Source organism: Atractosteus spatula, chromosome 14 (assembly GCF_055471065.1).
Source record: "Atractosteus spatula isolate fAtrSpa1 chromosome 14, fAtrSpa1.hap1, whole genome shotgun sequence".
Classification (NCBI taxonomy): Eukaryota; Metazoa; Chordata; class Actinopteri; order Semionotiformes; family Lepisosteidae; genus Atractosteus; species Atractosteus spatula.
Genome location: NC_142719.1, coordinates 21030758 through 21174936, shown reverse-complemented (window position 1 = coordinate 21174936; position 144179 = coordinate 21030758). Strand labels below are relative to the sequence as shown.

At 39.7% G+C, this 144179-nt stretch overlaps 5 protein-coding genes and 3 pseudogenes across 6 annotated transcripts in view; 1 reads left to right on the top strand and 7 right to left on the bottom strand.

Annotated features, from left to right (window-relative positions):
- LOC148820905 (nuclear factor 7, brain-like) overlaps positions 1-4689 on the bottom strand; it is a 6880-nt gene extending 2191 nt beyond the window's left edge. The window contains exons 1-6 of the mRNA XM_088932783.1: positions 4035-4689; positions 2747-2842; positions 2216-2446; positions 1584-1606; positions 1131-1249; positions 1-653 (exon numbers count right to left, since the gene is read on the bottom strand). The exon at positions 1-653 is cut by the window's left edge and continues 2191 nt beyond it. Of these exons, the coding sequence (XP_088788909.1) occupies positions 106-653; positions 1131-1249; positions 1584-1606; positions 2216-2446; positions 2747-2842; positions 4035-4436 (1419 nt within the window). The 5' untranslated portion in view covers positions 4437-4689 and the 3' untranslated portion in view covers positions 1-105. The remainder of the gene's footprint in view (positions 654-1130; positions 1250-1583; positions 1607-2215; positions 2447-2746; positions 2843-4034) is intronic.
- A 6052-nt stretch (positions 4690-10741) lies between these two features.
- LOC148820904 (zinc-binding protein A33-like) lies at positions 10742-17040 on the bottom strand. Its single transcript, XM_088932851.1, has 6 exons — positions 16639-17040; positions 15297-15392; positions 14666-14896; positions 13991-14013; positions 13782-13900; positions 10742-12849 (listed from the first exon to the last, which is right to left on the bottom strand). The coding sequence occupies exons 1-6, from the start codon at positions 17038-17040 to the stop codon at positions 12305-12307; spliced, it is 1416 nt and encodes a 471-aa protein (XP_088788977.1). The 3' UTR covers positions 10742-12304.
- Positions 17041-28631: 11591 nt separating this feature from the next.
- Positions 28632-37281, bottom strand: LOC148820903 (zinc-binding protein A33-like; annotated as a pseudogene).
- Positions 37282-44156: 6875 nt separating this feature from the next.
- On the top strand, positions 44157-97791 carry LOC148820901 (E3 ubiquitin-protein ligase TRIM35-like). The gene is made up of 7 exons (XM_088933408.1): positions 44157-44160; positions 44488-44894; positions 53455-53550; positions 91245-91475; positions 92608-92630; positions 92730-92848; positions 94509-97791. Exons 1-7 carry the CDS (start codon positions 44157-44159, stop codon positions 94628-94630), a joined length of 1002 nt encoding a protein of 333 aa, XP_088789534.1. The 3' UTR covers positions 94631-97791.
- Positions 71219-81976, bottom strand: LOC148820902 (E3 ubiquitin-protein ligase TRIM39-like; annotated as a pseudogene).
- A 1383-nt stretch (positions 97792-99174) lies between the features above and the next one.
- LOC148820900 (E3 ubiquitin-protein ligase TRIM39-like) lies at positions 99175-120478 on the bottom strand (annotated as a pseudogene). Its single transcript, XR_016094105.1, has 5 exons — positions 119825-120478; positions 105039-105134; positions 104035-104265; positions 102756-102778; positions 99175-101943 (listed from the first exon to the last, which is right to left on the bottom strand). The product of XR_016094105.1 is annotated as an E3 ubiquitin-protein ligase TRIM39-like (transcript).
- Positions 120479-133171: 12693 nt separating this feature from the next.
- Positions 133172-136998, bottom strand: LOC148820899 (zinc-binding protein A33-like). Its single transcript, XM_088933407.1, has 6 exons — positions 136949-136998; positions 136209-136305; positions 135606-135836; positions 134584-134606; positions 134375-134523; positions 133172-133726 (listed from the first exon to the last, which is right to left on the bottom strand). Exons 1-6 carry the CDS (start codon positions 136996-136998, stop codon positions 133194-133196), a joined length of 1083 nt encoding a protein of 360 aa, XP_088789533.1. The 3' UTR covers positions 133172-133193.
- Positions 136999-140277: 3279 nt separating this feature from the next.
- Positions 140278-141342, bottom strand: LOC148820898 (beta-1,3-galactosyltransferase 2-like). The gene has a single exon (XM_088931504.1). The coding sequence runs from the start codon at positions 141340-141342 to the stop codon at positions 140278-140280; it is 1065 nt and encodes a 354-aa protein (XP_088787630.1).
- Between the last annotated feature and the right edge of the window lie 2837 nt (positions 141343-144179).

Here is a 144179-nt window from a genome sequence, read left to right as displayed (position 1 = left end):
ACATTAAAAACTTTTAATAAAACATATAGTAATTCCTAGTGTAATAAATCTTATAGTACCTTGCCTCTTCAGGAGGGTTTTTTTCTGCACCAGCCTTCACCTTCATCACCCTATGTTACTCATCACTATTAAAGACACCTTCACTGGGCAGATTCGCAAAGGGATAAAGCCAACACCAGGTGAGAAGACTGGAAACACTCTCTCAGTAAATGTATCTTTAAAAGTATGTATGGGAGTCCCATCACTAGGATCAGAGAATGACACCTCCCCCCTTTCATAGTCCAGCTGCACTCTGATTTTCTGGGGTTTCCTCTTCAAAGTGAGTCTCATCCCTGGTGAGGTAAGTGTACTGTAAGAACCTTCCCAATGCCATATAGCCCAAAATCCTCTTTCTGGGCTCAGAGTCATTAACCCTTTCCTATCGATGGACTCTTTGCTCACACCTAAGAGCCAGTAAGTGGTGTCTCCCACTTCAACATCCCAGCAGTGTCTTCCTGAGGTGAATCCCTCAAATCCAAGCACACAGTAATGCTCATCAAACCTCTCTAGGTTCATAGGAAGCTGCTGTTTCTCAGCACTGTATCTCACACTGGTTAGATCCTCAGACAGCGAGAGATGAGGATTTGCTGTGATAGGATCCAGAGTCACAGGAGCTGACAAGAAATTCAAGAGAAATTAACCATGCTCAAAGAAATATATAATAACATTTTTTATATATTATGTTATGTGTAATTTAATACTGTGTATAATGACCTCAAGAATAGCAACCTGAAAAATGAACAAATGGGAACAATATGTTCAAGACAGATGCCATACACCCAGAAGCATAGATTAATTTGTAAAGCTAATAATCTCACCATAGTGTAAAACAATAAGAATATGAAATGACAAATGTGAATTTAAATTTTTAATCTTTTAAGTGTATCTGTTTTTCTACCATCTCTGAAAAATCCCAAAGAACACTATATTGATGTGAAAAAAAGTCACACGGATGACTGAGTTACTGTACCAAACTTTGTCCTTATCCAGGCAATATTTCAAGTGAGTGACGGTAAAGATAGGAGGATGAATGACCTCATCAACTAGAGCAGATCATATTCTACGTGTGACCCCTTCCCCCTTGTACTTACTGTACTGAACAATTCCCAGCATCTTCTCCCAGACTCTGTACTTCAGAGATCCAAGGTGCTTGGCAACATCTATCAGTGCTCCTGAAACCCCTTCTGGATCCAGCAGTGTGCACTGGGCTCTGTAATAATATTCAGGAGTTACTGTAGTGCTGCTGTGATATTCAGGCTCATGACAAAAGGGTCCAGCTGTATTAATTTATTTGATCAAATGATAAAACACATGGCTCACAAGTCTAAGGATTTCTTCTGTCACAGAGAAAATTTTGAACAGAATTATTTTTAAGACTCACTTTCAGTCTGGCATCTTGAACTAAATTTAAAGTCCTGACTATGACAACAATGGTAAGTTGCAGTACCTTTAAACCAGGAAATTGCTGTTGATTGGTATTGATGTTGTCAGGTAGTAGTCTTTGGAATCAGTACAATTGAAAAGAGGAAGACAAGTCTACATACCTGCTCTTTGTCTCCTTGTATTTCTGAAAAACAAAAATACAACCACTTATAAATTATTCCCAGAACATTAAACAGGAAGTTTTGGGGGAATTCTGAAGAACTCTCTGCATAATAAAATAGTTATGTTAGTTCTGTTTAGTGATCATGATATAAGGGTAAAAGATGCAATGGTAATGCTTTGCAAGAAGCATGTCTGAAGCATATAAAATGTTTGTTATGATGCAGAATATTAAATTGAACTTCTATAGCATGTATAATACAGAACTAAATGCTAAAATATGACAAGAATATTATAATTAAATTGCATATAACAAATTAAAAATGAGAAAACAAAATCCCAGAATAATTAATTCTGTTTTTAATTTCCCTTATACTTATTATTTGAAATTAGCCCCTTGTCAATGAAGATACTAAGTACTAAGTTATCACTATTGTGGCCCACACTGAGAAGGGTCCTGGTGTTACTTCAATGAAAGTGAGGAGAATCCAGGAAACTCCATAGATATCAGTATAAAACTAGAAGCAGAACAGACTGCTAAATTACATTAGAATCTTAAATTAAGATAAAGGACAGGAAAATATAAACTGCAGCTATCATTGTATGAATGTGCTCGTTTAGTCTGCATCTTTACCTGCAGGAATTGAATGTCTTCAGTTCCCATTTCTTGTTTTATGGTTCTGATTGTGTCTGAAAGAGATGAAATCTCTCTTGTAAGGCTCTCAAGCTTCTCCTTCATCATCTGACTCTTCTGCTCTTCTTCCTCCCTCAGTGCGTCTATCCTGGCTGCCTCTTCATTGCGTAAGAACTGCTGAAGTTTCTCAAATTCCTCCTTTATTTGCCTCTCAGTTTGTTGGGTCAGCATCTGAAATGGAAAGTGTTTATTATTTGTTTAATTGTATTGGTTCTTTGCGATTCTTGGAACAATCTCTTCAAATTGTAGTCATGTTTTCAGTTCACACATGGGTGTTTTATCTTATATTTTAATAAGTGCCTGTTCCAGGAGCTGTAGGGAAAAACTAAGAATTTTTAAGGAGATTAACTATTTTACAGGGACTAATTTCTTAGATTGTTTCAGAGCAGTTTTTAAACATACTCTGTCTTTTCTCTTAATTGAATATTTTAATTTGCATTTCTGAAACTAAAATTGTAAAAGCAATATTACCTTAATGTGCTCTGCAGTTTGATCACATGCCTGTTTAACTTTACGAAAGGTTTCCAGCTTTTTCTGTAGGGGCTCCAGTGCAGCCTTGAGATCCTCCTGGAATGAGATGACACTTTACTCCAGAAAGAGAGTGACAACAGACATCACTGCCAACACAGGAGAGAAGTGTCCTATCAATGGAAGAGTCACACAACATGGAAAATCTCTCAAGGAAAAGGTTTCTGCAGTCCCTTCAATACTCTCTGTTGCAGCAGCACCTCAATTGTTATATTAGTCCTGATTGCCAGAGAACTGGAGGACAGTTTGCATCAAAGTATATCAATTTCACAGATTCAGAATAAGAGCTGAAATTAAAGAATATACAGTACAGTATTTAGAAACTAAAACATCCATCAATAATCACAAGAGCTTTGTTCCCATAAAATGTATGAGTGAGTTTTAACTTTTGATCTCATTCTTATGTGTTTATGGTCTGGGTGTGATAAATAGAATTCCCTAACTGTATATAAAAGAACGAATTTCACTCTCCAGCTCTTAATTAAAAACAAACCCCTCTATTCACCAGCTTCAAAAGAACCTGCAACTTGATAACAAGTGAAGACAGCTGTGGAGATTAACATTGTTTTCTTAAAATCCAACACGCATTAGTTTCCCTTTGTGACACAGTGGAGATTTATTCCTCAACCTATGACTCCACTAGTTCCCATTAGCGGGCCTAAGAAAGACAGGGAATGCACCTCTCTCGCTCTCCTCACTGACAGCTGCATGGACCTGCAATAATTATCTAAATCAATCATACCTGTTTTTCCTAACTAAACACCCTATATTAGATATTCACGCGGCTGCTCCATTGTTTGTCACAGAACCCCACCAACAGCTCCTCAGCTCAGGTGCATTTTGGTTTTCTCTGTGATCCAGAGAACCATTTCTTTTACCAAGCCTTATAGCTCACCATTCAATCTAAATAAGACCATACAATTACCAACAGAAAGATTCCAAACAGACAGTATACGTCTTGCAGAGGTATTTGATATAGAGCCAGTGAAAGGCTCAGCTCAGGATCCACACATTGTCACATCTTATACAGACTAGAAGTAAAATGTTTTACGGTTTATCCATGTCTGTAGTCAATCATAAATGGCACATAAATGAATTACTGTTAAGATAGGTCTTGAATGAATAGGTTCTTGCCAATTCAAAATATTTACAAAGATACAAATAAAAAACTACTTAAAAAAACAACAAATTGCCTGGATTGTTATGATTATATTTCACTTGCATTTCTCACCTTAAAATCCTTTAAAGCCTCCTCCAAGGGACGAAGCTCGTGGTTTTTATGATTTATTGAAGTCTGGCAAACCACACAGATAGGGTCTTCATCATCCATACAAACAAGTTTAAGTTTCTCACTGTGCAGACTGCAGAGCACTTCAGACCCTGTTGGGGGTCTCTGACTCCTCTCCTGTGTGAAGGCCTCACACAGATTCCTTAAACACAGGCTGGCATGAGGTTGTGTTTTAATAAACTCCCTGCAAAGTGGACATTCCTGAGATCCCTTCAATTCCCAGTACTTCTCCATACAGTTTTTACAGAAGCTGTGGCTACATGTCAAGACAATAGGATCCTTGTAGATATCCTTGCACACAGAACAGGTGATGTTTTCTTCTAGAAGATAGTATTTTTCTGCCATTTCTTCAGTTATAACCAGACCCACCCTGCATTTATAGTTATATCTTCTTGACTCTGTTTCATAAGGACATTGATATCCTCTTAATTTTCTCTAGTTATAAGATGTTAAAGTAGATGTTGCCTCTGACATTACCAGTAAGTTCCTGAAAGAACACAATAGATTTTTTTTCATTATAAAAGTAATGACTAAAGCCTTGAGCTGCCAACAACACTCACATTGCCTGTCTCTTATATATTCTCACCAAGCAATAATCCAGTTTGACAACATTGCTGAGTTTTTCTGAACAAGGAAAAATGTTTCTGGAAAGTCCTAAAAATGTGGTAATGCTACAGTATAGCTTGTTGGTCTGCTATGATTGGATGAGTTAGGCAGTGCAAATGTAATAGAAGTTTCACATTTCTTCATTTCTCATCATTAATTTAGTTCTTTTTCAGCTTATATGGTCTACATGCTATGAAGAGATAAAGTAATTTTTTTGTTTTGAAAATGCTGTAGGAAATGTTTTAGGTAACTAAAATCTATTGTCACCAGTATTGAAATACAGAGAAAACAAACTATATGTGGATTTTAATATGTTATTATGCAAAAATTAAAAATAGCAATTCTTATCCAGCTTTTCTACACTCTACACTTCTTCTAACAAATTTGAATACTAATGTTACAAAATAGCAGGTTCAGGAAATAAATCTGAGCACAAGGTAAGGGTGAGGCACATGTGTACTTGACCTACAGTAATAGCTCTGGGATTATAGTAGGAAATCAGTCAAACTTGGACAATACAAATACAGTATTGAGTAACAATGAAAAACACAAACTATACAACACGCAGCAGTTACATTGTACATGTCTATGCTGTGCAGAGGCCTATGTCCCACTGTATGTTCTACTCTGTAATCTGAAAACACTATGAAATGTCGTATAGACCAAAAATGTATCCTAAAGAAAACTAAACCTCCTTTTCTTCTGTACATCATGAATGCCAAAAATGAATGGAATCACTCTATATATTCCAAAAATGCATCAACGAACTAGGCAAAAATGTCACAACATGTAACAATCAGTACTCATACTGTAGTACTGCTGCTTCATTTAACATTTTAGCGGAGTGTTTTGCACTCCTTGTACCTTTGTAATAAATTAAAGTAGAAATGTAGTAAGGCTTATTCTGATGTAGGCTCTAGAAAGACTTTAACAGGATATTGTTAGAGCAAATATTTTCAGGTGGAGTGGTAGTTGTTTTAACTGTAACAGACCTGCTTTAGTTGGTAGCATAGCAGAGGAACCCTACACATAAAACCATCTCTTTATATGGGGGTTTAAGCGGACAACAAATCAACCCTGAAGCAAAACTGCCTACCCAATTCTGAACTTGTTTACCCTGTACAACCATGTATGAATGCATGCTTAACTCCAAAGTCTGAAAAATGAGTAGCAGTAGGAAATGCCTCACCTGGTCGATCCCATTTAGGCCAGTGTGCTCTACATATCTTCTTATTTACTGGCAGGCTGGCACAGCAATAACTGAGGCTGTTACTTAGTAAGGTAAGTCTTAATATTAGTTTTTAACTCAACTGGAATATTTTAAACCTTTAAAATTTGCCAGAGCAAATCTCACCCAGAGATTTACAGTCTCACCATCAAGAAGACTGAAGGTCTGAGCAGACACCCTCAATCTACTCTAAGTGACTTTTATAGGGAATTGGATTCCACAGGTGTGGTTAATTTCCTTGTGACAATGTAAAGTTTGCTTATTTGAAATGTCTCTGCACTTCCTTCTAGTGGCTCAGCCCTATTTCCTCATTCCAACTTTGGCTGCCCTGTTACACAGACCAAAGTTCACTCTAGTCAATCAAGTCTATAAGTACTAGAGTTTCTGAGCTTGTGTGAAACACTGTTGTATTGTCTATACAATGAGCGATGCTATCAGGCAGGCTACACAATCACTCAACATCTCGGAAAACTGAAAAAACACACTCAGCTTCCTACTTCATGGTTTACAAATGTCTTAAATGAGTTCAAATAATTTATAAACAGGAATGAGAACACACAGTAGTGCATGTCAGTTACCCCATGTGGCAGACAGATCAGTTACCCAAAGTTAGTTTTTTCTGGTCCTGCTTTATATAATTAGTAACTACTCAAACACTAAAACTCTCAATACTCTCAATCTACACCTTGCTCTTAAAACTTAAAACTGTAATGTTATACACTCCAAATGTAAAAGACCTCCTCTGGCACTACAGTGAATACACCAGACGTGCACTCGAAACATTCTAGAATCAGTATGCAGCCCCTCCAGTCTTCTTTCATTAGTGAAAATCAGACATATATCAAGAGTCGGGGAATGGTCAGACTGTGTCTCCAAGAGAACCTAGTGTGCTCTCATCCACTTAATTTGACCTAATAGGTCACCTGCTTTTAAAGACTGTCAACATCTATAAGCTATTGATAAATCAAGCAAGTAATCTTTTCAATTAGGAGAACTCTGTACCTTTGAGGGCTGAATAATACTTTTAGTCTTAAATGACTGCTGAAGAATAAAAAACTTTTAATTGATGCTGTGGAGTTATTTAATAGGTTTAGAAATGGATGAATTTATGGTGACCTACAGAAACCTGCTGATTTGTGGATCTCTAGGAATAGGGTTTGAGATTCCAGATCGACAGAAATATCCAGACCCCCTGTGTCAGGCCCTCTGCAGCCAGAGGGTGCTCCCACTCTGTCCTGTTCCTAGTTTCCTCTGCTTTGCTTTCCTTCCGGTGTCTCTCTCTCTGGGGCTATATATTTCCGGGTCACTCATTCCCCTTCGCTCAGCATTGACGTTCAGATGTCCAGAGGCCAGCCTAGCATCCAGGTCGCCCCACGTCCTCTGCCTGAGGGCTTTGGTTTCTATACGACTCCTGCACTGCTGAGCCTGGGCTAATCCCCCGTTCCGCTGCTACGCATAGTATCTTTTTATGCTCTCCTGCCATTCCACGGTTCGTCCCTTCCGACATCTGTGACACCCTGTCTTTACAGAAACATTCATAAAATAAATTCTCTTTTTTTGCTACAACTTTTGTTATACCACTATCTAAAATCAAAACAAACAGAGTGGTACAGTATCTGGCACTGATTGATGTGAATCCCCCTGAGCCAGCACACAAATACGGAAACGGACCTCTATGAGGTAACTATCCACTAGAAAAAGATACCAATTTTTTTTTAGGATGACATCTGATTGACTGAGTTTTTTTATATTGAATAAGGAGGTTTACCAAAATAATTCAAGGTAACACTTTTTACATTTAATGAAAATATTTAAATTTTGTTTTTAATTAATTTTAAAAGAAATATTAATATGGTGGTGCAGTGGTAAGCATTGCTGCCCTGGGTTCAATTCCAGACCTGGGGTACTATCTCCATGGAGTTTGTATGTTTTCCCTGCATTTGTATGGGTTTCCTCCCACAGTCCAGAGACATACTGGTAAAATATTTGGCTTCTATGTGAGTTTGTGTATGTTTGTGTCTATGTGTGCCTTGTGATGAGTCCAGGGTTTATCCTGCCTTGTGCCCATTGCTTGCCTGGGATAGGCTCCAGTTCCCCAGTGGCCCTGTATTGGATAAGAGGTTATAAAATGGATGGATGGAAATATTAATTCAGAATAGGAAATATGAAATAAAATGTTGTAGTGATGTAATATTATGTTATGAGCCAGATCTAGAAATGACTTCACACCCTCTGAAAGTGTAATCTGTGGTAGAGGAAGGGTCTTTTTGTAGATTTAATCACTGTCTAGTGAGTGGCACTCTGCTTGCTAGGAGCCCAGAAGAGACCAGGAGAATTTGAGCAGGACAGAGAGAGGTCAGCAATCGTGAGCATAGTGTCATAGATAATTTCTACACTGATGATACTCATATCTTTATTTAATTTAAACTGTAACAAGACTTGCACATCCCATCAGTTGTCTAAAGCCAATGTCGTAACCTTATCTGTTGATGGTACTGTACTTGTATTTCAATCTAAATCGAAGAACATATTAAGTATTAATTGATCCTGGCTTAATGTTTAATCCACATGTGCAACATATTGTAAAAATATAATTCTTCCACCCCAGGAATATTGCCAGGCTACACTTTTGTCTTTTCTTGAATTGATTATTGTAACCCCCTACACGCTGCGGTATCTAAATCTACATTGAACAAACTACAATATGCCCAGAATTTGGTAGCCAGAACCCTGAGCAGGTCTAGTGCAAGTGATCACATTACTCCTGTTCTGGAGTCCTTGCACTGGCTTCCTCTCAGTTTTTATGTCAACTTCAAAATCCTAATGCTCACCTATTAAGCTCTGCATGGCTTGGAACCTCTGTACCTGTCTGAGTTACTATCAGCCTGTTCCCCACCTTGCAACCTTCGTTCATCTAATTCTGTTCTCCTATCTGTTCCCCAAGCCCATCTATGTTGTATGACAGGACCTTCTCCTACTATGCCCCAGTGCTCTGGAATTCTATCAATAAGGATATCAGGAAGTAACCTTCCCTGTGCTCAAACCCTTCTTCTTTAGAAGGACTTTTTTAACTTGTTTTTGTGTATGTCCCTTTGCTTTCCTACTGTATTCCAAACAATAATTTTAACTGTTTAATACTGCTGTCTCCTCTCATTGTGTATGTTTTCTAAAGTGCTTAAAATGCTTTTAAGAAGCCACTTTTGAAGGCGCTATATAAAATAAAATCTATTTATATACTAAATAAATGTATACATAATCGATTTATTATATATATATTTATATATTATAATATTTATATATTTATTCTTCTTTCCAAAAGCATGGTGACCACCACATTAGAATAAAGATAGAATTGAGATCTTACTGCACAGTGTATGAAAGATGTCTGAAAGATTAAAAATACTATTCAGAATATTTAATTGAACTTCAAAACATACCAAAAAAATGTTAAAATCTCAGAGGATATTGTAACACATTATAAAACTGTATATAACCTAAAGTGTGAGAAAACAGAATCCCAGAATAAACAGAAATAGAATTTTAGTCTTAAATTGAGCCTTACTTAAGACTTAAAATATTCTGTAGAACTACCGTTTAGTGGGTAATGTAGTTCAGGCAAGATCCGCCATTTTGTCTGACTCTACTACTCTCTTACAATATGTTCTCGACTTTAAGTCCCGGTCAACGTTGATTATATTGTTCTTGTTAAGACTTGAAATAAAGAGGCACAAAAAGGTTATAAAGATGTGAAAAAGAAAAGTTCTATCATTTTAAGAAATATGGATGTTTTACGGAACATTAAATACAAATTAGAGAAAGGAATTTTGAATTCAAGTTGCAGTATACATTGATTCAAATTAATAACCAAAAATTGAAAAGTCCATGCAAAACTAGTTCCACGAGGCAGTGAAGTGATTAATTTATCAGAGTATATTGGAAGAGTGTGAGAATTGTTACTTTAATACATGCATGGATTTTGTTGATGGGATACTCAATCGTAGAATAGGGCATCTACCATTCAAAGCATAAAACTGGCCGATAAACCACTAAGAGAAAGCTTTGTCTATCTGTTCTGGACGTCCGTGCAGAGCCCGGAACAGAGTGAGTGTCTGGCTTTTAAGGTGGGCTGGAACTGGGAGCAGGTGCACAAAATCAACTAAAATGTGAAAGAGCCGAAGCACCCTTAAGGGGGAGGGATTACAATCGTGACACCTTCTAGCATGAGTCAGTTTTAATTAAAATGCTCAACATTCTACAGTTTTTACATTTTCTTTCCCACTGTTACTAATATCATTATTGACACAATGATCTGGAATTGATCTACATTCAATTTTAATACACAGCTGTGTTGTCTTTTATTTTCTTGAAATAAAAACCCTGTTAGGAGTAATAAATACAGTCCAATTTATACTTGTTCCTACATACAAAAGTCTTGGGAAAGGTTATGGAATGTTGTTTATGTTAATAAAGAGACATTCTTATATTCCTTTTAGTGTTTGATTAACTACACAAATCACACCCTTAAGCCATATATTCCTGCCTCCTACTCTCTCGTTCTGATGTCTACTCACTATACTACATGGAGGTTATGGAAGCACAATGAGAGAATCTTTTGTTGTCTTGTGCTTGATTTCAGAACTTTCTCATAGTCTAGAAACTTCAGAGTGACCCTGACTATACTGTGTCCTACAAATCTCATGTCATAAATCAAGAAATGAATAATTCTATTATTTACTTCTTTTACTTTCGTTTATTGATGAATTACCCCAAAACAGTTGATTCAACAAACAACTTTTAATTTCTATTAAATGCCTCTGCACAGATCTTTATTGTAACTGTAAATAAATGTATTATTAACACATTATGAGATTATGGTAACTATTTCAACTAATGTTAAGAAAGACTGGACATCACATGAAAATGACATTATTTTAGTTATACAAAATGTATAGTAGAAAATCATGAACAACACTCCAGTGTATAATTTCCTAAGTGAATCAGAAATAAATTTTACCAGGCATTTTACACAAAATCTACTTCACCATTCAGAGTATTACAACAAAACATAAGACACTATTACAATTAGATTACTGTACGTTTGTAATATTTCTTAACACCGAATCCCTTGTATTATTGTTAATGGCACAGCATGGCTCACCTTATACTGAAAAATCAATATAAATATATAATAATGGGAGCATACTGGAAAGTGTATTGAATTTTGTATTGTATACACTGATGCAAAAACTCCATATATGCAATCCCTTTCCTTACCAAAGACTGTATAGAAAGCTTCAGTCTATAGTAATAAGTTATTTCAAGATATCCATCCTTTCCTGCAATGAATCTCAGAGAGCAGTACATAAAGTAAAGTTCTAGTAAAATCTGTAAGTTAGGATGGACTCTTTGATATTGGGTGGAGAGACTGTAGGTGAAACAGTGTCTAGATTTTATAGTTTTGGAGAGAATACAATCTTGAATAGAATATGTTAGGAAATCACAACAAAAGCTGACTTGCTGTGGGATCAGAATTTTCCCTTTTGTCCCTTATAAAGTAAAACTAACTTCCAACATGATAGTGATGTTCTCTTCATTCTTCCACACGGGGCAGCACTGAATTTCAATTCAAACCTTAAACTAAATTTATCATTGGAGTAGCATTCAAGCTACACAGGAGGTGATCCAAGTAGAATTCAAAAGCAGGACAGAAGAAATTTGAGGCCACAATGTTATTTTTACTGTCTTCTTGATTTAGAGCATCCTATGAAGTTATTTCAGGAGACAGAGGCATATAAAATGTTCAGGATTAGCATATTGCTAATTGCAAACAGAAAAATCCAAAAGAAGTTATAGTATTGTCGCGGTTTCACAAAAGCCCTCACAATCCCTTACCAATTCCTACTCAAGCAGACACATTACCCAATTACCCAATCACTCACGTTGGCACCCAACTATATAAGGACTCAATCTACAATTCACCACGCTGCCTTATTTCTGATGTTCCGGTTTTTCAACCTACACCTGTCAAGACTAGTTTAAAGGATCTGCGATCTGGATAAATACAGCTACTTCTTCCTTATACCACAGCCCTTAGACCAGCCCCAGTCCCGCATAAGGTTTCAGTTTTCAGTTACTTCGCTGTAACAAGTATATGAGTAAAAAGTACAAACTCCACTGGTTTCATTAATTATCCATCTATTTATATTCTGAATGCTTTATACAGTACTGGGTTCAAGGGTTCATTTTTCATGTGTATTCTTACTGTAATGTGTATAAAAAAACATCCAGAAATTGAGCACCTTTATTCACACAGAAAACCTCACTAAACCCTAATCTGGATGGGTTTCTCACAATAGCTCTGCCCTGATCTTCACCCTTATCACACTTTATTATTATCCACTGTTATAGACACCTTCACTGGGCAGATTCGCAAAGAAATAGCATCAAGAGACCAGAAAAATGGAAACACTTTCTCTGTGTAGGTATGTTTAATAGTGCAGATAGCTGTCATGTACTTGGAGTCAAAGAATGAGACCTTCCCCCTGTCATAGTCCAGATGCACTCTGATTTTCTGGGGTTTCCTCTTCAGATTGAGTTGTGCCCATGGTGAGGTCAATGTTCTATAAACCCCATCCCACAGACCTATAGCCCAGATTCCTCTTTCAGGGCTCAAAGTGATTGATCCTTTTCTGTTAAGGGATTTTTTGGCCACACCCAAGGCCCAGTGAGTGTTCTGCCCCACCTCAATATCCCAGCAGTGTCTCCCTGAGATGAATCCCTCAGAGCCCAGCACACAAGTAGAGTAATCAAATCTCTCTGGGTTGTCAGGAAGCTGCCATCTCACACTACACACTCTCATAGTGGTTAGATCCTTAGACAGTAAGAAGAGGGGGTGTCCAGTGTTTGGATCCAGTGTCACTGTAGCTGATAGGAAAAGAAAAAGGAAGTCAACACTGATTTGCTCAAAGACATCATTTTGATGAATAAATATTTTAACTGTCCTGGAGGAAACCAGTGTTAACACAGGGAGACCATTTACACAGAAAGCACCGCAGGAATTGAACCCAGAGCCACAATGCTGGGGAGTAGCAGTGCTAACCAGTGCACCAACGTGCCACCACTCTCTAGCAACTTTAGCAACTAAAGTAATGTAAAGTTGATAGAAATGTATATAAATATCAACTTAACAATTGTTGTACTAACAGGTGTAGAATATGCATTGCTTGGAACAAGAAAGAAACAATTAGCCTTACTGTAACTACAATCAAAAGTATTATAATTAAAAGTGACAATATCAGTTTGTATTGTATTGTGCCTGTAAACTCATTTTAAGAGACCTGTGGAGTTACTGACAGTAATAGCGAAAGCCAGACAACTTTAGGCTGATGAAATGTAAGTAAGATTTTGGATCAAAGCAAATTCTAGTCAGTGACATGTGATGACGTAACTAATGAGCATACATACACACTGTCAGGAGATGATCAATAGGACAAACTAGCCATGTAGTGACACCTGTTGAGCAAACTGGAGGAGATCAGTCACTTCACTCCAGAGCTCTTACACAAACAGTCATACTCCTACTGCTTTTATCTGATTGACTCCTCAATTCTCAATGTTCCTCTTCCTGTATGGTGAAAAACTGTAAATCCTTCCCCCCTGTGACAAACTGGTTATGTACAGTAGTTAACACTTGTAGAGAAAACTGGAGTAGATCATTCACCTCTCTTCAGGGCTCTTACACAGTCACACTATTACTACTTTTATCTGATTGACTCTACAATTCACAATGTTAATCCTGTATTCTGAAAACCTGTAAATCCCCTTCCCCCATGTGATCCCTGCCCCCCAGTACTCACTGTACTGAACAATTCCCAGCATCTTCTCCCAGACTCTGTACTTCAGAGAGCCCAGGTGCTTGGCAACATCTATCAGTGCTCCTGAAACCCCCTCTGGATCCTGCAGTGTGTGCTGGGCTCTGCAATAATATTTAGGTGTCAGTGCTCTAGTAGGTTTGAACTCAGTACAATGAAAAAAGAGGGATGACAAAAGGCTAGATTTCACATACCTGTGCCTTGTGTGCTTGTAGTTCTGAAATACAATAACATCAATTGTTATTAATTATTCTCTAAGAGAAATACGTTCTAAGAGAAATAGTTCTGTGGGACTAAAGAGGACACTGGATAACAATAGAGTTCTATCTTTCTGATAAGGGACCATAACATTACAGCCAAAGTTGGAAAAGTGATCAAATTGTAGACCTGTATGAATTTTTTTAAGATGGAATAGGTAATATTATATCATACATAATATTTAATAAATTTTCACAGCATTTAACATAAATATAATGCAGCAGAGCAATAAAATGCACATAACATAACTTAAAAAATAAGAGATTGGACTCCTATGATAACTAACTCTATTATTAAATTCCTTCATATTTCATATTTAAAATCAATGAAGAGCTATCTGCAATTTCCTAATATACATTGGGGTTGTCAGTGCAGTTGCCTTCAATAAAACTGATGTCTGATTTTTATATTTAACTCCTGAACAGGTATTACTGTTTGGATGAGTACTTACAAATCTGTGAAAATTCAGAAGAATTTCACAGCATTAGACAGCCAACTTAGATAAGACAATGGAACCATTCCCTCAGTGTAATACAGTGCACACTGCAGGTGTCAGTGTGTGAATGTGACTGTTCTTTAATGTTAATCTGCACTGACTTTATCTACCGTACCTGTAGGAATGAAATGTCTTCAGCTCCCATCTCTTGTTCTATGGCTCTGATTGTGTCTGAAAGGGATGAGATCTCTCTTGTAAGACTGTCAGTCTTCTTCTTCATCATTTGACTCTTCTGTTCCTCTTCCTCCTTCAGTGCAGCTATTCTGGCTGCCTCTTCATCTCGCAGAAACTGGTGAAGTTTATCAAACTCCTCAGTTATGAGTGTCTTCGTTAGCTGAGTCTGCGACTGGAATTAAAAGTGTTCATTACTGGTTAAATTCTGCTGACACTGTGTGAATATTACAGTTAATTTTTCGCAAAATGGAGCCTTTATTTGGAGGGCTATTCTCTGTAGCAGGAAGGGTAATATTATAAATGTCAACAGTTCACATTAATAAATATAACTAAAAGTGTAAACTTAATAAGAATTAATTCTATCCCAGTACCCATAGCAGCACAGTGTACCATACTTGACAGTGAAATGTTTATGAATTAATTATTTCTCAGAGACTGAAAGGGACTCTGACTGAATTATTTTCTTAGAGACTGATCCTCTCAGATGTATTCAAAGCTATTCATCTTTGTGTTAATTCTGACAAATTTCTGAAAGTATATTATATTCTTTATATTCTTTTAAACAAAATTACCTTAATGTGCTCTGTTGTTTGATCAAATGTCTGTTTAACTTTATTCAAAGCTTTCAGCTTCTTCTGCAGGGTCTTCAGTTCAACACTGAGCTTTTCCTGGAACAGGTCACAGGAGACGTTCACTCTTAACAGTAGATAAAAACTAAGGGACTTCATTGCAAACACACAGGAAAAAAATCTGTTAAAAATCAGATAAATTTCACTACTTCATGTCCTGATTCATTTTAATTGAGGGAAACTTCTACAATGGCGTCCATTGAGGGAGAGAAGGAGTAAGGAAGACATTTCCCTCCATTGTTTTATTTTTGGAAAAACAAATAATGCATATTGCAAGTAGGGCAAAAGAAGGTCAAATGATATGGGCACCTTTTACTTATGTTAACCCAGAAACCCCTAACTTCAGCCAAGGTTCAGCCATTTTGTTTTTGTTGAAATGGCAGTTTCAGCCATCTTACAACTTTGGGTTACTTGGAGCTATCCTAATAATAGGTTTATTCCACGCTGAAAAGAGAAGAAAGAAAACACCATGTTTCGGCTGTGGAGCCTTCTTCAGGTGTGGTGTAAGTTTACACTTGAAGAAGGCTCCACAGCCGAAACATTGTTTTCTTTCTTCTCTTTTCAGCGTGGAATAAACCTATTACTTGTTCCTTTGCAGCCTAGGCATGCTGACGCAGCTACCCACCTGAACTACTTACATATATATACACACAATCTGGGAAGGGAATGAGGAATATTCTTGGAATACAGAACATACAGTAAAAATATAATATTGACATTAGAAACAAAGAAAGAGGTGGTCTATGTTGTCACTGTATTTTTACATCACATCTAATGGGTTTTATATACCCATATTTTCTTATTCTGATATTTTTATGTTGTGTTGTGATTTTCTGACCATAGAAATACTGTTTGAAACAATTATTTTAAAAGGAAACCTAGATTACTTAAAAGTTTTGTTTTATCTCTCAAAGCACTGGTATAGATTAAATATATGTGAAACTGTGCAGGGTATGTTGCAGTCTACTGTGAAATATAGTTATTTTCAAATGCCATTAAATCATCTTGTAGATTGTTGTAAATATGACATTTTTTAACATTGCAGATACAGTGTTTTGTAAACAAATTAACCTTGTCCTATTTTGTTTATTTAAAAATTATATATATTTGTCATATTTTAATGCTTTCCCATTTTTTTAATTATAAATTATATACAATATATACATTTTTAAATAAAACATTTAAGCCAAATTTAATGTTCTAAAGTGGAATTTTTAATAAGTGAACAAATATTTTGAAAGACAAACTTCTAAACTGATAGTAAATTAAATGCATTATGTCTCACCCTACAATCCACAACAGCCTCCTCCAAAGGACAGAACTCATGGTTTCTATGTTTTCTTGAAGTGTGGCAGATGTAGCAGACAGGATCTTTATCATCTATACAGAAGAGTTTGAGTTTTTCATTATGCAGACTGCAGAGCATTTCAGATCCTCCTGGAGGTTTCTGACTTCTCTCCTGCAAGAAGGCTTCACACAGTTTCTTGAGAGACAGGCTCACAGGCGGTTTGTCTTTAGAAATTGTTCTGCAATACGGACATTCCCAAGAGCTGTTTTGTTCCCATTGTTGCTCCAGACAGACTTTACAGAAGCTGTGGCTGCAAGAAAGTACAACAGGATCCCTGAAGATTTCATAGCACACTGGACAGGAAAGTTTGTCTTCCAGAACTAAAGATCTGGCTGCCATTATTTCCCAGAGTTGCCTGTCCTGTTCACTGTAATGGCTTCAGGACAAAGTCTTAGGTTTGTTATCAGTTATACTTTGTGCTTATAAATAGTGCTGGTAAAATTCAGAGAATATCATTTCTTGTGAAATTCTTATGTTTGCCATTTAATGCTTACTGTATACAGTACATGTATGATTTATTTTTCATATTTTAAATTTTTAAAAAGTGGTACATTTCATAAAGGACTAATCAATCTATCTACAGTATCTATTTTTAACCATTACTTCCAATTCAGGGTTGCAATCAGCAAGCAATCAACGCAAAGTAGGGTACACCTCAGACAGGATGCCAGTCCTTTGCAAGGCAGACAGACACAAGCATAGACACACACTTACACCAGGGCCAATTTTCTCAGGTGCCAATTAATCTAGCAGTATGTATTTGAACTCTAGGAGGAAACCTAAACCCTTGATTATCTTAATCAGAAACTTGGACCTCCATCCCCTTTTGGGAAGATCTCTCTGGAGCTCTCCCTCAGAGCTTCCTGGTGTGCTGTATTTGCAATGTATTAAATAAGGAGGAGCTCAGCTATACAGTATCCAGGGGGCATAATGACACAAGCTTGTTCAGGCAGAATGGGTCTTTGACCCGTTTGGACTCTGTTTGAATGAAAGGATTCGTGACAGGAAGTCAGCGTTGACATGTTCCTTATCTATTCTGTACTGCATCTGATACTGGAACATCTGGAACCACCGGGTGGAGTCTCATCAGCAAAGCTTGATCTGTCACCAAGGTAAATGAGCATCCTAACAGAAGCAAAGTGCTTATGTTGCCCATTTGAAAACCAGATAATCCTCTTTTATTGTGTTATATTTGTATTGCCTTGGTAGAAACTTTCGACTGGGAGAGTACAACTCTCATTCCTATTCCCAAGGCAAAATAAATGAAAGAAAAAACTCCAGCAGCATAGGACCAGGTCCCAAATACTGTAGGTCCTTAATTGTCTGGAAGGAGGACTGACACTGCTTCATCCATTGGACCATATCTGAAGCATCCAATTTGGTTAGTTTGTTTCAGCTATTGATGAGAAAAGCAACGTAGACCTCCACCTACTTCAGAAACCCTTGTGCTGAAGCACCCCTGGTCTAAAATTGAACCCAGGGCCCCAGCATTGTAAGGCAGAGATTATAACCACTAAGCCACTGTGCTGACCAACATGACTAATATAAATCCCTATTTATTATATTTTGATCTTGACCTTATTATATCTGGATCTTGAAACTGTTTGCACACTATTCCTCTTCCTGGTGTACTGTTCATATTACAGGTTCCTTTAGTGGGTAACATACTTCTGAAGAACAACTGAAGAAGAAGGCATTTTAAAGATTGTGCTTTGCAAAGGTTTTTCCTCTTACAATCTTTTTCTTTCCTCTTTCCACTCTTCACTGGTAACAGAAGGTATATTTGTCATATTTCAACAAGGTATGCATTGCACAAGAAATCAGCATAAGAATCTTTACATACAAATGTCCATAAAACAAATACAGTACAGACGTGAATATGATATATGAATTAGTTTTCAGGATCTTGCTTCTGACTTGTAAGAGCTGGACCAGACCTGCTTTTCCCCATCCACACATTTCAGCCTTCTCTACTGCTCTCCAGTTGTACTCAGAGGTCATGGTCAGATAAGACAATCAGTAAACCATTTGCAAATAACAGACTTACCATTTTAAGACCTCAGGAATGGATACCTTTGCATCTTGATCTTCTCCTCAAATATTGCAAACTGGAGTGGAGTCCAATACCCACACGGAACAACCTCAAAACTAAACACCAAGACATAGGTCCTAGTCTGAGAAGCAGACAGCACTGGCACCTTATAGTCCTTGTAAGAGGACCCGGGGAAGGGTCATTTATAACCGGTATTTCCTGTATGAAACGCTGAAAATACTCGATATAGACCTGGGCAAGATGGCCACCTAGGATAACCAGCTGACCCACTATTGGGAAAAGCCTACGCAGCGAAACAGGGAGACACAGCTGAACGACATTAGGAAACAGGATATAAATGCCCCAGAAGCGATGAGCCGGTGCGGAAGCCGATAAGGTGAAAGCGTGTTGGAAGAAGGAGAGATTTAGGAGTGTACTGAAAGGAACTTAAGAATAACGGACCATTGGATACGGGTTTGACTACGATTATGGATTACGGCTTGGATACGGCGCAGAGTGGGATGGACATACGGATTTAGGAATTTGGATCGTTTAAGGATACTGGCTACGGATTACGGATCAGACTTGGAGAGACGTACCAACGAAGAACAAAGAAGACCCGTGTGGTGTGAGTTAGATCTCTTTTACGCCTGTTTTCCCCCGGCGACACCACATCCTGTAGCATCTCCCTCAGTTCATAAGCATGAGTTTGGTCAGGACAGGGCCCAGGCAGGTGTGGGGATAAGTACCACTGACTGGTTGGTGCACAGTTGGAGCTTCTTCCAATAGGCAAGAGATTTGCCTTAATGAGACATTGTATCTCCTACAGGAAAACCTGTACTGGTGTATGTGCTCATGTAGCAGACAGCACCTTGGGGTATTCGCCTTCTTGGAAACAGTGAGGTCATTGTTTCAAAGAGTGCCACCTGATCACTAAAAATTGTGTCTTACTGGGTGATGTATGGGTTTATCGATTCTGTTGATCAATAACGATATGTAATTTATTTATTCTGTGCAAGGTATTCCTTTATAGTCAGAACTTAACTTGATTCCATAGCTGCAATATATACATAATATGATAAACATAAATGTACACACTATTCTAAATTAATTAGAATATGGTGTATGAATTAATAATTAATAATAATTGCTTACATTAATATCATTAATATAGTGCTTTTCTGGACACTCCACTCAAAGCGGGAGTAATGGAGACTCCCCTCCACCACCACTAATGTGTAGCTGGATGATGCAACGGCCAGTGTGCCAGTACGCTTATCACACACCAGCTATCAGTGGGGAGGAGAACAGAGTGATGAAGCTAATTGGTAGATGGGGATTATTAGGAGGACATGATTGATAAAGGCCCAGGGGAAATTTGGCCAGGACACCAGGGTAACACCCCTACTTTTTTCAAGAAATTCCCTGGGATTTTAAATGACCACAGAGAGTCAGGACCTCCTGGTGACTAAATGAAGACTTGTCATTTTGTTCTATCAGGGCACTGTAGAAATAGACGGAAGATCAGAATGTGTAAGCTCAAAAAATGTTATTATCACAGTGAAAAGATTGGATGTTTAAGCACCAGGTACCGAGGGCTGTATGGATGTCAGTTGCACTATGGGAGATGGTTCATATGGGAGATGAACTGAACGTGTGGCAAGGAATTAAGGGGCCTCGCATGCTTTACAGTATAATTGCTAGGTGGTGTAACTGTGCAAGAAGCAAAAATAATTTGAGGGGTCACCTACTGTATCTGTGAAACTATTATTTATTTTTGTAAAATAAAATCTATCAACTCTTTTTCAAGAAATCATTAACAAATTAAATCTTTTTTAAACAGGTTTTTGTATCTACCCTGACATAAAACAGATTGTACCTCTTTTAAAAGCAACAATGTGGCTAGAAAATCTAATTTCAAATTCAAATTCGATTCACAGACAACAGGGGCAACATGGAGTTGTTGTGGTTAATGTAAGTGAGGGGTTTGAAAGAAAAGAAGTGCACATGTGAATATTGTCCAAAATATCAATCTGATAAATAACAATTAATTTTCTTGGTCTAACTTGCCCCCTCCTCTATTCAATTTTTAACCTTACTTAATATAGTCCAACCACACCACCCTTGATAAAAGTGAGGGACTTTTTGTTGTAATACCCAGGTTCTGCTGGGGCAATCTTAATTCACGGGCAAGATACCAACAGTTTTACAGTTTAAAGTTTATTGTATTCACATACAACAGCAAATAAAACACCTTCAGCCAGCATTAGGCGTGTATGGGTTTTGTGAATTTACTGGGACAATTTATTAATCAATCAGCGACGCACACACATGGATTCAATAAACGAGATACATTTATTAATACATAAATTGTGCATATAAAATATATAACAATCTGCCTGGATACAGATGGCAGATCATACTGTGAAGGTTATCAAAATGCAAGGTGTATAATCACGAAGAGATGCAAACCACAAAGAGATACAAACAAAGAATATGCTTCAGTATACTGTTCGACTATACTATCGTTAATCAATCTACATTAGCTACTCAAAAGTAAATACATTACTCATATGAATTAAATTGATATCAACTTGTGTTGAGGTAACAATTGAAATTCTCAAGATGCAATGTAGAACACTGGGTTTACTTATCCAGATATGAATTTGTATTTCTGGACACCAAAGACCAGCTAGAGGCTGCGTCCAATCACAGTGGCGTTCAATAGGCATCGTCCCGAATAGGCATCGGGACGAATTAGGAGGAGAGATTTCTGCTGTGGCAATGTGCCCGACAGTGTCTCTCTCAGGGACCTACTGTACTAGTAGTCCAGCTGACTAGTAGAAATTCTCTATGCACAGAGGGTGACCAGGGGTCAAAGCAAGTCACTCTTTAGGGGGAAGAAACTTGGTTTGCTTCCGGTGTAGTGCTGCTGCTGAATAAAAAGATTGTTAACAAGAGTCCAAACATATACTCCAATGATCAAATGAAGCGTCCACATGGGCGTTGGCTAGTGATTTACCCCAGGCTGACACTTTGCTGAAACAATGTTCCAGTCCCTATACAGACAACACTGGCTGTTACGTGATTGTCTAAGGGTGTGAAAATGGCCAGAGAAGCGAAGTTTCTGAGCTGTGCAGTGTCTTTAAAACCAGAACCAAGGCAGGTGATGATTGGTCGAAAGTTAGCGGGCATTTCAGACCCACATGGTGTTACCACTCCCTGCAGGTTCCTGATTGGTTGGTCAAAGGGAGAGATGAGTAACAATGACCTCTGACATCTAGGACCGCAATCCAGATGGTCCCAAGAATCTCACAGACAGATAGGCACCAGGAATGGCAATTGATCATGGTAGCCAAGCACGGCTTGGTGCATCCCCATTTGGGAGCTGCCCCTTATCTGAGAGAAAACCTTCAATCAGAACTACATGAATAGCTTCTCTGAGTCTGCACCACAGAAATGAGAAAGAGAGATGTGGCCTCATTTAAGAAAGTACAGCAACATTAAATTATGACGTAAAATATAACTTAAATAAGCATTGCTGCTACAGGTGGATGGTCACACAGTAACTTTACAAGAACCCTAAAACTGCATGTGATAGAAATACCACCGTAAAAAAAGGTATGGTGAAACAACACATTAACCCCACTAAGAAATCACTTTGGTAAAGTTTCTTCTAAGGCCATCCACACCAAATACAATCCGAGTACTAAATACAGACTTCAGGCAGCAGCTACTGTATCAGCTCATGCAAACAAAAGCTAAAGCTAAAAGCTTAACATTGGACCAAAAGTTCACAACAATGCCAGTCAAATGAGAATAAAAACTCAGCAGACAAAACTTCAATTCTTCTTCCGCATACATGTTACCAGTAAAAATACAACAAGAAGAAAAATTTAAAAAGACCATAGATATGATGAACCTCAGCTAGGTGGAACAAGTGAGTGTTTAGATGCCTTTAAGATTAATTTCAGAGTTTGATCTCGTAGAGTGCCATAACAAGAGAAGATGGAAAAAATAAGAAGCAGCATCTTCAGTTGGAGTTTTGCAGTTATAAAAATATATTAGAGTACATAATAGAACACTGAATTTATGTAAAAGAAAAAATCTGAGTTTTCATTTGGTACTTATTAATATGCCAGATAAACTAAAATAGTTTTGTGATTATAACAGTTCCTTTTCTGACATAAAGCGCAGATTACACTGAACTTTGACTAGACCTACACAGGTTACAGTAAGAACTATTGTAGTTCAACTGTGACAGAAACTCTAAATGAGGCCAAAGATCAATGATACTGTTATTAAGCAATAAAAAAATATTACATTTGAATGTTTTTTCCTTTTTCAGTCTTTTGTTTTATTTTCCCATTTTTGTTTTTCTATGTAAAATAATTTACTGTTAAGTAAATGAAATGGTAATCATATGCAGTTCTAATAAAATACATCAGAAATAGAAATTCATACAGTATCTTATATATGTACAGTATAAAACTTACAAAATATTAATTTCTCTGGGGATGGTACAGTGTTTATAATAAAAGAAGGTATTTCTGAAACCAGAAAAAGAAATGTTTTCTCTGTTGTACTGACAGAAGTGAGCAACCAGAGTCCAACAAACATGGCATCAAACTTCTTGGTTTCCTCTGGAATAAAACACTAAAACACTATTTGCTATTTACTGTTCCTTGTTTTGCAATGAAACCAGATTGTCTGAGGTTTATTTCTCTCAGGAAATTTGGGACAAGATGATTTTCCAATACAGTTCAAGGCACTTATTTATTTCACTAAAAGGTTTTAAAATTATTTTGCACAAAAAATATGAATGCCAAAATGCATACATATGAAATAATGTAAATGCAATATTTACAGTATATTTAAATATTTGTTGTTTGTTCCTTAGGGAGTGCTTGACATTTTTCACTGATGCAGATACTAAATTCTATTGAGACTCAGTAGGAGAGCAGGGTTTTTAAAATCTAAGACAAAGGAGCTAAATGAGATACAATGGGATTTTACTGGAGAGTTTATTGATGTATACTGATACAATACATAATGCATGTTTGAACAGGCAACACAGTTTAATTCTCCATACATAACACAGATTTATATTCCTTACCCAGAACATATTAAAACAATCAGTTATTAATCACCTAGCTCAGCTACTTAGAGATTTTATGCATTTGGATTTCTTGTTTCTACAATCACACTCAGAGAACAGTACGTACGTTAAAGTGCTTCTAAAATCAATATGTAACTCATGAAAGCACAAGTCAGTGTGCACTTCCTTATTTCAGGAAAATAGCTTGAAGGAGATACAGGGCGTCTGCATGGAAAGTTCAGGAGAAGTGCCATCACATATCAATAATTTACGTTTGAGTGTGGAGTCACACATCAGAGAGTCTCTCTGGTACAGTTTTAATAAATAATAATTGCTTACACTTATATAGCGCTCAAAGCGCTTTACAGGTAATGGGGACTCCCCTCCACCACCACCAATATTTAGTATCCACCTGGATAATGCGACGGCAGCCATAGTGCACCAGAACGCTCACCACACATCAGCTAACTGCGGGGAGGAGAGCAGAGTAATGAAGCCAATTCATAGATTGGGATTATTAGGAGGCCATCATTGGCAAGGGGCAATGGGAAATTTGGCCAGGGCACCAGGGTTACACCCCTAGTCTTTTCAAGAAACGCCCTGGGATTTTTAATGACCACAGAGAGTCAGGACCTCGGTTTTACTTCTCATCCAAAGGACAGCGCCTGTTTACAGTATAGTGTCCCCCGCTATACTGGGGCATTAGGACCCACATGGACCACAGGGTGAGTGCCCCCTGCTGGCCCCACTAACACCTCTTCCAGCAGCAACCATGAGGTTTTCCAGGAGGTCTCCCATCCAGGTACTGACCAGGCTCACACCTGCTTAGCCTCAGTAGGTTGCCAGTTGTGGGTTGCAAAGTAATATGGCTGATAGCTTTTGAGAAGCTCTCTCTGGAGCTCTCCCTCAGAGTTTCCTGGTGTGCTGTAGTTTCCCTCTTGTCTACTACCTCACCCATCTGCCGAGGAGATGCAATTTATTAAATAAGGAGCTCAGCTATCCAGTATCCAGGGAGCATAATGACACAAGCTTGTTTAGGCATGTTGTGTCGTACAAATGACAAAGTTAAGGTGTCTGTGAAGCAGAAGTCTCTTTATTTCATATGCATGGTCTTTTATAATAGATGGTCTTTTAGACCAAGCAACCAAGTTCCTATGACACATTCCAAACAAATGATAAGACAGCAACACATGCCAATATTGTTATTAATTATATCTAAGTTGCAGACTAGACAACAGTTAGTTCTTTTCATGTTCTGGGCATACAGCCAGCTTACCAAATACATGCCCTTTATCTTACTGACCAAGGACAGGCACCATCTTTATATATTTGAGCGCAAAGCCAACTTAAAGCCACTAAACTTTTGTATTTTGCAAACTAGTTTGCAAAAATACAATAACAAAAATTGATATTATTATCTCACTTCCCAGGTGTCTCCCTTATCTCTTCAGGCAGAATGGGTCTTTGACCCATTTGGACTCTGATTGAATGAAAATAATTTGTGACAATTAAAATTATTATTATAATAATGTTCCTTATCTATCCTGTACTGCATCTGATACTGGAACATCTGGAACCACCGCGTGGAGTCTCATCAGCAAAGCTTTATCTGTCACCAAGGTAAATGAGCATCCTAACAGATAATAGCAAAGTGCTTTTGTTGCCCATTTGAAAACCAGATAATCCTCTTCTATTGTGTTATATTTGTATTGCCTTGGTAGAAGCTTTCTACTGGGAGAGTACAGCTCTCATTCCTATTCCCAAGGCAAAATAAATGGAAGGAAAAACTCCAGCAGCATAGGACCAGGTCCCAAATACTGTAGGTCCTTAAATGTCTGGAAGGAGGACTGGCACTGCTTCATCCATTGGACCATATCTGAAGCATTCATTTTGGTTAGATCGTTTCAGCTATTGATGAGAAAAGCAGCTTAGACCTCCAACTACTTCAGAAACCCTTGTGCTCTCTGGAGCTGTTCCTCAGAGCTCCTGGTATTTCTGTTCTCCTCACTAGGTACCTCAAACCCCTGCTAATGAGACACTATGCATTAAATGAATGATACAGCAGCCTTCTGAAAATAGATAATACAGTACTGTATGTAATTTACTGAAGGTTAGTAAATGTTGAATTGATTGTTCTTTTCAACCTTTAATTCTATAACATAATCAACTTCATGTCAATTTATGTCCTTCTGAGCACCCATGACTGCACTGATCTGTCTCAGTTACACAAATCCTCTGCATTTTAGCTCACTACTCCACTGGAATATTAGTGCAGTGGTGTGTTAGGACAAGGAGTGAGAAACCCTGCATTAGACTGTGAGAAAACTGCGATTTAACATGATGAAATACTGCCTTTATGGGAATATCTCAGTCTGGTTCAGTCATTTACAGTGACATTTTGGTCTTACCATACAAATACAAAACAAAAAAGATAAATTGTTTTCATCTAATGAAGCATTTATTTTATACCAGCTTATGCTTTGTTCAATAAGGATTTTAGTCTTAAAGTCTTTTGTTTAGACATTAACGAATGACACAGCAAATTTGGTTATTTTTTAATAAGAAATGAAAATTTAAATAAGTCAGTGAGTGAGTACACTCTTGCCTCCTTGCATTGCCGAATGTGATTCTGAATATTGTTCTGTTTGAGAACATAAGAAGAGAAATTATCTATGATTAATTCAGATAATATAGTTGTTATATTAGATATTTGTAAAAAATCAATATCAGTAATACTCTCTCATCCTAGCGTTAATCCCACATCAGCAGGGTCCGCTTGTCGGCATGCCCATCTCCATTTGGTGGTTTGAACCAAATCTTTGAGCTGACGTTGCCATTAAATGCGACCGAGAATACACCATCCGGTGCGTTGCTCCGCCTGCCTTCGGGGGGAGGAGGAGAACAAAGTAATGTAGCCAATTCATAGACGGGGATTATTAGGATGCATGGGAAATTTGGCCAGGACGCCGGGGTTACACCCCTACTCTTTTCGAGAAACACCCTGGGATTTTTAATGACCACAGAGAGTCAGGACCTTGGTTTTACGTCTCATCCAAAAGACGGCACCTGTTTACAGTATATTGTCCCCATCACTATACTGGGGCATTAGGACCCACATGGACCACAGGGTGAGCGCTCCCTGCTGGCCTCACTAACACCTCTTCCAGCAGCAACCTTAGTTTTTCCCAGGAGGTCTCCCATTCAGGTACTGACCAGGCTCACACCTGTTTAGCTTCAGTGGGTTGCTAATTGTAAGTTGCAGGGTGACATGGCTGATGGCCAATATCAGTAATACAAAGTGGATAAAATATGCTGTGAATCACTACAAATACTTACTAGCTGTATATAATCAAAGAAAATGTGTTCACAGAGTGGCATAACGTGGCAAATTCCTTTTATATATTTTTATCTTTTTCATTATTATTCTAACATGGTATGGTATACTTTAGCAGATGGAGAATATGAATAATCTATCCATCCATCTTCTAACAGGTTTATCCAATGCAGGGAAGTCATATTCTATCCTGGTAAGCAAGGCTCCCTGGATGGGACACCAGTCCATCGCAAGACACACACTCAGACACAAAAATGTACACATTCGCTATGACTAACTTTCCCACAAGCCAATGAACCTTCTGTTATGTTTTTGTTTCCACTTCGAACACTGGGAGAATATACTGTACAAACTCCAGGCAGTTAGCACTCTAGGAATTGAACTCAGGACCCCAGTGCAAGACAGCAATGTTAATGAGAGGATTTAATTAAAAAAGGGAACAAGGAGCTCTACTCAAGGTGTGGGGAAGCCTATTCAGCAATGGAAGGCTTGATGGAATTAAAACAGTCCCACTCACCTGTGGGTTAGGTTTGATGGAAAGCTTTTAACATTTTCCAAAAAAATGATTACTTTGGGAGGTACAACAAACTCCATTGCCAGAATGCATTATTGCTGTTGCTCTTAACTCAAGATTTGATTTACATGTTCGTGGCTCTTAAGTCTTTTATGTATGTACAGATTTTTACAGGAGTAAGAAAAATCATTTTGTAGCTGGAGTTTAAGTAACATGCCAGACTGACAGTGGGATACTACATGAATAATAAAGTTTGTGTTCTTGAACAGAGGACATTCCAACAGGCTGCAGTTAATCATTTACACCCAAGTGATATTTAGATTCCATTTTTTTCCTACAGTTAGTGCACTTCACTTCAGGTGAAGAGATTACAATAAGTGAATTATGGGGAGGCTACAGGCGAAGCTCATTAGAAACCATAACAATTGAGCTTTGGATTTTGTTTTGGATCAGAATATGTCATTTGGGTTGAAATATGTTTGGAAATTAGAGCAAAAACAGACAAACTGCAGGATCTGAATTTTTCATTTGAAACTGATGTTCTCTTCTCACTTCTGTAACAATGTGCATTTAAATGACAATCATGCAAACTCCACACAGATATGAATTTGAATGTAGGACAAAATACTTTACTTTTTTATGGTCATGTACATAAGTTTAATTTTTCTATGCTCCTTAAATTACAGAATCTGGTAATTGGCCATATTACAGGAGATAGCAGTACAGAAAAAAATGTTATGTAACTCATAGTCAGTGTTTTCATAACTATGGCAAAACACAGAAAAATATTTTTTATACGATAATAAGAGATCAAATGGCCTCCTCACCAACAGCATTATCAATAGCTAGAGGTTGGGGCAGCATTAACAAAAGTAAACCTCATTGAAGATCCATTCAGGAGGGCTTTTCACATCAGCTCTGCCCCGATCAACACCCTCAACATACTGTGTTATTATCCACTGGTACATACAGACACCTTCATTGGGCAGATACGAAGAGAACCAGTATACCCCAAGCAGAAGAATGGAAACATCTGCTCCGTAAATGTATCTTTAAAAGTGTAGATGGGAGTCCCATCACTAGGGTCAAAGAAAGACACCTCCCCTATGTCATAGTCTAGCTGTAATCTGATCTTCTGGGGTTTTCTCTTCAGAGAGAGTTGTGAAGTCAGTGCTCTGTAATCACCACACCACAGCCAAATAGCCAACACTCCTCCTTCTAGGCTCAGATTGATTAATCCTTTTCTGTTGATGGACTCTTTGGCCACACCAACAATCCAGTCAGTATTGTCCCCCACCTCAACATCCCAGCAGTGTCTCCCTGAGGTGAATCCCTCAGATCCCAGTACACATAAATCATAATCAAATCTCTCTGGGTTGTCAGGAAGCTGCTGTCTCTCAGTTCTGACGCTCACACTGGTAAGATCCTCAGACAGTGAGAGCCTGGGGTGTGCTGTATTGGAGTCCACAGTCACAGAACCTAAAAAGAAATCAACATTTTCATAAAAAATCAGTTTTGTGCAACTTGAGTAACTCCAGTAACATAATGGTCAGAGAAATGTCTACAATGAACATTTTTAAAATATGTGTAGAAAGTAGCAGTGCCTATACAAAATATTGTTACAGTGACTATGTCTAAGAATCTAGACACAATGGGCAACACTTAACTAGTGTCAATATTTCCTAGTGTTCCTAGTGTTTATTTAGTTGTTCTGGGTGTGCAACACACTGATCAAACGAATCTTCTGGTTTACCTTAGTTAATTAAGTTCTGGGTAAATGGTTAAGAACGTTAAAAGTCTAGGATAAAAGACAGAGAGACACAAAGAAAGAAGGGGAACAGAAAGAAGACACAGGAGGAGACAGGAGAGTAAGTGTGTGCCATCCAAATGTCCCTGACCAGATCATTGCATATTTGAGGAACGGGTGAGAGAAAGTGAATTGATGCAGGAAGTGCTGGGTAGAAGAATGCTTCTTTGCTTCCTACACTGGCTTTGTCCCTGACCTCTACAAGTGATACATCGATGACTACATCAGTGCTGCTACATGCTCTAATGACCAGCTAGAGCACTTCCTGCATCAATGCACTAACTCTCATTAGTCCCCCGAATATAAAGTTAACATATCTTCCACCACTCTTCGTTTCTAGACAAAAATATATCTGTAAACCAATCCTCAACTCTCATCCGCAGTCTATTACAAACCCACAGATTCACACAGCTATCTCCTGTACAGCTCTTTTCATCCCACTCACACCAAAAACTCTCTCCCTTTCTCACAGTTCCTCAGGCTACATCAACTCTGCAGTGACGACATGGAATTCCAGAACCAAGCACTCAAAATGTATTCTTTTTTCATCAACAGAGGATACCCCACCCATGTTATCGATAGGGCCTTCACCCAGGTCAAAAAACTCGACTAGGAACTGCTTCCCTACCACTCTAACACACTTTCTATCCCCAGGACCATTATTAACAACTACTCCATTTTACAGGGAGATCCCTCCATCGGTACCCTTTTTTCTAACAGCCCAATCATCTCATACCACCGACCACCCAGTCTATGTAAACTTCTGGTTCACAGTTCCATTGACCGCACTCGGCAATCATCCCCACCAGACACCTTCCCCTGCAACAGAACTCACTGCATCACCTGCAAATACATAACTTACTACACGCTCATTCACGGCCCCTCAAGTCAATTCCAGTTCACCCAGATGACATCCTTTACCTCCAGCAACCGCATTTACTGTATCTCCTGCAACAAAATGCCCAGATATCTACATTGGGGAAACTGGAAGGAGACTAGGAGACCGCTTCAGAGAACATGTCAGGGCTGTGAAGATGAAAGATTTCTCCAAGCCCATAGTTTCTCATTTCACCTCAGACGGCCATGATCACACTGATCTCTCTGTCTCTTTTCTCAAAGAAGGATTTGTCAACTCCCATAGCAAAAAAACAACAGAAATGAAACTCATCCTGAAACTAGGTTCACACCATCCCCCTTCGCTCAAAGACTGACTTATTTTAATGTAATCTTCTCTATTCTCATGCAGATTTTGACTTCACACCTTTCTTCACCCTTCCCCACTTTGCACTTCCTGAGTGGCCTCTCTGCCTCTGCCACTCCTGCTTCCTCCCCTCTCCCAGCTTTTGTTTTTCTGTGCTATTTAATCTTTGCTGTCTGCCCTGTCTTTCTCACACCTGATGAAGGCTTCTCTTCTCTTTTCAGTATGGAATAAACGTATTGTTCCTTTGCAGACTACGCATGCTGACGCAGCTACCCACCTGAACTACTTCAAAGGGTAACTTGTCTGTTTATGTTGTGTGTAGTGTAGTTGTGTGTATTGTCACTGTAAATAAATATTTGTTGACCAAGGGTGGCTAAATTATTACTTTTTTCACCAAAGCTGTGCTGGAGAACAAAGAGCTCAGGTACCTCCAAATACCAACCGCTCAGTTATATTCTTGGCAAATCCTTACAAGTTGGGAATTATGATTATTTATTTTAATTATGATTTATTCCCTAGGTCATTTCCTGGTGTTTATCCATTTTTGTAACCCCCCCATTGTGAACAATACAATTTACACATTTTAAAATGGGGAGTGAGAATATAGGTTTGAAAGTACATTTTTCGAGCATAGCCGTCAGTGACACACGAGCTAAAGTGTCACTACAGAATCATCACAACCAATAAGCCATGGAGATCAAATTGGAGGAAATCAGTCACTTCACTCCAGGCTCTTAAAACCGACAGACACACTCTCACTGGTTTATCTGACTAACTCCAGAATTCTCCTTGTTACTCTTGTACTGTGAAAAGGTATAAATATCCCTTCCCCTTGTGATCCCCCCGGTACTCACTGTACTGTACAATCTCCATCATCTTCTCCCAGACTTTGTACTTCAAAGATCCCAGGTGCTTGGCAACATCTATCAGTGCTCTTGAACCCCCTTCTGGATCCTGCAGTGTGGGCTGGGATCTGCAAAAAAAATCAGGATTCATTTCAATATTGTTCTCAGTACAATAGAAAGAGTGCAGAGATATGAGGGATATGAGGGATTTTAATTTATTGTAACAATTAAACATTGGAACTGTTCTTTGCCAACTGTTAGAAATCAGCCAAACATAATTTACAAACTCTCATAAAGATTCTAAATGTACAATGTACAATTAATTCATATTACATGAAAACATGCATAACAAACAGGAGTAAATATAAAATATTTGAGAATCAAATCTGCTGAGATGCTGTCTAATTGTTCACTCAGGGATTACATAGATCAGACTTCTTTGTCTAATAACTTTAGAGTTAAATTATATTGACTTTAACATGAGTTAAGGTCTGTCTTGTAGGTTTTATCAGTCTCATATAGTTAAATCACATTCATATTCTTAGATACAAGTAAATATGTATTTATTGTGAGCTATCAAACATATGTTTGGAATAATTGTTCACATCTTGAGAATTGTAATGTAAATAAAATGTTTTATACTCAAAGAGCCTTTGGCCAAACATCCTTGGTGACTTTAAACTTCCCACTGGAAAGACAGAATTGTGCTGCGTCGGTCCTTGGTCCAAGTTGGCAGCTGCTTGCACTGTGCTGAGAGTGTCCCGGTACAGAAAGAAGAGAGAGAGGGAGCTTTGCATAGATTTCTGAGAAAAACTCTGCAGGGGAAGTTAGTGTCATGTTGATCATCGGTCTTTAGAACTGTCTGTACACAGCTGTCTGTTTCAGTGCAGCTACAAGTGTCAGTTGGTGGGAGAATCTCAGTTTTTACTGAATCCACTATATTCAGGATGTTGACAAAAGGACACCAATTACCTTGTTTTGTTGATCAGGTGAAAATAACAGTGAGTTTGTGAAAAAAAGATTTCTTCTGTTGCATGACAAATATCTTAAGAAGAATTCTGTTCTCTACTGACTTGCTCTCTTGGCCTGGTGTCTTGGAAAAAGTCCTGACTCGGACTGCTTGCAGTCACATTGTTGGTAAATTCAGAATTGAGTTAACCAACGAAAATGAATTGGGTGCTAGTTTTAAGGTACAATATTAGTTAATGATCAGTTAGGATGATATCAGGAGTAGCCTGGTAACTATTCTGCACGTTCCTTACTGTTAGATTGTCCTTTGTGTGATGGACAATGACCTCTGATCAATTGTCCTAGCAGAAGGTGAATAGCAGACTGTAATTAGGGTGCTTCAGAATGTGCTTTACAATGTCCTGATCTGTGTTTTAGACCTGAAACATGTCTATTATCCGATGGGTCCCTTTTAGCTGAATTCCTCTGCTTTTATACAGAGGCCCAATCTGCTTTGTCAAGGCAATAGAAAGATTATTAGAAATTTCTTCTAAGTGTAATAATATGTCTTGCCGCTACAAGAGGGAGACTTTTAGAAAAGATATGGAGTTCACATACCTGTTCTTTGTGTTCTTGTGGTTCTGGAAAACATCAACAATGTGACAAATTAGAAATTCTTCTCTAACACAAGCTCACAAATATTCCCTTGACAAATCTGAAAAATACACTGAATAATAATACCGTTCTGTAATTCTGATCAGTGACTATGACATTACAGCTGCAGGCAGAATGAAGATCAAACAGCACAACTGTATGGATCATGTCTTAAAGATGGAAAAAGTAATATAGTACATTTAAAAAAACAGAATATTTAGTTGATGTTCTACATCATTTAAAACATTCAAATATGGCAATATTTCATAAGATAATGGAGAACAGTATTAAAATGCATATAAATAAACTTAAAAGTTAAGAGAATAGAATTCCAGATTAATTCACTCTGTTCTTAAATTCTCTTATTTTTTAATGAAGACTCATCTGCAGTGTACTAAGTTGTCACTAATGTTTCAAAAGAATTAATCTCTATCTGGGAAAGGAATTATCATTCCAGTAGTCGATACCTAGATGTCCATCTCACTAACAGTAGCAATGAGCTTTTCAATGTTACAGAACAATATAATCTAGGGTGCAGCTGCTACTGTGTAAATGTGACTAGTCAATAATGTCAGTCTGGATTCAGAGAGTTGTTGTCAGGGTCATCTCTACCTGAAGGAATGATAGGTCTTCAGCTCCCAAATCTTGTTCTATGGCTCTGATTGTATCTGAAAGGGGCTTTATCTCTCTTGTAATGGTCTCAATCTTCTCCTTCATCATCTGAGTCTTCTGTTCTGCTTCCATCCATAGTACAGCTATTCTGGCTGCCTCTTCATCTCGCAGAAACTGGTGAAAATCCTCAAACTCCTTTTTGATCTGTTTTTCAGTTTCTTGAGCTTGTGTCTGGAATGGAAAATGCATAACACTAAATAGTAAAATAGTACAGTATATACTGTCATTTACTGTAGTATTTACTGTCATTTAAGTTGTGCTGCACAACATTAGTATTTATCATGTTTGTATGCATAATATTTAGCAACTTAAGTGCAATTTTAGCTTATGACTTTCAATACATATTGAAAATAATTCAACATAATTCTTTTTTAAAGAATATTTACATCATTGTTGGTTTTAATGATTTAATCTGTGAAAAATGTGTTTCTTTGAAATAACTAAATGATTGTGGGCAATTTTCCCTGGGCTAGCACCAATCTGGTATTTTATATAACAGTAAGAGTACCTGAATGTGCACAGCAGTTCCTTCACGTCTTTTTAACTTTGTTAATGAGTTTCAGCTTCTTCTGCAGAGGTTCCAACAAAGGCTTTAGCTCCTCCTAGAATGAAATGAAACACCTGGATTGAGTTCACACTTTACTGCAGGAATTACTGACAACATGATCAGGTAAAGGTTCACTCCATGGTGAAAAGATTTAAAAAAAATAAGTTTTAGGTGTGGCGCCTTCTTTAGGTGTCCTATCCAAATTTTTGTCACTGTAAGTCTAATAACTGTATACCTATTGTCACACACAAGATTTCACACCAGTTTCCAATCAACACAGGACAATGGATGACATTTTATCAATTATTTAATTATTTAATTTTAATCAATAATTAATCTGAAACCTATTGTCTGAGCTCACTGGACTTGAGCACAAATAATTTCTTGTGTTCCTCTTCATCACAGAATGTCTCCTGACCAACAGAACCTGACACCTCTGGAATTATACACCCTGAACATGACACTGCTGTTCTCTGTGTCCTTTCCCTGTCAGAACTGTCCAGCACAGGTCACTGACATTGACCTATACCAACAAAGTGAACAGGTGGGACACAGCCTGGATGGGATGCTAGTCCATCACAGTGCAGACACCATGACACAGATACAAACATGCACATAATCACACCTAAGGCCAGTTTTCCCAGAAGCCAAGTGTAACCTACCAGTATGTTTGTGGACTTTGTGAGGAAACCTGAGTACCCAGAGAAACACCACGCGAATGTGGGAGAACATAAAATCTACACACAGATAGTACCCCAGGTATGGAAATGAATCCAGGACCCCAGTGCTGTAAGTCAACAGTGCTAACCAGTGCGCTACCATGCTGCCCAACAAACTGAGCAGTGAAACCTAAACACAATCAGGTTACTGAAAATTATTTTATTGGGTAGTCTTTATTATTATAATAATAAAAAGAAAACTTTATTTTATGTAGCGCCTTCAAAGGTGGCTTCTTAAAGCGCTTTACAAAATGACAACGACAATAAATAAAAAGAATACACAAGATAAAACACAATTACAATACACAGAGGAGACCGTGGATGGTGGTACTAAGAAAAGTAGGAGCAGAGGGGTAAAGAATGGAACCAGTCAAGTAAATGCTCTTATAAAGAAGGTTTTGAGTCTGGATTTGAAGGAGTTTAGAGAAGCTAACTCTCTGATATCCTTGGGCAGAGAGTTCCGGAGCTTGGGGACATAACAGGAGAAGGCCCTGTCACCCATACAATGTAAAGAGGCTTGGGGGACAGTTAGATGACCAGAATTAGAAAAGCGAAGGTTGAGAGGTGGGGAATAGGGCGATAATAGTCCATACAGGTACTGAGGTGCCAAGCCATGCATGAGCATGAGGATTTTAAAGACCACACGGAATTTGACAGGAAGCCAGTGCAAGGACTCCAGGATAGGAGTAATGTGATCACTTGCACTAGACCTGATCAGGATTCTGGCTGCCGAATTTTGGACATACAACAGTTTGTTCAATGCAGATTTAGATACTCCAGCGAGTAGAGCATTACAGTAGTCAATTCAGGAGAACACAAATGTATTGATCAGCTTTTCAGCCACAATTAATGATAACATAGGGCGTGGTCTAGCGATATTTCTGAGGTTAAAAAATGTTTTGACAATATGCTGCACATGTGGGTCAAATGTTAAGCCAGAATCTAATATCACCCCGTGGTTTTTCAATTTAGACTGAAGCTCAAATACAGAATAATCTACGGATAGGTTTATAGGATTGGCTTTACAAAGTTGATGGGGGGTGCCAATAAGCATGACTTCAGTCTTGTCACAGTTAAGATAAAGGACATTTTGAGTCATCCAAGTTTTTATGTCAGAGATGCAATTAGATAGAATACAGACAGCCACATCAGTGTCAGGTTTGGTACAGTATGGGTGTATATTTGAGTATCATGCCATGTGATCTTAAAAGCTGATGTGGAAACATGTAAATGCTGAAACGTGGCTACAAGCTAATTCCAATATGACATAAAGAAATGGCAAATATTAAATTAGAGACAAAGTATTTCCAAAATCATAAAGGTATCGTAATTCTTCAATTATACAAACTAAAATTAAATTCATTTTTTACATTCAGTACATCCCAAGCAGAAATTACCTTCTTGGAGGCTGTGGATTTAATAGGATCACTTGTATGTACAATACTATGTGAATCAATGACAAAATATGTTGTGTATGATGATGCAATCTTAACCTGAGGTTGTTATAACCGTGCTGAAATTCCAGTCTAATGGGGGTATCTGGAACTTCCAGTAAGGGCTTAAGACACTGTCTTCCGTGTCAATATTAAATAAGATACCTAAACAATCTTAAACAATCTGATGAATTCACATCAGTGAAAAAGCAAGAAATATAATGTCCCATGTGTCTAAGCCTTAGTATTAACCATATAGTGTATTTCTAGTTATACTGTTTAAGATTTAAATTTGTGTTTTACACTTTATTAAATGCAGTGACAAAAATGTTCTCAAAATTCTCATGCTTTGTAATAAAATTGTTTCAAACCTTGTACTTCTGTGCTGCCTCCTGCACTGGGCGCATTTTGTGGTTTTCATGATTTTCTGAAGTTTGACAAACCAGGCAGATAAGCTTTTCATCATCCAAACAAAAGAGTTTGAATTTCTCCCTATGCAGACTGCAGAGCTCTTTAGACCCCACTGAACGTTTCTGACTACTCTCCTGTACGAAGGCCTCACACAGATTCTTTAGAGCCAGGTTGAGAGGAGGGTGTTTTCTTGAAGATCTTTTCCTGCAGACTGGACATTCCCAAGTTCCCTTCTGCTCCCAGCACTGTTGCAGACAGGTTTTACAGAAGCTGTGGCTACATGTCAGGAGAACAGGATCCTTGAAGATTTCACAGCACACAGGACAAGAGAGATCCTCTTCCAGGACCGAAGATCTTAGTGCCATTTCTTCACAGAGTTGTATCTGTTTTTTTCTAATTATTGGATTCTGGTTACAGTGTGAGGCTCAATTTCACTTTCACTTAATTGCAATTTAAAAAATAACATGGAACTACAGCTGTAATGGATTTTTAATTGTTACTGTACATGCATTTTATCTTTATTTTCATATTTTTTTTAAATTTCAACACACGATTCAGCACATGAACAGGATTGATCTAGTTTTCTTTTTGAAATGAAAAAACTCAAAACTGTCATCACGTACTTCCTGTTCCTGTTCGGGCTTACATTAACAGCATCCTCCTGACAAGATGGTGAAATATGAGTGATACAGAATTTGCTAAATCACAGTTTACACAATATGTTTTCTGACTTAGTTAGACTCACTGATCTGATTTTTTGGTGTTTTTTTTCCTGCTTGCATTAAGCACTTAAAACAATATTGTTTCACTGTTTTCAACAATCACAAATCTTGTTTAGCAAACCCCTAAAGTTTGTCCTCTCACACATTCCTAACAGCTCACCTGCACTGCTCTTGGAGTGGACACTCATCAACATGTGATAGAGGGCTTTTCATGATTAGTCAATTATTATTCATATCCTGATGCCCAGCCTGCTTATGACTCCGTGTAGCACTCTGACTTCTGGAGTAGTGAGCTCTGTATATTACCTCAGAATAGAACCCATGAACAGGAAGAGCAGTTCTGATAACATCAATCAACTTTGCACTGGAATTGGGAGGACTCTGATTCAATTAACATGTACAAGAATGAAACATGATTGATATTAAAGCAGGACATAGAAAACTGAATTTCTACAGGTTGAGGGCCGCTACATAACCATCCTATGTCTTAAATATTCTGTTCCTACTCGGGGTAAGTGACCTGATTAATTACATGCAGGTGGAATTGATCTTCTGCTACAGTGCATTATATAAGAATCTAGGAGAATCAAATAATTATTTATTGTCCAATTATTTGTTGTTTGGAATTTTCATAACAATTTTTCATACATTTTGCAATATTCTTTTATTAACTGTTTTAAGAGTTTAAAAATTAAATTAAAGAATTTAGCTGATTCTTTAAGGGTAAATTGGCCTGGATATTGTCATTTAATTTTGGAATAGTATGTTTTGTTACAAACATGAGGGAGTAGTTAAATAAAATGTACCAAAAGAATAGATCTAATTTGAGGCACATGAGTGGCATGTAAATTCTTCTTAAGGCACAGCTCTGTTGGAAGAATAATAAAGCACAGTCAAACTTGGACAGAAATTTTTAATAATAATAACCAACACAGAATCCATACAACACACATAACACAACATTAACCAGATACTGTATAATAGTTAAGCACAAAACTATGAATTTCAGAGGCCTACATCCTATAAACCCAGGAATACAGAAGTCCACCCTGGTGAAACATTTTAAAACATGTAAAAAAACCCAAACAGAAATAAATACTGCATCCCAATAAAATAATATGACCTTGAACTAAATCCCCTCCCATCAACTCTGTAGCCAAAATTGTATGGGAATCAGTCTTCTCATCCTAAACAAAAATGAAAAAATGCACATTACAAAACAAAGAAAATCAGAATTTCCTAAAATAAATCAGGAAGCTCTATAAAACAAGGTTCAGATTATTTAGCCAGAACCTTGTCTCTGAGAACAGTACAGGTCTTCTTACATGGGGAAAGCTTAGAGAAAGAGTTGGGTGATAGTGTTCCTTATTCATTTTGTGTCTTCTCTGTTTCTGTCTTCCCCCTGATTTTTCTCTTTTTTTCCAACAGCTTCTGCCGGTAAACCCCACCTCCTCCAAACCCATCACTATCACAGAGCCACGACCAGCTCATAACTGACACTTTACATACATCTGATTAGGATTTTAAAATTGTCCAATGTTTTAATGTCTCTTCAGAATCACCAGTCTTTACTTATTTTGCATTTCATTGCACTCTCTATGCGCTACATCCCAGTAAGGATAACTTTCATTCAGTTCAGTTAATTATATCACAACATTTTTCCTAAAGTCAAAGGCCGGTTCCTTTATTTTCAAAACATTTAATTTCTAAAGAAACCCATTACACAAATCAGTAAAATCATTTAGATGTCTATCATAAGAAGATGTCCATCTGTGTTTTTGCTCTTACAATTGTTGGTGCACAAAATGTACAGTAAGGGGGATGAGACACACCACTGTAGAGATCCAATGGAAGATTTGCGATATCAGATAACCATTTCCCCAATCTGACCTGTTGAGACCTGCTGTTAAGAGGACTAGAACCCATCTTATCAAGTTATACAGTAGTTTAAACTGACTTTCTGTTAGAGTTGTTGTGCGAGTTTTTTGATGATAATAATAATAATTGCTTACACATATATAGCGCTTTTTCTGGACACTCCACTCAAAGCACTTTATAGGTAATGGGGACTCCCCTCCACCACCACCAATGTGCAGCATCCACCTGGATGATGTGACGGCAGCCATAGTGTGCTAGAACGCTCACCACACATCAGCTATCAGTGGGGAGGAGAGCAGAGTAATAAAGCCAATTCATACATAGGGATTATTAGGAGGCCATGATTGGTAAGAGCCAATGGGAAATTTGGCCAGGACCGGGGTTACACCCCTACTCTTTTCGGGAAACGCCCTGGGATTTTTAAGGACCACAGAGAGTCAGGACCTCGGTTTTTATGTCTCATCCGCAGGACGGCACCTGTTTACAGTATAGTGTCCCCATCACTATACTAGGGCATTAGGACCCACATGGACCGCAGGGTGAGCACCCCCTGCTGGCCCCACTAACACCTCTTCCAGCAGCAACCTTAGTTTTTTCCCAGGAAGTCTCCCATCCAGGTACTGACCAGGCTCACACCTGCTTAGCTTCACAACTGGGTTGCCAGTTGTGAGCTGCAGAGTGATATGGCTACTGGCCATGTGATACAGTGCTTGTATCATATGAAAATAAAAAAATAAGATCTTTACAAATATTGGTTTGGTCAAGATGCTGATAGACCAAATTTAACAATCTGAGTATTGCATCATCTACCCAACTCCTTTCTCTGTTGTTTTTACTATTCTCTTTAGATTTTTTCATTAGGAGATACAGATGCAGCCATTCAAAATGCGCAGTACAAACCCGCGGTACGGTAAACTACGCACCGCGGGGCACCGCAGGTCACCGCGGTAAGTGATTGGCTGGCCAAAATGACCGACAAGGGCACTCGTGGTGCATTGGTTGGTAGTGAAAAGATTTAATCATTTAATGTCTTTACTGTGCACATTTTAATCCGCTTAGTTTTGAATATTTATATGGAATTTTACCACTAAAGGGATATTTTAGTAGCTGAGCATAAAAAGAAGAGGAGCATAATGCATCTGAAGGTCATAAACAATATTAATTAAGGATCATAAACATTACTGTATGTACGTAAACTGTACTGTGTATGGCTGGTCTTGGTAGTTTAAAGAAAAAATACACACCAGTCTTCCATTTCTCCCTAAACATTTTAAGCATGAAAGTTTTATGAAACGGTACCCAAATATGCGATTGCTGTATAGAATGAATTTTAATTTCTACCGGACTGTTACATTTCTACCGGACTGTTACACCAACGCATTAGCATGTTAAACCGATTTCATTGAGGAGCCTAGCTTTCTTAACTAGTAAGTACTGTACTTTTGGAGGGGGGAGGTGTCTTTCGCTGGAAATCTCGCCCCCTTCTACTTTGAAAATACCTGTGAAACCGGTTTAATTCGTCACAGCCAGCACTCCCGCAGAGAGGGGGGTTGTACTCGTTAATGTCTAAGCCGGAACACATCATTATATCTCATTTCGTATTTCTATAAAAAAATCATTTGCCCAGCCTAACACTATTGTTGTTATTGTTTTTATCCTGTAAAGTGCTTTGAGGAGCACAGCTTTCTCACCACTTAGATTACTTTTTGATACCATCCTTACACAAAGCAGAAACTTCTTGTATTTTCCGATGACATACAAGTGGAAAGATTACAGATTTTAATAGTCTTTTTTCTGAACCAGGGAAAATCTGATCATGTTTCTCTATAACAATAATAAAAAACTTTATTTTACATATCGCCTTTAAAAGTGGCATCTCAAAGCAATACAGTAGATGTAAACCACAGATTACAAAGTAAATACCCAGACAAACGCAAACGTGTTTTTAATAAAATGCTTTTATTCATTCAGCAGAGAGAGAGAGTGTAAAACCTGGGCGTAACAGCTGTTCCTTTTTCTGATCACTCGCTCTCTGGATAAACGTCTCGCCTGTCCTGTTCTTTGTTTTCCTAATTTGCTGATTATGCCTTCTGCGATCCACTCCTGCCCTCACACCTAAAGAAGACTATTTTAAATTTCTTTGCGCGGTCCATTGTGCAATTAACCCTTGTATGTGCTGTCCTTAAGGTGATATCACATAAAGGTGATATGTAAAATAATGTTTTTTATTATTGTTATAGAGAAACATGATCAGATTTTCCCCGGTTCAGAAAAAAAGATCTAAAGTATACTAGTTTGTCACTAGTATACTTTTAATACAGTCTTTGCTGTGCTCTTGAGATCCTTGTGATATTTCGAGCTCTGGTTGAATGATAAGTGTCGCAGTTTAAATCTCTCTCTCTCAATTCAATTCAAGGTGCTTTATTAGCATGACAGATGGGTACAATCAATGTTGGGTATTTACTTTGCTTTGAGATGCCACTTTTAAAGGTGATATATAAAATCAAGGCTTTAACTTGCTTTAACTCCGCAAGTCTGAGTTCTTGTGTCTGTCCTATCCGAACCCGAAAGTATTACAATATGTATCTTTATAGCAGGTGGTGTACAGCTTTTTAGTATAGATTACACTTTTCTAAAAAATAAATTTAAAAAATTGTTTTATTTAAAAAATAAAAACAATTACAATCTAATCTTTCCACGTTTGATCCCAAGATCCCAAGAAAAATAAATCTAAACAGGGAGAAAGCTATGCTGAAAGTTTATTAAGATACTTAGAAGACAAAGATATCAATTTATGTTGCATTTGTCTGATTGTGAGTCAAAAAACACATATATTTAAACCCGCTTTTGCGATTTAAATCAAAACGCGATTTAAATCAATATAAATGTTTATATTGTAACGCCTAGGTGACTATTCATTGTTATTAAAATGACTTAAATTCAATCATGTTGTGATATTTAGAAATATAAATTTGTTTGGTGTGAGTGAGGTTTTATTTAATCTCTGACTCAGGGAAACATTTCATTTTTTCAAAGAAATGTTTGCTAAAAAAAATTCATGTCTCCAGCAGGATTTGATCACAGACTGTGTGATGTGGGAGTCAGGAACCTAACCCACAGCGCCACCGGCAAGGTCACATGGAGAGTGCTGAAAAAGCACTACAGAAACATTATCAACAGACAATGTACAGCGTGTACTATTCTTGTGTTGCAGTACATGAATATAATTATATCGTTATTAATTTCTTTAGATAAGCGATTCCATATTATATTCCCTTTTAATCAAATTCTAAAAGTATGCTTGTTGACTCCGGTATCACGTTAGTTAAAGACTTCGATGCTTAAAATGTTTAGGGAGAAATGGAATACTGGTGTGTATGTTTTCTTTAAAGTACCGAGACCAGCCATATACTGTATGTTTAAGTTCCAAAATTAATATCGTTTATGGCCTTCACACGTGTTACAGTATGCTCCTATTCTTTTTATGCTCAGGTACTAAGATTTCCCTTCAGTGGTAAAATTCCATATAAATATTCAGTACTTAAATGGGCACAGTTAAGACATTAAATATACATATACATACAGTATACAGTACAGTTTGCATACGGTAATATGTTTATGTTCCTAAATCAATCTCTTTTATGAGCATGTGAAAGGCATGGTGAATCGATTCTCAAAAATTACTGTACTTTGCATGATTGGAAACAAATGCGTGATTGCGAAATGCTGTGGTGTTACTTTTACAAAGACGGTCAATGAAAAAAAGAATGTGGACCAGGGCAATACTTTGAGTTTACAGCTTGTCGAAGGTCATTCATTATTAATACTATTAGTAATATCTTCGTTAAAGATTTTGATGGCGACAGCTCAAACATGAGAGGTTGAGCTTTATTAGCTCCACCTTGCGGAAATTCCGGATACTATTATTTTAATTGCGGTATTATAGGAGAATTTACGGTAACTCGGGGTAGACCGCGTAAAGCGCACCGCAAAATAATGCGGTATCGCCGGCGCATTTTGAATGGCTGCATCTGTATAAGAGAGTCACTGGCACATAGCTGATAAAATAGGTTAAAATGGCAGTTTTGGAATAATAATAATAGTTTACTTTTGTAGGAAAGAGATGATTTGTAAATTTAAGGATTTAATTTAAGTAGATTAATAAGATTAATGTACTGTACATTAAACAGAGAAGTAGTCCTTTTTACAATTGTAAAAACAACATTTCTTTTTACTTATAAGATAAAATCACTTTATTAGCCATATACAATTTCTTGCATTAGGAATTTGTATTTTTTGCATACCCCAACTTGCCATTGTACAGCACCCCTGGAGCAGCTGGGGTTTGCTCAGGGGCCTTGCTCAGGGGCCTAACAGAGAAGGATTCCTCTACCAGCTGTGGGATATGAACCAGCAATCTTCCAGCCAGAGGTACAGATCCATAGCCACAGAGCCACTGCTCCACCCCTTTTTTTTTGTAAGACAATTTTATAAGAAAACTTTAGATTCATATGTATTTTTAGGTATAAAGTATTGACATAAAGCTATTGTTTTGAGAATCAGATTACATTTCCTGGAGTGAATCAGTGTTATTCCATATACAAGTCAGAAAACAGGTAGAATTAAATTATAAACTAAACATGGGTTTATAAATACTTTGGAATGAAAATTTGTTAGAAAGATACTGCCCCCTACAGGAACCTGTAACTCTGAACACTTTACAGTCCAGGAGGAAAAGGAGGGGTGTGGTGACAATTAACTTCCTTATATTCAGTAAGTATATATTAGTCATGATCTAAATGTACTGAAATATGTTACTCTTTAAAAATAAAAAATCTCAAAACAACAATATACATAAGCAATAATCTGAGAAAAGAAATTATAGCTGTACTTTCATGGGAAGGTGATTTCACCAGCAGTTTAAAAAGCACTAAGTGAATGTGAAAGCAAATTGACTGTATCTCTTTAAAGAAACGGCGGGAAGATATTCTGTCCTGGAAGAAGAGCTCTCCTGTCCTGTGTGCTGTGAGATTTTCAAGGATCCAGTTGTCCTGACATGCAGCCACAGCTTCCGTCACGCTTGTCTGCAGCAATACTGGGAGCAAAAGGGCTCTCAGGAATGTCCAGTCTGGAGAAGAAGATCTTCAACAAAGCACCCTCCAAGCAACTTGGCTCTAAAGAATCTGTGTGAGGCCTTTTTAGAGGAGAGGCATCAGAGATCTCCAGTAAGTTCTGAAGTGCTCTGCAGGCTGCACACTGAGAAGGTCAAGCTCTTCTGTTTGACTGAAGAGGAGCCTATCTGCTTCATTTGTCAGACTTCAGAAAAACATGAAAACCACAAATTTCGTCCAGTGCAAGAGGCCGCACAGAAGTATAAGGTAGTTCATTTCTTTCCAAAGCAGAACTATATCATATTGAGAACAAGATTAGTATTTAACAAGGTGTATTAAGCAAACAGTAAAAATTTGGTTAAAGAGGAATCAAAATCTTGAATCTTGGAATTTAAAGAATGAGATTAGAAAGCCATGTCACGGAGAGCCTAATCCGACTCCTGTGGAGCGTTTAGTTTAAGACCCTATGCGGGACGGTATAATCTGGAAGTGACTGGAGAAACACACCAGTAAAGACATGGCGAGGAATGGATGGGATGACAGGGAGGTGGTGAAGACAGGTGCATGGGGGGAGCGCAGGCGAACATGTCCGATCAAGGAAGTCCAATAAAGAAAATCAGGGAGCAAGGTCCAGGTGCTGGAAGATCCATCCGAGACAGAAGTAGTTAAAAACAGGAACTAGTGAACGGGGATGTGGAACCAGGAACAGGAACACAGAAGTTAAAACCATAACAAGGCCAGGCGCTCCGAGCCCCAGACTCAGTGGTCAGGATGCTGTGTTGAAGCCTGTGCCGTCGGGCCACTCCTGGACCCACTGATAGGCGGGCTTCCCGGCGTCCGTCTTCCAATGCTGAGCCCTGAACACTGGAAACACCAGACTTAAATAATAAGAGGGGAACAGGGGACAGGTGCATGTAATGACAATAAATAATACAAGGTGAGAACGCCCTCTAAAGGAGGGAGGACAATTGTGACAAACCATTTACGTTCATTATTAGGCCCTACAGATGCAGCCATTCAAAATGCGTAAGGTACACCACGGTACCATGCAGTGGGCGTGTCGCATCCTAACGCGGCATGACGCAATATCACGCGTCATATGACGTCATATCAGAAAGTATCCGGAATCACCTTCTAAAACCGCCAGGAGGAGCCAATAAAGCTTAACCTCTCATGTACAGCATTTGAGCTTTTAAATTTAAACTGTGTATTACAGCATGTTAATCATCAGTCATTAAGAAGTTGGTATATTTTATGAAAGCATTATTGCTCAGTTGGGCAAAAGTGCACAAATCAAAAATCAAATCAAAGTTTATTTATCAAATGCACAACAATACGGCGTGCAGCAGTAGTTGCTGGCAATGAAATGTCTTTTTCTGCGAGCTCACAAAAATTACAAGAATCACAAAAATCACAAAAATTCACAAAAACACAAAAATCACAAAATCGAGGTTACATTTTTGAAATTGAATAAAACTCAATGTGAGTAGAGCTGTTATGTGTCCATGGTGTATGCAATATATACATGTAGTGCAGTTATGCTGGATATAGTGAGAATTGTGTGTCCATGTAGCCATTACAGGTGATTTGCTAAGGAGCTACAGGTTGGCTATTTAGCTGTCTTATTGCCTGGAGGTAGAAGCTGTTCCATAGTCTGCTGGACTTGGACCGAATGCTTTGATACCGTTTACCGGACAGTAGGAGGGAAAACAGTTTGTGACTGGGATGACTGGGGTCCTTGAGAATGGACCTGACCTCACCATCTGTGATCAGGCCAATGACTGTTGTATTGTCCGCAAACTTGATGATGGAGTTTGAGTTATGCCTGGTGACACAGTCATGGGTAAATAAGGAGTAGAGGACAGGACTAAGCACGCAGCCTTGGGGGGCTCCAGTGTTTAGAGTCAGGGTAGAGGATATGTTGGTGCCCACCTACACCACCTGTGGATGTTCCGTCAAGAAGTCCAGGATCCAATTACAGAGGGAGGTGTTCAGTCCCAGGTCCTGGAGCTTGATGACGAGCTTTGAGTGCACTATGGTATTGAATGCTGAGCTGTAATCAACAAACAGCATTCTCACATATGTTCCTTTCTTATCCAGGTGTGAGAGGGCAGTATGGAGGGCAGTGGCAATAGCATCTTCTGTTGACCTGTTCTGGCGGTATGCAAATTGCAGTGGGTCTAGGGTGTCAGGCAGTGAGGAGGTGATGTATGCTTTGACCAACCACTCGAAGCACTTCATGATAACTGATGTGATTGCAACAGGGCAGTAGTCATTTAGGCAGCTGACTCTGGATTTTTTAGGAACAGGGACAATGGTGGTTTTATTAAAGCAGGAAGGAACTATAGACTGAGCTAGGAAGAGATTGAATATGTCCGAGAAGACATCTGCCACCTGGTCTGCACATGCCTTCAGAACCCGGCCAGGGATGGCATCAGGGCCAGGAGCCTTGCGTGGATTGGTCTTTTTAAAAACTTTACACACATCTGCTCTGGATATGATCAGTGGGTTTCCATCTTGGATTTCTAGAATCTTCCTGGCTGGATCTGCGTTGCTGACCTCAAACCGAGCATAGAATGAATTTAGCTCATCAGGAAGAGAGGCAGACTGTTGTGCGATATAGCTGGGTTGCGTTTTGTAGTCTGTAATGGTGCGTATACCACTCCACATGGTCCGTGCATTGCAGCAGTGGTAATATGACTCTAATTTAACTCTGTAGTTGTATTTAGCTATTTTGGTAGCTTTCCTGAGGTCGTATCTGGATTTTTTGTATTTACCCATATCGCCAGAATTGAAAGCAGCTGTCCTAGCTTTCAGTTTGGCGCGTATCTCACCATTTATCCACGGTTTCTGATTTGGATATGCGCGAACAGTAATCCTGGGAACCACGTCTTCAATACATTTACTGATGTAGCCAGTAACATAGTCCGTATACAGATTGATATTATTTTCGGCAGCTTCACGGAAGATCTGCCAGTCAGTGGTATGAAAACAGTGATTTAGTATAAAATCTGATTCATCCAACCAATGTTGAATGGTTCTTAACGCTGGCCTCTCCTGTTTAAGCTTCTACTTGTAAACAGGAAGTAGCAGCGTGATCGGATTTGCCGAAAGGAGGTCGGGGGAGGGCTTTGTAACCATCCCGGAAGGGAGTGTAAACATTGTCCAACGTGTTTGTTCCACGCATCGGGCAGTCGATGTGATGATGTAGATTAGCCATTGTTTTTTTCAATTTCACACCGTTGAAATCACCCGCTATGATGAATGCCCCCTCAGGATGTGTATTCTCGTGTCTGTTAAGGTGAGAGTGTCGTTCATCCAGTGCCTTTGTATAATTTGCCTGCGGCGGAATATACACCACTGTGAGAACTACCGATGTGAACTCCCTCGAGAGATAGAAAGGGCGACATTTTATTGTCAAATGTTCAAGATGTGTAGAGCAAGATGTTGAAATAATCTCCACGTCTGTACACCAGGAATTGTTTACCATGAAGCATACCCCTCCGCCTTTGCTCTTACCCGAATCCGTTGTTCTGTCCTGACGGTGAATAGAAAATCCTCCCGGGAGAATAGCAGAGTCCGGAACAGACGGGTCAAGCCAGGTTTCAGTGAATGCCAGCACGTTGCAGTTCTTGATGTCCCGTTGGAAAGCAAGCCTTGCTCTCAGTTCATCCAGTTTATTGTCCAGTGACTGAACATTAGCAAGAAGTATACTCGGGAGCGGGGCGCGATTGCTGCGTTGCCTCAATCTTACCAGAACGCCTGCCCGTTTACCCCTCTTCCTACGACGCCGTCTTCTTCCGAGTACAGGTACAGGTGAGACACCACAGTCCATACAGTCGGCAGTAATTATTGGTGTAGATTTAACTGTGCCAATATTCGATCTTATGTTCATAAGTGTTTGTCGGTCATAACTAATCACCGAGCAAGCAGTATGTGCAGTTAGCAGTACGAAAAACAACAAAAAATAAAGAAATAGACAAGGACGAATGGGAGCTCGCAGGACGGCAGCCTTCCCTGTCGGCGCCATCTTCTTCACAACCTACCTTTATCATAAATATTTTAATTATGCAGAAATATTTTATGCATCAAAGCCTTTACCGAAAATATTACTAATAGTATTAATAATGAATGACCTTGGACAAGCATTACGCTTTTCCACATTATTTGTAACCGTCATTTTAAATGAAAAGACTTTATTTTTTCATCGACAAAAAGTAACACCACAGCATTTCATTGATCTAACTAACAAGGACGGGACATTAGCTAGCCAATAGGATAAAGGAATAAATTACTTTTTTTGTTTATTTCTTTAGCACATTTATTTGAACATTTCCATCGATTGTACAAGCACTGAAAAACTGTCCAATCCCTATTTCGTTGGGCATTAACTTTTAGTATAACAGACATTAAAACTCCCTTGCTTTTAAAACCAGCTGCCAAAAAAAAGTTTTTTTTTTAAAAAAGTCAATTGTGTGTCCATAATATTGTTATTGTTAAATAAACACTGCTCTGTGTGCAAATGCAAATGCATTTAAAAAAAGTTTTTTTTTTAAAAAAGCCACCTTTAAAGGCGCTATATAAAATAAAGTTTATTATTATTATTAATATTGATGATATTCTTCCTCCCAGGACTTGTAAAATTGTTGTTGTTATTGTTGTTATCCCGTAAAGCACTTTGAGAAGCATACTGTCCAGCATATTGTATTTCATTGCACTTTGACAGATCGTCTTATAATCACTTGATGTTAGAATATCCCCCAAGAGGATATTCCCCCCAAGAGGATATAGAGACTTAGAGAACTGGCGGTTCCCCCAGCCCCGGGGACTCCGGAGGCCGTCAGGAAGCGGGAGCGGGGCGGCCTAAAGGGGGGAAGGCCGCCCTTGAGCGACGCTACCCCCACTCCGGAAAGCCAGAAGGAGCGCTTCACCCCGCCTGCTGTGGGAAGGGTTGGCCACAGCCGGGGCTTATTTCTTCCCTGCCTCACCGAGGGCAGACCCTGCCAGGCCCTCATCGACACCGGTTCGACCATCACCCTGCTGCGGCCTGGTGTCCTGCCGGGCACCGAGTCAGCCAGACCCCCAAGGCGCTCACAGTGCACTTTGGGGCTGGGAGGGTGAAACACCCCTTCTACCTTGCCCCAGTCCGCGAGGACTGTATCCTGGGGTTGGACTGGTTGCAGCAAGTGGGTGGCTCTGCACACAGAGCAGTGTTTACTTGAACATGGAGATGCCATACTGAATAATTCCTGCACACAACCATTGCAGCGGAATTTGCATCGTTTGGCAGGGCTATGATTCATACAAGTGGTGGTGGATTTGGAGACAAAATGTATTTACATTGGGTTGCTGTAAGTGGAGCACTAATAAGCCCAAAGCTCTACTTATTATTTTACAAGAGAATGCACCTGACAAGCTGGACAGTATGCTTCTCAAAGCGCTTTACAGGATAACATCAACAATAACAACAACAATTTACAAGTTCAGGGAGGTAAAATATGATCAATATTATTATTATTAATAATAATAATAATAATAATAATAATAATAAACTTTATTTTATATAGCGCCTTTAAAGGTGGCTCCTCAAAGTGCTTTACAGGATAACAACAACAATAACAACAACAATTTACAAGTTCAGGGAGGAAAAATATGATCAATAATAATAATAATAATAATAATAACAAACTTTATTTTATATAGCGCCTTTAAAGGTGGCTCCTCAAAGCGCTTTACAGGATAACAACCGATGAAACAACAGTGGCTGGGGGTTGAAAATACCTGTGGAACTGGTTTGTTTACAATGTACTGTAGACACAGAGTGTTACACCAACGCATTAGCATGTTAAAGCGATTCCATTGAGGAGCCGGGCGCGATAATTGTTTTGTTCCTTGATATCTTATCTGCAAGGCCACTTGGCTGCAGCGAATGTGAATTCTGTCTGAAAAAATAAAAGTATTTTAATCAAGATTCCCTTATAAAATTAACGTGAAACAAAACAAAAACTAAAAATAAGATACAATCTACAGACATTCACAACATAAACATATCTTAAAACATTTACATATATTGTTAAATTATTACTTTAAATACATACTTTAAGTTACTGAAACAGCCAGTTAATAAAATCGTTGCAATTTTGTTCTTGTTTGGAGGTGGGGATATTCTGACAACAATTGATTTATAGACAATCTGTCAAAGTGCAATGAAATACAATATTACAGGGGTACCTTTAAAGTGGAGAAGACGAAAAAAAAGTTTATTAATTTGCTGGACAGAGAGGTGAACATTATTGTGCAGAAGACAAAGATAACGATTTACGTTGCATTGCCAGATTGTGAATCAATAAAAGTATTAAATTAAACACGGGTTTGCGATTTAAATGGAAATGGGGGTGACGGGAACTCTTAATCTAAATAAAAATAAAATAAATAAAACAGGTTTCGATATTTAATATTCACTTTTTATGTGCGGAACACGGGTGATTTTTCTTCCTCCTGATCAGTTTAGAAATCTGTGTACGCTGTAAGGTTTTTACTTCCTAATTAAACTTTTAAAATACGCGTTTCAATATAGAAGCAGCATATGCTCATGTCTTCCTGCTATGTAGAACAGATCAGCAAGTTTTTTTTTCTCCAATCAGAGGGGTGTCAAGATGGTGTCAGCCAATCACCATTCTGAAGCAGTACCATAATCTCTGGTATAGGGGTAGCCCAGAATTCTGTCCCATTTTCATTTTAGGAAATTATGAAACGCTCGGTTAAAAGCAAGGGAGATTGTCCGTTATAGTGGACATAAAAACAAGAGTTTAGTACGGCGTTATTGGAAACCCAATTTTAACACAAATCTCCGGCATTATATCCTAGAAGACACAGACCGGCGTCAGTGGCAGCGTAAAAGAAAATGCAGACGAACTAGGGATTGGAAAGTGCTTGTACAATCGATGGAAATGTTCAAATAAATGTGCAAAAGAAATAAAAAAATCATTCATTCCTTTATCATATTGGCTAGCTAATGTCCTCTCTTTGCTAGTTACCCGCGGCTGTGTTTCTGCATTGCGTAGCAACGAGTGACTATATTGTATTACTGCGTTGCAGTAAATGAATATTGTAACGCAACGGGGGCTCAGGCGGGCGCCCTTGCCGCATTAGGTCGGCCCCCCACCGTCGGGGGCTCGAACCCGGGACTCCCACGTCACTCAGCAGGGACCCAGCCTGGTGAGCTAAAGCGAGATCTCCCTACAGCCCAGTAGCTGTAGTCCTGCTATCACAGGGAAGGGCGGTGACGTCACCTGCTCTGGTACGCCGACTCTTACACAGTACCTGTCGGCCGTAAGCGTTAAACTCTCCCCCGCTTATATCACCGTCCCCGGCGAAGGGCTATCCCATCCCACTCTGACACCAATGTAACGCAACAGGGGCTCAGGCGGGCACCCTTGCCGCATTAGGTCAGCCCCCCCACCGTCAGGGGCTCGAACCCAGGACTCCCGTGTCACTCAACAGGGACCCAGCCCGGTGAGCCAAAGAGAGATTTCCCTACAGCCCAGTAGCTGTAGTCCTGCTATCACAGGGAAGGGCAGTGACGTCACCTGCTCTGGTACGCCGGCTCTTACACAGTACCTGTCGGCCGTAAGCGTTACAATATAATTATATCGTTATTAATTTCTTTAGATACGCGATTCCATATTATATTAGCAGAAAAGGTTAAAACTACCACTTTTTATACACGCTATTTCACATGTTAGTTAAAGACTTCGATGCTTAAAATGTTCAGGGAGAAATGGAATACTGGTGTGTATTTTTTCTTTAAAGTACCGAGACCAGCCATATACTGTAATACTGTATGTTTATGTTCCAAAATTAATATCGTCTATGGCCTTCACACGCGTTATGCTCCTATTCTTTTTATGCTCAGCTACTAAGATTTCCCTTCAGTTGTAAAATTCCATATAAATATTCAATACTAAAACGGGCACAGTAAAGACATTTAAATCTTTCTACGACCGACCAACGCACCACGAGTGCCCCCGTCGGTCAACCAATCACGTACCGCGGTATTGCGCGTCATCCTGCAGTACGTGTCTGTGTCACGCACTTTGAATGGCTGCATCTGTACATTCTTGACACAGTATTCATTGCTTTTTCACTGGTGATAAGAGATTGTTTTACAACTAGATATCTTTTCTGTAATACCCACGCACAAGACGCTGTCTTCATAAAGCAGAAAAACAAGAACTGTCACTAAATAATTTTAAAATCATCATTTACATTTAGATTAAGTTGTTGATATTATTATAATAATAATTTTGCATTTCTTTCATGTATTACAATTTTTCTTGTCATGTTGGAATTATCTTGCTACCAAAATGCCAGAGGAGTCATGTCCTCAAGGTATAGGAACAGAAGCAGTTCTTGGTCGGAACTCTACTGACCTTAGACTACAGGAGGCAGATGACCGATTTTTTAAAGAAAATCTGTGGCTGGATTACTCCTGTTTTATCTGAGGTAGGAAATTCACCAGGTATCACTGATGAAATGTCTTTTGTTGTGGATGTGTTATTTGGTTTATATTTTGTTTAAGTGCATTTAATTTATATTAATCATGTTGCAATTTAATATAATCTGTAAAAACTAGTTAAAATCAATTGTAAAATCCAATCCCTGCAATAATAAGTGAACACGGACTCCTTGTGCTTCTCCAGTAAAGTGTGAACTGTGTTTTGTGCCTAGTTGTTCAGGTGTTCCCTTGTCACTGCCCACACAGGACATACTTTTAAGTTTTCAGTTGCTACTGCAGTAGAGTGTTAGCTCTGTTCTCTCATTCCAGGGGGAGCTGAAAGCTGCACTGGAGCCTCTGCAGAAGAAGCTGGAAGCCTTTAATAAAGTTAAACAAAAATGGGATCAAATCGCAGAGTATGTTAATGTATTTTTATATTTATATGGTTCAAAATAACCATACAACAACAAAGTCAGTTTTTAAAAATATTCAAAATACTTTGTATTACTAACCTAGGTCAAATAGCCAGTTACAGTCAGTGTTATTGCTTTTTATTGTCAGTGCTTTTTAGAAATACATTATTTTACCCACTGCAGTATATTAAGGTTATATTTTTTACAATGTTGTAAAAATTATAAGGGGTTTTGTGGGCAGCACAATGGCATAATGGTTAATGTTGTGACCTTCAAGTGCTGGGAGTCTGGGTTCAGCCTCTGACCTGGTGTGCTGTAGGTGTGGAGTTTGTATGTTTGCTCTGCTTTTGCATGAGCAAAAATCATACTGACAAGTTAATTGGCTTCTGGGAAAACTGGCCCTAGGTGTGAGTGTGTGGCTTTGGGATGGACTGACCCCGTCCAATGTATCCCCTTGTGCCTGTTGCTTACTGGGATCTCTGTCTCCCCCATGACTCTGAATTGGAACAAATTGTCAGAATATAAATGGATGAAAAAAACACAAGTCACAGAAAAAATGAATACAATAAGCAAAGATTTTTAATAGCATAAGTGTTAAAGATTTTCTCAAAAAATTACATTCATAAGGAGTTATTTAAGTAGAATTAGTTTTGATTTTATTTTCAGCTTTAATGTAAAAAGCTAAAATGGACAACGATTTTGCTACATGCCCAGACTACAAACATGAGGCTAAAGTGTGAACAAACCAATGTTACACATCCATCATGAAGTATGCAATTTTATTATTCCATTCCAGGCACAGGCTCAACAGACAAAGAGGCAGATGAAGGAAGAGTTTGAGAAACAGCCAGATGATGAAGGAGAAGATTGAGAGCCTTACAAGAGAGATCTCATCCCTTTCAGACACAATCAGAACCATAGAACAGGAGATGGGAGCCAAAGCCATTTCATTCCTACAGGTAGAGATGACCCTGTGACAACAGTCCACTGAATACAGACTGATAGTAATGAATGTTCACATTCACACACTGATAGCTAAAGTGTGTTCTGTGCTGTAACATTGAGGGATTGGTCTTAATGGAAGTCTAATGCTTGAATTTAGCCGTTTTCCTAGAGCTTCTTGGAATGCCAAATTCTTCTCCAGAAAGAGCTGATTTCAATTTCAGGGTAACATATTAAAAAAGACCAGACCTGATCTCAGTTAAATTGAAAGGAAAACAAAGAAGTCCTGCCAGAGCTGTCAACACAATGTGACAGCATATAACACAGCAGATGACAGGGAGCAATTTAAAAAATGTATTAGAGGGAATTTAAAGAGTATAGAGGAATTTATTTTCATATGTTTTTCATATTTCTAATAGCTGATGTGTGGTGAGCGTTCTGGCACACTATGGCTGCCATTGCATCATCCAGGTGGGGCTGCACATTGGTGGTGGTGGTGGAGGGGAGTCCCCATTACCTGTAAAGCGCTTTGAGTGGAGTGTCCAGAAAAGCGCTATACAGTATAAGTGTAAGCAATTATTAACTACTATTATTACTAACCACAAAATGAGTAGACAGTAAGATGGGCCAGAGAGCCTGTTTTCACATGTAATCATTTTTTGTTTAGTAACAGCAACAAATAAAACTTTAGTAAATATACCACATTCAAATGTCATGAACACTTAAAAGAAATGGAATGAGACAGTTTTTTTGAAGTTGCAACAACAATTCTGGATAAAAACAGGACAAGTGATATGGCATACTTACATTTATGGAAGACTTTAAAAAGTTCTTCATGAAAGATTAATTCTCAAAATACATATGACAAGCATTCAAAGAAATACAGACTGTATACGTGGGCGGACAATAAATGATGGAAAGAAATCACTCACTATGGGTAAATGGGGAATGCTCACATTAGGTCGAGGTGATTAACAAAATACCATACTGTACAGTATGTATCAGTGCTCTTCTTAAAGTACAGTATATACACTTTATACTGTACTGTATAATCTGAATTCTGGTTAGTAAACTAGTCTTGTTTGTAAATGATACCAAACACCGTAGATGCTGCAAAAGAAATTTTAAAAAGTATCATGTACAGTAGATAAATGTTGGTACCTAGGAGATTAAAAAGAATGTGTACAATTCAAGGGTATTGTATATAAGAAGGGGCAGAGCAGTGGAGTAGTGGTTAACATTGCTAAGCATTGCTACCTTGAAGCTCTGGGGTCCCGGGTTCAATTCCAGATAGGGTTAATATCTGTGAGTAGTTTGTACCGTGTGTTCTTCCTGTATTCAAATGGGCTTCCTCTGGGTGCTCTGGTTTCCTCCCATGGTACAAAAAAATACTGGTGATAAATTGGCTTCTGGGAAAATTTGCCCTGGTGAAACTGTGTGTGGCCTGTGATGGACTGACATCCCCTCAGGGTGTGTCCTACCTTTACATGTGTTGTTTGCCAAGGTAGGTTCTGACTCCATGATCCTGAAATGGAATGATTGGTTAGAAAAGTCACTGCTCTACTTGGTAATGTGAAATGAGCTGTTCTTGAACAGCAGCACTGAGAGAAGCTGGGTTCCAGTAACATACAGGTACATAGAGGTAACATACAGAGGTAAGAGTAATTCTGATCCCATTGTGCTCCAGATGGAACTTACATAAACATTGGCTACAGCTAACTTGTCAGGTTCCTTGAAGATTTCACAGCATACAGCACAGGAGAGTCCCTCTGCCAGGTATTTCTTCACAGTTACAGTCTGTCTTGCTCTCAATAATGTCTTCTGATCACAGTCACAGAAATACTGTATGCTTTCCCTTTCACAGAAAACAAAGATTTTTACAGCAAATCACAGTAACATTTCCTACCTCTGAACTCAAACCTGTCAGCACATCTCCTCTTTTTCTGTTGGAATGTAAGGTGAGAATGGTCACAGGTTCCACTAGGGAGCAGAAACCTTCTGGCAAATCTCTGCCAAAGGTCTGTGGAGGCACAGCATTTGCTTGCTGCCTTTATTTAAACATTTTTACATTGTACAATCTGTACAGGGAAATAGTTGTGCATACAACATATACACTCAAAACACTAACCCTAAAAAAGCTTCAAGATTTTTTTTGTTTTAAACATACAGTAGAAGATTATGAGGCACCTAAAAATATTCATTCTGCCATTCACACGACTGCAATACATGAACATTCTTCTCTGTATGTTAATATTTCCAAGGTGTTTTCTGTGAATCAGTCAAAATGTTTTTTTCCACTTTAGAAAAAGTGTCATGTCGGCATTCTTCATGAAGGATGAAGTTTTTCTCTTTTTTGCCAACATTACACAATGATTTTAACGTCAATATAACAGTAAATGTAAAAATGTATCTTTACTATTTCTAAATCTGAATAGTTGCTGGGCAACTGTTTTTTAATTTTTTAATCAAAAATAAGAAACAATGACGTGTCCCTGCCTAAACCAAACATTGCATGACTTTAAAAGTTATTAAAAACGCTTTTTAAAAACTACTACTTAAAAGCTGTAGTTTTGTTTTTTACTTTTTAATTAAACGTAAACTCAACAAACGTTGCGTACAGAAAAAAAATCACATTCTTCTGTCTTCCTCTGGTGTGAAGCAGATCGGGAGGGTTTTTTTTTCTAATCAGAGGCTAAGAAAATAGCGCACCGACCACTGCACTCCATCAGAGAAGGAGGCGGCACCAAGAAAGAGAGGAGGTGTGGAGCTCAGCAATACAAAATGAGCTTTCTGCTGCCTGGAGCGTTTATGGAACCAATCACGTCTGCCTTTATAACTTAGTTTTTAAAATTAAGCAACGTAAATCATTTTCTTTGACTTCTAAGTCCTTTAATTATGATTAAACATTGTTTTCTCACCAGTTATATTTATTTTCATACCATCGTTAAAGCGAGAGCTTATTATACTTCCTAATGACATCACACGTGGAAAGATTATAGATTTTAATCGTTTTTAATTTTTTATAATTTTTAGAAAAGTGTCATCAATTAAAATACCACAAAACTATTTTCGATTATATTTCTGAATCTTATGTCAAACATATTTAGATGTACTGTATTTAAAACATTGAACTAAGAAAGTCAGGTGTTATAATAATAATAAATTTTATTTTATATAGCTTCTTTAAAGATGCTTCTCACAGTGCTTTACAGAATGACAACAACAATAAATAAAAAGAATACACACGATAAAACACAATTACAATACAAAGAGGAGACTGTGGATGGTAGTACTAAGAAAAGTAGAAGCTGAGGGGTAAAGAATGGAACCAGTTAAGTAAAGGCTCTTCTAAAGAAGAAGGTTTTGAGTCTGGATTTGAAGGAGTTTAGAGAAGGTGACTCTGTGATATCCTTGGGCAGAGAGTTCCAGACCTTGGGGGCATAACAGGAGAAGGCCATGTCACCCATACAATGTAGACAGGCTTGGGGGACAGTTAGGAGACCAGAATTAGAAGAGCGAAGGTTCCGAGGTGGGGAGCAGGGCGATAATAGTTCAGACAGGTACTGAGGTGCCAAGCCATGCAGAACCTTATAGGTGAGCATAAGGATTTTAAAGTCCACACAGAATTTAACAGGAAGCCAGTGCAAGGACTCCAGGATAGGAGTAATGTGATCACTTGCACTAGACCTGATCAGGATTCTGGCTGCCAAATTTTGGACATACAACAGTTTGTTCAATGCAGATTTAGATACTCCAGCGAGTAGAGCTTTACAGTAGTCAATTCAGGAGAACACAAATGTATTGATCAGCTTTTCAGCCACAGTTAATGATAACATAGGGCGTGGTCTAGCGATATTTCTGAGGTTAAAAAAAGTTTTGACAATATGCTGCACATGTGTGTCGAATGTTAAGCCAGAATTGAATATAACCCCAGGGTTTTTAATTTAGACTGAAGCTCATATACAGAGCCATCTACAGATAGGACTACAGAATTGGCTTTACGAAGTTGATAGGGGGTGCCAATAAGCATGATTTCAGTCTTGTCACAGTTAAGATAAAGGAAATTTTGATCATCCAAGTTTTTATGTCAGAGATGCAATTAGATCACATCAGTGTCAGGTTTGGTACAGTATGGGTGTATGTTTGAGTATCATCAGCATAGAAATGATAGCTGAGGGCGTGATCTTAAAAACTGACCAAGTGGAAACATGTAAATACTGAAGAGCAAGGGGCCCAGTATTGAGCCCTGAGGAGCACCAGACTTAACAAGACCAATTTCAGACCTATACCCATTAAGGGAGACAAAGTGACCGTGATCAGTGAGGTAAGACTTGAACCATTTGAGAGCAGTGTCAGAAACTCCAAACAGAGAAAGTAAGATGTCATGGTCAACAGTGTCAAAAGCAGCACTGAGATCAAGAAGGATGAGTTTAGAAAGAAAACCAGAATCAGAAGCTACTAGATCATTAGTGACTTTGACCAGGGCAGTTTCTGTGCTGTGAAGTTGACAGAAGCCAGATTGGAGGGGTTCGAAAAGGTTATTTGCAATGAGGTGGTAATGTTACTGAAATGTGACAGCACGTTCTAGAATATTTGCAAGAAAGGGTAAGTTGGAGATGGGGTGAAAATTGTTAAGCCTGTCCATAGCCATGTTAGGCTTAAATTGTTAAATTGTGTTAGCATAAATTAGCAATCAAAAATATTAAAATTAGCACTCTAATAAATTGTTGCACTTTTTCCACATCCTGTAAAAATATTCATTTACAAATCATTGTTCAAATGTAGGTTAATTCTGACTATCTGAAAACAAGTAAAATACTAAATTATAAAATATAAATGAGAGTAAAATATAATTTAAAATATTTTGCTAACAATCAAGAATTAAAAACAATGTTAACTTTATAAAAATTACATGTATTAACTAAAGAATAGGGTGGCTCAGTAATTAGCATACTTTTTTATGTTTTTTTTATAAATACAACAGTAGCACCAGATGTGGCTCAGTGGCTTTCAAAATTAAATTATGCATGCAAATGTTTGAATTAGAAAGAGGACTGAGCTATCCATGCATTTATAATGCTGGCACAGTGGATTAGCATTGCCCTAGGTTCAGTTCCTACGGTACTATATGTGTGGATTATGCACGTTTTCTCTTGGTTCACATGGGTTTTCTCCAGATGATCTGATTTCCTCTCACAGTCCAAACATACTGATAGGTTAATTGGCTTATGGGAAAACTGGCCCTGGTGTGAATGTGTGTGTTTGTGTTTGTCTGCTCTGTGATGGACTGGCGTTATGTCCAGAGTGTATTCTGCCTTGTGTCTGTTGCTTGCTGGGAGAGTACAGCTCCCCTGTACTGGATAAAGAGATTAGATAATGGATGGAACTAAAGGCACTGTGTAACTATACACAGTGATAGAAACTCATGGATGGAAGCAGTTATCCTCACCAAGGATAAATTATTTTATAGTGCACATCAGTACATGTCTGGTACTGTACATCAGTATCCATAACTACAGTAGTCTATATTTAACAAAATTGCTTCTAAATATAAACATCTTAATATGCTGGCTCCATGGATCAGCATTATCTATGTTTGCCTATTAATTCAATTTATATGCAGGTACATCCAATACACAGTTCAACACTAGCAAAAACACAAAATCTAAATTACAATCCTCATTTCAGTATCTACTGTATGTAAACATTCAACAGCAGACATCTTCCTCTGCAGTCTATAACATCCCTGTCCATTTGTCAAAAGCATGACTAACCCTCTTAGGAAGTGTTGTTGTTATCAGTGTATTCTTCCCCAAATTATCTTTTCCCTACGTACATCTGTAGACTTAACATAAGAACCTGTGCCTTCTACTATATGTTCTGATGGTGCCAATCAATCTTTGTCTAATCTTACTGTACTTGCCATTTCTTGTGGCCTGCAGATAACACTGCCAAGTCAGCCACTGACAAGTCAGTCAGTTATTCTAGATTAAAGTAGTTCAAGTAGCCCGCATCAGCATGTGTAGGCTGCAAAGAAACAAGTTTCTTCCTCTTTTCAGCATGGAATAAACCTTGACTTGTTCCTATTCTAGATTAAACCCTTTCCCCAACTTGAAACCCCCTTGTAATTTTTGTCCCTATCCCAACTCCTCTTCCTTCTTCATTTCAACTATACAGTTACTACAGGACATTTCAGGCCCACATTCCAGCTTCTCAGTTGTTCATTTCTTTCTTTCTCACTGTTCAAAGTTCTTCTTACTTTCTTAAGTAAGTTTCCTTCCATGAAACCATGTTTGCTATTAAATTCATATAAGTTTGGTCCCTTGCTTCTTTTTCAACCTTTCTAGCCTTCTCTTTCAATGACTGCAACCTGGCATCTCTTATTCTAACCATCCTCTCACAAAATGTTCTGATATTTAACGGACACTTTTACCACTGAAGAAACATTAAAATAACAGAATTCAGATGTTGGTGAAAGAAGAGCTGATTATTCATGTGCACACAGAAGAGCAGCTTGCAAAAGCTAGTCTCCCCGAATGGTTATAAAGTTAGTCTTTTTATACAGTGTAGCAAACAAAGTATTAGCACATACATCATATGACTTGCTAACTGTCGACTCAGTCCTTTCCGTTCTTATGCTGGTCTAACAGAAAAGACCTCCTTATATGGCACTTTGCCAGAACACAGCATTCACAAAACAGGATATTACAAGTTCCGCATATACTGTACATTATTAGTTCAGGTGGGTAGCTGCGTCAGCATGCGTAGGCTGCAAAGGAACAAGTAATAGGTTTATTCCATGCTGAAATAAAGAAGAAAGAGAACACAACGTTTCGGCCGTGGAGCCTTCTTCAGGTGTGAGAGAGACAGGGCAGTAAGCAAAGGTAAAGTAGCGGGAGAACAAAGGTTGGGAGGGAGGAGGAGTGAGAGGCGGGAGTAGGGGACAGAAAGAGAGGCCAATCAAGAGGTGTGAAGTCAGAATGGGTGCAAAGAGGTGTGAAATGAAACTTCCAATGAATGGAGAAAATTTAAAAGAACAGTAGTCTGTCGTTAAGGGAAGGGAGAATGTGTGATCCTAGCTGCAGAATAATTTTAGTTCCGGTGGTCTTTCTGATGTATGAGTTCGGAAAACCGTCTTTGAGAACACACAACAGAACTCGCTGTATCACCTGCAAGTACACAGCCACCACCACACTCATTCAAGGCCCCTCAGGACAATTCCGGATCACCCAGACAGAATCTTGTACCTCCAGCAACCTTATTTACTGTATCTCTTGCAGTAAATACCCAGCCATCTACATTGGAGAAACAGGAAGGATACTCGGAGACCGCTTCAGAGAACACGTCAGGGCTGTGAAGATTAAAGATCTCTCCAAGCCCATTGTTTCTCATTTCACGTCTGACGGCCACGACCACTCTAATCTCTCCGTCTGTGTTCTCAAAGACGGTTTTCCGAACTCATACATCAGAAAAACCACCGAAACTAAAATTATTCTGCAGCTAGGATCACACATTCTCCCTTCCCTTAACGACAGACTACTGTTCTTTTAAATTTTCTCCATTCATTGGAAGTTTCATTTCACACATCTTTGCACCCATTCTGACTTCACACCTCTTGATTGGCCTCTCTTTCTGTCCCCTACTCCCGCCTCTCACTCCTCCTCCCTCCCAACCTTTGTTCTCCCGCTACTTTACCTTTGCCTACTGCCCTGTCTCTCTCACACCTGAAGAAGGCTCCACGGCCGAAACGTTGTGTTCTCTTTCTTCTTTTTTTCAGCATGGAATAAACCTATTACTTGTTCCTTTACTGTACATTATGTGAAATCATGAACGGACAGAAGTTTCTATGCGTTTCCTGCTGACAGTCAAAGAATATGCAGCTTGACCTTTAGGAGATAAATTTCTAAAAGCATTTATTCTAGATTCTTCACCACTGATAACAAAAACATCAAGAATGTACTTCTGTGTCAGCAAACAGGCATACCTCACCTCTGTCAAACTCACTGATCTGTCTGCCATTCCTTTAGCTTACATAAAAGCTCTCTATACCTTGCATTCATTTCTAATATATGCTGTTTTTTTGCAAGAGATCTTCGGACATGCTGTTACTAGCCTGCAAATAACTCCTAATACTTTGCATCCTGAAATAACTCAGTACACTTAAATGCTCAAAAACTGCATGTATTAATTTGTATAAATCAGTAATATCATACAGTATGTAAATACCGGCCATGTACTGTAGCATTAAAAAAAGCTGCATTGTGCAACATCAAACTGATTTGGTTTCTTTTAACGCGAACTAGAGAAACCAAAAAGACTCCTTTTCTAGAATTAATGATTGCACATTCTGTACACTGGGGTAATTAAATCTACACTGAGCAATCTCCAGTATGTTCACAATTTGGCAGCCAGAATCCTGACTGGGCTGTAAGCAAGCAATCACATTACACCTGCCTTCAAGTCCTTGCACTGGCTTCCTATCAAGTTTTGAGTCAACTTCAAAATTGTCATCCTCATTCAGTACCTATCTGGCTTATTATCTACTTTCCACCTTGCAACCTTTGTTCGTCTGACTCTGGTCTTCTAGATGTCCTTAAGATCATCTACATTTTATAGGTGACAGTTCTACTCTTGCTGCACCCCAGAGCTCTGGATTTGTATCCCCACTGATATCAGAGTCACCTACCCTGAGTCCATTTAAATCTAAACTCAAAACCTTTCTTTTCAGAAAGGCTGTTATTTAGCATCTGTATCTGCTTCTTTTTCTAACTTCTGCAGTTCTTTTAACATCTTGTCTTTCTTATACAGTATGTACAGTATTTACTTTGTAATTTGTAGTCCTTATTACTGTTTTACACTTAATGTTTGCTTTGAGATGCTACATTTAAAGGTGCTATATAAAATAAAGTTAATTATTATTGATATAGAGAAACATGATCAGATTTTACCTGGTATCTATTTTCTGTGCTTGCCCTATCTACTGTATATATTTTTTTGCAGTTTTTTTTTACTGAAAAACTACCTTTACACATTCTCTCCCACTCTGTTCCTGGTCTCCCCCTGTCCTAGTCACATTTTCAGAAAACACATTACTGTAACATTACTGTAAACCTATCCAGCAACTGAACCAGAGATCCACACAACTCAAAAACATTTGAAACTGCTCAACTGAACAAAACAACAACAGTTTAGTTGTAATGATGATGATGGGGATGTTGATGATGATGATTATGCTTTTAAGTATTATGTTTTTGAAGACACTATGTCTACTATATTTTTATAATGAAAATCTTAAACTCTTTCTCTAATAATAAAATGTAATGAATAATATGTGTACAATATTGACATTTTTAATTAATTTACATATCACTGACTTATAAATATTCACTTTCATTCACTGTTACATTCACAAATTCTTAAGCCCATAGAGGCTGGCTGCCCTGCTCATGGAAAAGTTTCAGACTATTACATTGCCATTTGTACTGGGCACATATCAGATATCAATCTGAGAATATTAAACTGAGGAAGAAGGGCGAAAGATGGTAACTTCATGTACTGTATTGACACTGCATGAAAATAGTACAACATCAGTTTTATTAATGCAGTTATAAAGTTGTTCGTTCTAATATTTGTAAATACGCATCTTGAAAGTTGGGTTATAGCTTTAAATGTCTTTGCATTGCATATTTACAAGAATACAATGGAAAAGCTCCTTAGCATACATCTTTGGCTATAAACATTACTGGCACAGATGTGAAATATTAAGACATTTCAATGTTTTTAAGAAAATGCAATTGTTTGCTAAAGTTCCCTTTCCTTTTTGTACACGAACTAAAGTGTGTTACAGACAGTAAAGTGTTTGAAATAATTGTTACATCCCAGCTTGTGTTCCGATGCAGCTTATTGGATGCTACTTATCAGAGAAAGATTATTCCCAAGGCGATCTGCAGTGGTCAGGAATCAAACCCAGGCATTATGCCTGTATACTGTATGTAATGAAAAAAAATGAAAACTTCTGTTAGTGTTACTGTACAGTACAATATGATGAGTGCAAGAAAGCACTTTTGGCTTAATACATATTCCCAGTAATTTTTATTATTAAAATAATATTAACTGTATGTTAAACACATGGCAAGTTAAGGATTCACTATGTAATTGTAAGGAATACCAATACCTCTACTACTAATAATCATATTTAAATAGATAATTTTTTTAAGGCAATAGAAACTTTTTTATTAAAGGTCTAGGAGGCAGAATCCTCCTAAACTCATGTTTGGTGAACCACTGGTGTTTCGATTATTTTCTTCACACTCAAAACTCACCCCACACCCTTAATGAGTCATAGAAGGTTTGATATAGTCAATTATTAAAATTAATTTCATGCAGAAACTTTAGCTTACTGAGAGTCTCAATGACCCTTCCACTCTTAGGAGACTGGAAGCCAGTTCCTTCTCATGAGCTGGTGTTCAAGAAGAGCTCATTTCAAATTACCAGGTAGAGTAGTGGTATCTGCATCTGATAACACCATTCACCTTCTCACTGGAATTCAGAGAACTCCATTTCAATTGAAACTGGATGCTACATAAAGATCCTGCAGTAAAACATACTCCCCAATGTGGCGACACGTTGCATGTTACTCCTTGCCTATATGTCTTTGTCTGTTTTGTGTGGACTCCAGTCTGCTTTCTCAGAAATTATTTATGATCAACAAGTGCTTGTGGACGTTTTAAACTTAGACTTACCCTGTTTGGACCTGAATCTGCTGTCTTGTGTGCCTGTGCATATGGACTCCCCACCTTACTCAGAACAGAACTAGTGAATGCAAAGGACACAGGATCTTGGAAGACGGGGAGGACTTCAAGTGAGGGTGAAATGCCGCGACTACTGGACCCCATTCCCAAGTGTTTTCTTGGTCAATTTACAATCCATGGAGAACAAGATAGACGAGCTAAGGGGAAAGTTAAGCCATCAGCAGGACATCAGGGCTTACTGTATTTCCTGTCTCACTGAGACCTTATTGACCCCAAATACACTTGATTCAACTGTTCAGCTTGATGGACTCTCCACCTATTGTATGGATCGGTCGAGTTTAGCCAGTAACAAAAAAGGCAGTTGTGTATTTCTTATGATAAAGACCAGTTGGTGTTTAGATGTGAAATTCTGAAGTGATTCTTCTCTCCGAATCTGGAATATCTGACTGTAAAATGTCATCTTTTCTATCTACCAAGAGAATTTTCATCTGCTATTATGTCTGTGGTGTATATTTAAAAAAAATGCAACTGTTTATCCTGATCCTCTGTCAATTGTTCCAGGGGACTTTAATCAAGCCAACCCAAGGAAAGATCTTCTGAAATAGTAATAGATTGTCTACTGCCCAATCAAGGGTACAATACTCTTGATCACTGTTACACGACTATCAAAGACGCCTACCATTATATTTCTCACTGGCATTTTGGACAGCCTGATCATCTGCCGGCTTACAAGCAGAAGCTGAAGTGGGAGAATGTCACAAGAACAGCACAACACTGGACGGAGGAGAAAAAAATAAAGTATTGCAAGACTGCTTTGAATCTATGGAGTGGGGCGTGTTTCAAAGTTCATCCGGGAACCTGTATGAGTACACTACAGTCGTCTTTGATTTTATTAAAAAAAATTCTGGATGACTTTATACTTACCAAGAGAGTTTGATTTTTTCCTAACCAGAAATCATGGTTTTAATAGTAATATTTGCAGTAAACCATGGGCACAATCGCAGGCTTTTAAATCTGGGAATCTGAACCTTTCTAAGAAGGTTAGATGACCTGCAGAGAGCTAACAGGGACACTAAAAGGAAATATTGTAACAAACTAGAAATGCAATAATAATAATAAACTTTATTTTATATAGCGCCTTTAAAGGTGGCTTCTCAAAGCACTTTACAGGACGACAACAACAATAAATAAGAAGAATACACAAGATAAAACACAATTACAATATATAGAGGAGACCATGGATGGTGGTACTAAGAAAAGTAGAGGGGTGAAGAATGGAACCAGTTAAGTAAAGGCTTTTCTGAAGAAGAGGGTTTTGAGTCTGGATTTGAAGGAGTTTAGAGAAGGTGACTCTCTGATATCCTTGGGGAGAGAGTTCCAGAGCTTGGGGGCATAACAGGAGAAGGCCCTACAATGTAGATGGGCTTGGGGGACAGTAAGGACAGCAGAATTAGAAGAGCGAAGGTTGCGAGGTGGGGAGTAGGGAGATAAAAGTTCAGACAGGTACTGAGGTGCCAAGCCATGCAGAGCCTTATAGGTGAGCATGAGGATTTTAAAGTCTACACGGAATTTGACCGGAAGCCAGTGCAAGGACTCCAGGATAGGAGTAATGTGAACACTTACACTAGACCTGGTCAGGATTCTGGCTGCTGAATTTTGGACACCTGAATTTGTGCTACCTTTTCCACTAAAATAAGCTTTGTTACATCCAGTGATAATTATTTCTCTCTATTGGCTGAGCTGAATGCCTATTACACTCAGTTTGAAAAGGATATCATGGAACTGCCTGTGTGAGTGCTCCAAGCCTCTGATGGCACAGCCTTGTCTGGTCAGGGCATCTTTTAGACAGGTGAACATGTGGAAGGCGACTGGACCAGACGACATTCCTTAAGTCCTGTGCAGACCAATTTGCCATGGAATTTATAGATATCTTCGGCTGTCTTGTTTTAAGAAAACCACTATTATACCAGTACAAAGAAAATAAAACACCAGTTTTAATGATTACAGACCAGTGATGTTCACATCTACCACAATGAAATGCTTTGAAAGGCTGGTAATTCCATGCTGACCATCAACATAGGTGCTCCTTAGGGCTTAGTCCCCTACTGTTCTACTATAACATTGTGTGACCAGATGCAGTTGCTACTATATCTTTGGGCAAATCACCACTAATAATGAGAAGGCCTCCAGTGTTGAGGTCAGAAATTCGAGAATTCATATTACGTTCTACAGGTATACTATTGAAAGTGTGTTCATATACAGTATGATATTATATTGTGGTTTGGCAGTTTTGACTGAAAGGCATTACAGGCGGTGATTAGGTCAGTGCAGTCCATTATTGGAGCACAGTTCCTCTCTATTGTGGACGAGTTTCTAGCTCACAGACTCAGGAAGGCTGGGAGTATTACTAAGGATAACAATCATCCTGGTTTCTTACTGTTCTCTGCCCTACCCACTAGAAAGCGTTATAGGAGCATGATGGTACATATCTCCAGATACAGAGACAGCTTCTTCTCACAAGCAGTCAGACTTGAATTCTACTTCTGCCATTGACTCACACTGATGTTATTTTGCATACTACTTGTGCTAACTTTTAATAAGTTGTATGTTATTTAACTGTTGTTGCTGCAGTTCTGTGTTTAAGTTTGGTGTTTTAATTGTCTTTGTATTGTAGCATACTTGCAAATAAGCATTTCATTGTGTTTGTGCATATGACAAATAAACTAAACTGAAATTAACTTTATACTGTACTTTCAAGATCATTAGGTCACAATTTAAAAGTGAGTCACTTTTGTTTATATACACTTGTGATATCTGGATTTAATTACCATTATCATGTGTTGTCTATCACAATGTACAGTAGTATGATTGTACTATAACTATTGTTATTCTAATATACTTTGGCATTTTTTATTTTTAATACCTATGAATTTTTATTTATTAAAAAAGATCACTTCATTAATTAAAGTGATTCCTCTTTAAGATTCGATTAGTCTGACCTTTCTTATTTTATTTTATAGTATTATGAATAAGCAGTCTCAAATTGTATAAGAAGAGAGGGGTAAAAAAGGAGTTACAGTAGATGTCAGATAATCCAAGATACTGTAAAATAAGATACAGTAGGATGATTCCTCTTGAAGCCTATAGTAGCTCTGTCTAAAGAAAACGCCTAAGTTTCCCATATTAACTTTGTTTTGGACACTTTTGACTGGAATTTCACACTGAGCTAGCTTTTAAACTAAAGGCTGAATCATGACATGCCACAGAAAACCCATTTGGATTTACACTTAACCATTAACAACTTCAGACACAACATCAATTTGGACTCTGTTATACAGTTTCATTTGTGTTGGTGAAACTCATCTTGTGTGACAACTTAAGAGAAGAATGTAAAGTTCTGCACAGATTGTTGTTACTGGGAAAGTTGTAAGTAGTGTTATTTTGATATTACAATTGGATCTTAACACAGGGTTTGTGCCAATTGATTACAAAAGCTATGTGTCTTTCCTATGTGAGCCAGGTAAACACAAACCAATATCTTACTTCAATTAAATATAAAATTAGGTAAAAACGTGTAAAATCCCAAGTATGAATGAAAATTATATTCTTAGAGACTGGTTTTGCCTAACTAACATATTAGACTTATTTGTATCTGATATGCTGTATGGTTAACCCAAAGATGCAGGCCTGTAGATGTGAGATCTGAAGTACAATTGTCATGGCTGCAACAGATTTTCCTTATCTTCCAGATCCACCAGTTTATCCAGTTTAGGACAATAAATATATCTCCAAAGGGTATACCTCCAGACCTACACAAGTACCCCAGTTAGCAAACAAATGTCCCAAAAGAAGGCTGGCCAGCAGTTCAGTCCTCCTTGTACTTCCTTTGGTTGTTCTTAGGCATTTTCTTTAGTCTGACTGTCTTGTCAGACAATGTAGTTGTTGATGCTCCCTCCCAACTTTATTTCTTAGAGTCCAATGTCAGGTTGGAGGGAGGAAGATGATGCTGGAACCTTCCTCAGCTACTCTCTGTAGAATTCTTGGTGCCCAAGTCCTCTCCTTGGTCCAATACTTTAATGTGTTTTACAATCCTTCTCCAAAGTCTTCAATTCCCTTTGTTATCAAAGGGGTGGAACTGTCCTTTTGATGTTTGGGGTGTAGGCAGAGATTACTATCAGGGCTCATTGAGGAACTGGCTGTGGCCATAAAGCCAGGTGTAACAATGTATTGCGTATTCGCACCCTGTTCTTGAGCCCCCACCCAAGCCTCCCAGTCTCAGGTACAGACAGGTAAATCCACACTGAATTATACAGAATTCGGCAGCCAGAATCTTGACCAAGTCTTGTGCAAGTAATCACATTAATCCTATCCATTAATCCTGGAGTCCTCTCACTGGCTCCTGACTACTCTTCCTACTCCCCACCTCGCAATCTTCATTCATCCAATTCTGGTCTCCTATCCTCCAAGTCCATTGACATACTATGGGTGATAGAACCTTCTCTTGGAATGCCTAACAATATCAGAGAGTCACCTCACTTTACATTATTTAACTGGTTTTGTGTCTGCCCCCTTTGCCTTCCTACTGTATTCTAAAATCTTATTGTAACTGTCTAATTCTGTTGTCTCCACTGATTGTGTGCTTTTTCTTACCGTAAAGCACTTTTAGAAACCACTTTTAAGGGCACTATATAATATAGATGATTGATGATGATGATGATGATTATTATTATTAGAAATATCCTGCTCTGTTTGTAGTCAACATACAACATACAAAGTGATAGACATTGCTACTCAAGAGGCATTATAAACCAGAAGAACCATGTAAATTCCTGGTCTGAATTAAACATTTAGCATGGAACAGTGAAGAGCATGTGGTAATTTAAAATAAGAATGAGGACATCTAACCGGTTAGAAACAAGTGGTGGGAACAAGAATCTTTGATGAATAAAGTCAGACTATGGAATCAATAACTTGGCTGGGTAGCTTATTCTATACTTGTTAGACCACAGTTAGCTGATGCTGACAGCCACAGTTTAAAAATAGGATGGAATCCAAATTCACTAACCTGGCAGTCTTTGCCAGCTGCCTGGGAAGGCTAAAGGTTGAGAAGCTCGGGGCTCAATGAAGACACCCAAAGAGCAGAAGGTAAATAATGCAGATGGGCTGACAGTTGCTGTGAAAGATGCCTTTGGATCAATGCTCTTAACAAGGAAATCATCAGGGTTAAGGTTTTCAGGATTCTGTCTGCAGTTTTAAGGTTTTGAGTTTTGGGCTGAATTACCCCTGGGTAGATACATCAGAGCTGGATGTATCATTTCTGGAGGTAATTCAATGTAAGAGCACCATTCCAGTTGCATAACTGGTTGTAAATAATTAGACTGAAATTGGATGATTAATTTGATTGTGGAGCCAATGATAAACAGCCCAGGAAAAATGTGGTTACTCGTGGGAATGTTGTGAGTTCCCCGGTAACTGAATGTTGCAAGCTCCCTCCCCCCTGGGCATTACAACTCACATAATCCCTAGTGTAAAAATGTCTTGTGCCTAGTTTTAAATGCAGCACCCTGTAGTCTCCACTTGTCCCCTCTGGTTGACTGTTGAGTCTGAGAAGTGCACTGAATTGATTTATTCATTGTCTGTGAAGATTGTGAATACTCAGGTTCCAGTTTTTTTGTTCCTCACTTTTCTGTGCATTTTTGCTTTCTGTCGGGTAAAAAAATCAACATATAATGAAAAGCAATTGGTACAAAACATTGTTAAGCTTTTAACTTGTTTCAACTTTCTAACATAGTGATGTCAGCTGTCAATAATAAATATGTCTGTGCATGAACACGTTACTGATCCCTGATCTTAAATTTGAAAATGAACTTGGCACCTATGAAAATTGTATTTATACATATTATTTAAACCAGACTTTAATGTCCATTTAATGTACTTCAAGGATCAAGAGAGATCTTCAACACATTGAGTTATCTGTTACTGACATCTTCACAGGACAGATTTGCAGAGGAAGAAAGTCAAAATCAGGTGAAAAGACTGGGAACACCCTTTCAGTAAATGCGTCTTTAAAGATGTACAGTAGATGTGAGGCCCATCACAGAGATCAGAGAATGAGGCCTGCCCCCTCTCATAGTCCAGCAGCACTCTGATCTTCTTGGGTTTCCCCTTCAAACTGAGTTGTGTGGCTGGTGAGGTTTGTGCTCTGTAAACAGCTCTCCACTGCCAAAGAGTCCACACCCCTCCTTCTGAGGTTGGACTAGTCGATCCTTTCCGGTTGATGGACTCTTTTGCCAATCCCAACAGCCAAAATGTGTTATCTCCCACCTTGATATCCCAGCAGTGTCTCCCTGAGGTGAATCCCTCTGAGCCCAGAACACAGAGCCAGAAATCAAACCTCTCTGGGTTGTCAGGAAGCTGCTGTCTCTCGTCTGCCTCTCACACTGGTCAGATCATCAGACAGTGAGAGTCGGGGTTCTGCTGTGTTGGGGTCCAGAGGCACAGGAGCTGATAACAAAAAAATAGAGCTGTTGAAAGAGACATTTAATAAAATAAAAGATACTTTTAACAGTATTTTAAAGAAAGATCGGTAGATACATACGTTATACAAAAGGGAGCACAATAACATCTGTGTTTCTAATCACCTCAAATGAATTTTAAAGATACATTTTTCAAAATGCAAAATAAGGGTTTCAATATTAAATTGCTCTATTGCATCTTAACTAATCATGATTGTCAGTGTTGTTGCTGTCATTGAAGTTTACCGAAAAACCCAAAAGGCATCATTTTGATCAGAAATAATAATTTAATAATATTTCATTAGAGATAATACATTTCTAATGAAAACTAAGCCACTATCCAGGGCAGAGTCTGAAGTGTATGATAGTAGAGAGGAGGAGAATGATTGCAGTAACTAATCTTACATTCTGTAAACTGTATTGTAATAAGAAAGAGAAGGAAATTATGTTTGTTGCCTGTTGTCAATGAGACTTGACCTTACTTAAGAGACAGGCAAAGGGTGTCACATCACTGTAGTGACTGTAGAGTGTAGAATCAAGTCAGTAGCACATGATGACATTAGTTAAAGAGTTACTACAGACACACTGGCAGGAGAGGATTAACAGGAAAAACTGGCCGTATAGTGGCTAAAGAGCAAATGGTTCTCACAGTACAGACTGCAGAGCTCTTCAGACCCTGCTTGAGGTCTCTGACTCCTCTCCTGTAAGAAGGCCTTACAGATTCTTTAGAACCCCCCTGACTGGAGGTTGTGACTTAGATGACTTTCTCCTGCAGACTGAACATTCCTGAGAGCCCTTTTGCTCCCAGTACTGCTGCAGACAAGCTTGACAGAAGCTGTGGCTACATGTCAGGACAACAGGATCCTTGAAAAGCTCACAGCACACAGGACAGGAGAGCTCTTCTTCCAGGGCAGAAGATTTTGATGTCATTTCTACACAGAGTAACAGTCCAGCTTGTTCATAGTACTGGCTACTGATCACAGCTTTCACTTTCACTTAATGCTTTAAAAACTGAAAACTGAAATCACTATCTTGTGAATTGTGTGATGTACACTGTAATTGATGTTTTAGTTATTTTGTATACTTCCTTATGTTGTTATTTTTGTATTTCTTTAATACAAAAGAATATTTCAGTAACTACAGAACATAACAGATACATTCTTACTGATCATAAGGATGCCAAACCTGTCAGCACACCCCTCCTCTTCCTGCTGGACTGCCAGGTGTTCACTGTTACCTGACAGGTGTTACAAGTTCCTCTAGGGGCAGCAACTGTTTAACTGTCATTTAAAGGTTCAGCAAATATAAAAGATACATTTTATAGTAAACTTCTTTATTTTGAAGGTGCTGATCAATGGAAAAACTGTACTACTTTGCATTTCTGAAGAAGCTATATAGTAGAAAAAGAAAGAAATGTATTTTGTATTTTCCCTATTAACATACTGTATTACAAAAGAAACTAAAGGCAAGCGATTGCTGAAAGAATCCCATTGATCAACCAGAGTCTGTAACCACTGACCTTAACAAAGAAAACAGACATGCAGAGTTCAGGCATTACTGTATAAAATTAATAACAATTATTAATTAAACAAATGCCAGTCAACAAATATCTCAAATGAATTATCAAGGATTTCCTTTATCACTGTTGTTCAGAACAAAACCAGTATTTAATTATAAATGGATTGTTAATTGGTGATAATAAATGTACAGTAATTGGTTTATTGGCGGCAGACTGGTAATCTTATCTAAAACAGTATATAATCTATTGGTACTGTATATATATATTTTTCCTGACAAAACTCTTCCACTTTTTATTAGATAACCTGAGTCCTCTGCAACTGATAACCCCATTCAGCTTTTCACTGAAAGTACTCCACCTAAATTGAGACTGGCTGCTAACCATCATACTGCGTAACCTACACTATATACCTTCAATAACATTAGTTCACCTTTTGAAACTGAGATGCCTTTTGTTTATACAGTATAAACATCTGACTTCTGCAATTAATAAGTATAAGAATTTATTGCACCTATCACTACATAGTGTGTTTGTACTATAATTATACTGTGATTTTAGTATACTAAAGCATTACAGTTTTCAAATGTGGTGCACTTTTTAAGGCCTATCACTTGTAGCAATGCCTCATAATATTTGGAACTTATTTATTATTATTTATTTGTTAGATACAATATATTTTAAAAAGTTCACCTTTTTAATTATTAATTAAACATTCATTTAAGTTTGTTTTTAAGATTTGGCTGGCCTACTATCTACAATGTAGTTATTTAATAAAGAGTATGTTTATAATTCTGTCTCCAATTGTAAAGGGAGAGAAGGAAAAAAAATTAGATACTCTGTGGTCAGAAAAAAAAACATATTACTCAAATTGTGTGTGTGAAATGTTGTAACCTCAATACTGAAATCTGCAGTGAAGTCAAACAGGTGACTTCACTGTGACTGAGTTTTAATGAATATTTCCACTTCTATTTACAATTCCTTCTCAAACTACTTTACAATTAAAATAAGAAGCAAGAATAATAAAAAACATTAAAACATATAAGAAAGGTCTCTCTCTGAGTATGCAAGAGACGAAACAGTGAGCTATGATAGCTCTGTGAAGTTGGCCCCCTGACAGACAGCACAAACAATGAAACCTACCTCATTCGTTAGTGCTGCGTTTGTGCCGTTGAAAGTAGTGTTTGTGCAGCTTTCATTTCCGAGATATAGCGCCTTGTTTTTTCGGGGTCCTGACGTCACTCAGCCCCCCTACAACGTCATAGGGGAACCGGACCAGTCTCATTCGTTAGTGCTACATTTGTGCCGGTTTGTGCCATTGAAAGTAAGTTCCCAGCTGCTTTCTTTCCCGAGACATAGTGCCTTCTTTTTGGGGGGGTGGCGTCACTCAGCCCCCCTACAACATCGTAGGGAAACCGGACCGGTCTCATTCGTTAATGCTGTGTTTGTGCCGGTCTGTGCCGTTGAAAGTAACTTCCCAGCTGCTTTTGTTCCTTAGATATAATGTCTTCTTCTTCAGGGGGTGACGTCACTCAGCCCCCCTACAACGTTGTAGGGGAACTGGACCAGTGTCAATCGTTAGTGCTGTGTTTGTGCCGGTTTGTGCCGTTGAAAGTAGTGTTTGTGCTGCTTTCTTTCCCAAGATATAGCGCCTTGTTTTTCTGGTGATCACATGACCATGCATGGTGACTTTGACCTCCAGTAACCCCGTCTGCCAAGTTCAAGCGCTCTGTTACCAGCGCGAGAGTAATAATTCTGCAACTTAGTTCCTCTGTTTGCCAGGGTGGGGAGCGACGGTGGATTTTGCATTTAATATCATTATCTTCTATGCATTTGTGTGAACAGGAAAATTTTCCTGAAAGAATCAGATGTGAGGAAGAGGATTCTTCCTGACAGCTCGCTGGGGGGCCTAGAGGTTTCCCTGACCATGACCACAACTCCAGTCGCACGTGAGGAGCCACAGTTGTTCACTGTTGAGGATTCAGGATGTTTGGACCACTCTGTCCACTCTGACAAACCTTCTGTTCCTGTTCCTGTTTCACCGGCCACATATATCACCAAGGGGCCTGACGTTGAAAGGCCTAGCAGCCCCCATCCAAGACATCAGCATTGGGCTCCTCTATGGATGAAGTACTATGTGGACTAGGGGCAAGGGGTGTAGTGTATAGTGGAACTGAACATTACTTGTTCTTCCCCTTTCCCAGGGGACATGGGGGGGGGGGGGGGGGGGGATGTTATATGGTTCCGGTGGAAGTAGTTTTCCTAGTTTTCAGTTAGCTGTTCATTGGAAGATATGTTATTCAATAAAGTTGCATTCAGCATAATCCTTGAGTGCCTCTGCATTTTGGGTAGATATAATACTACCTTTAGATATCCATACTTTTAAATCATACATACTGTATAGAGAAACATATTGTTCACTCAACAAATAAAATACTGAGCTTGAAAAGCTGCATCTGTTGGTTTTTTTTTGCTTTGAACATAAGAAGCACCTGATTCTCCTGTGTTAACCAGTCTTAGATTTCGTCTTAGAAGTCGTTATTCTTTATTTTGCAAGCTCAGTGTTTCTAGATGTGTTATTACTGGGTGTATAACTCTGAATACAGATTCAGATTACACAACTGATTGAAGCTCCTTGGAAAACAATGGGAAAAATATTTTGGTGGACAATCAATTACTTATTCATTGAAATAAGCCAGAGAAGCTAATGCACTGCCTTTGCGTGTATCCAAAAACAAACAGTATAATTGTTTTAAATGGAGCTGTGTATGACTGTTAAACTGTAGTATTGACATTTCAGTGGTATTTCCTGTGAATCACATTTTTTTGCTGCACAGCTGCTTTGACCTAGTGGCAGTGGATATTTCTTTTTTCTTCTCTCCCTGTCAAGATATTTCTATGTATGTTTTGTTGGAATGTAATTAATGAAATGCTTGGGGACATAAAGGACTTCCACAGTCCTTTGTTTGATGACAGTTCCGGGAGGTTTCTGAGTAGTTGTGAAACTGGGAAGACCTGTACAATTAAGACTCCTGCACTTACTTCAACATTCATCATGAGTTTAAATGTGCTCAGATCCCTTGCGTAAGTGCTTGAGATCATAAATAAATCTTCTTGTTGTTAATCCTCTATGTTTTAAACAGGAAAATAAACTGCATTCCATCTGAATTACGTCTCTTTCCCTGTGTAGCAGTTCTAACTTAAAAATGTTTCTCATTTTCACAGTCAGCATTGTCTTGTTGATGTGAATCCCCCAGAGTCCAGCACAAAAACATGGGATCAGATCACTCTGACTTCATTTCCCTGTAGAAAAATTCAAATGTAAACATTTTCATTTTACAGCTCCTTGTTTTAAAATGAGACCTGATTTTTTTCCAATAAAATGGTTTGCCAAAATAATTTAATGTACTGTATCCAATTATTTCAAAAAGGTTTTATATTTTTTTACATTTGACTGAAAGAAATATTAAATAAAAATATACAGTATTAATGTGAAATAATACAAAGAGTTTAATGTAAAATTGAGAATCTGGGTATATTTCCAAGTGTTACGTGATGTTATTTTTTTGTTATAATCTGAGGTGAGATGCCTGTAGAGAGCAGGGTCATTAAATATAAAATATAACATACATTAACCTGTATATGATTCTGAAACATATATTTTTTATTTTTATTTTCTTATAATCAAGCAAACACTAAGGTACTTGTAAGATCTGAATGTAGCTTTTGAAGGCATAGGTCAATGTGAACTTTATTTTAGGCGATGGAGATACAATCTATGAATCTGCTCTACAGCTGAAGCTCATGAGATGTCAGGTGCAACAGAATTCAACTCTGCATTTAGTTATCGATTAGGATTTAAAATAGAATGTTGGTGTTAGGAAATCACAACAAAGGATCTTATTTGTTGTTATTTATTGTTGTAAAATTAATTGATTAAAAACCCATTACCCATTGTTTTTTATTCATGTTTCTGTTGATTTCTGCTTTATCCATATACAGTCCATTTCACTGTATATGATTCATTAATTACAAATCCTATCATTAAATTAAGTTTGAAGTAATTAAATTAATTAATTATTTAATTCTGAATTGTAATTTGGTGCTGCTTAAAGATTACAGTTGGCTCTTAGGCCAGTGGCTGTGCCTACTGAAAAAAATCTATTGCCTATTCATAAAAGGCACACAACTGAGCTAGGGAAATACATAGTGCACCAATGTTTTACCTCAATTACTGAACTTAAATGACATTAAGCAAAAACTAGTATATTCTAAACTGGAATAGGATGTAAATGATTCTCTTCCACAGACACTGTGGCTGTAATTCCTGTAATAGATAGGTATGGCTCAATGAATGCAGTACATATGAAAAAGCAATGTTTAATATTATTGCCATAGGTACATTATTTTAACCAAACAAAATATTCCTGGCTCTGGTCTGATTTCTACATTCAAAACATAGTGTTAATATCCACTGATACAAATGTCTTAACAGGGCAGATTTGTAAAGGAACAGACATACTACCTGGCAAGAAAGCTGACAAAATCCTGTCAGTAAATGTGTGTTTAAAAGTGTAGATGACAGTCCCATCACTGGGTTCAGAGAATAACATCTCCCCACTATCATAGTCCAGCTGCACTCTGATCTTCTGGGGATTCCTCTTCAGAGTGAGCCGCTTCTCGGGTGAGTTCAGTGCAGTGTAAACACCTCTGCACAGCCGTAGAGCCCAAATTCCTCCTTCTGGGCTCAGACTGATAGATCCTTTCCTGTTGATGGACTCTTTGGCCACACCTAAAACCCAAAAAGTTCTGTCTCCCATCTCCACATCCTAACAGTGTCTCCCTGAGGTGAATCCCTCAGATCCCAACACAAATCCGCCCTTATCAAACCTCTCTGGGTTGTCAGGAAGCTGCTGTGTCTCTGCTTTGCCTCTCACACTAGTAAGATCCTCAGACAGTGAAAGCCAGGGTGTTGCTGTGTTGGGGTCTAGGGTCACGGGAACTAATAGGGACAAAGACAGAAATCAAAATAAACCAGACAAAATTCAAATAAATCAAATCAATATTTAATAATAGACAGGACTTATTTATAAATTATATTTTACACCTTGTGCAATATATGGCCAGTGCATAACTAGATCAGGAATAGCAAAATATGATAGAAAAATCAGTATTTTAGGATGAATAGTTAGAAACAGGAGCTATACAAGTAACATCTTGTGTAGTGTGGAGAAGGAGAAGAAGCACAAGTTACTTGTAAAGCAATTAATCTCATTGAAGAATAACGGTATAAGAACTTACAATAGAAAATAGGGGTTTTAATCTTAAACTGCTTCATTATGTCTTGACCTATCACAATTATTCATTTTGCAGCTGTCACTGATTTTATTTTTTGCGTTAACCCAAACAGTATCATATTAATGAGTAATAAATCAGTTAAATGAATAAGTTACCTAGCTTTTCAAAACAAGTTCTTATTCAGGGCCATGTTTCAAGAGTGTAGAAAAGAGAGGAAGAGCATGACTTCAGTAACTATGTTATCTTATATTCTGTAACATGTAGTTTATGAAGAGAATAATCGACCGCAGGTCTGTGAACTAATGTCAATGAGAGTGGATCTCAATAAAGAGACAGACAAAGGAAATCAAATCACAATAGATCCCTCTGCATTGTGATCCCTGTCCCCCAGTACTCACTGTACTGAACAATCCCCATCATCTTCTCCCAGACTCTGTACTTCAGAGAGCACAGGTGCTTGGCAACATCTATCAGTGCTCCCAAAATCTTCTCTGGATCCTGCAGTGTGCACTGGGTCCTGCAATAGTATTTAGGAGTCAGTGCTGCAGTGGGTTTGGACTCAGTACAACAGAAAAGAAGAAGACAGGCTGGGATTCACATACCTGGTCTTTGTGTCCTTGTACTGTAGTTCTGGAAAACAACAACATGATCAAATAGCATTTATTCTCAAATAAAAACTTAGAATTAGTTATGTGGGAATTTACAGAAATGTGCAAATTAAATATATTTAATTTTATGATCAGACAAAATTCTACATTTTTCAAATTAAAAAAAACTAAGTGCCACAGATACTGGTACTCTGCTTTCAGTATTTATGTACCCTGCCTTTGCAAGGATAACAGCACAGAGCCTTTTTCTATAATGTTTTTTGAGATTGGAAAAATCTATAAAAGGATTTTATACCATTTCATACCACTACAGGTTTTCAATTGCCTTTAAGCCCAGAGACTGATATGACCATTGTGGTCAATTATCAAATTCTTGGCGGATTCTGATGCATGCTTCAGGTCACTGTGTTACATGCAGTCAGGTTTAATCCTCTTGGCAGAGGCAATAAGGATAGCTGATAGCCGAGGACAATTTCTCTTTTACCCCATTTAGTTTTCTATCTCTGTCTGTGGAATGTTCCTCCATCACCTTTTTGCATCCTCCTCCATATCTACATTCCAGATTCCTTTGCTTCATTCCATATGATTGTAAGACATATGACAGATAATCTTAATGTGTTCTGCATTTTGATCACGTCTGTTTAACTATGTAAAGACTTTTAGCTTCTTCAGCAGGGGATCCAATGCAACCTTAAGCTCCTTCTGTAATGAAATGACAGAATTCACACTTTATAGCAGGAACTACTGACAACAGGCTTCAAAGCCCACACAGATAAATACAAGAAACCACCTGTACAAGTCGACAGAGATCATTTCTGAGCTCAATGGAGCTCAGCAACAAGATCTTTGTGTTTTCCTGAGTGTCTTCTTAATGCTAGAACCTGACTTCTGAAATTATAGACTCTGAATACATCACAAACAGTAGCTCCCTGTGTCTTCTCTCTCTCAGTAGTGCCCAACCAACAAGTCGAACAGTAAAACTAAAACCCAAATCAAGTCAGTAATATTTTGGATTTTTTGTTTAAAAACATGGATAAGTAATTACAGTATGAAACGATGTAAAATGACACATAAGTTAAAAAGTTTCACAAAAACAGTACATACTTGTAACGAAAGTGTTCTTTCTGGACCCTATGCAGACAACACAATCCGGGGAGGAGTGAGGAAAACACAGGAAAAAAGCATGCAAGGCGGCTGGAAGGAAAACAGGGGGCGTGTCCATGGTGCACTGGTGTTCTGGGGGTGAGTCCAGGGCTAACAGTCCAAAAAGTGTCCATAGGGAAATCCTTGATGAGGCAAATGTCTAGAGCCGGGTGGTCCATCTAAGACGAAGACAAACGGAGTTAAAAAATGGAGCGGGATCTGGTGAAGAGTTGGGGGGAAAAAGGGGGAACGGAACCAGGCTCTCCAGGTCCCAGACTCGGCTGGTATTGGAAACTAATGCAGGGCCCGGAACAGAGTGAGCGTCTGGCTTAAGTAGGGAGGCAGGAACCAGGAGCAAGTGTACAAAATCAACTCAAATGTGAAAGAGCCGGAGCGCCCTTCAGGGGGAGGGACTACAATCGTGACAATACTGTATTTCAGTATTGTCACGCCCAGTACACCTAGAGGGCGCTCTACTTCTCTCCTGTTCCTAGTTCCCTGTGATTATTTATGTCTTTCTGATGTGTCTTGTGTAGCCTATTTACTTCCTGCTTGTGCTCTGCTCCTCGCTCAGCATTGAGGTCCGGATGTCCTGAGACCTGCCTAGCCTCAGGTCACTCCTGTCCATGTCCTTAGGGCATAGGTTTCTATATGGCATTTCCTGAACAGCTGAGCCTGGGCTAACCCCCGTCTATTTTCACTCTCCTGCCATTCCACGGTTCGTCCTTTCTGACTTCCGTGACAAGTATGTTGTATGTTTGCAGATAGTTTTAATACTGCAAATGTAGACACTTGTACATCAAATTGCTAGATGTGCTTTAAAAATAATATTATAACATACTGTATTACCTTTCCTGCTCCATTTGTTAAAATGGAAAGTAATGTAGTTGAATACACATTCTGGTAACAAACATGTTTTTCTAATCACAAGTTGTAAGAAATGTGTGGCTTTCATGTTTTTCTGAAGTTTGACAAACCAAGCAGACAGGCTTTTCATCAGTCAAACAAAAGAGCTTCATTTTCTCCTTGTGCAGACTACAGAGCACTTCAGACTCAGATGGAGGTTTCTGACTCCTCTCCTGTAAGAATGCCTCACACAAATTATTTAGAGCCAGATTGAGGGGAGGCTGATCCTTAAAATATTTTCTCCTGTAGACTGGACATTCCTGACAGCTCTTTTGCTTCCAGTGTTTTTCCAAACAGACTTTACAGAAGCTGTGGCTACTGTCACGACCGCCAGCCAGCAGAGATCGACCCACAAAAGAGCTAACCAGTGCCAGCAGCGGACTAATCATAACAAGTGCAACCGCACATGTTAATCCATCACCACCCGCTGTACAGTTCAGCAAGCAGCTCTGTTGAAACCTTCTAAACTTGCTACTCGCTGCTCGGTATTGGTTCCTACCTCGCCTTTTTGATAAAACCCCTCTTGTTATACTTTATTCAGCTTTTTGAACTACCTTTGCTTTTGACTACGGAGTCGCCTATCGATTTGGATTGGAAACCTGTGTTTCTGCCTCTACATTCTCCCTCGTCCGCATAGGATCCTCACTCTTAATCACTTGGATCCGTTACAGCTACATGTCAGGACAACAGGATTCTTGAAGATTTCATAGCACACAGGACAGGAAAGCTCCTCTTCCAGGGTGGAAGATCTTGGTGCCATTTCTTCAGAGTTACAGCATGTCTTGTTCTCAGTAATGGCTACTGGTAACAGTCACAGAAATTGACTTCCACTCTCACACAGGGATTTTTGAAAAATTTGAAAAAAAAGTAAAATTGCCTGCAGTTGCAGTAAAATTAGAGCTGCTTACTGAAACTTTTTGCAGTTATTATATTTTTATTATAATTTTAAAGATTGGTAGGATATAACTGGTAGATATTGGTAGGAGTTTGACTTATTTAATGCCCTGATAATCCAGAAAGGCTAGATTAGAGTTAGTTATTTGAACTTTGTTTAGAGAACAAGTTAGTTCATGCATTTTTAGAATAGTGAGATTTTTAGAATACTGAAATCACAATCATTTTGCAACATCCAAGAGTATTTCTCCAAGAGTAATTTCTGAGAGAAATATCTGCCCATTATTTCTCCAGACAGGCTTTACAGAAGCTGTAGCTACATGTCAGGAGAACAGGATCTTGGAATATTTCACAACACACAGGACAGGATAGATCCAATATTTATTTTCGCATAGTCATTTTCAAAATACTGTATAATCGCTATCCTTCCATTTCTAACATTCTTACACCTTTACCCAATACAGGATCACAAGTGTCAGTGCCTATCCCATCAAGCAATGGCCACAAAGCACACATACTCACCTACCCGTATGTCTTTGGAAAGTGGGAGGTTTAGGGACCCAGAGCAGAGAGACAATAATGCTAACCACTGCACTACCATGCCACCTGAAATCAAAATATTGAACACTTTTTATAATTATTGTGCTTATACTTGTTATTTAAACCAAATAAAATTGATAAACTGATAAATACAATATTCAAGAAGGTGTACCTTGTCAGAGAATCAACTTGAAGAAATGGATTGAGAAAAAGCTAGGTTAGGCCAGACCTATTTTACTAAATCAATGTTATTTCCTAAGATATAATTTCCACATAAGTAATTCTCTAGTTCGGTTCTAATAATTGTTTCCAAAACCTTTCATGTCAGAGAAGTCAGACCTATTGTCTATAATTACCTGGCTTAGTTTTCTCATCCCTTTTATTGATGGGCACTACTTTAGCAATTCTCCAGTCCCAAATTACGATCTCTAATAATCAACTATTTGAAGGCTTGCGTGACTGGCTTCTTATAACATGTTTTATTTGTCATGCTCACTGGCCTTGGAATGCTGCAGAGCAAGCTCACTTCACCATGGTAACTGACTATTCCTTATAAGACAGATGTAGTCATAAACTGAGAACAGCTGGAACAGATGTCAGATGTCATAGAGGCTTTTCCTTTTGCCATGGTTTGTTAGCTTGCCCTGCAACACTCTTGTGGGAATGATACTGATATTACCCCCTCTAAAAAGGTAACCTCTGCGCACCAAGCAAAAAAATTTAGCAGGATTCCAATATTAATAACGCAGCAGGAGGTGAACATAGAGTCTGTGAAAGACATTCGCAGAAGAAGCAGGAGGACTAGACAGAAGGAAGTCTGAGCCCCATTGCAGCACCTTTGTCCCTGCAGAAGGAGAGACAACCATGCTGTCAAGCAAGGTGCCAGGGGAATTGGGATTGAAGGTTAGGGTTGCATTCACAGCCTGCTCCATCACCAGTAGTGAAGTTCCAATAATAGGGATTGGTGAGACGATAGGCTCAGGATCCATCAGATTAATCAGATATACATCTTTTGGACATTTTTAACCAGCAGAAAGGCAAGTGAGTGATCTCTGAGAGGTTGAGATTGAGGCACCAATTTACTGGAGCCATCATAATGTCGACGCTGTGTCTCCTTTCTTTTCCTTTCAGCATCGAATAAACCTTTACCTGGTTCTTATTCTCAGAAATCCTAGCTTTTAATGTTCCATCATCCAATGGGTCATCCAATGGGCCAATCACAAACACAGCTGTCACCTATGGAATTTCATTTCACAGGATACTAATCAACAAGCAGGAGGGGATTTCAGGCAAGCCTCAACTGGCACCATCAGACATCTACTGTAGGTTTCATGATTGGGTAAATACCTAGCATTTCACATTGGATGGTACCATGAAAGTGTGAAGGGTATTGTTATTATCATTGTTAATTATGTTGATTATTTAATTTATTTATTGATTATCCATCTTGGTCTACTTTTTTGTAATTATTTTCTTAAGCCCGATTTTGTGAAATATTTAATTGAAGAAAGACAAAAGTCTGTATTTACCTGGCTCAACCGTATTTCTGTCCTTTTCATGAATGAGTAATAGATTTTATAATAAGTTGGCAGAATCCCTGTCCTATGTGCCAACTGTAATATAAAAAAGTATTACATATTATAATTTAATAATGGTATTTGGAATAAAATACTTCTATAGTGTGTAATGGGCATAGATAATGCAGAAACCAACATGGGCAAAAACAAGAATGGATATTTTTATTGCGTTTTTAATCTGTGAATTTTGCTATAATAATGGTGGTGAACAAAATTATTTTCTAACAACAACAATCCATGAATTGCCACAAGACAATTTGCACCAACACAGTTGAAACTGTGTAACAGAGTCATGTTAATGTTGTGTCTGAAGTCACTGAAGGTTGGACTTGAACCTTAATGGGATTCTTGCAGCATCCCAGGGTTCAGTCCTTGGTTACTATAATAATCTGTCTCAGCATGAAGTTCTAATCAAAAGTATCCAAAGCAAAGTCCAACTGGGAATCCTCTGCATTTACTTAACATGGAGCTCCAGTATGCACCAGGAGGAAACCTCCTCAGAGTTTCACCTCAGAGTATCCTACTGTACATAATTTGACATCTGTCTCCATTTTTTCCCTCTCCCATTATATAATTATAATTAGAGACTTATTTTGTATATATAATAAATATATTATACACCAAGTGTACAAAAAATTAGGGATGCCTGCTCTTTCCTTGAAATAGACTGCTCAGGTGAATCCTGGTTAATGCTACTATATGATTCCTTGTTGATTTCACCTGTTAACTCAACTTCAATCAGTGTAGATGAAGGGGAGGAGACAGCTTAAGGAAGTACTTTTAAGGCTTGAGACAATTGAAACATGGATTGCTTACGTGTTGGAGAATTTAGAAATTTAAAAAGATTTAGGTGCCTTTGAACAGGGTATGACAGTAAGTCCCAGGTGCTCTGGTTTGAGTTAGTTAAGAACTGCAATGGTGCTGAGGTTTCAACAGTGTCCTGGAATGGTCCACCATTCAAAAGACATCCAGCCAGGCAAGTGGTCGAAAATGGCTCATTGATGAAAGAGGTAAAAGGAGGCCGACACAAATTGTACAGATCAACACTACATTTAGTCATCTGACAGTCCAGTACAACATTGATAAGGAACACCAGTAAAAGAATTCCCACTTTGACAATGGAGCATGGCAGACAATGACCTTACAGAGTTACTGAGTTTCACTTCTTTCAGCAAAAAAAACAAGAAACTGCACTTGCTAAGGAATGAAACCATTGAACAATAAAAGATTGGAAAACCATTGTCTGCTCTAGGGTATGAAGAAAACCACATAAGTCCATGCGCCCATCATACAATGTGTCAACATTGCGGGCTGGTGATGGTGTGAGGTGTGTTTTCATAGCACAAATTGGGACCCTTGATAAAAGTGGAGCAACATTTGAATGCCACAGAATATCTGGACATCATTGGCAATCAGGTGTATCCCAGCAGTTTTCCAGGAATGAGTCTAAAAACTTGACAATATATTCAGATTAATGCAGTGGCCTGGCCGGTCACCAGATCTCAATCCAATTGAACATCTGTAAGATGAGATTTAACAAGGTATTCGGAGTAGAGATCCACCATCAGATAACAACAACTGTGGAAGCACTGGAGTCAGCATGGGCCAGAACTCCTGTGGAATGTTTTCAACACCTTGTTGAGTCCATACCCTGACGGAGTGAGGCTGTTCCGAGGGCAAAAGGGGGTGCAATGCAATATTAAGAAAGAATCCTTAATGTTTTGAACACGCAGTGTATAAAATACCAAAAAATAAAATAAGAAAGACCAGGCCAGCCAAGTCTTAAAGAGGCTTCACTTTAATTAATTGAAAAAGTTTACTTATATTATTATTATTATTATTATTCAAATGTAAAAAAGGCAGCAAATCTTATTTGGCATTGCTACTGATAAACTCTAAATGTCCAAAGGACAGCACCTGTTTACATTATAGTGTCCCCATCACTATACTGGGGCATTAGGACCCACATGGACCACAGGGTGAGCTCCCCCTGCTGGCCCCACTAACACCTCTTCTAGCAGCAATCTTAGTTTTTCCCTGGAGGTCTCCCATCCAGGTACTGACTAGTCTAACACCTGCTTAGCTTCAGTGGGTTACCAGTTGGGAGTTGCAGAGTGATATGGCTGCTAACTGTTTGCAGAGGGGAACTGTTTGCAGAGGGGGCTTGAACTCACAACTCACCAGTCACTAAGTCAGAGACTCTATTACTAATTGAATAAAGTGTAAAAGTAAGTTTTATTTTTTTATTAAATATTTCTTGAGATGGTCAATGTTGGCTTGTGTTGTTCTTCCATTCAGCTCCTGTGTGTTAAGTTCCACATCCCTCCTCTAGAGAGCGCTCCTACCCTTTTCTGTTATCAGTTAGGTTCTATTATTTCCCGGTGTGTCTTGTTTGTATTCTGATTTAAAAGCCTAGCGTTTCCACAGTTCCTGGCTAAGCTTTGGAAGACGGACATCTGAAGGCCCGCCTACCACCAGGCTCGGAGGAAGCCTGAGGGCATAGGCCTTCATCCCAGATGTCCTGACCTCTGAGCCCGGGGCTCGGAGCGCCTGGTCCCATTATGCTTTTATCTCTCTGTGTTCCTGGTCTTGCTTCCCCTTCTCGGGGATTTTAATCGTCTTCGTCTGGGTTGGATCTCCCGGCTTTTGGATAACGGACTGCACCCTGACTACCCCTTTTGGACTTCCCTGGATTTGGTTGCCTTGGCATTTCCCCCATGCACCAGATCACCACAGTCACCGTCACCTGTCTGTCAACCCATCCTAACCCTGCTGTTTCTTCCTCTGATGTCCTTCTCCAGACTCTTCCGGATTATACGCATTGGGTCTTACTGACACACTTCACGGGAGTCTGACCCTGCTCCCATGACACTGTGACTCTCAACCCCAACACTGCACAGCCCCACCTCTTACTGTCTGAGGATCTGACCAGTGTGAGTAATAATAATGAGACATAGCAGCTTCTTGATAACTTTTAGAGGTTTGACACTCAATCCTTTGTGCTAGGTTTTGAGGGGTCCCTCCTCTGAGGGGGACACTGCTGGAATGTTGAAGTGGGGAACATCACTTACTGGGGCTTGCGTGTGGCCAAAGAGTCCATCAAAAGAAAGGGATCAATTGCTCTGGGCCCAAAAGGAGGAATGTGAGTTATATGTCTAGCTGAAGGGATTTACACTGCACTGCCTTCACTAGTGAAACAAGTTCCTCTGAAGAGGAAACCCCAAATTTCAGAGTGCAGCTTAACTATGACAGGATATTTACTGAGAGGGTGGTTCCAGTCTTAAAGGCCAGGCACTAAGCCCGCTGCTCTGCAAATCTGCCCAGAGAAATTGTCGGTAAGATTGGGTGATAATGCAATGCAATAAAAAACAATTAATTCTTTATCATTTTCCTTATTGTCTTTTATTTATTTAAAACTTTTGGAAGGTGGAGAAAACCATTCCACATACACTCTTCAAAAAATTTTATGCAGTTTTTTTTTTTTTATATTTGCTTAATCATTCGCCAATTTCTTATCAAGGTAGAAGACACATTAGAGAAGACCTGAAAAGAGGTATTTACTTTCTAGTTCTGCAACAACTTAAGAAATTAACTTTTGAAGAAAGACAATAAAATGTTTTTTTTTCAATTTTTGTTAATGATATATCTTTCTAATATGTGTACTGAGTAAGATGTAAATAATCTGAAGGTTCAGACTTGATGTGCAAGGGGTCTCCTTTAATTCAAAAACTTAAACAGGCTTGTATTCTGTATACTTTCTAAGATAATTCAACATTATTAAAGTGTACATCAGTTCCAGGTGGACATTGACCTTGACTCATTTATGGGTGGGGTAACTATGTGTCAGTGTCCTGTAAAAAAGAGTGGTGGTGTTTGGGGGGGGGATAGTGGAGCAAAAAGGTGTTGAAGGTTGGAGGAGAGGAGAAGGACTTTTTGGAGGGCATGGGGGAGGAGGGATTTTTTTAGATTGTCAGTGGAGAAAAAGAACTGTGAAAGAGAAAGGAAGTTGTGGAGATTTATTATACAGGTAGTTTGAAAGTCATTAGATAGTGATTATACAGAACTGAGAAAATGTGCTGTAGATTTTTCTACATTATTATTTTATGTGCTACCATATCATCCCCATATAATTCATTTTCACCATATTTCCAAACTCATTAAGGTGGGTTTTAGTTACCAAAAACCTTGCACATAGCAAATTAAAAATTGCATCCTTACTTAACTTCCTCATTTATTGCATAACGCAAGCTGGGAAAATGAGTAAAAGCAGATGTGAAACTACATTTGCACTGCTCATCCAATCATTGCAGAAAAAATATGGTATGAGAAACATTCTTAGGGCTTTCCAGAAACGTCACTATTGTTCAAGAAAACTCAGAAATGTGGTCAAACTGGACCATTTACTGATGGGGGAACATACAAGTTCAAGTTTTTTGTCATTATTTTCTGTTTTAATCTTCATTGTGTTCTTTGAGGAAGTTAAACAGTGGAGAGAAGTTGGAGTTTGAAAAGTATTTTCAAACTAGGAAGTTTAATCCTAGAGAACACAACACATCAGTTGAATTGTGAAGCTGTGGGAAGAAGACACTGCTGTTAAAGGTAGGTTGAAAAAAAGACTGTGTAACTGTGAAGAAATGGCTGAAAGGCAGTCTCTTCTGGAAGAGGAAATAACTTGTCCAGTGTGCTTTGAAATCTTCAAGGATCCCGTTCTTCTGTCATGTAGCCACAGTTTCTGTAAAGCCTGTCTGGAGCAGCATTGGGAAAAGAATGTCTCTCAAAAATGTCCAGTCTGCAGGAAAGCATTTACTAAGGATCAGCTTCTCCTCAACCTGGCTCTAAAGAATCTGTGTGAGGTCTTCTTCCAAGAGAAGAGTCAGAAACCTCCAGCAAGATCTGAAGCGCTCTGCAGTCTGCATGTTGAAGAACTCAAGCTTTTCTGTTTGACTGATGAGGAGCCTATCTGTGTTGTCTGTCAAACTTCAAGAAAACATAAAAACCATGAGTTCTGTCCTGTAGGGGAGACTGTAGTAGATTTTAAGGAAATGCAACAAATGATAACAATTACAAGTTACTATTATATAGAAAAATGTTATTTTTCTTATTCAGCACAAAAGAAGATATTTTTCATTTGGATCTTTGTAAACATTCAGCATAGTACAATTCTGTTTCTATTGAGCAAAATTCAATTCAATTCATATTTTATTCAGACATATTGAAAACTACAAAACCTTTCACTGCTCATGATTTTGTGCTGTATAAGGGAAGTGGATTTATGCTGAGCTTTAATGAGAAACATTGTCAGAATTACTATTACCGACTGTCTGCCCCGGTTAACAAGATGCAGATTTTTTGGAAATCCAGTGATTTTAGTAAATAAAGACTGCAGTCAGGAAGTACAGTATCACATTCTCACCCAGATAAGAAAGTATTCAAAAATGGAACTCTGTCATACTGTATATCTGGACACAAAATGTGTGATTATTCATATACTGTACTATAGGTTTTAGTCCATAAAAACAAATTTATCATCTTTACTCTAGTGTAGTTTTCCTATGAATTATGTGGTTTTCTGACAAAAAACTTTAGTACAAACACAAATTGAGTTGCTGGTTTCACTGCAGTACTGTAATGGGGTGGACTGGAGGGGCTGCAGAAAGCCCTACTAGAGAGATTTTCTGTTTGGTGAGACTCCACCATTGACTGGAAATTTCGGTCCTGTGTTAGCAGGGATGTCTGCTGTCAGTCTGTTTCTTCATTAAAGTATCATCTCATTCCAGGAAGAGCTCAAGGCTGCACTGGAACCCCTACAGAAGAAGCTGGAAGCCTTTAATAAAGTTAAACAGACATACTGTATGACCAAACTGCAGAGCACATTAAGGTATCATTGCTTTGAAAATATTAACATTGTTTCAGAAATCAAATTTAAATATTTTTATTTTCTTATGACCATAATAAGAGCAAGTTCAGAAAATGTTCTACCTTAAAGTAAATTGTCTTTAAAAAATAATTAATTTTAAATACAATGTGTCAGCACATTGGGCAAGTCTGTTTTGTCACAGCATTAGTTTGTGGTTACAGCATTGTTTTGCAATAGGGAATCTAGATGGGTCACAGCCACTTTATTTCAGATCTGTCAATTTGAAAATAAAGGGAGATGTGTGTGAAACATGTCTGCTGTAGTCTCTACCTCTCTGTTTCATAACAGTTTTAATTGGATTTTTAAAATAGGTGGATCCAGGCACCAAACACATACAGTAGATGAACATTTCAAAACACCCTAGTGTCTTTTTTTACAGAGCTGGGAAGTAAACTATAAATCATACAACAAAACAAAAGTCTACGAAAACAGATAGGGGAGGATGGGATTGTCAAATTTTCTTAGAAGACTCTCTAAGATCTCTCTTGGAAGCTCTATGTGTACTTTCTCAAATGTGGGTCCTTCCCCCAACCTCTTCCCCTTTTTACATCACATTATGTGGTCATATACTGTAGGTGACATGCACTCTTCTTCCATGTGGTACTTTGTCAAAACTGTTTCCTCAGCCTTTTACACCATAGGTAGATCTAGCAGGTCTGCCTCTTCTCCTTCATTTGGCAACCTGTCCACAGGAATGATCAAGTTGGTAGCAGCCAGTCTTACTGTCACTCCTGGTCATCCTCAGGGCCTAAGTCACTTGTCATCTATTTCTGACACTGGTGACAAGAACTCCACCACTCTCACCTTCCTGCAACTGATCAGGTGTCTGAGAGCTGAAGTTCATTCCCTAAGAGAGAAATGTGGTTCCTACATGGCTGGGTCTCACAAATAGTAATAACAAGTGTTATTTATGGCGTCCCTACAGTTGCTGGAATCATTCACTTATTAAAATGCAGTTTATGGAGGAATGGTTCTGTTTGTTATGGTTATGGTTTGTTTAATTATGTTTGATAATGGCAGTTACTGTTCTAATTGCCCCAAATTTCACACAGGTTATAGAACAAAATATTTCACACAGTAATCAACACCTTCTATTCCAGTCTCAGGCCCAGCAAACTAAGAAGCAGATAAAGAAGGAGTTTGAGAAACTTCACCAGTTTCTAAAAGATGAAGAGGCAGCTAGGATAGCAGCACTGAATGAGGAAGAGGAACAGAAGAGTCAGACGATGAAGGAGAAGATTGAGAGCCTTATGAGAGAGATCTCATCCCTTTCAGACATAATCAGAGCCATAGAACAGGAGATGGGAATGGGAGACATTTCATTTCTGCAGGTAGAGATGACCCTGTCAAGTCAGTTGTTTGAATACAAACTGATATGTTGCTGCTGTAACTTTGAGGAGATTCAGTCACTAGCATTTATCAATTTACTCTTTCAGACAGAGCTGAAGTTTAGTTTGTAGAAAAAGCTACTGCTTTCAAATAGTTAGAGCCTCTCTCTGATTACTTGTGTTACAATTTAATGCTGTGCTATTTTTCCTTTGATATTAGCACTACATTACATTGCATTGAAGTGATTGGATTTACTGGTCCAATTGTTGGAATTGGAACAAATAGAATCAGATAGGTGGGGAAAAACTTATTTTGCTGCAGGGGATAGCTGCTATCTCTGAAGATGTGGATATTCAGGCATTTTGATTAAAAAAACATTAATTCAGGTGATTGATCAAAATCATAGTTGGCTAGAAATAATATTGGGCAGAATCCTTTTTATATCTGGTCTCACACTCAAGCACACTCAATCATGGAAAAAGTTAAGGTCTGGAGACTCAGGCAACAGTGATTGTATTTGTGTGGTTGCTGATGTCATACTGGCAAGGTTTGATTGAAAGAAAAGATCCTGGTTGATCATTGGCTATGACATCATCAGGTGTAGAGTGTTTCCTCACCATTCAGGTTCCTAATTGGTTGATCATCTTTTGGATGATCGTTCATGACCTGCACCTAGGAACCTTGCTCAGATGTGGTGGTGTCCATATCTGAACACATAGAGATGCCAGCGGCATCTATCTTACATTTAAAATACCATCTTGTTTTGCATCACAGACTCAGTATATGCTACTTATTATAAATGTCCATTTCCCCTGTGTTCCTTCAAACTTGAATCTGCAGAGTGGTTCTGTATCCTTGAATGGACAGTAACCCTAGTACAGAGAGTCCTTTGTAAAAACCTTTCCAGCACCTTTAAATCTTTAACGTATAAATAAGCCTTGGTGCTACAGTTTTAGAAAACTATAGGAATTATGTTTCTATCTTTTAATTCTCTTAATGTTGCTGAGTAGACTAATCTACATTTTAATGTCAAGGTCACTATTTAATTTCCTATATTGTTATAATCAATACATTCCATTACGTTCATTCCTGCATGAGAATAATTGCTAACTGGTCCTATTGTTGTTTTTTCAGAATTTCAAGAAAACAAAGAGCAGGTACTGTATTACAACTTCAGCAACTTCAACCTGTCTTCTTTTTTTGTATTGTGCTGAGACCAGACCCACAGAAGCACTGACTCCTGAATATCATTGCAGAGCCCAGCACACACTGCAGGATCCAGAGGGGGTTTCAGGAGCGCTGATAGATGTTCCCAAGCACCTGAGCTCTCTGAGGTACAGAGTCTGGGTGAAGATGCTGGAGACTGTTCAGCACAGTGAGTACTGGGGGTCAGGGATCACAAGGGGGAGGGAGATTTACAGATTTTTACAGTATATGAGGAACACTGAGAACTGTGGAACCAATCAGATAAAAGCAGTTAAAGTGTGCCTGTTTAAGAGCCCTAGAATGAAGTGTCTGATCTCCTCCAGTTTACTTTACAGGTGTCACTACATGGCTAGTTTTGTCCTGGTGATCCACTCCTGATAGTGTGTCTGTAGTGTCCTGGCAATTTGTTTTCATGCTTTCATCAACAATTTCAGTTATGTTCTACAGTGATATGACTCCCTATCTCTTTAAAAATACCCAGTCTCATTCCCAATAGGCTATAGAGACACACCCCATTATTCTAATAAAACAGAGTTTAAAGAGTTTAAAAGTCACCCTCATCCTGTTGAATGCTTGAGACACAGTGCTGGATAAGGACTAAATGCTTGGTAACTCATTCATCTGACCTATTTCCCATCAATATTATGCTATTTAATATGCTTGACCTCTTCAAGGTGGTGCTGTTCTATGGCAACATCTCACATATTGGTCTCTGTTGTTTGGGTATGTCAATACAAAGTCAGTTGCAGTTACAACATTAATATACTTGATAGGTCAAGAATCAATGTAGCAGTTAAAAAAAAAATTCATTTCAAAGGGAAAAGGCAAGGATTAGTAAAGTGCAGAAAAAGTTGCACCTTGACTGTGCTGGGATCACGAGTGGTCCTAATGAGTTGGCTGGCTTGGCAGCTTGTCGGGAATGATAACATAAACACCGTTGACTCGCTGACACTCTTGAAAGGCTCTGCCTTATGAGTGGGAGCTGGGCACTCAGGGGTACAGAAAGGAGAAGACAACCCCTTAAAAGACACTACCTTACGACTGGGCTAGTCCCTGTGGGATTGAAAGGAGGTGATAGATCCCTTGACTCGCAGAGAGTTGCTTTAATGTGCTGCCTTAGGACTGGGAATAAATCCCTCAAGAGGAAAAGAGAAAGACCCCTTAACTGGAGGAATTACTTTGAGAGGCACTGTTCCAAGGTTGGAGAATGAAAAGAAAGAACTGCTTCAGAAGGCAGTGAAAGTCACTTTTAGAGTTGCTACTTTCCAACTGGGCTAGGCCCTCAGGGGACCGAGAAGAAAGGAATTAGCAGGTTAGAGCTCCTGTCTGGCCAGGGTTCCCCTCTGATTCACTCTGTGACAACCTCCCCAGGAGGGATTAAGGTGGTGCTGCCAACCTGAGGTCAGGGAAATGAGCTTCACTTACTCTCCAGGGGAAATCTGGGTGCAAAGGCAACACAAAAGAGGAGGATAGGGTCTAAACAGAAAAAAATTAAATGATGGAGAGAAGGGAGGAGCATCCCCAGCTTCTCCCTGGAACTTTTACCTCTTGGTTTTCATTTAAATTAATAAGCTTTTACACTTAAATGAGGTTATAAACTTCACGGAAGTTACCTGTGCTCTTCACACAGCTCTTATTTATACAGCTCCTGTCTCCACTTACTGTTCCTAAAAATAGTAATTATTTTTTTAACTCTTTTAGTGATTCGGTTTACATGTAAGTCACATAGCTCAAAGTGAAAAAAGTTAATTACTATAGAATCTGTCTTTTATTAAATACTGTATGTCTTTGAGCAGGTTAGGGTTGATTTCTGTTGTTTCTCTTATCAGCTCCTGTCACTCTGGACCCCAACACAGCAGAACCCCACCTCTTGCTGTCTGATGATCTAACCAGTGTGAAGTGTAGTGATGACAGACAGCAGCTTCTTGACAACCCCTGCTGGCCCCACTAACACCTCTTCCAGCATCCAATTCAATACTTCAATGGCTGAGAAAACCATTCCAGGTCCTGTCTTCATAAACATTCATGCAGGGTTCTTTTTATATTTGTTTAGTCACATTCAAATTTTTATCCAAGGCATTAGACATTTTAGAGAAGACCTAGAAAAAACAATGTGCATTCTGTGAGTGCCACAACTTGGGAAATAGACATTTGAAGAAACAATCAAAGGCATCTGTGTTTTGTCCTGTTTTGGTTCTGGATTTTTCTTTCTAATGTGTGTACTGAGTAAGATATAAAAAAATCAAAAGGTTAAGAGAAGATTTTCTCTTTAATTTAAGACCCTAACCAGGTGTTGTGTATACTATCCAAAATGATGAATGATCAATAAAGGGTACATCCATTCCAGGGGGACATTCACCTTGACTTCCATTTGGGGGAGGGTATGGATAAGGTTTAAACATTGCTTGAAATAAGATGTATATGTTAAAGCTATTTTTTAATTGATTCTCATATGGGTTACACTCTTTTTCAAATGTAGGTAACAACTTGTGTTAAAATGTAAAATATTGGTGGCATTCTTGTCTGTGACAGGGGTTAGTAATATCTATGCTTATGGGGTTAACATTAAAGTTTAACATTTTTTTTCTAGTTGCGTGTAAACAAAGTTTGAAAGAAGCTAATTTTCTTCTTACATAGTGTTTTTCACTTGAAGGAAAGTGAAAAGGAATGGAAATAGGCAGGGGGATGGGTAAAATAAATTAAAGAGATCTGAGTGTAAAGGCACTTTCCAAATCAACACAAAACTCACTAAAGCACAACCAGACACCACATTTGGTGACTACGTAAAGCATCATTACTGAGATGAGCATTTTTTACACAAAGGATTGTGTAAGTGCAAAACAAGTAACCCCAACAAGCTGTCAATAGTGTCCTAACTGTTGACCTTCAGATATTCTTTAACTGAATCAGTTGTGCTTTACAGTAATATAACTTCCTACTGTATGTTGTTAATGAGATTCAGTTTCATTGTCAAGGGGCTAATAAAACAGAGTTTAAAGAATACAATCCAATCTTGTTACCACAGTCATCCTCATCTTGTCATATGCTTGATACACAGCACTCTGGATAAGGACTAAAATGTTGGTACAGTAACTCATTCATTCATATTTCTCATCAATATTAAATTGTTTTTTTTATTATTATACTACAAAGCCAGTAGTAGCAACAACTTTTATATACTTCATAGATCAATAATCAATGTAACAGTTTAAATTCAAAATAATATTTTTCATGTTAAATTCTTCAATGAGATTATTAGCTTCGCAAATGTTACTTGTGCTCTTTATTTGTTTTTAATTCTGATTATTGCTGATTATTATTCTTATTCGTATGCACATTACCAAGCTATTATAGCTAGTTGTTATATCAAAGTAGCCCCAAATTACAACTTGCAGGTTTACAGAAGGCATGCCCTGGACTAGATAGATGTGCCCTGGAACAGTGTGCCCATGTGGACCAGAACCAGGCCAGGGCTGAAGGGGCCACATGGAGCGGGGCAGGATGCACATCGCTGAGGTGGTCTACTGGGAGAACGCCAGGAACCAGGCTGAGCGGATTTACTGAAGGTGCTCCCTGGACAGGCCCGAGCAGTGCACTGGGGAGTAAATCTATTGTAGGATCCTGGCTTCACTGTGATGATAGATAGATAGGGCAGTTTAGGTTAAGTAATCTGTTAATAGTGGTGAATAGGTATCTAAGGTTGTTATGGTTGTTCTAAACAGCTAGATCAAGCAGACTCTATTGCATGATTGTATTCAGACAAGTGCTACTTCCAAGACTGAAAATTTAGGTTTAGGTTTAGGTTTAGAAAGATGCCACCTACAATCTATTTTTCCCAAGCTGTGTCCAGAGCTGTAGTGACTATTTCGCATTAGTCACAAGATCCTGATATCAGAACAGCACTCATATGTACATTTTATGGGGAAACAATTCAGTTTAAGCTAGCAGCCATATCACCCTGAACTCACAACTAGCAACCCACTGAAGCTAAGCAGGGTTGAGCATGGTCAGTACCTGAATGGGAGATCTCCAGGGAAGCAATGGTTGCTGCTGGAATGTTAGCAGAACCAGCGGGAGGTACCCTCCCTGCAGTCTGTGTGGGTTCTAATGCTCTGATATAGTGGTGGGGACACTATACTGTAGTGGGCGCTGTCTCTCGGATGAGATGTTAAACCGAGGTCCTGACTCTCTGTGGTCATTAAAGATCCCTGGGCATTTCTCGATAATAGTAGGGAGTCATCCTGGTATATGGGCCACATTTCCTCCCTCGGCCTTTACCGTGGCCTCCTAATTGTACCCATGTATGATTGGCTTGCACTTGCCCTGTGATGGACTGGTGCCCTGCCCAGGGTGTACACTGCCTTACACTCGTTGCTTGCCAGGTAGGCTCTGGCTTCCTGCAACACTGTATGGTATAGAGCAATTTGGCAAATGACATGACATAATTCCATTTAAGATGGAGTAATAATAATAATTATAATAATTGCTTACACTTATATAGCGCTTTTCTGGACAATCCACTCAAAGCACTTTTTAGGTAATGGGGACTCCCCTCCACCACCACCAATGTACAGCATCCACCTGGATGATTTTGGAGTAGTTTCAGCAAGTACCTTATGAGTATTTTGGTGGAATCAGTTATGCACAACATAAATCGGAAAAGAAATCCTGGATCAGGGCAGATCCTGAGGATGGCCTATGCCATCAATGAAGACCCATCTTATATCCTTATCAGTCTTTTGAAATTTTGCCTTTAGGAAGTTATATTCACTGTCCACAGTGTAAGACAAATAAAATAAATTTAGCATTGTTCCAGATGTCATTAGGTTTTCAAACAATGAATGTAAAGACATTTTATTACTATGATCTGTAATGGATAGACCTCCCTCTACAAATCTGCAATTTCTTGAATACCTTTTTCTAACAATCAGTACAATTGTGTATACATTCTTTTAAATATTGTACGCTGTCACTATCAGAATCATTTTTATGATATACTTGCTGTTATATTTTTTCTTAATACTGTCTCATTTTAAAAGTGTTGTACAGTATGATGCACTGCTTGCTGCTTAAATTGCTGTATTGGGGAGGAATAAAGGAATCAAATCAAAACACATTAGGGTCTGCTTTAAATGGGTATAATATAATACGTTATTACATATATCTTTAAGAAGTCTTTAGATGTAGATGCTTGTGCAAAAACCTTTAAAATAATTCTGGAAAACCATGACATACTTCTTACACTCACACATTCACCTTTAAAATCCCATTATTTGTCCAGTTACACAGACAATACACATTCCTTGGATTAGATTACTTGGATCCTTACTTGTACATTTAAAGATGCTGAGAATTAGGCACTGGTACCCCAGTGAAATCAAGTCTAAGTGTCCTCGTCTTGTTTGTAACATTATTGTTAGTGTATTCAGATTTCTCTTCTTAATCTTGTAAAGACAAAAGGCAATTGTGTGATTATTTTTGTAGTGTGCATGTTGATATATTCAGTGTCAATAATAAGTGTCTTTATTATTAATACCAATACTGAATACTACTAGGTTGCATTCTCCATTCATTTTTGATAACCACTTTATCCTTAAAGCTGTGGTGAGCTGGAGTCTAACTTAGCAGGTACAAGACACTACCACAGATGTACTAGGGATGATTAGAGAAGCCAGTATATCTAGGCAGCATGACCTGGGACTGTGGGTGGAAACCAGAGCATCCAGAGAAAACATGTGAACATAAGCACAGTATGCCAATTCCACAGATAGTATGTCTAATTCTATGAGAGCTATGAAGCAATCCTCTGCATAAGTGGAACACTTGGACAGCAAGAAGCCCAAAATATTAATACAAATATTAATTTATATTAATTTTTAATACCTACTGGACAAAGTTACACTGTTTACTCTTTTACTTAAGGTGAAGAGGCTCATGAACAACTAACAATCAGTGCACAAAATCAAACAATAATGAAGGAACAAATTTAAAGTAATTTAAATTACTATCAGTCCAGCTGTGTATTGTAACACATACGGCCACCATTGTAGGTTGTTCGAGCCGGCTTACCAGCCCGATGACGTCACCGCCCTTCCCTGTGAATAGCAGGGACCGCAGCCGTCGGGCTAAGGGAAGATTTCCCTTTAGCTCAACTGGCTGGGTCCCTGTTGAGTGACGCCGGAGGCCCGGGTTCGAGTTCCCGACGGTGGGGGGTCATACTGAGGCAGCAGCGGCAAGGGCGCATACCCACGTGAACCCGAGAGCGCTACAGTAAAAATGAATGTCTTCCTCCAGTCCTCCACCCACCTGTTGTAGGTGGTGTTGTTCATCTGCCAATGGAGCTCAGAGTGATTGCTCCTTTCCTGATGATGGACTGTTTGGCCAAACCCCAAGCCCAACAATTATTATTCCCACCTCCACATGAGAATAGTGGAGTTCAGCTCTAATGACTTGGAATTTTAGCCACCAGTAAGGAGATCTACAGTAAATCTGTTAAACATTTTATTTTCATTAATTCATAACATTTGATAAAATGTTAAGTGGCTTAAAATAATAGAAATAGTAGAAATTTACAAATTAATAATATTATTTAAATTAATAAAGGTTTGAAAATATTTTACAGCACTTTTCTGTAAGAATCAGAATAAGGACATCAGCAAAAGAGTCAGGACACTACAGACATATTGTCAGGAGAGGATCACAAGCATCTAGAGGAAAACCACAAGAACACATGGAGAATACTGTATATAAACTCACAAAGATTGCACTCTAAGTCTGGAATTGAATCCAGGGCACCCTGTTCTGCAATGCAGTAATGCTAACCACTGCAAAAACATAGCACCCATCTGTGAACATATTCAAAACAAAACTTGTTTACAACGTGGCATAATTGTAACATTTGGCAATTTACTTTACTAAGACAAGATGTAAAAGTTGACTTTGAATGTTTTTATAGATACAATTTTCCCACCTTCCGATCTACTGTACAACTGCCTCCTCCACAGGTTTTTGTGTTTTCTTGACGTTTGACAAACTAGGCAAGCAGGTTTTTGATCAGTTAAATAGAAGATCTTTCAGGACAGAAGATGTTGCTATCATTTATTAACAGAGTTACAGCCCATCTTGTTCTCAGTAATGATTTCTGATCATAGCCTGAAATGAGCTCTCATTTTCATCTAGTGCTTTTCTAACTGCTTGTGAGATCACCTTCCTGTGAAACTGCAACTATAATAGCTTGTTTAAAGAACATTTCTTTTTGTATTTGCTAGTTCTTAAAAGCAGCCTATTTAATACATTCAGAATATGGCAATTGAACATTATTATTGAATATAAGGAAGTCAAACCTGCCAGCACATCCCTCCTCTTCCTGCTGGACTGTCAGGTGATAACTGTTACAGGTTCCTCTAGGGGGCAGCATCTTTCTAACAAACTGTCATTCAAAGGTTATGTAATTATAAATGTATTTATACATTTTACAGATGGTGTCCCATCATTTATAAACTTTTATTAATCATTCATAATGTATAATGTTTCCTATTTGCATTTGCTAGCTTGGTGCTGTATCCAGGACTGATGTTCTCAAAAAGGCAACATTCTTGTTTTGTGCACAACTCTGCCTAGCAATTACAGAGGGTGCTAGGCCCCTTATTAACTAGCCATAGATTATTTTCATCTCCCAAAACCATTATTGCATCCACAGACCAGATAATTATCATATAGTATCCCACTTATTTTAGTATATCATTCTACCCATTACATAATACGGTACATTCACCAAAGTCTCTTACTGGCACAACAGTACAAAGAAACCCATGGAACCCAGTTACGAACATTTGTCCCCTTTGAGAAGTCCTACAGCATTTTTCTCTGAAACCAGCTCCGATGAGCGACCTTGTGTGGCGCCTTCCATCACACCAAGGAAAGGCATGAAGCTTAATGTTGTCCTTCGGTAGTTGTTAGACAACTTCTCCAGGCCTAGCCTTCCCAAAAAACATGGTTTCCAATGTCAGATAGGGAGGAGGAAGATGATGCTGGAGCCTTCCTCATCTGCTCCCTATAGAATCTATGGTGTCCTCATCCTCTCCTGGGCCCAGCAGCCACAATCTGTCTCACAAACCTCTTCTTCCAAAAGGTCTCCTTTCTGACCTGACTGGGGCTTAGGTGTTTCCTCTAGGAAGTGGCAGACCAAATAAGGCCAAGTGTGCAGATGCATTGTTCAATCAGTTCCTGTTCTCAGGTCTTACTCTCAATCAGAGGCCCAGTCAAACCAGTTTGGCAACCTAGTGTCTGTGTCAAGAGGGCCTTTCATCAGTGCAGGAACTCCAAGAATGGGGTGTCAAACTGAATCTACACTAAGGTGTCACTGGCCCATCAAGCCAATTCACATCCATGCAGCCTTCAACACCTGGTGTCCAACACCCAAACGTTCCAGTCTGTGACATATTATTGCTTTCCTTCAGATGAGAAAGCACAACCTACAAAGAAAAAAAAGCTTTTTTAAGCATTGAATCTACAAGCAAGTGGTGCAAAATATTGTTAAACTCTCAAAAGTGGAATACAATGATATCAGATGTTTAAAACAAACATGTCTGTGCATGAGCAGGTCACAGACCCCTGATGTTAAATTTGAAAATGAAATATTTAAACCAGACATCAATGTCCACGATACTTTGTGGATCAACTGTGATCCTCAACACTCTGTGTTATCAACTGTTAAAGACACCTTTGCTGGACTGATTCGTACAAGAAGAAAGTCAAAACCGGGTGAGATGACTTGAAATAACCTCTCAGTAAACGTGTCTTTATAGATATAGATGGGTGTCCCATTACTGGAGTCAGAGAATGAGACCTCCCCCCTGTCATAGTCCAACAACACTCTTATCTTCTGGGGTTTCCTCTTCAAAGTGAGTTGTGTGGCTAGTGAGGTTTGTGCTCTGTAAACACCTCCCCACAGCCATATAGCCCAAATTCCTCCTTCTGGGCTTGGACTAATTGATCCTTTCCGGTTGATGGACTCTTTTGCCAATCCCAACAGCCAAAAATTGTTATCTCCCACCTTAATATCCCAGCAGTGTCTCCCTGAGGTGAATCCCTCAGAGCCCAGAACACAGTGCCAGAAATCAAACCTCTCTGGGTTGTCAGGAAGCTGCTGTCTCTCACCTGTGTCTCTCACACTGGTCAGATCAACAGACAGTGAGAGACAGTGAGACACAGAGAGACAGTGAGAGAGGGGTTCTGCTGTGTTGGGGTCCAGAGTCACAGGAGCTGATAAGAAAAACAACCGAAGAAAACTTTTAGTTTAGGAAAACATGCCTACGTATTTTACAGCCGACGCATTCTGACGCAGCTACCCACCTGAACTACATGTTTAGGAAAGATCACTGGAGGTAGGAACCATACAAGCAGGAGCACAAGTAACATCTGTGAAATTAATTGTCTCATCTAATTTTAAAAAAACATTAAGAATTTAAAGTGAATAATAAGGATTTTAACATTAAGCTGCTACAGTATATTGCATCTTGGCTTATCAAGAGTGTCAGTGTTATTGCAGTCACTGCAATAAAAAACCCAAACAGCATTCTTATTTAATTTAATGTGAAATACGTCATATGAATAAATTATTTCAAAACCTTTCTAAAAGAAGCCCTGAATCTTTGTTTCAGGTGTATGATAGTATAGAGAAGGAGGATGACTGCAGTAACTAAACATGTGACTGTGACCTATTGTCAATTACAGTAGATCAGATCTCAAGAGACACAAACAAAGGAATCACATTACTGTATTGCAGAGCATGATGACTGATGATTAGTTAAACACTCAGGACAGACTCACTGTCAGGAGAGGATCACTAGGACAAACAGGCCATGTAGTGACACCTGTAGAGCAAACTGGAGGAGATCAGTCACTTAATGGATGGGCATTAAGTTACACAGACATCTATCAGTGCTCCTGAAACCCCCTCTGGATCCTGCAGTGTGCACTGGGCTCTGCAATAATATTCAGGAGACAGTGCTGCTGGGAGTTTGGACTCCGTAAAATAGAAAAGAGGAAGACAGATTGGAGTTCACATACTTTACCTGCTCTTTGTGTCCTTGTAGTTCTGAAAAGCAACAAAATGATCGATTAGTAATTTTTCTCAAATAGAAACCCACAAATACTTTGGTGACATTCTGATTAGTGACCATGACATAACAGATGATGACAGGAGCTGACGATCAAACTGCACAGTTTTATGAAGCAAATTTAAAAACAGAAAAGGTAAGATTTGTACAGTATATAGCATAGAATATTTAATTGAGCTTCATCATTTAAAACATACTAATAAAATGTTAATTAATATCTCAAAAGATAATTCAGAATAATATTCAACAGTATATAACATAATTTAAAAGGTTATCTTTTAAATTATTAAATTTAAAATGTATTCTTTAAAGGTTTCTTTAAAAAAGAAGAAATTATCACAGAATAACTCATTCTGTTCTAAAATCCTGTCTTATTATTTATTATAATGTTATTATTTGAATTTGATCACTGTCAATGAAGAGCCAGGACCAGGATCAGACCACAGATGTCTAAATCCTGTAATAATGCTATGTATTTAATTCCCACCTGCAAGTTTAAACTTAAGAGCAGTAACCTGGAACAGAAAACTTTGAGGGTGTGGACACAGGAAAGTAGGGAAGACCTCACACATCTCTGGGGAGCTCCACAGCAACTTATTAGCTCAGAAGAAATTATATTAGTCACCTGATGCAATCTTCTTGTAAGAAATGCATTGTACAAACTTGAATATCAGATATGGGTTGATATGCAATTGAATTTTTTTTAAATAAAATGTCTGGTTGAATTGTGTTAAAAGTTGAACAATAATCAAGGAAACATATTCTAGCATATATTTTGCATTTGTCCATATGTTTTGAAACAAGGTGAGTAAGGGTAACTACTGCATCTTCTGTGTTTCTCCCTTCTCTATAAACAAACTGATATAGATCAAGTTTACCATTTACTGGTAAACTTGGACTATATGGTTTACTGGTAAATATTATTGTATCTTCTAAGTTGTCACTAGAGGTGAAAACTGGATGATTCCCTGGTGTCCCTTCAATGAAAAAGAGGTCAGGTTGAGCCTTTTTTCATACTTTTCTCCCAGACTAATCTTAGCTCTAGCTAGGAGAAGATTTGTCATTCCAGAAGGCTCCAGGTGAATCCCTAGTTGTCAGTATTTGACTTAGAGCAGAACAGATGTTCAGTGTTATAGCACAACACAGTGCACACTGCAGCCTTCAATGTGTGAATGTGACCATTCATTACTGTCAGTCTGCATTCAGAGGACTGTTATCACAGAGCCATCCCTACCCGCAGGAATGAAATGTCTTCAGCTCCCATCTTCTGTTCTATGGCTCTGATTGTGTCTGAAATGGATTAGATCTCTCTTGTAAGAATCTCCATCTTCTCCTTCATCATCTGGCTCTTCTGCTCCTCTTCCTCTTTGAGTGCAGCTATCCTGGCTGTCTCTTCATCTCATAGAAACTGGTGAAGTTTCTCAAATTCCTTCTTTATCTGTTTTTCTGTTTCCTGAGCTTGTGCCTGTAAATGAAAATGTTTGATACAAAATAATAAAATTGTGTCATAATGTCATGATACATGGGAACATTGGTTTTCTTTACACTTCAGAAATACTGAGCTATTTTGTATTAATCATGTTTGTAGTCTTGACATTCAGCAATATAGCTGTCAATATTACCTTATGACATTAAAGATGTTGTAACAGAAAGAATACGTTCTTGTTCAATAAGTATTGTTCAAAATGTCAGTACAAACTTTCAGTTTATATAGGGTTTTCCTGCCGCTTCTGACGTCGCTCCATACTATGGTAATGGGGAGAGGTCACGGTGTTTGGACAGTTTACAGACTTTTGACCAAATGGTCAGGGCTTTAGGTTACCCTCTGAGGTTTCCTGGCTGGCATCTGGAATCCTTATCAGTTCTCCCTTTCCTACCATAAACTCCAGCCTGTTGCTTAGAAGTCTAATCTTTAGGCAGAAAGGACTTAAGTTAACCCCTTCTTCACATCTTGTATCTTTCTTCAAAGATGTATTGAAAAAAAGCAATGTAATTCTACTTAGATACCTCAAAGAACTCCTGGTGAATTAACTTTATTTTGAATATAAAACACATGCTAGAAATAATATTCACTTCATTACTATATCATACAATTTCTTATGTGACAGATGACTTCCCTTCAAATAACTCATTGATAACAGTCGGCAAGTTAACTTGTACTTGTAGAAATGTATTTTGAATATTTGTAATTTTAAAAATCAATCTAGTATTTCTAAAACAATATAACATAAAGAATACCTTAATGTGCTTTGCAGTTCGAACACACTTCTGTTAAACTTTGGTAAAGAGCTTTAATGTCCTCTGCAGGGGCTCCAAAGCAGCCTCGAGCTCCTTCTGTAACAGAATATTAGAGTTTATACTATAACACAAGAACTATGGATTAAAGGCATCACAACACAAGTAATACTGTCTTTGTTCAGTATCAGGGATTAGATTTGTATTGATTTAAATCTATATTTTACAAATAACTATATAATATAATGCAAAATGATTCATTCTATTTAAGTCATATAAAGTAGATTTTTAGTATTAAATATTGTCTTCAAATAAGCAAAGGTATCATCTCTTGCATTCTTTCTGCCTCTTTATGAACTGTAGCCCCATGACCACACACAGGATCACCACACAAATACAGGATGGTAAATATGTTTAATTTCAATAATATATAACAGAAAAAGCCCAACAACATATTTTCTTTCATTTCAATTCACCTGAATCCTGTAATCTGAGCTCACTGGAGTTCAGCACAAACAGCTGCTTGTGTTCCTGTTCTTCATAGAGTGTCTCCATGAACAGAGGATCTGACACATATTTAAACACCCTTAACATGACACTGTAGCTATTTTTGTCCTCATGCCATCCAGCACCGGTTACTCAAACTGACCAGCCCCCATAAAAAGAACCAAAAAGATGATCAAGCTATTAAAATTTTTGATATTGTGGAATATCTTTGTTACCTGGCCAGTAGATAATTCCAGGATGACAGGAAAATAGTATAAATGTATTATAAAGCATATATATATATAACCTATTGAATATACAGACATGTTTCTTATTTTGCCCCTTTGGTAAAAAGTGTGTCTTACATGTTGAAATTAGAGACAAGACACCTACAGGTAAATGTGAAATACAAAGTATATTGAATGCAGAGGCTTCACACAGTTGTGGTTCCTGAGTAAATTAAGCAATTAACTTAGTATAAACATGCTGGGCAAGACCAATTGCCCATTATTTTGGCTGTCACGGCTAGAAGAAGAGATCTCAATGACTTTGAGAGAGGGCTGATTGTAGGAGCATGTTTGGAGGTTCTGTGATGAAGACTGCTTAGCTTGTTTATTTTTCATGAGAAACAGTTGCTAAGGTGATGTTGATATGGAAGTCTGAAGGAAGACATCATCAACAAGGGGCAACTGTGGCATAGTCTTCAACTGTGATGTCTGTGCATTGGTTTGAGGCAAAACAGATACAATAAGCAACTCTGAATCAATTGACTGCAAATGTCAATCTAAGGTGTGAGCAAGCAGTTTCATAAAGTGCAGTCTACCAAGAACATCACAGAGATGGATAGTATTGTTGGGTTGCAGTCCATAAACCTCTTATTACACCTAAAATGCACTTTCGAGAAGTAAAGTGGTGCAAAGAACACAGGCAATCTACTGAGCAGTGGAAAAAACTCATCTGGTCTGATGAGTCTTCCTTCACCCTGCTCTCAATGTGCAGACAAGTACATGTGTGGTTCACACTAAAAGAACTACAAGTTTGAGTACCCCACAGTGAAGGTTTGTAGTGGCTCTGCTATGGATTTTTTCTAGCACGTTTTAGGTCCACTCAACCCCAGAGAGGGCATGGTAAATGCCTATAAGTAGAAAATTCTGGGTTATCACATTCATCCTATGGTGAAGCATAGGATATCCTGATAGGAGTGAAATCTTCCACGATCACATTGCTCCCATCCACAAGGCAGGGGTGGTTAATGAATAGTCTGATGTGCATAAAAATGAAAACATGTAAATCATGTGCTATGACAATCCCAGTCACCAGATCTTAACACAATTGAATATTTACAGGGGCTTCTGAAGCAGAACCAGAGAGAGTGTTTTCATCCACCATTAACACAACACCAAATGATGGATTTTTTTGTAGAATAATTGTGTGGAATCCCTCCAGCACAGTTCCAGACTCTAAAGCTGCTCTGGCACCTTGTGATAGCCCAACACCCTATTAAGTCACTTTATGTTGGTGTTTTCTTTATTTTGGCAGTTACCAGTACATCTCAAATTAACTATTTGTTTCAGTGAAGAAGCAAAAAACACAATGTGCCATTTCTGTTGACCCTACTAACGACCATTTCACAAGGAATAACAACACCCACGAATCAAGTGTACTAAAAGGTTTATGGGATGATTTAATTACAACAAATTTGGTTTAACATGTTTGGCTGAGGGATATCTTCCTAGCCATAGGAGTAGGACTCTAGGAACCCCATGCACAGTGAGATGGGGTGGAGATGGGGTGGAGGAGGATGCAAAACATGTGCGAGGGAGTGAAATGGAAATCTACAGTATGTACCTCTAAAAAGAAGAGAAAAAAAGAAGAAAAATAAAAGAATAGATGGGTTAGAGTCCCACTAAGCCTGGGTTAGAGTCCCGGCAGAAGAAAAATAAAAGACCTTACTAAGTGATCGAGAATACTTTCTGTGGACCGAGCTGTCCAGCAAAAGTACATGTACGACAAATTCAGAGAAGCAGGAACAGGTGGGTTAGAGTCCCACTAAGCCTGGGTTAGAGTCCCTGCAGAAGAAAAATAAAAGATTATAGTCTGGGTTAGAGTCCCGGCAGAAGAAAAAATATTTTTATGTTCATGAACTGTGAAGCTAGGGTAATAGGTGCAAGGGAAAATATTTATCAACTGAAAGAGGCACCAGGGATAACAATAGATTTTTGCATATGCAAAGTAGAACATAAGTGTAAGTATATAGAAAATAGAGAAGGAAACTCCAGAATTATTTTTTGAACCACATGTATTACTTATAAGGAACTTATTAACATTTGTGTAGGAGACAAATGTATTTGGATCATGAAACCTCTGCTGTTTAAAAAATATAGGCAGTTTCTTAGTAAATATGTGAAATAATCAGAGTTCTCAAAATGTGCCAGTACCTCAAAAGGGAACTTGTACATGATTTATATATGATAATTAGGGGCCCCTAACTATGAAGGATCTTTGTAAGTGGTCAGAATGGACAGGGGAAAGTGGAATTAGAAAAAAGAAGTTTCCTGAAGATGGGACATATGACAGGGATAAAATAGAAATTTTAAGGGGAAAGTTAGAAGAGAAGGAGAAGAAAGGAAAGAAAGTGAATTGGAAAACTTATATGTCATGGAAAGAGGAATCACAGAAATGATGGGAAGCTTCAAAAAAGGCTAGTCTTGAAAATAAAGAACAGCAAGCTGCAGCTAAAGTCATGGCCATGCGTACTGAAAAGAAAAAGTCTCCACCGAAATTAGAAAGTGGTCCGGAGCCAAAGCCTTTTTACTCTGAGCATGATCATGATGACTGGAACCCTCATTATTATAATCCATATCGTCCACCTCCACAGGCTTCTCCCAGTGCACCTCCACTAGCCTATTCTGTTGGCAAATGGGGAGTTGTAATTGATCCTCCATCTGCAAACATGCGCTCACAAAGAGGGCAATGTCAAATTCAACAATTGCAGCAACCTCCACCTGCAGAATCAGACAAAAGACTGGGTTCAGGGCAAATGACCTTGTTCGCGAAATGCCAATGTGCACTTTTACAGGTCCAGAAGGAACTCCAACATATGTACATTGACCTTGGTCTCCTAGTGAATTATTTGCATTAGTCAAGTCTTTTCCTAAATTGCCTGATGATTGAAAAGAATTTAAAAGAAAGTTAAGCCTTGTTATTGATTGTCTTAAGCCTAATTACAGTGACATAACCTTGTTGCTAGATCAAATTGTTCCTAAAGGCTTACAACGTCCTCTCAAAAGGAGGAGGCAGATTGGCCGATACATGACCCAAAGGATAAAGAAGTATCCATCTAAATTAAAACATTACTTTTTATAGCTAATATAACTCAAGTATTATGAAAATAAGAAATTGCTACAATGTTAATAAATTAAACACATACAAAATAATTTGTAATGTGAAGTTATTTTGAGGGTTTGAGACATACTGTATAGAAAGGAACCCTGATTTTAAACCACTTAAAAGAGATGCTTAAGATTATACTTTCAGCTAATATAAATGCATTGTAGCATTTGAACTCCATCAACATCACTGTAAATAAGCAATTATCCAATTCAGGGTCGCAGTTACCCAGAGCCTGTCCCAGGAAGCACTGGACACAAGGCAAGATTGAACCCTGGACAGGGCACACAATCACACCAGTGCCAGCTTTCCCAGAAGTCTATTAACCTGCCACCACATTTGTGGACTGTGGGAGAAACCTGGAACACCACACAAACATGGAGAGGAAAAGTTAGACGGCCGCTTCTTAAAAGAGGTAAGGACTCCTCTTAAAAAGTCCCTTATCCTCTCCATGTTGCTGTCGAGGGTTTTTCTGAAGCTGAAATTAGTACAAAAGAAAAATGAGTTTATGGTGTATGTGTTTGTAGACGCCTGTTTTGTGAAGGTGGGGTAGAAAAAGAGGGATTGCTGAAGGAATAGTGTCTCGCCCTGCCCGTGCAAAAAGATCCTGGTCAGGTGTTGTATCATGGTACACGACTGCAGTACGGCTGAGAGCCGAGGGTGGTAACTCGATTCAAGTGTGTTATTAAAGCCAGGATTTCCTGAATTGTGATAGTTCGTCAGTTTGTCTCGACTGGGGGATTCCGCGGGGCACATGGGAGACATGAAAATGGTTTGGTGTGAAGAAAAAAAATATTAGTGGAGGTGTGTGACTGGGTGTTAAAAAAAATTAGATTAATGCAAAGTGAAACCTAAAAGGAAATATGGACTGTCAGATGGAATTTAGGCTGAACAGGAATGTAGAAAAGTGTATGAACAATGAGCTAAAAATAAACAGAGAAGGGTTTTATTTTAGAGGAATATTTGAGAATTCAACAGAACATCATAGAGAAAATGGAATGGGATGAGACGCAAAAATCCCTGACGGAAAAGCTAAAAGCAATGGCTGAACAAAACGAAGTTATATATGCAGAAAAAGAAAAGGCAAATTTACTTGAGTGGATTAAAACCTGATGTTGCCAAGAATACACAGCTATGCTTTCCTGATATTACGGAGAGAGGAGATATTTGATTTAATAACTCACGAAGAATGTATGCAGAGGTGCGAGCGCTGCAAATGGGAGGCAAAAAGACTCCCAAGGAGGAGAAAAAGGAGCCACCAGTTTGTCACAATTATAGTGCGACTTTAATATTGTAACACTACAGGGTTCACGTGGGCGCCCTCGCCGCTGATGCATCAGGTCTGCCCCCCACCTTCGGGAACTCAAACCCGGGCCTCCGGCATCACTCAACAGGGACCCAGCCTCTTGAGCCAAAGGGAAATCTCTCGTCAGCCCAGTGGCTGCGGTCCCTGCTATTCACAGGGAAGGGCAGTGACGTCACCGCTCTGGTAAGCCAGCTCTCGCAAGCAATGGAGGCCGTATACGTTACACTTTCCCCTGCTTAACTCACCGTCCTCAGCGAAGGGCTATCACATCCCACTGCTGACATCAATGTAGCATTTTCAGGTTCCCTCAGGACAAAGGACTAGTGGAGACGTGATAGTAAACCAAGCGACTGCTTTATTCTCCTCTCGAAACCACACAAAAACCAAACACAGGATGTACACACACATGAGGAGACCGACGGAACACGTACACATGGATAAGGTGGTAACTTGTTAACTACAGGCTATACACCTATAGAGCTATACAGGACACTAAAACTACTATCACACTATTTACATATGCAGGGTCAGCTGCTGGTCATCGTGCTGACCCTTAGACTCCCCCCAGCTACAACTCCCAGCCTGCTTCGCGGTACCATGAGTGTCTAGGTGCGCTTCCTCCTTACCACTGGGCGAGGGCGTTACACTGCCCCCACCTGAAGCGTCTGGCATCCCGCCGACGTCGAACACCCGGTAGGGTGCCAGGCGGTCTCAGTGCAGTCCCGCTGGTGCCGGGACACCAGGGTGTCCAGCTTGGTGGCGAGTGTCCGATTGAACCACTCCACCAACCCGTCGCTCTGGGGATGCAGCGGGGTGGTCCGCGTCTTAGAGATCCCAAGGCGCTGGCACACTCTGGCGAAGACCTGGGACTCTAAGTTATGCCTCTGGTCACTGTGTAACTCCTCCGGCACCCCTAGCCTGGCAAACATCCCCTCCAGTAGTGCATCGGCCACAGAGGGGGCACTCTGGTCCAGGAGGGCATAGGCCTCCGGCCACTTGGTAAAATAGTCCATTGCTACCAGGACATAGCGGTTCCCGGCCTCGGTGCACGGAAACAGGACCAAAACGTCTACCCTCACCCACTCCATAGGAGCCCCCACCTGCTGTTGTTGGAGGGGGGCCAGAGAGCGCATGAGTTGTGGCAGTCGTACTCCTGCAGGACCTCTACCCATCGCACCATCTGCCCCTCTGGCTCCTTAAAGTGGAGCAGCCAGGTGAGGGACGCATAGTCGGTCCTCAACCGGAACCGGGTCCCCAACAGGTACGGCCTGAAATGGCGGACCGCCGCCATCACCGCTAGCAGCTCACGACGGTTCCGCAGTAGTTCCTTTCAGCCTTATTCAAAGCCCGACTGTAGTAGGGAACCACCCACTCCCCATCGGTATCCCCCATCCCCATCGTCGGTATCCAGAATATACGGTAACCGTGGATCGGGGTAGGTCAGCACGGGGGCCCCCACCAAAGCTTCACGTAACCGGCCGAAAGCCGACTCGCAACCTGAGTCCCAGTCAAAACAGCGGCCCTTGTCGGTGAGGCGGTGCAGCGGGGCAGCGATGCTGGCAAAGTCCCGGACAAACCTCCGGTAGTACGAAGGCAACCCCAGAAGGCTGTGCAGCTCCAACCCCTCACTGCGGTGACCTTACCTGGGTCTGTAGCCACCCCTCGCGGTCCAACAGCATGTTCCAGGAAGGTCACCTCCCGCTGCAGGAGCTCGCACTTGCGGGGGTTGAGCCTCAGGCCAGCACCGCATGGAGGTTCGTCAAGGCCTGGTCGAAACCCCGGCTATGAACAGCAGTTCGTCTAGGTACAGCACACACTGGTTCCGCGGGACCGATGCCAGCACCCTCTCCATCAGCCTCTCGAAAGTCGCCGGGGCATTGCACAGGACAAACAAGGCATGACAGTAAACTGCCAGAGGCCCTGGCCAATGGAAAAGGTCATCTTCAGGTGAGCATTGGGAGCGAGCGGTACCTGCCAGTAGCCTCAGCGGAGATCAAGGGAGCTGAACCAGGTTGACCCGGTGACGTAGTCCAAGGCGTCGTCTATCCTCGGCAGGGGGTAGGAATCTTTCCGGGTGACCTCATTCAGCTTGCAGTAGTTTATGCAGAACCTCCACGAGCCGTCTTTTTTTCCGACCAGTACAGCTGGCGCTGACCACGGGCTCGCGGAGGGCTCAATCACCCCCGCTGCGGCCATCTCCCGGATCTTTTCCTCGGCGGTGGTCCGCTTGGTGTGAGCCATGCGTCCCGGTGGGATGCGGATGGGCCAAGCGTCGCCGGTGTCGTGTTGGACCAGGGCAGTGCGGGTGCAGTCCTCATCCCTCGCCGTGAAGAGGTCCTCGTTCTGGGCAAGTAGCACCTGGAGCCACTGCCGCTGGTCCCGGTTGAGGCCCTCGCAGCTTCGCTGGTAGAAGTCCTCAACGGCGCACCTCACTTCCACGCAACGCTCAGCCCCCACCACCTCCACCTTGTCTGGCCCCCCAGGTGACCCGGGGGCAGGATCCAGCACGCTCACTCCCCGGCTCGCAGGCCTGGTCCGCGCCAACGACTGCCGCCGCCGCCGCCGCCACTGCCTCTTTTTCCCCTGGCTCCGGCCTTCGCCAGGCCTGCCCTCCACCAGGTGAAATCACTCTCCCTGCCACACCAACTCCTGCCGGCCCAAGTCTAAACTGGCCCCTGCCCACTGCAGCAGGTCCAACCCCAAGATGCAGTCCTCCTGAATGGGTGCAAGGTAGCAGGGGTGGCGCACCGTTGCTGGACCCAGACGGAAGGCAAGCACCTGTTTCCCCCAGACTGCAGCAAGCTGTCCTGTCACGGTCCTCAGCTGCAGGCTGGAAGCCTCCCATCCTGGGGGGTTGGTGCCCTCGGTGTCGGGGAGGATGCCAGGCTGGAGTAGTGTTACTGATGAGCCGGTGTCAAACAGGGCCAGGCAGGGTTGGTCCTCGATTCGGCAGTGGAGGTACAGGCCCCGGCTACAGCTGACTTGCCCCACGGTGGTGTCTTCACAGCGCTCTCCGGACTCGCACTGAGCCGCTCCGTTCCCGTTTCCCTACGCCGATCTAGGAATGCGAGGCTCCGGGGCCCAGCAGTCCCGGGCCCGGTGTCCCCTCTCCCCGCAGCGTTGGCAAAACAGCTTTGCGGGGCTGTTCCGTGGGGGTCGCTGCGCAGGCTGGTTCCTCACCCCCCTTGCTGGACTCCGTCGCCGCCTCGGTCAGCAGGGCAGGGCGCACTGTGTCTGTTGGCGCTTCCAGCCACCTCGAACACGGCCTCAACCCGTGTAGCAAGGGCCAAGGCCTGCTCCAGTGAGGCCGGTGTGGCCACCTGTACGTGGCACCGCAGCTCCTCGGGTGAGAGGGCCTTGAGAAAGGCCTGGAGAGCCATCCCCCGCTGCACCTCCCAGGGGAAAGCTGGGTATCCTCGGTGGGCGAGGAACATGACATCAACGGCGATTGGGCCCAGTTGCTCTCCTGGTCGGCGCTGCCGCAGGGCCAGCCTCTCCTGCATCAGGTCCGGCGTCTCCTCCACGCTGAAGCGCAGCTGGAGAGCTGCTGCCAGTGCCGCGTATTCGCCTCGGTCCTCCTCCGGGACATCCAGGAGCAACTGGCAGGCCGCTCTTTCCAGTGCCGCCGCCAGGTGGCTGGCCATCTCTGCCCGGCTCCAGCCATTCGTTCAGGCCGCGAGCTGGAACTGCACCTCATATGTTTCCCAAGGCGCTTCCCCGTCGTAGCGACCTGGTCGCACCAGCACCGGCGGGTGTGGGAATAGCTGGCCAGCTCCGGCGGGGAGAGCCTCTCCTCTCTGGGGCATCTGCTGGGCAGGAGTAGCGGGCAGTCGCCCCATTTCTACCGGTGGGACCACTACTGGGTAGCCCTGGTATGCGTTATAATATTATACCGAGATAATGAGCACTGGGATAAATCTCCCGATTAGGCATATCCAGATGGGGGGTGTGTTAACTAGCCCTGGGGGACAAAACCCCAAAAATAAAACTACTAATAAGCTGGTGCGCAATTACTGAAAAAAAAAGGCGTTTTTTGGAGAAATTGTAAGAAAGAGGCTTGATTTCACATTTAAAGAACATGTCAGAAGCTGTAACGTGAAATAATAGTTTTAATCTAGTAAGCCCCTTTGTAGCCTTCCTAAATTTATCTCAGGATTTAAATAAAAGTGAAATAATCTTACAGTGTGCAGTAACTGGGGGACACAGGAGCACAGTTGTCCTGTTTTTCGACTGAAACAGCATAAAGATGTGATATAAAGTTTTCTAACGGGTAACAGGAGGCTACAGGAGTAGGGGGGCAAGGGTTGTGTTTAAAGCAGATACAAGCCATCACAGTATGCTTGGGAAAATATGTACAGTTTCAACTACTGATGTGGGTGGAGGACACCCCAGACCTATTGGGCTGGGATGCCCTGCAGCATTTATAAGGAATTACTGTATGAAATAGGATTTATGTGAACTACCTCAATAGAGCTATGTGATATTGTGATTGTTTTACCTAATGAGGGAATCCATAAGGCCGGGCTACTCCAAGTATTAGATCTTCTGATGGAAAAAAGGGTATAAAACTGTAGCGGCGAGGCTTAATAATAAGGCAGAATTAAGTGTTTCTGAGCTTCCCAAATGAGGCCCCATTTCTCTGTTCATCTCTGTGGTGCAGCCACAGAGAGACCATTAGTGCAGGGTGATTTAAGGTTTCCTAGGACAGCTCCCAAAGGGGGATGCACTTAGCTAAGTCTGGCTATCATGATCAATGGTCATCCACTGGCGCCTATCAGTCTAGGGAGTGCCGGATGGACATCTGGACTGTATTACTAAGTGTCAGGACTAAGTGACTCATATCTCACCTTGATCAACCAATCAGGGACTGGTAGGGCTGAGTAACCCACGTGGGACTCTGATGCCCATGGAACTTTCAGCCAATCAACAAGCTGAAGTTCCTCCAGGTAAAAACAGGCAACACAGAGAGCCTGGGAGATTCAGATTCAACAAGATTCAGATTCGGGAGATTCAGTAAGATTCTGGAGAGGATTCTGTGGACTGTTCTAAAGGGAATTCAAAGGAGAATTCCAGGGCAGGACGGCCCAGGAGCAGAAGGCTCCCAAGGGCAGGACATTCTCGCAGCGCGCCTCCTGACCATCCCGAGACTCAGCCCGGACAACCACGGAACGGCCAGTGTGTCCGAGTGCCAGAACTTTCCTTTGTTCTAAGAGTCTAGAGTGGAGGTTGCCAGAGAGTAACCAGCAGCAGGCCTCGTGGACAGGTCAGAACTGTGGACAGCTGAATCACTATTCAGAACTAGCTCTTCATCAGGAACGAACCGGTCCTCTTCCTGACTTGCTGGGATCCACAGTCATCTTTTCTCCTGTGCACAAACTTTGCTAGTTAAAGCCAACACTAACTAGCCGGTCAGTGAGCATCAGCAGCGCACCGTCGCAAGCCGCACAGCACAGCCTGGCACGGAGCCAGAGAGCGCGGATTGGACAGCAACAAGCCTGCAGCTGATTGTTTGTGCCTGCAGGAGATCTGAATCCCCAGAAATTGGATGAGTATTCAACTTCAATGCATTACAGCTCGAGAATTCAATTGTTATCCCAACCAGTTGATATCAATTTAATTCCTAAGAGTTATGTACTTGTTTTGAGTATCTAATGTAGAAGTTATAACCAAGTTCATTTACGAAACGGTCTTAATGAATGATATACTGAACGTATGTCCTCTTGATGTGTAACACTTCGTAACTGATTGAATATATACCTTTTGTATTCTGATAACCCTCTCGATAAGATCTGTTAGGTTTACATGCATATTCTATGTATTAATAAATGTATCCTCGTGTATTAGTACCTGTGTGTGTGCGTTGTTTGAGTTATGTCGCATGGTTGGATTCTAAAGCCATCAAAAGAATCAATTTTGTGATTTACTGCTACAATTAATAATTGTCTCAGTAAATGCCCAAACCCTACAGAACTGGTGCCTTCAGAGAGCCACTATGATTACATATTTGGCGTCCCTGAACGGCTATGAAACACTACAAAACCAACTACATGATAAAGCCAGGGTTAATTCCTTCTCAGAATGAGCTCGCCTGGTGACGAACTGGCTTAAGGGTGGTAGTGCAGTTTAAAGGCAAAATTGCCTTGACCCCTGCAGCAGAAACCACTTTTAATGTTTTGAAACAAGCTTTCTTGCAGGCACTGGCCCTGGACGGATCATCTGTATGTAATCTATCTGTAAGTGAAAGAAATGGGTTGTGAGCTGCTGTGCTGGTGCAGGAGCATGGAGGTAGGCATCGTCTGGTGGGTTATTATTCAGGACCCCTTGGTGCGGTGGCCAAGGAGCCATGTTTATGTGTTGTGCAGCCTACCTGCCTGGCTGTATAAACTGTGAATAATAATAAAAAAATAAATTAAAAAAAATAATAGCCACAATTTTGGATGGCGGTGGAGGAATAGGGACTTCCTCAACACGGCGGGGACTCCAGTTAAGAATTCTGGGTTTCTCTCTGAATTGTTAGAAGCTTGACTGAAGTAGCTGTGGTAAAGTGTAAGTCACATAATAAAGAAATGTTTCCAGTAACTCGAGGGAACAACTTTGCAGATGCAGCTGTCAGGTGAGCAGTGCTGGTAGAGCAGGAGTCTGAGACCTCTGTGAGACCTCTGTTGGTGAAAAGGGGACAGCTACAGGACATTCAGGCTGAGGCCTCTAAAGCAGAGAAATGGACATGGTTAGAAAAGAATGTGGGGCTGCACGATGATTGGGTGTGGTACTGCCAGCACACTGGATGCCCTGCATGCCCTCACAGCTTAATGCCCTTTGTAGCCAGACAAATGCACTCTGTCGGACACCCGGGTGTGAGTCAAATGGTGTGCCAGTTACCCAAAACTGGGTGGGGACCGGGTCTGAAGCAGTAGCCAATTATGTGGTATCTCGATGTGAGGCTTGTCAAATTAACTCAACTACAGTTCAGGTGCGGGTGCTACAGTACAAAAGGCCTGCTCCTGAGGAACCTTTCATGCACTGGCAAATTGACAATTGTAAAGGGAAAACCTGTTTTCCCAGTGGGTTGCTGTCACTGCCTCTGTGTCTACCAAACACTTGATGACAGAGATAAGCCCTCGGTGGGCACTGCCCTGCCGCTTGTATTATGATCAAGGGACACACTTCACAAGGAAGGTGTGTCAGGCTGTGGCTGCGTTGTTCAGGGTGAGGTGGGACCTTCATTGCACCCATCACCCTCAGTTTACTGGAACAGTGGAACAAAGGAACAGAACTCTGAAAGATTGACTAAACATCAGAGTGAAAGAACGCAATGGGTAGATGTTCTGCCTGCTGTCCTGTGTAGCCTGCGGGCTGGATCAAACAGAACTGTGTAACAGAGCCTGTTTGATATCATCACAGGCCAACCAATTAAACTTCCTGGAGGGCCAAATCTGGCTAATGGATCATTGAATTTGCTATCTCATTCTCCATTGTAGTATTGTAGGTTGTTAATTGAAGCGGTGCACGGGACTGGTGAACAGGTGCTGGACGGTTGGAGACCTCCAGTAGAGAGAAGACGTGACCTGACAAGTGGGTGTGGGTGAGGAAGATATACCCTGCCAGATGTTGCAACCCCGCTGGGGAGGGACCATATCAAGTGCAACTGACTACCGACTCTGCCATCTGAGTGACAGGATAAGATCGCTGGATCTACTCATCGCACTGCCACTGAGCCACTGCACCAGAGACTGAGTGAACATTAATTATTATGTTGTTACTGTTTCTGTGATTGTCAAGCTTCCTGAGGGGGGCCAACAGTGTGCCTGTTAAGTGTAAAGAGTTTTACTTTGATAAAAGGTGATATGGAATCAATACTTTATCAATCAGCCACAAATAATAATCAGAGCTCATGTTGGGTTTGTATTGCTATAAAAGATGCTCATGGGAGTAATCCCCTTTGATAGAGTTAATTATTTAGGTTTATTGGCATGGGTAAATAGTTCTGTTATTAGTCTGAGTGTAACTCAAATGTATTAGAATGGAACTAACTGTATGCTCCCCACTTTAATCACAGTTCTAGGCCATTCTCTATTAGGGTGATAAACAGCTGTTTAGGTGAGCGAAGACTAAGCAGTACCTGTATTCTAGACAATTCTGAGCACATTAATAACTTAGCACAGCACATCTATGATGAAGAACAAAAAAAAATATCATAATTATAATCCAGATGATTGGGGCATTGGTGCGTGGCTACAGTCTGTGCTAGGAACATGGAGAGGGTCTCTGGTTCAATACATATTTGTGGGTCTGGTATTATTCGTTATGATCATATTGTTAATATCCTGCTTGAAAAACATGTGGACTAAAGCTGCTGCTTCTGTGCTAATTGTACATCCTGAAGGGATCATGAAGGTCAAAAAATGATTTCATGGGAAAGATTTCTACATCTCTTATCTAGTGGCAGAACCTGATTGGTAGAACAATATGGTTTTAAGGGGGGTTACCCTTGGGAGTGATTCCCCTAGATGCAAATGATTATTGTGGTTTGTTTGTTCATAATAAGATGTTTTGCAGGAACGGAACAAAGATAAATTTTACAACTTCAGCTAGAATTGTTCTGCAAGACAGCATAGCTGAGGCAGGAGGACAAACCCCCTAAGATTAAGCTAGGCTCCAGCCCACAGGGATTTACCTGTGCAGTAAGAACTAATGAGTGAATAAGGAGACCGCTTTCTTCTCCTGTTTAGAGTCACTGTTTGGACCATGGGGAATGTTTTTCTTTAAGTTACTAACACCGGTTATGGTAGCTGTGATACTTGTCTTCCTGTTATTATGTTGCTGTATGACATGTATTATTAAAATGCTTCGCAAGTATGGGAACCTCCTGGGAATCCATATGAAGGATCTAACTTTTAAACATTTTAAGAATAAAAAGGAGGGAACTGAAATGGAAATCTAATAAGTAAATTGATTCTTAAAATGTAAAGAGCCTTAGGAAAATATATAACAAAGATGTAACTGCTGTGCTATGTACAGGTTGTGAGAAGACAGTTTGTCAAGACAGGACGTACTGTCTAGATTACCAAATTAGCTGAGTGCAATTGCTAAGCTTTGCAGAATATGTATTGGCACTTCTTCTTTCGTTTCTATGTCGTAATCTTTCTTGTCCTAAAGAAAGGGGAAATATTAGAAAGGGACTAAGTGTTGTATTTTTCCACTGCATTACAACATCTTTATAAAAAGCCCGTGCTGCCTTTAGCAAGTTAAGTCTCTGATGCACTCTGCAGAGTGACAGCAGGGCTCCTATATTGCAATATGAAATAAAAGACCTTACTAAGTGATCGAGAATACTTTCTGTGGCTCCTTTATTCTAACAGTAAAAGTTTCCACGACAGGAGAGAAGGGGATTATATATAATAATGATACTGTTATAGGTGAGGAAATTACTTCAGGACTGATTGTGAATTACTCACAGCTGAGGCTAATGGAACTTGGCTATGGTCATCCCTCCTGAAATTAAATTATAAATTTCATACACTGTGTTTCTAAACACATTCTGCAAAGACACCATTTCTCCTAAGCAAAACTATCAATCATATGCTTCGCAATAAAATTTATTTCATACCTTATACTTCTGTGTTGCCTCCTGTACAGGGCGCAGTTTGTGGTTTTCATGTTTTTCTGACATTTGACAAGCAACACAGACAGGCTCTTCATCATCCAAACAGAAGAGCTTGAGTTTCTCCTTGTGAAGACTGCAGAGCACTTCAGAACCCTCTGGAGATCTCTGACTCCTCTGTTGCAAGAAGATCTCACATAGATTCTTTAGAGTCAGGTTAAAGGGAGGAACATCCTTTGAAGATGTTCTGCAGACTGGACATTCCTGAGAGCCCCTCTGCTCCCAGTAGTGCTACAGACAAGCTTGACAGAAGCTGTGGCTACATGTCAGGAGAACAGGATCCTTAAGATTTCACAGCACACAGGACAGGAGAGCTTTTCCAGGACAGAATATCTTGCTGCCATTTCTTCACAGTCACAATGTGACTTTTTTTTTCTTTCAGTCTGCTTTTCTAAGCAATATTATCTTCTTCACACCCTCACAAATACTTTAAGATTCACTTCATTTTCGGTGGTTATAAGAGATATTAATATACCTCATTTGAAAAGACTTATGTCCCTGACTGTAGCAATAATTTCCTCAAAAAACACACTACAGATAAATTACAAAAATAATGACTAAAAACTTGAACATTCATATTGCCTGTCTCACAGATCCTCTCATAAAGAAATGATCCGGTTTGACAACATTTCTTGTGTTTTTCTAAATAAGGAAAGGTGTTTCTGGAAAGTCCTAAGAATGTAGTCACATTGTATCCTTGTTGATCTGCAATGATTGGACGACTCAGGCAGTATACATTTACTAGAAATTTCACATTTCTGATTATTCATTTAGTTTAGTCAATCTTGTAGAACTGCTTTCAAAGAAGATGTAGAGTATAGGTGCCAATTATCTTTTAATACAGTTAACCTTCAGTTTATTTCACTTCACAATAATTTACTTTGGATTTCATGGATCCAAAGTGTGCTAAAGGAGAATTTTGTCTGTAAAATTAGAAATACTGGACTTTCCACACAATAATACTGAAACGCACAAATCATAAAACAAGGTAAAATAAATGCTACATTAATTTAAAATTCAGGAATATTAATGGTGACCTATAGAGGTAGGTCAGTTTCTTATGATGGGTGTATAAAAGGAAATTTTAGACACGTGAAATACATGTGTATACACATTTTGTAATTCTGCGGCAGATTACAGCCACAAGGGTGATGATGCATCAGAGAGGCAGAGCCCCCAAGGAGATCCGACTGATTTAGGGGCTTGGATGCTTCAGGGGAAAGGGAAAGTGGAAGAAAATGGAAACAGAAAGGTGGTAATAGATTAGTTGATTACTGGCTGGTGCGGCTTAATCAGCCCAAGTTGGACAGTAATGGAATGAAAAAAGAGAGGAAAAAAAAACAGAACTGGTTGGGGGAGCAGGTAAGCCCAGCCAGTCAGCAAGAAAAGAAACCAAGGGAAATGTAATGGTCTGGGAGATGTTGGCTGTCTGCATCTCTGGCAATCAAAGAGACAGGCTGGCATGGCAAGGCCCAGCCCCAAGCTAGGACTGCTCATCCCAGCACGCCAACCGGAATCTGGGACCTTTGGCTCAGGTAAGGAATGGGCTTCCAAGCCCCAGATGGGAAGGGGGCTGCACAGATCTAGGAGGCAACCCTCAAGTAGCCAGGGGTATAGGCCAACAGGCCCATAGGCTGATGCATTGTACAGGAAAAGAAAAAGCAGCATACTCAGGGCACAGTTGCGCAGTTGCACAGTTGCACAGTTGCGCTTTGCCCCAGGGGGTATACTGAGAGGAGGGGTCTCGCTGAGCTAACTAGGCAGAAATCCCCCATACTGTGGTCCAGTCAGAGGGCCCAGGAGCTGGTGATTCAAGGTGCATGTCCTTATGGGTACTCTGATCCGACACCAGGCCAGGCATGCACCATCAGCTCAGTATCCCTGGTTTCACTCTTTGACTGAAGTGCCTGGGTGCAAACAGAAAGGAGCCCTGAACCAAGAGAGGAAACCATCTCAAAGAGTAATTAGAAGGGAGCATAGAAAAGAGTGAGTGCAAGGGTGGGACTCAATGGACCAAAGACAGGGCTGCTAAGCAGAGAGTAAATGGGGTTGCACAGGGAGAGCCCTAGGGTCCTGAACGATGGCAGCTGCCTCCTGTAAGTAGGATGGAACCACTGGAGACCAGCAGGAAAGAGTACAGGGGTCCAGGGCCAAGGCCAGAAGCTTTGGCCAGAACCATGCAGTCAGGAACTGGAAATGAGGTGCAGGGTTTCACACAGAAAGCCCCGGGTTCCTGGATGGCAGAAGCTGCCTCCTGGAAGGGGGATAGAACCACAGGAGAAAGAGGCAGCAGCGAAAAGTCCAGATATCCAGGATGGAAACCAAGTGCCTCACAGTGAAATCCTGGAGTGGAGTGGATGAACAGGAGCTGAGATGCAGGGCTGCACAGGGAGAGCCCTAAGGTCCTGGATGGTGGAAGCTGACTACTGAAAGTGGGATAGAACCACATAGAAGGAGGCAAACAGAGAAGGCCACCATGCAGTCAGGTACAGAAGATGTGGTACTGAGTGAAACCTGGAACCAGAGTACACTGGAGCAGACTGTGAAAGGAATTGGGCAGCCTCTTGGCTATGTAGTGCAATCCTGTGCTGAGCTCCCAGAAACAAAAGGAAAATGCTTGGGTATCTTGGTCTTGGAATGGGATCCTGTTGCCGAGCCCTGAGGGACAATGGGATCTCAAATTCAGAGCGGAATCCTGGTGTCGAGAACCAAAGACAGGGGTGCAGAAGGGCTTCATAATGCAGGATAAGACAACCATCCAGAGAGGCTGCTGAGGCACCTGCCCGGGAACTGGAGACCAGGCGAGTGCAGACAGGATGGGGAAAACAAATAAAAACAAAGCACAGAACAAAAACCCGTAGTGCAGGGAAAAGGTGTGAAATGAAAAATGATGGAACGTCATTAAAGCGGGTGTTCAGCTTTAAATAGAAGAAGATAAATAGGGAATGGAATAATTGTTCATTAAAGGCAGATCACCTGAAGGGGATCCAGTTTATGCAACAAGCCCTGGAAAACTGTGAGCCCTTGTGAGAACGTAACAGTTTCCCAGGGCAACTGCTAGCCGAGAGACACCATAGAGACATAATCATGACACATGTACAGTATTGTACAATTGTATTGTATATGTGTATACAATACTATTTTTACACATTAAATATACTTCCCCTGTCATAATTGCACTCTAATTTTCCTGGATTTTCTCTTTAGATTAAGTTGTGTCTGTGGTGAGATCAGTGCTTTATAAATGCCTCCCTACAGACCTATAAACCACACTTCTACTATGCTCAGAGTGATCTTTTCCTGCCGATGGACACCCAAAACTGAAGTCAAATTTGTCCTCCACTTTAACATTCCAGTAGAGTCTCCCAGAGATGAATCCCTCAGATCCCAGTACACAGATGCAGGAATCAATCCTCTGTGGGTTGTCTCTCAGGTTTGTATGTCATACTAGTAAGATTCTTAGACAGTGAGAGGTGGGTTTCTTCTCTGTTGGGGTCCAGCTTCACAGGAACTGACAGGAAAAACAATAGAAATTAACCATGACCTGCTTAAAGACATAGTCAATGAAATACAGGGCTATAGATGGAGACTTGAGACTTAAACTAAAAGTTTAAGACTATGAAATGGAAAATAAGAATTTTAACCTCAAACTGCTATATTTATATCTATGAAGCGTGTCAGTGTCATTGTTGTCAATGTTTTAATTAAGAAAGCATCTTTTTGATGAGAAATAACCTGGCTTTTTAAATCATGTCCTTATCCAGGACAGGGTCTCAAGCTTTTGTCTTGTGTGATTGTGGAAAGGGAAAGACTTCAGTAACAACAGGGGCTATTAAGGGCTGTGTGTCTCTGGTCTGTAGAGAATTAGACTGTTATCAATAAACAGAGACGAGAGTAACATCACTCTAGAGCACAATCAGACAATTACACATGAGGACAACAGCTAAAGAGAGAGTACACTACAGGAGAAGATTACCATGGCAAGCAGGTCATGTAGTGACACCTGTATAGTAAACTGGAGAGATCTGTCACTCCACTCCAGGTCTCTAACACAGTTGCACTCCCACTGCTTTTATCTAGTTTGAGTCCACAATTCTCAGTCTTCCTTGTGTACTTTAAATCCCCCCCTTGTGATCCTGCCCCCCAGTACTCATTGTACTGAACAATCCCCAGCATCTTCTCCTAGTCTGTGTACTTCAGAGAGCCCAGGTGCTTGGCAACATCTATCAGTGCTCCTGAAACCCCCTCTGGATCCTGCAATGTGCACTGGGCTCTGCAATAATATTGTAACGCATACGGCCGACGGGCACTGTGTAAGAGCCGGCTTACCAGAGCGGTGACATCACTGCCCTTCCCTGAAATAGCAGGACCACAGCTGCTAGGCTGGAGAGAGATCTCTCTTTAGTTCACCTGGCTGGGTCCCTGTTGAGTGACGCGGGAGTCCTGGGTTCAAACCCCCGACGGTGGGGGGCCGACCTGATGCGGCAAGGGCGCCTGCCTGAACCCCGTAGCGTTAAAATATTCTGGAGTCAGTGCTTCTGTGGGTTTGGACTCAGTACAACAGAAAAGAGGAAGCTTATACAGCATTATTTTTATTAAAATACATTTTCACATAAAATCAAAAGGGGTGAAAACAGAATCCCATAATATTTCTGAAATGGGATCCTGTCAATGAAGAGCCTTCTGCTGTGCAATAAGCTGTCACTAGAGTTGTTAACTCTAGAGGAGTCGCTGGTTAATAAGCATGAGGCCAGTTAAGGCATATTTTTCATATTTTTCTCTTGAATTGAATGCTGCCCTGGGAGAGTACCTGTCACTTTAGAAGAATCCAGGAGAACCCCATGCTACCAGCATAAAAATCACAGCAGAACTCACACACAGTTGAACCCAGTTTGATAATGTGACCATTCATTAGTGTCAATCTGCATTCAGACGACTGTTGTAACAGAGACTACCTGCAAGAATGAAACAGCTCTGAGCTCTGATTGTGTCTGAAATGAATGACATTCTCTCATGTAATACTATCTAATCTTCTCTCTTATTATTTGACTCTTCTGTTCCTCTGCTTCTCTCAGAAGCATCTCATAGAAACTGGTGAAGTTTCCCCCTTTATCTGTCTCTCAGTTTTCTGTTTTTCTCTTCAATGGAAATTATACTGACACAAATTACAATGGTCATATTATTCTTTTTGAGAACAATATGGTTTCACTGGGTAATTATAAATAATTTAAAAGGTTAATAGAAAAGCATTGTAATACTGAATATACTGAAATACAAATAATTCTGGAATTAAATTTAGCTGCAGGTGCTTTTGGAAATATCTGGAATACTTAAAACATCCAAAGCTGTTTTTTGTGCAAAGAAAACACTGAGAGCCATCTATTTTTCAGACTTCAGAATAACTGAGCTACATGGCACTACAGTACATGGAAGTGTATGAAAAACTGAGAATAGGAGGTAACTCTTTGCACAAAGAGTTGTGGGAGTCTGGAACAATCTAGCAAAGCCATGCAGTTGAAGCAGACTTCTTTCAAGTAGTGACTGGGTGTGATTTTAGCAATCAGCTACTTGCGACCAAGTATGCTAAATGGGCAGAAAGGCCTCCTCTTGTTTGCAAGATTTGTTCTATTATTGTAGTCTAACTTAGTATACTTACTGGGGTGGTGTCTCAAACCGAAGCCAGTCCGTTGCTTCGCCAACTAGCCTCCTCCAGCGTATTCTATCTCTCCATCAATTTCCTTCATGTCGACATCTTCTTTCACTGAGTCAAGCCATCTTATTCTAGATCTTTCTCGTGACCTCTTTCCCTCAATATTCTCTTCTACTATTTCTTTTATTAGGTCTTGATCTCTTCTCATAACATGGCCATACCACTGTAGTCTTCTTCCTTTGACAGTAGGAACAATATCAGGGTCCTGATCAGCTCTCTTAATTCTCTGCTTTTCCTTCTTCTCCATTCTCCATTTTCTTACACTGGTCCAAAAATCTGTCTTAAAACACTGTTTTCAAAACCCGTGAGTTTACTCTCCATCTTCTTAGTGAGAGTCCAAAGTTCTGCACCATACAGTACTATTAGCTGGATTATTGTCTTGTATATCCATGTTTTGGTTGTTCGTGACAGCAGTTTTGACTTGATTTTCCCCATAGAAAATCTCAATTTCCAGCCTGAATCCTTGCTAGAATTTCTTCCTCTATACTATTTTCCTCTTGAACCACTTCTCCCAAATACTTAAAAACTTCCACTTTTCCAAAGGATATCCCCTCTACTTCCAGAGAGCCATGTGTGTTTGTGCTTCTTACAGGGAGGTGCCTAGTGAAATTTGCAAGATATATTATATTGCATTATATAAATGCATTAGAAGGGGGAAACATATAGGGGAAAGCAACTTGATCATATCCCAAGGATCAGCTAAACTTTGAAGGCACTTCCAATTTCCTTCATGAATCAATCAATATGACTCAGTGGTTCAGAAGCTGAACCATTGCTGACCACTATAATGTAAGTCTATTTCAGGAATGGAAATGTTTTCCTTAATTCTTGGAAAAAAATAATTAAATTTTCAAGAATCAAAGTGGTCCCGAATTATAATGCTTTATAGTGTTTTGAAAATGACAGAATTCTCATTTGTAATTGAATTACAAAATTGCGATTTCCTGTCAAAGGCTCATAAAGACCTGTTTCGATAATAATCATAATCTCAGAAACAATCCTCACAGCTCTGCATGACTGTGGAACCTCCTTCCGCAGCAGGGCTTTTCACAATACATTAAATTATCTCAACAATTAATGTTGTAATAAATGTTGGACAAAACACCAAACTACAAGCACACCAAAATGGGAAGCAGACAAAAACAACAAAAAGGGGAATAAGAAAAGAAAAACATTCTGCAGACTAAAAAAGTACATGTCAAGGCTCACACAGGTTTTACACAGTAAAAATAAAAAACAGAATCGCCTTTTCGTTTCTAAAGTAGTAATCATTACCTTCAATCTGGCCATTTTCTAATTCATTTTTCATCTGTGTGAATTGAGCCAGTGTCTTCCCACAGTCCAGGACATAAAAAACCCTTACCGTCTGTTTCAGTAAAGGAGAACTCCAATTTAAATATGTTAGCTGCAGGTAAGGGACTGCACAACTATGGATAATTTGTGAAACAGCTCCACTTGCTGGTGATTTGCATTTTATATTAAGAGCTCTCTTTTATGTAAAATATATTTTTTTTATTTTTAAATTCATGTGATCACAGGCTAAGGACTGTATTAATGGCAAGATCAAGGATAATTTTCCAATTAGACAGAAAATTAAATAACAGATACTGTTCACAGAACATTCTATTTATTATACAATCTCCATAGGATATTAAATTACTTTAGTATAATGTTTCATTAAAAAGTCAGAATCTCCTACAGCATAGTACAACTGTATCACAGCTGATTTGAAATTTCTGCTCCAGAGTGAAAAGTCACAACTGCTGGACCACTAACCCCACCACTTACAACAGCAACATAGATTTCTCTGTAAGTTTCCCATCCCAGGACTGAGAAGGCACCAACCTTACTGAGTTTCTGAGATCTAATGAGTCTGATCCCTTTAAGACCATGATGTCCCTTGAAGACAGCTCGGCTTCCTCTACTCAGCAAAGGTTGTGGAGAAGCCACATCCCTTGAGTCATTTTAATGCAGACGTGTAATATACTGTTGTTGAAGGTTCCCTTCTCTACACAGTGTACATCTATAGAATGGAGATCAGAAGCCTTGAAGAAAGGTTTACAAATGAGAGGTCATTACCTGATCCATGGAAAAAAATCTGCTGGGTAGCTTGTTCCAAACTTTCTTTACACAAACTTCTTTGTCTAAAGAAGTGCCTCCTGTTCTCAGTTTTAAGTCCACTTTCTTGTAGTATCCACTTGATTTTGTACAAGAGCATCTTAAGAAAAAAAACAGAATTCCATCCTGGTGTCTTCTCGTTTGCTATAATCTCAGGCTTTTTTGTTTCACTTTAATTCTTAAACATCACCATTGCTGAAAGAGTCTCAGAAGAACTGATTTAAAGAGACAGCAGCCTGTTTACAATGGCAGAGAGAAGGGCTGTCTGTGTGTTTGTAGACAGTGAGAGATTGTGTAAGTTTAAGTGAGTTAGAATCTGAGCACAAGTGTAATCAAAGGGTCAGTGGCAGTACAGAGACCCTTTGCCAGCAAACAGGGTATTGGGGGAAAGAGTAGTGTCCACTTAATTGCAGATCTCTGGTGGAGAGCATGTGGTGGCAATGAGGTGAGGGCACCACTGATGCTCAACAGTGTGTAGATGAGACAAGCAAGTAGCTGGCCACGAGTGTAAGATACACCAGCAGCTGCATGTCTTAGAAACACAGTGGTCGGGAGAAGGTGCACTGGTAGCTGCAAGGAGAATGAGTCACCTGAGAGGTTTTGTGGGTACATGCAATTTTAATTAGAGAAAGTGTGTTAAGTCTCAGCATGGAGTGAGGTGCGGAAGAGACTCGTGTTGTTAGTGTAGAAAGTGTCAGTGCAAGAGTGAGGCACTGGAGACAGAGTGAGTGTGAGGCCCAGCCTGGTGGAATGAGGAGGAAGACTTCAATGGCTGGAGACCGACCTTGGAAGACCAAAGGCTGGCTGGTCCGTAGAGGATTAGTAGTGTCATAGGGTTGAGGAACAGGAAGCTCTGTGTGTCTGCACTCAAGAAACACAAGACTCCAGATGAGTGAAGGAGTAGGAGTGAGGAGCAGCTCAAAATGAGCTAGATGGGCATCCTGTCATTTCAAACCAGTCTGATGATCTATTGTTCTTATTTTAAATCTCCACATGTTCTTCATTGTCGCAGGTAACATGTTTATTTCAAACCAGAAATTAACATGGGTTTTCTGGTTTATACTGCATCTTGAGTTATGTCTTTCATTTTGTACGTTTTGGGGATCCATGTTAATTAGCTCAGTATTCAATTCCAGCATTTGCATTCCTGTCTCACTCCACTTTTTTGTTTGTTGAGCTGGATGGTTGTCTGCACTAACAATGCAGCCCCATGACTTCCCTGATGCCCGTTTCTCTCTCCTTTTCTTAAAAGCTTCCTTATTCAATTTCTCCATACCCAATCCTTCCTGTGGCAGCCATGGGATTCACACAGGGAAAAATAGTACCAGGACCAGCTTTGGAGTTAAACACACCCTCTTTATTCCTGGAACTCAGTCCAGCCACAACAAAGCAGCAACAACCATATTAACTCCAACCAACAAAGCATTGATTACACGCGGGAAGCAATAGGAACCAGTACACAAGTTTAGGGTGGACACAACTCTTGGGAAAAACAGGGCCAACAACAGCAAAAGGCTTTTTACTTCCTTTCCTACACAACTTTTTACATGCCCAGCTGACCCTCAGTCCATCCCCCTGCGGCGATTCCCAGCATGCACTTTGATGCATTCATTATTCGAGTGCGCTTCAGCTAAGGCACCCGGAGAGGGCACTACATTCCTTTAATTTTTTTAGTGACTCATGGGCTTTCTGGCTGTTTTTTTTTCCTGAAGTCTGAACTTTACTCTGCACAGCTTTCTCTCTTTGCTGGACACTCACTATCCGGGTGTTCGCCATACCCGAGCTTCCTTTTATTTTTTTTCTGCCCTTGGTCCCTGCAGGATTTTTCAGCTCCAGCGTTGCCCAGTGCAGCAGTCTCGGCAGCCTCAAGATTGCCCTTCTAGCTGTCGGCTCCTTGTCCAGGAAGCTCGCAATTTCGTTCCTCCTGTAGATGAGTGTTTTCTGATGGGCAGATTCTGTTTAGCAGCAATCCCAGCTTCCAATCTTCGCTCTGCACCCCTAGCCTGCTCACAGTATCACCTGGCACAGCACCTCCAGCTCCTTGCCTGTGCCCCGTATCTCTTGAGAAAGCAGTCTCTATTCTAGCCAGCATCTTTAATCTTCACTTTCTCTTTTAACTGCTCAATGCCTTGACCCTCGAGTTAGCCAGGTCTCACTATTGGTTTCCTTTCAGTACCCAATGCTCCCTTTCCAATGGTCTAAATTCAGTGACCTTTCTTTTTGTCAGGGATGCAGTTAGCCTGGGTTCTCCTGGGATCAATGTTTTCCCCCCATTATTGACTGGCCTGGGCTGATCAGCCCCACTGGCCAGTAATTCTCATAATCCTCTTTCACTTTTCATTCTCTAGTCTCTTGTGCTTGGGTTCTGACAAATCACCACCTGTGTGGTTGTATCCACTGTGGCTGTATGCTGTGGCATTACAAGGAGGATATGCTGTACTGACAGAAGTCTCTCACCTTTTCTGTAGGAGACATGCTCTCTAAAAACAGCTAATTAATAAAAGACTCACTAAACGTCTACTGTACCCTCCATACACCATGTCTCCTGAGAGTGATGTTACAATAACAATCAGTCTTCAATAATCCACAAATTTTATTACCCTTCAAAAATACATTCTACAGAGCATATTAACAATGTAATTTGACCAAACCATTTTCTTGTATTCTTTATCCTACTAAGAATACATTTAGTACTTTCTAACTGCAAATGCAACATGAAAGATTTTCAGTCTCCTAACATTAAACCAAACTTGTTGAATTTTTTTGAATTTTTAAGATTCAATTCTACTTGTCCTTAAGCCATCACAGAAGACACCAGCACATACAACAAGACTTGCCTGTAAAATGAAAAGGTGAAAAATCTATAAAGCAGATCATGACCTCATCTCATCTGGCTGAAGAAAATGTTGATTAAAGGGGATTAAATATATTGGTTAAATATAAAATGCTATTTTATATTTCAAGGTTATAAAGAATCAGCACTGATGAGCGCATTTCCAACCACAATAAAATGTACACAGTGTAGTATCCTTTCACGAGGCACCTGTAATGTAGGGGTTTGGGCATTTACTGGGACAATTATTAATTGTGGCAGTAAATCACAAAATGATTCTTTTAATGGCATTAGAATCCAACCATGCGGTATAACTCAAACAACGCACACACAGGTACTAATACACGAGGATACATTTATTAATACATAAATTGTGCATGTAAACCTAACAGATCTTATCGTGAGGGTTAGCAGAATACAAAAGATATATATTCATTCAGCCACAAAGAGTTACACATTTCAAGAGGACATACATTCAGTATATCATTCATTTAGACCATTTCGTAAATGAACTTGGTTACAACTTCTACATTAGATACTCAAAACAAGTACATAACTCTTAGGAATTAAATTGATATCAACTGGTTGAGATAACAATTGAATTCTCGAGCTGTAATGCAGTGAAGTTGAATACTCATCCAATCTCTGGAGATTCAGATCTCCCGCAGACACAAGCAAAGAAACAGTTGCAGGCTTGTTGCTGTCCAATCCGCGCTCTCTGGCTCGGTGCCAAGCAGTGCTCGGTGCGGCTGGAGAGATTCCTGCTGCTGATGCTCTCTGAAGACCGGCTAGTTGGTGTTGGCTTTAACTAGCAAAGTTTGTGCACAGGAGAAAAGACTGTGGGTCCCAGCAAGTCAGGAAGAAGACCGGTTCGTTCCTGATGAAGGGCTAGTTCTGAATACTGATTCAGCTGTCCACAGTTCCGACCTGTTCACGAGGCTTGCTGCTGATGCTAACCTCGGGTGGATCCTCTAGATATGCGCTGGCAACCTCCATTCTCGACTCTTAGAACAAAAGAAAGTTCTGGCACTCGGACACACTGGCTGTTACATGGTGGTCCGGGCTGAGTATCAGGATGGTCAGGAGGCGCGCTGCGAGAATGTCCTGCGCTTCCCAACTGTTCTGGCCTGCGGGCCGTCCTGCCCTGGAATTGCTCTGTGTTGCCTGTTTTAGCTGGAGGGACTGCAGGTCACTCATTGGTTGAAAGTTTCATGGGCATCAGAGACCCACGTGGGTTACTCGGCCCTACCAGTTCCTGATTGGCTGATCTAGGTGGAGGATGAGTAACCATGCACTCTGACCTTGGGGTTGTAAACCACTTGAGATGAAGCTCTCCCTTGGAATCTCCCAGACTTTGAGGAGCCAGAAATGAACATTTGTCATCTCAGCTTCGGGAGTTGATGTATCTTAGCTTTGGGGAGCTGTTCCTTATCAGGACACTCCATCAGCTAGAAAAACACTTTTTGGAATGGCCTCTCTGTACCCAGCACCACTGAGATGAAGGAAAGAGGGACTGGCAAGGAAACAGAAAACTTAATTCCTGTATTTTAATAAGCCTCGCCGCTACAACAGTAACATGTAAAACCTACAAATTACAAAATAGATTAAATTTCCAGGTATGGCAGCACCATGCTCTGCGATTCAGAGGCAAGAAAAAATTCCAAACTACACAACCTGTGTGGTTGTCTATGACATTGTAAACAAGCTGGCTTGCCAATACATATTGCTCTCAACTTCGAGACTTTAGACAAATTCAACCTACTTGTTAACTCACATTGGAATATTTCTGCAGTGCACAACCTGTACTTATTCACGTGTAGATCAGATTACATTAGTTATTACAGTGACTAGTGAGCAGGAAAGGCCGCTTCATGTAGCAAAACTTTCACTCTCGTCTGTGGCAAAACCAAGGGTTTGAGACATTATGGCAACTTACAGTACTTTCACAAAATTCAAGATTTTGTGCTTAATTGGAAATTTGTCATTTTTCCCATATCGACAATAAATTTATTTTGTTACAGATTTAATCACTGATCTGAAAACTGGGACTATAGTTCCCCTTTCAATGCATTTGAGATTTGAAATTAATGGCATTGTTGAAAGCTGAGCTTAAACATCTTTACAAGAGAAAATACATTTCAAAATTATCTCAGTGACTTAACAAGCACACTCAAAAAACATCTATTGCATGATTACAACAAGAAAACAATTAATTGTAAAAAAACATCCTTTGAAGCTGATTTATTTTTAATTTTTCATTTATCCAAACATACATACAGTAATATTCCCGTAAAATAAGAGTAACCAACATCACATTATGTGAACGACTGCTCTGCAAATAACCCATTGGAATCACATGTTCAGAGATCTAAATTCTCAGGGTTATGAAAAGTAGGAAGCTGATTTTGACCAGGGAACGAAGAGCTGAAATGTAGAAACTTGCCTGTAAGAAATGGGCAGAGTTTTCTCCTTGCTGAAAAATAAAGTATGAACAACAGTTTGGCTGTGGAGCCTTCTTCCAAATGTTATAATAATAATCTCATGCATTTAGATACTGCTTGTCATCCCAAAAGATTCCACAGCCAGAAAGGGAACCCCTCACACATTCTACTGGCTTCCACATCTTCCCTGTTCTTTATCCTCATGATAAGGGGTTATTTAATTGTTATAGACACTTCCACTGGGCAGATTTGTAAAGGATCAGGATAGCTTGGCCAAAACAAGGGATAAACCCGCTCTGTAAATGCATTTTTAAATGTGTAGATGGGTGCCTTGTCACTGGGGTCAGAGAATGATACCTCCCCCCTGTCATGGTCCAGCTGCACTCTGATTTTCTGAGGTTTCCTCTTCAGAGTGAGTCGTGTCTCTGGTGACGTCAGTGCTCTGTAATCACCATCCAGAAGACCTATCGTCCAGAATCCTCCTTCTGGGCTCCCAGTGATTGATCCTTTTCTGCTAATGGTTTCTTTAGCCAAACCCAAGGTCCAGTAATTTTTGTCTCCTACCTCCACATCCCAGCAGTGTCTCCCAGAGGTGAATCCCTCAGAACCCAGCACAAATCCGCCCGTATCAAACCTCTCTGGGTTGTCAGGAAGCTGCTGTCTCTCAGCTCTGCCTTTCACACTAGTAAGATCCTCAGACAGTGAGAGCTGAGGTTCTGCTGTGTTAGGATCAAGAGTCATAGGAGCTGATAGAGAAAGAAACTAGCAATAAAAAAATAGCTTTGGCTTATATTTGTAGCCAAGGTAGAGTTTATGCTGTATGTGTGTTGTGTAACTAACTGAAAAAAGGTAGTAAAATAAATGAAGAAGTTATTTAGATTTTTTATTAAATAATGTTATTATTGTGAGTGGAATGTAAGGACCAAGGCAAAAACATATGTTAAAATTTAAAGTTCCTATCCTTATCTTCACACAGTTATATTCTCTACTAATAAACTTCATTTTGTAGTGGCTGTTGAGAATGTGAGTTTTATATTGTGGAAGTTCCATTTACATAAAGCCATGCTGACAAAATTATTTTAATAAAATACTCATTAAGTACTTAAGAGAGCTAAGTCAATAATTTAACAAGAATTATAGTTCAATGTTGGTGTAAATGAACAAGCTAAACCAATCTTCAGTATAATTGTGAGTAATCAAAAGATGACTGCAGTGAATAGGGTAGTTCATGTTCCATTAACTATGTTTTACTAGAAGAATGATGCAAGATGTGCCTGTGGCCTGCTGTCTATTCCACTTGATCTCGGATAAGAGAAAGGAAGTCACATTACTGTAGAGCACTTTCCAGAAAATCCTGTTAATCCCCCCCCGTGATCCTGCTCCCCAGTACTCACTGTACTGAACAATCCCCAGCATCTTCTCCCAGACTCTGTACTTCAGAGAGCCCAGGTGCTTGGCAACATCTATCAGTGCTCCCAAAATCTTCTCTGGATCCTGCAGTGTGCGCTGGACCCTACAATAATATTCAAGAGTCAATGCTGCTCTGGGTTTGAACTCAGTACAATAGAAAAGAGGAAGACACGCTGGAGCTCACATACTGTACCTGCTCTTTGTGTTCTTGTAGTTCTGAAAAACATAATCAATGTGAAATATGAGTGATTATTCATAAATAGAAATCTTAAGACATTCTGTAGACAGAATGAAGATCAGACTACAGTTGAATCAAGCATGTCTAAAGAATAGAAAAGTAAGATCTTTATACAACACAGATTTTCTGCAACAATAAAATAACATACCAATAAAATGTTAAAATCTTAGAAGATGATACAGCACAGTATTAAAATGCTTATAGGTTTAAAAGGTGTAAATGCTTATAACAGGCGTGAAAACAGAAGAGCCTTCTGCTGTGCAGAACTGTCACTACAGTTGTTAACTCGGAGGATTCCCTGGTCAATGAGCGTGAAGTCAGGTTGGGCAATTTGTTTTATATTTTTCTCCTGAATTAAACTCTGCTCTAATTGGAAGACGACTTGTCATTGCAGTAGAATTCAGGAAAATCCCAAACTGCCAGCATAAAATGTACAGCCGAATTCACACCTCAGTGTTTCAGCCCAGCACTGGGAACACAGTATGTGAATGTGACCTTTCATTACTGTCAGTACGAATTATTATTAATGCCATACACTTATATTGTACTTTTCTGGACACTACTCAAAGCACTTACAGGTACAGCAGGGACAAGAACAGAGTGATTAAGCCAAGACATAAATGGGCGTTATTAGGAGGCTGTGATTAGTAAGGGCCAGGAACAAATGTGGCAAGAATACTCTTTTTGAGAAATTTCCCGTGGTTTTTAATGACCACAGAGAGTCGGGACCTCAGTTTCACATCTCATTCATAGGACTACTTTTTACAGGATCCACACAGACCACAGGGTAAGCACCCTCTACTGGTCCCACTAAACCTCTTCCAGCAGTGACCTTAACTTTCCCAGGAGGTCTTCCACCCAGGTACAGGCCAAGCTCACACCTGCTTAGCTTCAGTGGGTCTCCAGTTGTGAACTGCAGAATGATATATATAGCTGCCAACATTAAAAGGAGTGTTGTTACAGAGAGTCATATTTACCTGGAGGAATGAAAGGTCTTTAGGTCCCATCTCCTGTTCTATGGCTCTGATTGTGTCTGAAAGGGATGAGATCTCTCTTGTGAGCCTCTTAATCTTCCTTTTTATCATCTGACTCTTCTGCTCCTCTTCCTTCCTCAGTGCAGCTATCCGGGCTGCCTCTTCATCTTTTAGAAACTGGTGAAGTTTCTCAAACTCCTTCTTTATCTGTCTTTCAGTTTGCTGGGTCTGCATCTGGAATGGAAAAAAAATTAAAATACAAAGAATTTTGTTTTTGTTAATGCTTGAAAAAACTTCATTTACCAAGCCTGTCTTTTTTTCTGAACAGAGCAAAGTAATTAAAAAGTGATTAAAGTAGTGATTAAAGTGACAATTAGAACTAAGCCACAAACAAATGAAGAACAATTCTGATTTATTTTGTTCAAGAAAAAACTGCTTGAATGTAAACTGCACCTTGATCTTTAGAAACAAGTCAGAGTCTTATGTTTTTTACTTGATTTGCTTGATTGTAGTTTAAGTGTGGAAATGGAACATAATTATTCATTTTTCCTCTGTAATCTCATAAAACCTGTTAAATGTCAGATAAAATTCATATTGTAAAAGTACCCTAATATGCTCTGATGCTTTGTCACACATTTCTTTAACATTATAAAAGGCTTCCAGCTTCTCCTGCAGTAGCTTCAGTGATGTCTCAAAGTTCCTCCTAGAAAACACTGACAAAGTTCATTTTTGAATTTGATCATTTTTAGTCAATTTTACTTCCCTGTCCACAAGTACTGTATGACCAAGAAAGACAGAAATCATAATGAAACAATTAAGATTCTCTCATAAATAATTTCTCAGTGCCTACTTCCTACATGAAGTTGAGATTTTCTGTTTTTTTTTGTTACAGGCAATGTATTTTTTTATTTTACCCTTTTTGGATGTATAGCTGAATGCTTTCCTACAGCCTTTATTTTCTTCTCAATAAATGATTTAATGAGAGTTTCATCTCTGTAAAAGTACTATTGGAAAAAGTACCAGCCAATGACAAACATTTGCATTCATGAAGCACATGAACTGCTACAATAGTATATTTACCATTATTACACAATATACACAAAATAAGTATATTTACCCCTTGGTGTCAAGTAACACAAAGGAAATTGAGTTAGAAACATAACATACAGTAGCCATTAGCAATGTGAAATTCCAGAAAAAAAGGGCACAGTGCTCAGCTGAGAGCACAGCTTTTGAGTCAACAAAACATTAAACGACTCATTCGTGTTTAAATATTTACTATCTGTATACTTAATAAGGTTAAAACCATTATTTATACTTCTCTAAAGACATTTTTTACTTCAAACCTTATATGTCTGTGCTGCTTCCTGCACAGGGCAGAATTTGTGGTTTTCATGCTTTCTTGAAGTCTGACACACCACACAGCTAGGCTCTTCATCAGCCAAACAAAAGAGCTTCTCACTGTGCAGACTGCAGAGCTCTTCAGTCCCAGCTAGACTTCCCTCCTGCAAGGACTCACACAGATTCTTTAGAGCCAGGTTACAGGGAGGCATTTCTCTAGAGGTCTTCCTGCAAACGGGACATTTTTGAGACCTTACAGTCTGCCAATGTTTGTCCAGGCAGGCTTTGCAGAAGCTGTGGCTACACATCAAGATGACAGGGTCCCTGAAAATTTCATAACACAGGACAGGAGAGCTCCTCTTCCAGGACAGAAGATCTTGCTGCCATTTCTTCACAGAGTTATAACTTGTCTGTCCCACAATAGCTATATCTCCTCACAAACTGACAGCCTTGAGTGCATCCACTTTCACTTTCATTCACTTCCGACTTCCTCTACATGTGCAGCTCATTTTTCTCTTTAATGGACATTATGTCAACACAAATTAAAATGATCGTGCTTTATGCTTTAAGCTTATGCTTTTTTTTGCTGTGTTATTGTAAATAGCAAAGTAAATATTAAAGGTTAGGCAATTTATAATTAAATACAAATAACTTTGATTAGGTTCAGCTGCAGGTACTTTTACATATGTCAGGAATACTTAAATCATCTAAAGATGTTTTTGGGAGTTTTTGGGTACAAAGATCACACACTGAAGAGTTGCTTTTTCAGACCTCAGAATCATTGAGCTAAGTGGCACTATGTGAATGTGCATGTAAAACTGAGGACAGCAGGCACCTCTTTGTACAAAGAGTTGTGGGAGTCTGGTACAAGCTGCTCAGCCATTTTGTTGAAGCTGATAACAAGGCTTCTTTCAAGATATTTTAGGATTATCTAAGATGCTAAGTTGGTAGAAAGGTCTCCTCTCATTTGTAACACTTCTTCTATTATTGTCTAACTCAGTATTGCACCTTCAATATTATATATTATTTGCAAATAATATATAGTGCATTGCATTCTGATGCATTAGAATACAGTATATATACGGTATTATGTCCCAAGGATCAACTAAACCTGAAGGCACTTACAATATCCTTCATGAAACAGTCGATACGCTGCCTCAGTGGTTCAGAAATTGAACCATTGGCGGACATTATAAGTATATCTGGATGTAAAAAAAGTTTTCAAAAATCAATGTGGTCCTGAGCACTTTTCAGTTGTCTCAAGAAATCTCCATCCTTTTCATGATTAAATTTCAGCACTGCAATTTCCTGTCAAGGTTCATAAAGACTTGTGTCATTTAATTGCTTCATTATCTCAGAACCAATATTCAGAGCTCTGTGTAACTGTGGCAGCAAGGCTGCAGCAGGGCTTATCATAATGCATTGCATTGTTTCAACGCTTAATATTGTAATATATACTGAACACAACATCAACCCCCAGTGTCTCCCCAAAGTGCAGATGGACAACAAAGCACTTACTTCCTGTTGCAGTAAAAGAGAATGCCAAAGAAACTGATAGCTGCAGCTAGGAACCAGAACAGCTCGGGATAATGAAGGAAACCTTCTGTGCCTCCTGCTGGTGATTTGCAGTTGTACCTTGTGTGCACAATTCTGTGTAAAATAAATCTGAAAATTCTGAAAAATTCAGAAAAGTTTCAAAATGTATTTTATTTATTCAGGTGATAATCTATAATTAGCAGATAAATACATCCCTGTAAAAAATGCTCAGGTAGCAGGTGAAAAGGGGGACTTGTAATCATGGTGAGACCCAGAGAAATGTTCCTTTAGACACGGGATTGAAGAGCAGATTCTACTTATATAACATTCTGATTATGATGTAATCTCAACAGGATTTTAATGACCAAGTAGTCAGATGACAAAATATTTCATTGATCAGCCAAGTACAACTGTATTGTGGCAATGATTTGAAATTTCTGCTCCAAAGTGAAAAGTATACCTGCTGGACCCCACCACTTACAGCAGCAGCGTACTGTACGTTTCCCATCCCAGGACTGAGAAGGCACCAACCTTTATAAGCTTCTGAGATCTAATGAATCTGCCCCCTTTAAGAACATGTTGTTACTTGAAGACAGCTTTGCTTCCCCTGCTCAGCAAAGGCTGTAGAGAAGCCACCTCCCTTGAGCCCTTTTGGTGCAGATTTGTAACTTACTGTTCTTGAAGGTTCCCTTCTGTACTCAGTGTACATCTGTAGGATTAAGAGCAGAAGCCTTGAAGAAAGGTTTACAAGCAAGAGGTCATTCAGCCCATCTGGCTTATTTGGTAGATGGTCATTAATTGATCAAATGATCTGACCCAGCCACTTCTTGAAAGAAATTAGGGTATCAACTTTACTGATCACTGCAGAGTAGCTTGTTCCACACTGCCACAACCCTTTGTGTGAATAAGTATCTCCTGTTCTCAGGTTTAAGTTCACTTCCTTGTAGTTTAAATGTAATTTTGCACAACAGCACCTTAAGAAAAAAATAATAGAAATCCATCTCATGTCTTTGTTATTGGTACAGCCTTATGCTTTTTTTAATTTTTATTTTCAAATAGTACCACTTTTGTGTGATTAACACAAAAAAAGAGTGTTTCTGTACCAGGAACTTGCCTATTCTCTTCCCCTAGGGGTAAATCAAAACATTTATCCTGGGATACTGTGAACCGCAAAACAGATATGAACTGTACTTCTATTTTAGAAGACTGAACATGAGAAACAAGCTTGGTATAAAATACAAGTGATTAATGTATTGTATATTACTTATAAACCAAAACGTTTGTGAAGCTGGGGAATAGATGGATTCCAGGGTTTTTTGTAAACAAATTCACACGAACAGTGGAAAAAAGAGTCATTTGTCTCAGCTGTTTGTTTGAACAAATCTCTTGGTTGCTTAATATATGCCATTAAATATTTGACAGGTACAGTATCTGCTGTATATACTGGAGAGGGAAGACAAAGTATAAGACGTCCATTTTTAATAATTCCTGAGTAATGATGACAGGATTCTTCAACTTAGTTTCCTCCTCACCAATGTTTGGGGAGATTCTTTCAGGAGCATTTGCTGGATGAAATGATATAATCTTTATGGCCAGTACTAAGGTCAGATAATCATTTACAATAATATATGAGGGAAGAGATCATACCCAAACAAGGCATGAAATACTGTTTGGTACAATATGTAGGCAAGAATCACATAATACTACCATTAGCATTAACAAAGCTTTTATAAAGGTCACGTCACACTTCTGATGTTCTGTCCACTTCTTCTTCATATTCCCTACTCACCTCTCCTTTTCAACATGGAGGCCCAGGTTTCTGAAAAGCTGTCCAGTAGTACAGAAGTTCACTGTTGCTTAGATCTGTCATAGTGATAATTTTTGAGTAGAGGCACTTGTCAAAGGGCAGGCACTGAAGATTGAAGAGAGACTGGCTTGGGGGGAATGTTGGCTTAATGTTCAGCTCCTCGAGGCACATGCCCACGTAGACATCCTCTAGGTGCAAAGGTTTCACATACTTGGACTTTTCCAGGATCTTCTGGGCCAAGTCCAGGGAAAAGATGTAGCCAATCCCAGAGACATAGAGGGGGTAAGTCCTTTTGGGGTACACCTCCTCAGGCATGTACCACTTTGATCCTCGGTCTCTTCGAGCTTCTCCACCTTCAATGATCACCCCAGTGATGAAGTCTTTCTTGGTCGGGATAGCCTTGGGATCCAGGAACTTAACCAAGTGGTCCACGTTGAGGAAAGTGTCTGTGTCAATCTTTATAGCGTAAGGACTCTCAGAGCAGTAGGAGGTCAACCAGTCCAGGATCATCATTGTCTTGATGGTCAGATTGAAGTAGCTGTCCATAAAGTCCTTCTGGACCATGTCCTGGTGCTCTTGGCTCTCGTTCTTCAGCTCTTCCTGTATACGAGAGGCTTGCTCTCCAGATGGAAGCCCCAAGTAGAAGATCCGAAGAATGTTCACCCCAGGAATCAAGCTTTCATTACCCCAGGTCCTTCTGATGGTGTCCCTTGACAGGCGATTGTCTGGTGCCACTGGGACCATTAAGATCAGGAACGGGGTCATTTTGCTGCACTTCTCCGGCTCATTGAGAATGTATGTGTAGTTGTAGGGATAAGCAACATCATACGGCCTGTGCGGTAGCTGTGGATTGTAGGTGATCATTGGAGTGGCCGGGGAATTGAAAAATCTGATGCTCTTTAGAACCTGCAAATTGTCCACAACTGCCAACAAGAAGCGCAAAATCATTCCTGGAAAACTCACATCTTTACAATAGATTACCACTAAAATGCTGACAATCATCATCTTAACAACTGTCAGAGCACATATCCGGAAGAGCTTAAGGTTTCCTCCCATCTTCTTTTGCTGACCTACCAGAACAAAGAGAAGAGAGAAGTACATAATCATAGAGGAAAATCCTTCAAATGGAGAATCCTTCAAATCCTTCAAATGGAGACAAACGCCAAAGCCAGGAGAGTGGCTGTGATATCCAATATGCTTTTCCTCTAGAAAATATTTGGATTTGTATGAGCCAGACATCTATACTCGCATGAAAGACTTGAGCACTCATACACAAGGCTAGGAGCCACAACATTACAGATATTAGTAAAAATCAGAAACTGCATTTTTCCTAAGGCTTATCCCAATTTACAGCATACAAGGAAAATGTTTAAACAGGTTTATTGGCCCTTTCTTAGTGGCCTTTGCTTTTTCTTGCATAAAAAGCCTTTTAACACCTCGGAATTATTCTTAAAACATCGAGATAGCACTGAAATACAAAGGTTTTCAGAAAGCCATTTGAAACCCAGAAAATAAAATGAATGAAATTAAACACCAAAATGTAATTATATGGAGAGACCTGATCATGTTCGGCTATTATTTATTTGTGAAATTTTAATTGACTTTATGAGCTTTATTCACAGTGTTGGCGATTTTCTTTAACCTTACTGACAGACTCTAAGAGGATTAAAAATGTTGTAATTATATTTTTATTATTCTTAACTGTACAGTTAATGTAAATTAACTTTTTCCACACCTAATGTTACTTAAAAAAGCAAAATGACTATATAACTATAGAGTACATAGGCAGAAGTTCTTCCATTGTTTCCTGTAAGCAATTGATATACTTCCACGGTAGTGGGCTCCAACACATCTCACCCTGCAAAGGAACAAACTCTGAAAACAGGATGAGCTCTCTGATCCCAGGTTCAAGTCTGTGGCCAGGACACCCCAGGCAGGAGCACACTGGTTAAGTTCCAGTAGGAAGTAGGAATGGAAATAATCTGGCAGGGTACTCTTTTCCATCCTGTAAACAACAATTCCTATGACTTGTTATGCACCAAAGGGCTTGTGGTAATGTCAGTGAAAGACATACGCCTTGCTATGGTCAGTGATCTCTCCTATCAGGCACGCTGTAGCTTGCAGTGACTGTGCTTGCATGCCAACTGGGCATCAGAGGACCATCTCTTCCTCATTCATGAGTAGGTACAAGAGTTGAAGCCAAAGAATCTAGTTTTAGAAAACAATTAATGATTCCAAATTGTTGTTCCGTATTTTCTTTCCATGTTCATGTGGGTTTTCTCTGGGTGCTCCAGTTTCCTGCCACAGTCCAAAAATATTGCTTACCAGGATAAGCTAAAGCTCCCCAGAACCCTGAATTAGATAATGCGGTTAGAAAATGGATAGATGTGAATGTATAATTAAAAAAACTCTGTGACCAGTTATGGTATAACACTGCAATGAGAACAATGTTGTACTAAAGGGAAACCAAAGCAGACAGCATCACTCAAATTAATTAGAATACTTAAAGATACATCATTTATTGACCATGACTTGCTTACATTTTTGGACTCTACAAAATAATCTTTATTTGTACACCCAAATAACCCTCTAAATAACTGCAGAAAGGCATTAAAGGCATTGGCTCATTTCTGTATGGGTAGACCATGGAAAAGAATCTACAGTATATAGAATAGGTCGGCAAGCAGGCTGCTGCTTGTTCGTGGCTAATTATTGAAAACTGTCGTTAAAGAAGGTAAATTCCTGCCAAAACCATTTTTACAGCATAGGAATAACCATGACCTGAGAAAAACACCTACAGTTTCAAATAAGGAGTTTAGTCTAAGCAAGCTTTCCCAGGTACTGTACTAAAGACCTACCACTTGATGTACTGTGAGTAACATGACTTACTCCTCCTGGAAGTTGTTCACAGTAAATATGCAATTTAACCTCCACTGGCAGCAGTGTAGTTGTTGGCTTTGCTGCCTCACAGCACTAGGGTCATGGGTTCAATTCTGGAACTGGGGTGCTATCTGCATGGATTTTCCTCAAGATACTCCAGTACAAGCCCAAAGTTCAAAGACAAAGTGGTAGGTTAACTGGCTTCTGTTAAAACTGGCCATGGTATGAGCATGTGTGTCTGTGTGTGTCCTGTTATGGACTGCCCTCCCATTCAGGGTGTATCCCACCTTGTGCCTGCTGCTTGCTGGGTTAGACTTCAGTTTCCCACATGACCTGGTACTGAATAAAGTGGTTTAGAAAACAGATGGGTGGATATTACTGTACATGCTGTGGCCTTCAATGTTCCAAGAAAAACCTCTTTGAAAAATCAGATGTAATTAAAAAAATTCAACAAGCATCACTCAGTGCTTTGGCAGAACAGCAAGAGTTCTAGACAGGCTAAAACTTCTTGCCCTAAAACATAAAATACAAATGTGAAATGGGCAGTAGTTTAAATCGCATTGCATTTAATGAAAACTACAAGTCAGATCCTGAGCTGTGCGAGTATTAACATAGAGCTCATTGTTGGAACCATACAAATAAACAACTCAAAGTATCTGAGGAAACTCGTGTCCATAGTCTTAACAATAATAATTATAATAATTGCTTATATAGCGCTTTTCTAGACACTCCTCTCAAAGCACTTTACAGGTAATGGGGACTCCCCTCCACCACCACCAATGTGCAACATCCACCTGGATGATGCGATTGCAGCCATAGTGCGCCAGAACGCTCACCACACATCAGCTATTACTGGGGAGGAGAGCAGAGTAATGAAGCCAATTCATAGATGGGGATTATTAGGAGGCCATGATTGGTAAGGACCAATGGGAAATTTGTCCAGGACGCCAGGGTTAAACCCTTCTCTTTTCGAGAAATGCCCTGGGATTTTTAATTACCACAGAGAGTCAGGA

Excerpts from the sequence above, each read along its gene's own strand:
- LOC148820904 (XM_088932851.1), bottom strand. The coding sequence starts at position 17,040 with ATGGCAGCCAGATCTTTAGTTCTGGAAGACAAACTTTCCTGTCCAGTG. Across the intron at positions 15,393-16,638 it reads AGGCTGTTGTGGATTGTAGG|GAAAAGCTCAGTGTTGAACT; the intron begins GTGAGACATAAT and ends GACCTGTTCCAG. Across the intron at positions 13,901-13,990 it reads TACAAGCACACAAGGCACAG|AGCCCAGCACACACTGCAGG; the intron begins GTATGTGAAATC and ends ATATTATTGCAG.
- LOC148820901 (XM_088933408.1), top strand. Across the intron at positions 44,895-53,454 it reads AGGCCGCACAGAAGTATAAG|GGGGAGCTGAAAGCTGCACT; the intron begins GTAGTTCATTTC and ends CTCTCATTCCAG. Across the intron at positions 53,551-91,244 it reads AAATCGCAGAGTATGTTAAT|TCTCAGGCCCAGCAAACTAA; the intron begins GTATTTTTATAT and ends CTTCTATTCCAG.
- LOC148820899 (XM_088933407.1), bottom strand. The coding sequence starts at position 136,998 with ATGAAAACCACAAATTCTGCCCTGTGCAGGAAGCAGCACAGACATATA. Across the intron at positions 136,306-136,948 it reads AAGCAGCACAGACATATAAG|GAGGAACTTTGAGACATCAC; the intron begins GTTTGAAGTAAA and ends AGTGTTTTCTAG. Across the intron at positions 133,727-134,374 it reads GCTGGGGATTGTTCAGTACA|CTCCTATGACTCTTGATCCT; the intron begins GTGAGTACTGGG and ends TTTCTCTATCAG.
- LOC148820898 (XM_088931504.1), bottom strand. The coding sequence starts at position 141,342 with ATGGGAGGAAACCTTAAGCTCTTCCGGATATGTGCTCTGACAGTTGTT.